The sequence below is a fragment of the Peromyscus leucopus genome, chromosome 6, assembly GCF_004664715.2.
Source record: "Peromyscus leucopus breed LL Stock chromosome 6, UCI_PerLeu_2.1, whole genome shotgun sequence".
NCBI lineage: Eukaryota > Metazoa > Chordata > Mammalia > Rodentia > Cricetidae > Peromyscus > Peromyscus leucopus.
In genome coordinates, this window is record NC_051068.1 from 8,787,756 (window position 1) to 8,931,934 (window position 144,179).

The 144,179-nt window shown below is 43.4% G+C and overlaps 3 protein-coding genes and 1 long non-coding RNA gene across 4 annotated transcripts in view; 3 read left to right on the forward strand and 1 right to left on the reverse strand.

The window, feature by feature from the left end:
• Tnik (TRAF2 and NCK interacting kinase) overlaps positions 1-15,552 on the forward strand; it is a 413,176-nt gene extending 397,624 nt beyond the window's left edge. Inside the window, 6 exon segments of the mRNA XM_028875813.2 lie at positions 210-344; positions 6,571-6,671; positions 8,751-8,900; positions 10,403-10,562; positions 10,828-10,967; positions 12,883-15,552. Coding sequence (XP_028731646.1) covers positions 210-344; positions 6,571-6,671; positions 8,751-8,900; positions 10,403-10,562; positions 10,828-10,967; positions 12,883-12,966 — 770 coding nt within the window. The 3' untranslated portion in view covers positions 12,967-15,552.
• An 11,633-nt stretch (positions 15,553-27,185) lies between these two features.
• Positions 27,186-48,934, reverse strand: LOC114697558. The gene is made up of 3 exons (XR_005091725.1): positions 48,631-48,934; positions 38,649-38,749; positions 27,186-32,721 (listed from the first exon to the last, which is right to left on the reverse strand). It is a non-coding gene; the product is annotated as an uncharacterized LOC114697558 (long non-coding RNA).
• A 73-nt stretch (positions 48,935-49,007) lies between these two features.
• Slc2a2 (solute carrier family 2 member 2) lies at positions 49,008-85,869 on the forward strand. Its single transcript, XM_028875814.2, has 12 exons — positions 49,008-49,115; positions 55,223-55,315; positions 57,832-58,091; positions 65,450-65,574; positions 71,717-71,832; positions 73,001-73,163; positions 73,648-73,835; positions 75,713-75,817; positions 79,552-79,653; positions 80,305-80,508; positions 80,588-84,446; positions 85,024-85,869. Exons 1-11 carry the CDS (start codon positions 49,101-49,103, stop codon positions 80,786-80,788), a joined length of 1,572 nt encoding a protein of 523 aa, XP_028731647.1. The 5' UTR covers positions 49,008-49,100; the 3' UTR covers positions 80,789-84,446; positions 85,024-85,869.
• A 39,000-nt stretch (positions 85,870-124,869) lies between these two features.
• Eif5a2 (eukaryotic translation initiation factor 5A2) lies at positions 124,870-140,920 on the forward strand. The gene is made up of 5 exons (XM_028875815.1): positions 124,870-124,977; positions 125,563-125,763; positions 126,265-126,369; positions 136,090-136,221; positions 136,918-140,920. Exons 2-5 carry the CDS (start codon positions 125,599-125,601, stop codon positions 136,975-136,977), a joined length of 462 nt encoding a protein of 153 aa, XP_028731648.1. The 5' UTR covers positions 124,870-124,977; positions 125,563-125,598; the 3' UTR covers positions 136,978-140,920.
• The last annotated feature ends 3,259 nt before the right edge of the window (positions 140,921-144,179 follow it).

The following is a 144,179-nucleotide window of genomic DNA, read 5'->3' on the forward strand; positions in this document are numbered from 1 at the left end:
AAAGGTAAAAAGTACAGTTGTGAGTTTTGACCAAAACAGTAGGGTCTGTTGTTTCAAGTCCTGACAGAGGTGGGTGTGAGGCAGAGCAGGAACACGGGTTAATCTGCCCTCACAAACACACGGATGCCAGCAACAATCTAGATGAGGTGAGGGAAGACGGAGAAAAGGTTATCACAGAGCTTGAGTTGAAAACTCTGTTATTCCAACAGGAAAGAAGAATAAGCTCCGTGTTTACTATCTCTCCTGGTTAAGAAATAGAATACTGCACAATGACCCGGAAGTGGAAAAGAAGCAGGGCTGGATCACAGTCGGGGACCTGGAAGGCTGTATACATTACAAAGTTGGTAAGTCTCAGTCTGGGAGAGTGAGAGTCCCCGGTTGTTTGGTGCTTTCTATCTGCTGTGGAAGGTGTGTGTGTCACCAGTTTAAAATGTAGCTGGACCCTAAAGTGTACTTGAATTATTACCCCCAAAGCCACATTAATGAAACACAGATAATGCATTTAGAATAAAATGCAAGGCTTCAGCTTGAATATTTCTAAGTGCTTCTCCCAAAGTTCCTCAAAATGACAATAAAAAATTTAAAAATGCAATAAGCCCCCAAGTTGAATAGATCAAGGGAAAAGAAGCCAGCAAATAAGAGATGGCCAGGAGTGTGTGTAACTAGGTCAGAGAGAGCAGAGCAGAGGCTGCTGCATTCTTAACCTACTGTGGGGAGCATTATCAAAATTAGCCATCCACCGCACAGAGCCCAGAAAGATTAGAAACCCAGGCAGGACCACAGGCTAGAGGCACATGGCAGAGCTGAGAACAGGACTGCTGAAAAGAGAGGAAGAGTCTTTGCTACAAGTCGCAATAATGTGCAGTAGGATGTCAGCTGATTATGCCAAGGGCCTTCCAGAGGTCAAGCTGAGGCTCAAGGAGCCTTGGTGATATTTGGCTTTTGATTATCAGCCATTTCCTGCTATGAGCTTCTCGTGTGCTATTGTAGCTTTTCCAGCATTCTTTGGTCACAATTTCCCTTCTACTAAAGAAGTATTTGGATAACCTTCTGAGCAGTAACCAGCCAGGATCCCTAATTGCAGTCCTTTCTGTAATTATCGTCATTGGCAGCATCTGGCCAGGACCATCCCCAGAGGGACGAAAGTATCTTATCAGAGACACCTCTGTACTCTCTAAGAACAGACCTAAGCATCCAAGGCCAAATGAAACACCTGTCTCCTAGGTCAGGCAATAGCTTTATTTCTTGTGCAATTTAGGGTGAGACCCTCCTTTCTTATACAACCTTACAAATAGACCCCTAACTTCTTACCTAACTATTTCTAGAATGTAGACTGAGCACACAGATCCCCTTTTTGACATACTAGCCAGTCATTAGCACTCAGTTGACCTCCTCCTTTAACACTCCCATTTTGGGTTGTAAAAGAAGGCCTGACAGTCACTGCCTGAGGAAAATTCTTACCTGCCTTTATGACCTTGTAGGAATTCAGGCCTGGTGACCTGGCTGGAGGGGGAGGATTGCAATTGTTTGGGTTTATAACTGTAAAGCTAGAGACTGAGAGAGGATTAAAGAAATGGACTAAAGAGCTCCGTGTGCTGAGATTCTTTTTCCTGAAAAAATAGTTCTCGCCATTGGTAGTTTCTCTTCTGAGCCCCTGGGAAGTATATTATTAAGGCTGGTCCTTCAATAATATACAAGAAGTCTTGACAGCCTGACACCTCCCCCACAGGCAGGCCTCAGCCCTGCAGCAAAGGGGGAAGAGTTTGCACAGCCTGTGTGCTGGTAAAAGTACTTGTGAGGGCACACACACGTGCACCTTCACACACACGTAAAAACAAGCCTTCCCCAAATGGCTCCCCACATGCTGCCAGTGTGTTTTATACTCCCAAGAAAGAGTTTGAAAAAGTTGCCTTTAGAAAAATTAAATGTACAGATACTAACTTTTAGAGTCGTGGGAGAAAAGCTCTTTACCTTCTTTTTCTAAAGTGACTGATGGCAGCTGATTAGCCCACCAAGACCTGAGGATAGACAGGTAGATCTCATGTGTGGGAAGCAGGAACAAACAGGAAGTAAGGACATCAGAGGATGAGGCACCGGAGAAGATTCAGGAAGGGGGAAAGAAAGGAAGAATCTGTATTTTACAGAGATTTGGGAAAACAGTATGTCTAAATAAAGAATAGGGGTATTTTTAATGGTAGAGTAGAGTTGGAGAGATCAATGAAAAACAAAACAATCTTAGCAGGAATCCAATAATATAAGCATTTAAAGATGAGAATGAAGAACTTGCCTATGAGGTAGAACTAAAACCCTGCACAGCTTCAGGCCTGACCTGACCGCGGTGACAGGAATGGAGAAACAGCAGACACATGTCCAAAAAGGCTTAGGTCTGGTGCGCTCTGCATTCTGATGGGGAAGCGCCAGCGTCCAGGAAACTCCGTGTGTCTACTTTATACATCTCTTATAAATCTCAATCTGGGGAGCAAGTTTCTTGTAGAGAGCTAAAGGAGGAGACCAAGTTGATGTGTACAGGGAACAAGGAAGCAGGTTTCTCTGTAGTCTCCACAGGGGAACCGTCTTTGACTATAAACATCCCGGAAGAGGAAGCAGCCCATGGTTTCTACACACACTATTAGCATCCACAAATGGATCGGGGGAGGCTTTGCAATTTGCATGAGCCTGACCTGAGGAAGGCTTGCTATTTCCATGAGTCCAAGGCACTGGGGTCTTGGACATGGCCTTGCCCATGTGAACAGTACCTATTCAGTAGGGCCTTCACCTTCCTCCTACAGGCAGCTAGAGAGAAGACTCAGGGGTTAGCAGCACTTACTGCTCTTCCAGAGGATGGAGTTCGGCTCCTAGCACCTACATTAGGAAGCTCATAACCGCCTGTAATTCCAGTTCCAGGAGATCTGACACCATTCTGGACTCCAAAGGCACACATATGTGTGCTGCACACAAACAGACACACACACACACACACACACACACACACACACACACATACATACATACAACAACAACAAAATTAAAATAAATCATTTTAAAAAGAGGAGAAAAATACAAGGAAATAAAAGATCAACCCAAGAAGTTCAAAATATGAGCTTCAGTAAAAAGAGAGAGGAAAGTAAGTCAAGAGGAAGAGCATTCAAGAGAAAGGGTAGAGACAGGCCTTGGCATTCCAAATTAAAACAATTCTGAGAACTCAAAGAGAAAGCTCACAATAAGCTTTACCACTATGGTATACTTAAGTATACAATAAATGAGAAAGTCCTTAAAATTCCCAGGTTATAAGAAAGTTAATAAACAACATATGTAAAATAGGCCCACAATCAGAGTATCTTGGGGCTTTTCAAAAACAATACTAGAACCTTAGAAAACAGAGCCAACAAGGCTTCATATTCCAAAGGGAAAGCTGTCTTTAGCTGTGTTTAGGGTGCAGCTCGCTTGGTATGGCCCTTGCCTTCTACGCACACACCCTGAGTTCAATCCTAGAAATGGACAAACTCGGTGTAGTAGTGCAGGCCCCACACTGGAAGTGGAAGCGGGAAGATCAGATGTTCAAAGTCATCCTTGTCCTTACAATACACGAAACAATCTCAAAAGATCTTTTCAACCCATATTATAACACATAAAATGGAGTGTTGTAAGAGTTAGACACCCCTCCCCAGTGAAACAGACTTGAAATGTAGACAGAGACACAGACTCATTATCAGGAATTAGCTCTTTGAATTTTTGAAACTTAGAAGTCCCAAAAATGTTCAGTTGGGAATCTGGAGACCTAGGAGAGCCAAATGTGTGATTTAATTCAAGTTCAAAACCCTGGGGACCCAAAGAATTGACGGTGTGGTTCCAAGCAGAAACCCAGCAGGGCTCCAGACCATAGAAGATATGACAGTTCATGAGTTGGGGCAGAAGGACTCAGATCTTGACTGAGGACAGGAGGAGGTCTCGGCCTTTTTCTTCCATTCAGATCTTCAAGTTCTTAGCTGGAGACCGCTGCACTCTGCTTTATCCAGGCTACTAATTCAAATATTACCCTCATCAGAAATAGTCTTATAGAAACACCTAGAATAATGTTTGACCAAATGTTTGAACATGATGTGGCCCAGTCAAATTAACACATAAAATTAAACATTATACAATCAAACTGTGCATCAGTTTTAAGAGCAGAGGGAAGACATTAATAGGCATACCATATCTCTGGAACATTCCATGTCATACACTATCTCTTTGAAAGCTACTGGAGGATGTGTCCCTCTAAAATAAAAAATTAAAACTTGGTAATTCAGGGAAAAGATAAAGGAAATGCCCAGAATGATGGCCAAAGGAACCTGATACCAGTTTGCCACAGGCCTGCAGAGCAAGACAGTGTAGCGTTCCAAAGGACTGGCACCAAGAAACAAGTGAGTAGAATCAAGAAGCAGCCGTGAGTAGATCGTGGCTGTGTTTGACCATGCTGAAAGACACTTCCTAGCAGAAAGTTCACATCTACTTAGATACATAGAAAGCAAGGAGGTAAAGAAATGAGGAAGGGCAAGAAGGAAATGTGTCATCATGATGTGCTGCATGCCTTAGCTGTGAAGAGAAATGATCTGAACTCTTCAGACTGCTTTAATCAAAACTTGAGAGTGAGTACGGTCAGGGTATGAGGTCGGAAGTGGTGTATGTGTAATAGCTGTGAGTGGGAGCTGCAGGGAAGAGGAAATGGCTTTGAAAACTGATTCTTTTCATGCTGTGAAATCAAAAGATACTGTCCATACTTGGAACTGAGTGCCTTTTGTGAATATTTACCTATAAAACCTGTCAATTGAGAATGGAGATGAGTAAGGACATTTCAGAAGGTTTGTGAACTATACACAGTATTTAAGTCTTGTTTTTAATCCGAGAAATTACAGTAGAGGTGTGGCAGCGGAGCTTTAGACATGGCTCCAAAGGCGCCCTTATGCACTGTACAGGTCTGAAACTGTAACCTCTAGAGTCGGTCCAGCCACGTGTGTTACATGGCTGAAGGCAGAAAGTGGGACAGGAATGTGGGGGATGCTGAAAAGTAACTCGGAAAATAAGAACCAAGTTATTCCTGTTGTCCTGTCCTGGAACCCTAGTGTGTGATCCTTTGACGGCTGGAGAGGGCCCTGTTCTAGGACAGTCTCCATGCCCCTTTCCTCCACCTTCATTCCAAATGACTGTCTTAGACACTAGAAACCCGGACTGGTGACTAGGAGACCCAAGTCAGCCGCTTCCCTGTGTGTGTTGCACCCTAAAGAAGTCTTTGTCATCTTATAGTAGAGTGGGCTTATTTATGTGCACTTACTTAGAAAAAATAAAGGTGTGATGAGGGAGCTCTCGATGAGGTTCATAAGCACATCCCCACAGCCCTGTCCTGTCTGCATTGCTTCCCAGCAGCTAGTACATGCCAGGCACATGGAAACCTACTAAGCAGTTCTTGTCAAAGGCAGGCAGGATGTTGAATGGACACAGTACTATTCAAACCAGACCACATGGGGCGTCTCTTCTCCGTAGCAGTCCCGTGACACTTGGGCTCCGCTGGTGCTTTTGCTTGGGGACCAGAATTATTTGGTCCTCTCTTGTCATATTCCGAAACTGCAATTTTCTCTTACCTTAATCTGATTGTATGGCAAAGTATCACCAAGTATCCCAGCCCACATCGTTCCCACCAGGCAGCAGCAGGCCGCTTCCTGTCCACATGCGTTTCTCTCTTGAAGACAATCTGTTTCTTTACTGCAAAGCCAGGCTTGTTTGCAGGGTGACTGTGGGAAAAAAATGGAGAATTGCTTCTAAACTTGGCTCTGAAAAAGCTGTAGAATTTGTTTTAAGTAGAAGTATTTTGCTAGTATTCTTTGACATTTAGTAGCCCGAATATTTTAGTGATCAGATTTCATTACACAAACTAAGACTGTGTAATCATAAAGCCATAAAACTACAAGTGAAGATCCATAACATTCTATTTTCATAAATAATGAAAGGGTTTGTCAAAGTGCATGAAGCCTTGAAAATAAGCCACTGACTGAAGTCCGGGCTCCTGTTATTTAATCTTTCATTAGCAATATAAACAATTACCTCATTTAATCATTAGAATTCAAATGTGAATAATAAGCAAATAATAGTACATGATAAACTTATGTCTCTACAAGTTTGTTAATCATTCTAGCAGCTTGCCATAACTACATTCAAGTAAACACGCAAGACATGTAAACTAACATAAGAAAATGGCATAGGTCCTTACCAAAGTGAATATCCATATCAATTAACATAAGAAAACGGTGTAGGTCCTTATCAAAGTGAATATCTAATCTAAATATCTAAACTGATATGGATCTTTAGATGAAGAAAAATCCTTTAATATAAACCTAAAAGCTTCTAGCATTATGTCAACTAGGTACACTAAAGGAAGTTAAATTTGTGTGTGTGTGTGTGTGTGCATCAACCTATTCCAAGGACAATAACCTCAACTGTGGAGACATGATGTAGACATGTCTTCATTCATTAATACAAAAATTCTTGGATAAATTGATGTCATTTCTAAACTCTTACTCTTCTTTTCCCTTTCAGTTAAATATGAGAGAATCAAGTTCTTGGTGATCGCCTTAAAGAATGCAGTGGAGATATATGCTTGGGCCCCTAAACCTTACCACAAGTTCATGGCGTTTAAGGTAAGCACAGAAGTTGCTTGTTTAATTCAGTGTCCGTTAGAATTCTATTTTTCACATAAGCCAATATCAGTTTTATTATATAGAGAAAAATTTGTTTCAAAAACAATTCTTGAATTTATTATTTTAAAAGACTCAAGTATTAAAAATACTATCCAGTTCATCACATTCAGACCTGTGATTGTCCTCCTCCATTGGAGGTCTATGAACTGTGGACTTCAAGAAGAACTTAGTTGGGAATAGTTACCAGGAAAAGTACCAAACACAGCATTACACACCAGTGTCTGTGGCAGAGCACTGACAGTCAAGCACTGTCTGGTGCTTTGCCTGAGAAAGACAGATCTGTGGCAACACTGTGTCTCCAGATCTGCCCATCATCACTGCACTTCTGAAGAAACTCCAAGCTCAGTTGATTCTTTGTCCACTCCTATTGCATGAGGCCGTCTCTGAATTAACGCTGAAGGCAGTCACTCACAGAGAAGACCTCATCCTTCTGCAGTGCCATGCTAATTGTCCTTGCAACTGTTTACCTTGTTTTGATCTGTGCTCATCACAGATGGCTTGGGTCCTCATGAGGTTCAGCTAGGGTGGGATGCTGTTGTGCTTTGCCCCATTGATCCCAGATTATAAAAGATGAGCACCGGAAGAACCGTTACTTTCAGTCACACGGATGTGTTAGAACCACATAGCTTAGCCATATCCGGTGTGAATTTGTCTCCCCTTCTCTCTGAATTTCCCACTGACCCTCGTTTCCCTACTAACTGGCTTGGGGGTTTTTATCTCTTCTTTACTGCCACCTATTTTGTATGTAAAAACTAAATATGTCCTGGGATTTCCTCAGCACTCTCACAGCATGACTCACTCCACCGCCATCTTAATTCTTTCAGTTCAAATGCCCGTTTGTGATATGCTGTGGATGACAGATCCATCAACAGACACGGGTTTCCTCCATCGGCCCACTTACTGCAAGAAATTTTTGAGTTACATTATGTTCATAATAACAACAAAAGGCTAACTCCCAAAGCTAATGTGGTGCTACTTTGCTGCCAAAATCTCTCTCTAGAAAGTCTTTTCACTCGGGGTCCCCTTCCCATTCCTACTCTGAAGTCACAGCCCTCAGGGTCCTGGCCACAGCCCATGAAAGAAAACGCTCCCCTCGGCAGATCAAGCCCAGCCTAGCAGAGGAAGCACAGAAGTGGGAACTTGAATAGAAAGACTGGGGTAGACCAGAGGCAGAACCTTCCCTAGGACAAAGACAAAAGGTGTTAACTTCCTTGTGCCGTGAGAAGGACTCTAACAGACCCGGGGAGCAGTGCTTGATGGCAGCTGTGGTTTCTTGGACCTTCCCCTAGAGCTCAGTATGTGATAAAAGTACAGAATCATGACAAAGGTAGAGAGACTGGAATTCTTTCCAGCTATGGAGCTGAGGGCCTGGATCCATTCCTACAGAACTTTGATAAACTTGCCTAGAGCTCTCCACTTTCGCTTTCCAGTTAAATCCTTGGAGACAAGCCAAGCCATGAGTATTATGATGCGTCTTCCACATCCCCCTTTCGTAGGCCCCGAACATAACTCTCCAAATACAGTATAAAGTTTAGAGCAATTGACAGCCATAGTAGAAAATCATAGCCAGTGTACACTGACTAAACTCCAACAGATTCAACACAGCGGTGCTTCCAGACTGTTCTTGACGGCAGTAGCCACAGATGAACCTGGGTTCCACATGGGAAAGAGGGAGCTATGGAGATGGCTGCACACTCTCTAGAGGACAAAGGCCACATATACAGGAAAGCAACAGCATCCCAGTCACCAAGCTTTTAACACAAAATGCTGCCATCAAAATTGACAGCTGTAAACTGTCTTGACTGTGCAAGACAAGAAAGGGAAAGAGGAGAACAAAAAATAGACAGTACAGCTTCCCTCCTGGGGTCGGATATGAATGGACCTAAGCCTGAAGGAGAAGTGTGTTCCTGGCTTTTCATTGGAAAAGCTCCACTTCCTTCTAACAGTGGCTAAGTGAAACACGTAGGAGTAAGACAATCTCTTTTACTGCCGTGGATACTAATAAGGTGATTTTTAAAGTCTTTTGCAGATCTTCAGCATAAGCCTCTGCTTGTTGACCTCACAGTGGAAGAAGGTCAAAGGTTAAAGGTCATTTTTGGCTCTCACACTGGTTTCCATGTAATTGATGTTGATTCTGGAAACTCCTATGATATCTACATACCATCCCATGTAAGTTTCAGGAATTGGACTGTCTCCTGCCCCTGCATGACAGCTATTTTTCACTTGAAATCATGCTAATCTGTAAAAGTTGTGAACTTTAGGTATCACTGAGTAAACTGAATGTTCTTAAATGTTTTATTGCTCCCTCAAGCTAAGTAGCACAAAAATTACATTATTTTGAAGATATCATCTTGTTTCTTTGGATTTCAAGTTGAAATGCATATGTTATATAAGAGCTGAGTTCCCATTTTCGGTTTTTGAGTCTATGCAAGAGAAAGACAATGATTAGATACTAAATTCTTGGAAAAATCTCTTTTCTGCTATTTCCAGTTTTTCTCATCAGCCTGAGGGCAATGGGATATAGTGGAGCAGATGAACTAGATCTCATACCATTTGTAACATGTGTGAACCTGGCAATGGCAGACATTCTAGACAACTTCTCCAACTATAAGATGGAACTTCAAGTACCTTATCATTAAATTGGCTCAGGACCCAACATATTCAAGTTCCTATTAATAATATGATATTTAAATCACTATCTGACACATTTCATAAAACATTATCTTAAGGGAAATGCTACATAGATGCACATATGAGAACGAGTGTGATGTAATAAGCTATGTTTCATGAATCCCAAGGCTAACAACCTCTCGGGATAGTCTGAGGCTGGTCCACGGCTGACTGGCATTTGAGACTCTAAAGAAACCCAGTCCTTACGTATGTATTTTGATGCATTTACATACATGCAGTTGTCAACTGCTGCTGCATTTATGCTTTTTTATTTGCATGTCTACATCAAAGCTGAGACTTGGTCACCACTGTGATTGTCTTCAAAGCCCTGTCTATCAATCACATGTTGGAATGACATTGTCAACCAGGAGTAGTAGCACCTCCTTTCCATAAAACCAGTCAATGTATGCTTATTTCTGCAGTGTGACTAGTGGTGGGGTAATTCTACTTTTTCCCCCAAAGAAATCACTAATTTAGAGCATTCTGGTGTTAGAGCTCCCAGGTGAATATTCTGAGTATTATACTCATGACCTTCTTGCAGGCACCTGACATTCTTACCTTTTGTGAAAGCAGTCATTGTAGTGGGAACCCATGAATTTTAGTGTCAGGAAAACATGCTCAGAGCCTACGTCTATCACCAAATACTCATGTAACTTTGGTCAAGTTACATAACCTTGAGATGTAGTTCCCTCGTTTGCAACAAAGCTTTCTGTGATGACGAACTCGTTGAAGGACTAGAAATGATGTATCCAAGTGGTCAGGTGACTAGCACACTGGTACTCCATACACTCAGTGTTACTGTTCTTCAGAACCCATAAGATGGATTCTGGATCAAGTAACTGTGTATAGCGGTGCATTTGACAAGAGAAGTGATTAAACCAGAGTAGATTTCAATCCCTACGGTGAAAATGACAAAATTTCATTTGCAATTCTTAACGATACAAGTCAAGAGGTTTTCTTAATTTTAGGTCGAGTAACTCTTGGCCTCCTTTGTCCTCTAGATTCAGGGCAACATCACTCCTCATGCTATTGTTATCTTGCCCAAAACGGATGGAATGGAAATGCTGGTCTGCTATGAGGATGAGGGGGTGTACGTGAACACCTACGGCCGGATCACGAAGGATGTGGTGCTCCAGTGGGGAGAAATGCCCACGTCTGTGGGTAGGTTAACCATTCCTTATCTCCTTCAGCAGTTACACCCCCCAAATGAAACGAAAGTCAAGAAATGTGAAACAACCATTTGAGTACACAACAAAAAAAAAATAAGAAAGAAAGAAAAAAGTATCTGTGACTAACACTGTAAGACTTGCTTTGTCTGTTTAATCTCAAGTCCTTTGTCCTTTTTTGTGGTTAAGATGTGAACAGATGCTGTGAGTTGTTGCCCATCTAATGTTTTTAATGCAGTTTTGGAAATTCCTTTTGACAGCCTACATTCATTCCAATCAGATAATGGGCTGGGGCGAGAAAGCTATTGAGATCCGGTCAGTGGAAACAGGACATTTGGATGGAGTATTTATGCATAAGCGAGCTCAAAGGTTAAAGTTTCTATGTGAAAGAAATGATAAGGTAAATCCGTTTCAACTTTGCTTTAGTGTTTGCATTTTAAGAGACCACCAGGTACCTGTGAAACCTTCATTTTCCTTTCTACTGACGAGTCACCTCCGTGTTAAATGATCAGTCACTCTATTGAAATGACATTATTGGTTTGCTCCATGTGAACATTCAGAATATGACTCATGCATCCAAGCCAACATCAAACATCTAAAACTTCCTTGTAAACTCTCGGTAACTCCTGTGGCCTGAGGGCCTGCTGGTGTTTTAACAGCCATCCTAGGCTCTCCTGTGCATTTAGAGCAGCTGCCTCGTCATTCATCATCTCACGGCGGGTCAGCCTTAGGTTTTCACATTTAGGCCTTTCACGGAGACGCTACTGGGACTTAGCTTTCATATTATATTCACCCCTAAATGTAAAACATCTGACATGTAGAAATATGAACTTTAAAAAAATGTCACTCATTCCCCAGAAACGAAGTCACAAACTCAATTCCTGCCATGTCCTGTCTCATTCCAGCCATGTGTCTCCTGACATGTCACAGGGGGGCTACGTTCTAATGTCTGTCCAGCATGATCAGTCACCCCAGGAGTATACTGACGTGGTCATGCTCTACCTCGCCCTCCCTGTAGCTGATTGCCTCTGAGACAATAGTCAGCCTACCAGCCATGTCCCTGAAGTCGCAGATATGAATACCTGTAGGAAGGAATGTGGTGGGCTGAACTGTTTACATCTCTTTGTTCACCCCAGTTCCCCAGAAGCCAGGCTGGTCTTCATCCGACCCTGATAACATGGGTCTGGATTGTTTGACCCTGGCTAACTGCTTCGGACCTAGTGTGGTCGAGTGGGTAGTAACTGTGGGAGACAAGGACGGTTGCCAGGGGACTTACCAGACACTGACTTAACTAAGAAGAGTCCATCACCTCTACAGTCCTAGAACCTAAGACATGAAATGTCTGGGTGTGGACGACCACGCTGCTGCAATTCTTGACGATGCACCCCGCAGGCCTGGGCCAGCCCATACTCTCGGGCTGGGGCCTCGAGTTTAGTCCCTGAACCCACAGCGGGGGACAAGCAACCCTTTCCTCTCCAGCACATCCTCACCATCACCCCCACTTCAATTCTCTGACCACGCGAGTATTCCTATGTAGCATTAGCTAAATGTCAGGCAATCCCACAGGCTTCTTAAGGAGCATGGGGACAAAGTAGCACTCGTGACACACACGCATTCCTCAGACCACAGACACTGGCTGACTGAAGGGCTAATGCACAGCTCCAAATATTATTTTCCTAGGGCAGTGGTTCACTGACATTCAGCTCAAGCAAGCAGTAATTAAGTTCTGCTCACTCCTGGGGCCTTTGATAAAATGATTGAACTGGCTTGGACCTAATGGACTATGGTTCTGCTTATTGATGCCATTATCTCCTTTGGCTTAGGATCTGCCAGCATCAGCATAGAGGCCCAGTGCCAACCCCTGAAGCGCCAGACTGGATAGGCATTCAACAACTTAGCCTAGTCAACCATAGCCACTCTGGAGTCTTTGTTTTCAAGTTTGAAAACTGAACACTGAAGTTGTACAGCTGTCAGTAGCCCCCCAAATTTTGCCCATAACTTTGGGAATTTAAAGGGATTCTCTTTCATCTGACTCCATGTCACTTACAAGGGAGAGAAAGATTGTCCCTGTACCTTTTTAGAAATCATCATTGTCCCAGGCCAGAAGTCCGGCAATAAATCATAATGTTAGAAAACGTAAGGGCAGGAGGTCTCCATACAACACCTTTCTCAGAAGTCACTATAGACACTGGCCACAGGAACTTAGCTGACACATGGCAAGGGCAGGACATGTGAGAGGAAATGGCTGGACAGGTGAAGAAGAGAAGGGGAGGAAACCCACGAAGCCGAACTAACTTGTTTTTAATTTCAAACAGGTGTTTTTTGCATCCGTGCGGTCTGGAGGAAGTAGCCAAGTGTTTTTCATGACCCTCAACAGAAATTCCATGATGAACTGGTAACGGAAGAGCACTTGGCACTTATCTTCACACGTTCTTTCTAATGTAAAAGAACATAACCCATGTGGACGTGTGCCAGTCTAGAGGCAGACCCAGAAGGCCTGGTTGAACATACCGCTCGCTCCCCTGTTTCCTCTCCCTCCAGCCCTCCCAAAAGAGTCCCCTCTTTCTGTGTTGCAGCCTGGTTGAGAAGGAGAGAAAGAGGTGGCAGGAATGTCTGGGAGACCCCGAGGATGCTGCATTGTCTCTGGACAGAGTTGGACCTTGTGCCCTTCGGAGTTAGGGATAGGAACAAATATCGTGTGCTTTTATGGTTAAGCTGTGTTTGTACTGGGTTTTCAGTTCTTTTGGTTTGGGTTTTTTTTAACTATTTTTTCTTTACCCCCTTGTTTTGTAAGAATGGGGAAGAATGCATACTGGGAAATTAGTCTTCTTCTTTTTTTTTTTTTTTTAATTCTGTCTGCCTGCTAGCTTTAAGTATATGGTATGTTGTAAAATTTCCAATTCCCAGTAGTGAGAGACAGCACAATCAATGTACTTCTCTCCCTGCACTGAAGGCCATAACCACATTGTCGTGTAATTTAAGGACTCTCTTGCCTTCCCCAACCCAAGAGGCTGTTTTGTTATTTTTTTTAATTGCTACTGGCTAATGAATTTTTGAAAGAGAACAAAATAGCTGGTTTTCTCCTCTCTGGGGAAAGAGATTTTAAATGGCTAAACTACTAGCCTTACTCTAATAAAATCAACTACCACTTTTGTGAGTCTGACAGGCCGTATTTTGATATGGCCCTTTCTAGAATGGAGGGTGTTGAATGGGACAGAGATGCCATTGAGTTGAGTGGGCTTGTGTTTGGGGAGGGACTTTGCGGTGCCATTGTCCCTCGATTATTATGCAACAGATCAGGGCAAAACATGGATGACAGGTGTGTCACCCAGAAGGAGCGTCTGAGCAATGAGCTAATATGTCTATGTAAATACACACATGTTCTTTCTTCAAGGTACTATGTCTCCCTGCTAAGAGGTCCCTTCACTTGGCCTTTGTTAGGACTGAGACTGATCGAGATCTTTCCTGGAGCTGGGGTTACATGGCAACCATGCTCTGGAAACCCAGTTCCCTCCCGAGGGTGCCACTTTCTCAAGATAAAAACTGTGACAAAGAAGAATTCCTAATAAATGTTTCTGAGCTGCCTGTGTTCTCACTGGGTAAAGGGACTAGACTCTTCCGCCTGCCACAGACACAGCAGGCACCAACAGCTCGGATTTTAGGGAACCTGAAGGCAAGGCTTTGGCCAGAATTCTGAGACCCTAATCACGTTATGTTCCTCCAAACTTCCCAACATACTGTTAACAACATCTGTGCAGAGGTGTGTATGTGTTTAGTTCAGGTTGACTTGTGTCCTTATAAACCCTTACTCGAATGATTTGATCCTTTATGTGACTGGCTGGGATTTTTCCCAAAGCTGTAAGCATGGCCGCCTATGGTATCCAGGTGTCGCAACATGGTATCTGTGCTCTGCTTCCTGTTTTAACCTACCTCGTTTTGTTGGTTTTTGTTTCTCTGTTCATCACAGCAGTGTTAGCTCCAGGAGACATATAGAGAGCTCAACGGGGCAATCTCAGCTGTATTGAATATTTTCAAAACAGTAGTTGACCAAATTGTTCTTTAAAAATTGGAGGGAGAAAAAAATAATCTCCAGTGACAAAAACCTGATGAGGTTTGTTTTTAAAGGATACAATTACTGGAAATGGATCAAAAAAAGGAAAAACAAAAACTGTGATCCTACTGATTTTGCCTAAATAAATGAGCAGCTAATGTACTATTAATGAGAACAAAACATATGTTAGGGAATTGGTACCTTTTTAATCTGGTGTTTTGGCCAAAGGGGGTGAGAAGGGGGAATATTCTGAGTTCCGAATATAGCTTATTCTGTACTCCCCAAGGGTGACGGTCATTTGCAGTTATCTAAGCAGGTAACACACAGGATGTAACGAGGGTGGCCTTCAGGTGACCACCGGGCTGTACCCATCAGGCCCTCTAGCTCTCCAAAGCAATGCAACCCTGCGTTCTCATTTCTACTGCTGCTGTGATGCTGCTGAACCACGGTCTTCACAAATTGTGTGGGACAGATTCAGCAATAGCTCTGCCTTGAATTTAGCAACTACTGAAATTGGATGCTGATGTGGACAAATAATGTGGGTTTGGGTCTTGTCTCCAAATGTGATTGCCACCAGCTCTTTATATTGCTGCTGTGACATTCTGAACCAGAGGTTTCTTTAAATTGCGTTGCAAACTGATCTGTTTTTATGTTTTGTTTCGTTCCGTTCTTATTTCTAAGTGATACATCTGAAACACACAGCTTTAAATGATTTTTTATTGTGGGACTTTGGGTACAGTAAGAAATAAAAGGGAATCATTGTGTTTAAGCATAAGGTAGTTTGTGAATGTATTTTTTAAAATCTAGATTCATTGGAACAAAAAATCATAAGAAAACATATTAACGCCGTCTTGTTTACAGTATGTACAGTGACATAACATAACATGAGCTTTTTCTGGTGCCAACAAAATAAAACACAGACGTTAAACATCAAGCCACGCCTTTTATATTTTTGTATGAATAGTTTGCACTGAGCATAAGGCAAAACACCAAATTTAAAAGAGGCCCACTAATCTCTGCTCCTTAAAATACATTTAGAGAATTCCTTGAGGCAGTTACCTTCAAAAGTAAATATTCTGGCATTTATGATGGGTCTCAACCCTAACACCATGAGACCTTGGTCATGCAAAAATATATCAGAATGGTTCCTTGGGGTTCATCATATAGTTCCCAAATTTGGGGGTGGATTTCCTTTCGTTTGCTTATTTTTTCTGGTGGGTGAGATCTCTTTACTTAGTGTAATTTAAAATTTCTTCTGTTTTGATCTTTCCTTTAAGAAGGTTTTGTTCGTAGAAAATAATCAGGTTTCTATTTTTCTGCAAGGAAAAACAGTCTTCCCCCAAATTAAACTTTAGTAGACCTTCCCATCCTCAACACACTAAACTGCTGACCATTCAGCAAACTAACTGAACAAGGCCACACCATAGCTTTGGCTGGGACCTAGAAAGAGACCATCGTGCTTCAGTGCTGGCCAGGATGTTGTAGTTTGGATTCCTGTATCCAGTGAATGATGGATTGATCTGATTCCATTCAGATCATATATGGCCATCCCACAACATACAAACAACAACTTACATTAAGTACCACAAGAAACTTGATAGCTCTAGTTAGATGGAGCTCAGTGAATTTTCTTAGGGAATTTTAAACAAACTTCAAGACCTAGACTTGCTTGTATTATTATGATTCTTATTCAATGGGGTACATTAAGATTAGGGCAAACTCTCACAAGGCCACTTAGATGGGGTTCTGTGCTTCTAACACTACCTACCATCACTTTCTGGGGTACACGCCTAACAGACCTCGCACCAAGTGCACATTTTTCAAAGTCACTGTAGTTTCTGGTTGTTACTATCTGCTTCTAACAGTTTTCTGTCTGCTCTCGTGATGCACTGACCGTTTTGTCTCTGGTCTCTCCTGTGCAGTCGTTTAGAAAGAGGGGTGATACTCAGGCCTGAGCCATTTGGGTTTTGTCCATTGACAAAGAAGGGCCAAAGTCTGACTCCACAGTCACAAAGTTCCCTTTTGAAACTGCTTTCCCTGCTACTGTGTGTACGAGTTCATGTCCCCGTAGCCTCGAACCGTGCAAGCGCTCTGTGTGTGCTGTCTCGGAAAGTCCACGTGCACGGGCACCATCACCTTTATGCTGACTGCTTTACAGTATACAGTGTGCTATGTCATTAAGAAGGAAGATATAGGTGTTGATGAAACTTTGACCATAACACATTGCAGGAGAGCATGAGAAAATCTCCCATGCTCCAAACACTCCAGAGACTCTCTGGTACTATGTTCTGGCCATCTCAACAGTTGTAAATTAATAATTACCTTTTAGCTCATTCCTGAAAAATGAAATATAAATGTCTCAGACAATGCATACAAACCATCTGACAAGCCAAGAACTTGCTTTCCCTGAGACTACATAATTATAACACAAAATTTAACCCCTAAAGCCTAATTTTTTTTATTTACCTGCTAGAATTTCTCATAGATGCCATTGTATTTGGCCTTGCTCACTACAGCAGTATTAGGGACCCTAAAATGAGCTGTCTTCCCATGAGTCTCACACAGTGTCAACTTAAAGGGTCTCTTTTCCAGAGCCCAACAAAGAGTAAAAGCTTTTCACAGTTTGCAGGTCCCCAGCTGACAACATGTACACTTTTGCCAAGTATTTTCTAGTGTTGTGTTATTTCCATACCGCGTCATTGTTCTGGAAATCTCTCCATAGACATTTGTGATAGTCAACAGTTTGCACAGCATTAAACAATCTGAGATCATGACACTGTGCACTGAACTTCATTCTTCTGCACACAACACAGAACAACAAAGATCTCCCCGAAAGTTTCTAAACAGAAGATCCCTGGATAAGGTTTGTACTATTTCAAGTCAGATCAAAATCCCACTAAACATTCGTGTGAAATCTAGAAGACACAATTGGAAATAAAAACAGTTCCCCGGGCTTTCCGACCTCCGGCCGTGTGTGGTCGTCTTTGCACTCACTCACCTGCGTGAGTTTGGTGTTGATGATTTATCTCTGATGGGCTCGCAAATGCTGTCAGGAAGGCAGTGCCGTTCCCAGCCATGGATCGCTATTGGTCCCAGCAAACACCCGAGCCTCATCTGCACCTTTGCTATGCCTTCCCCCAGGCTAAAGCACGCTGTGGTTTGTTTGAAGAACACGAGACATTTCCCTAAGTCAGACTTTCACGTGTTGGGGAAGGACAGCAGGCTGAGTGCATTTCAAAACTGCATGTTTCCAATGCACTTTCCCTCTTTACATTTCAGCTGTAGAGAGATAGCAAGTCTATAATACTAGGAGGGAAAGTATTCCTTTGCTGTGCCTATGATTGCTTACATTTTCTTTTGATTGCTTACATTTTTAAACCTCTCATTTCCGAATGTGTTTTGAATGGTTGAAAGTCTGCGTAACTGGATGAAGTTGTATCTATGTATCTTCCTGAAAATTTCTTCCAGTTGGGCCGGGCGGTGGTGGTGCACGCCTTTAATCCCAGCACTCGGGAGGCAGAGGCAGGTGGATCTCTGTGAGTTCGAGGCCAGCCTGGGCTACCAGTGAGTTCCAGGAAAAGGAGCAAAGCTACACAGAGAAACCCTGTCTCGAAAAACCAAAAAAAAAAAAAAAAAAAAAAAAAAAAAAAAAGAAAAGAAAAAAAAGTATTTGTTTTCCTTCACTTCTACAACAGTTCTTCAAGAAGTACTTTCTACAGATGCTCATGCTGCAACTGGGAAGTCTTTGGTTAGCTCTACGCCAAAGATTCCCTAGACCCACAACCTGAGACCTGCCATGTTCCATTGTTACAGAGGAAGCGTGTGTGATGGACTATTAATAGGAACAAGACACACGATAATTCCTCGTTGCCATTTCCAGATTGAAATCCACCTTGCTCTTCCCAATACCCACTCCTTTGAAGCTCTTTCATCCCCTGAGAAGGTCCCTGAGCAACCCCCCCCCCCCTGTCCCATGTTGCTCATGTATTCAGCCCTTAGCCCCCTGCCTTTCCAGCACCACCCTTCTGAATGCTTGATGGCTTGGGTATCCATTTAGACACACCTACAATAGCCTGGCTTCCCCTTGTCCCGATCTCGGCTGGCGAAACTTATTATCAATGACTGTAGACTATAGAAGCTCCCAGAGACTTATTATCAATGACTGTAGACTATAGAAGCTCCCAGAGACTTATTATCAATTACTGTAGACTATAGAAGCTCCCAGAGCCACAGCGGGAAGCTCTTCCGGTGGCCCGTGCTGTGCCTTGCACATCTTTCCAAGACAAAGGCTGTGCTCCACCCAGACCCCTTTCCCTTTAGCACACCAGTATCTCCCACTCCACGGGAGGAGTCCACCCACTGGTGACACGGTGTCCTGGGACACCCTCTCCTCGGCCCCACAGCTCCACTTCACTTCCGTTTATTGGTCTGCTTCCCTGCAAAGAAAAACTGCCCTGGAGGAATTGTGTCTACGCACTAACTGAATTTCTTTCCTTGGCCTTTTGAGCTATTTTAAATCAGTCTTTCATCCCCAGGACAGATCAGAGGCTTTGCTAAGGGTGTTAGTGGCTGCCTCCCTGTCCAGTGCAGCAGCCAGCTCTCTGGCCACATGCGGCCTTTGACACAGCCAGGAAATGCTTCCTGAGATCGCTCCTGTGCACTGGGATTCCCCCTTTGTCGGCAGGTCTGGCAGCTAGTACTGGTTATCCCCTTTCCAGGTGAGTCTCTTCCATCCTGGAGCCTTGAAAATCGCCTATACAATGGCATCAGCCACATCTTCATCCCCATTCCCGGCCTCCTTCCTGAAGGCTGGATTCATATGCTTAATTTCCTAATAAGCATCTTCATTTGGATGTATACTGTGTCCCAAAACAGCAATTCACGGTCTTCTCCAGATTGGCAAAATATTAGTCCTATCCTTCCATTCTAGAAAAATCTCATTATCAATCCTAATTTTTCTCTTTCATATACCATATTTTAGAAATGTGGCCCTTCTTAGATTTGGGGTATATTCATGATCTGATCTGGGTCCAGGCCACTTTTTACCTGGCATGATGCTTTTAAAACACTAGCCAAAATATGCCACTCTTCCACGAAGCTCCACAATGTCTTCCCAGTTCACTCAGAATAACATATTCATGTGGTCAGTAAAGCCACTGAAATGATCTGCCGTACCTCCCCAGCTACCATAATTCCTTCTCTGACCTGTTTTCTCTGTTCACTTGAATCCAGCCATGTCCATGCTTTACCCAGAATACCCTCAACACATGCCCCTTCCTGATGATAATCAGTCCAGGAACCACATACCTGATAGCATGCTCCTTCTCTCCCTTTAGATCTTGTTCACAATATTCCTTTACCCTCAGAGGGCTATATTATAAAAGCCACCACCCACAGCCATTTTCTGCTTTCCCATGATTCATAGCTCTTCTTGCCAGCTCCTTTGCTCCTGGGTCTGTCTGTGAAGTGCTTTGAAGAATATCTAGCTGAAAGTAGTTGTGCAGGGAATGTCTATCGGATGAATAAATGAATGAAAATAAACTGTTTCAGAATCAAAGTGGCATAAAACTATGCAGTTAGTTTTGATTTCTATACCAAAAATAAGCTATTTTCAGAAGCCATAAAATCATAAAACATAGTTTTACTTTCATATAAAAATAGAAAACCCTGTGGATTTTCATTCCTGGCAGAAAAGACAGCTGACTTTGACCCTGGCTATCCTCTCTTGTTTCATCTTCACAAATCCGGCTTCAGGAGTAGAAGAGAAACTATTACCCAGACCATGAGGGAAGCAGCGTTTCAACCCTTTTAGACTAACTCCAGCAATGTCCCTTTAAGCTGTTGTCACTGCGCCAAAAGAAGGCAGATTTGGGCTGTGGGGAGAGGATTCTTAATTTCGTTTTATGAAATAAATGTTTAAAAGTCAAGACAACAGTCAAAGACCTTCTGCCAGCTGTAGCTTCCGAAATGCCTGGTGACATGTGGGCCTTGACAATCCTTCAAGTGGCAGGCGCTCGGAGGCCTCCCTGAGCAGCCTTCCATCTGTATATACTCCACATCATTGAATGTTGTTGCATGGACTTTCAGAGTAGGATACTGACACATGCCTTCTATGGATTTGTTGTTTCATCAAGTCTTGTAAAGGGCATACCTTGTAGTTCAATTTTTTCAATCATGTATTTATCTCCTCCCTTCATAAAAGCAAAGATATTTAAAAAATGAAAAAGAAGTAAGTGAAATGATGTCACAAAGGAAGAATTGTCCCTCTTATTCTGTGTCTTCTCACAAAGATGCTGAGACAAAGACTAGTCAGGGTCAAGGTCTTCATCTTTCCAGGACCACAACCACGTGGGGACATGTGGTGCTTAGTTGTGGATATCTGAAGTCCTTTACAAAAGAATGATTCAGGTAAAGGTAGGGAATGTGAAAAGGAGGCTCAGAAGTATCCAAAATGTTACAGTAATTGAGAACAATCTAGAAACCAGAAACTTACATTGTTAAAATCCAATAAATGTTTTTAAAATAAGTTTTCAATGATGTACATGAAAGTATCTTATTATTCACTTTCTTTAAAAGTGTATCACACCACCTTGACTGTATGCTTTCATTTGCAACAAAGTCCACGTTTTATGACAGTAACAACTTGAGACAGGCCTGATTCTCTCCCAAAAATAATTACCTTGTTCCAAGTCAATTTACCGAGTGAAGTCATAAGGACAGGGTTGGTAGTCTGTGGTTTGACGCACGTTTTCAACCCCTCACCAGAGGCTGCATGACTCCAGGTTTCCTTTTCCTCTCCGCCAACTTAAAAAAGAGGCATTGAGAGCTAAAAGACATCTCTGGAACAGAACGACAGAGTTGGCACTCATAGTCAGAATCCAAAGGATCAGAGTTCCCCCCTGTGGAGGCAGAATGACCACATGGGCTAACACAGCGAGCGTCCTAACCGTCACTTAAAGACGACCTGTGCTGGTGATCCAGCATGCTGGCGTTCAGACGAAACTGAGGCTGAGAGACACCTGCACATTGCACTAAAAATTCCCAGTTGGCCCCCTTTAATATGGGCATCCTTTCCTCAAATTTCACAAGATTTGGTCTTGAGTGAGGCGGCTTCAGTTTTGACTTTGAATTTCACTGGCTAGTGAACTCTAGGAGAACACAGGAGCGCTGCCTGAGGATTCATGAGGGTCCAGACTTACTTCAGTACAGAAATACATTGCCCTTCTTAAAGTTGTGGGGAGAAACCCTGACATCATCCTCTCACACTGGAGCCCAGCATGTACTTGCCCAGGGGTCTCTTAAGCTGGCCTTATCAAGGTAAGTGGTAGTAATCTCTATGTGTGCCAGTACCATCAAAGGGTAGCCATGCTTGAGACAGAAGTCACCACAAAACACACCATATTCCAAGTGCCTTGTCAGACTGACTTCCAAAGTTTCAAAATATGATGGATTTCTGTCATATACACCAGAGAACTTAAAAGCAACCAAAGTTCACAAATACTTTCAAATAAAACTTCATTTTATAAGAAATGTTTCCACTTCATTAACACATCTACAGACAGTGCTCGGTGGACATACCATGCGACTGAACCCTTTCCTGCAACTTCCAGTTTCGAAGAGGCCCTTAAGACCCCCACTTGTCTCTTCATTGCGTTTTATGACAATGTCTTTATGTAGGTAATGTACTAATGGTCATAGGTTTAGTTCATCTAATAAAGCTGTCTTAATCACATTCACATGTAAGAGGACTCAAAATGATGATGTTTTTATTTATATTTTTTGACCAGTCCATACAACATCTGGAGGCAACCACGATCTTACTAAATCATGGCCTGCCGTTCTATGCATGTCAAGAGTAAGCAAAGCAGCCTTGGTTTATCAGCTGCCTGTGCTACATACAGCCAGCCCCACACTGGATGCTGAAGCAGAAGCTAAGCTGCTGATGAAGAAATTACCCCTGCCCATCCCCTTCTCCCCCCGCCAGGAGCAACGGTCTCCTAGATAGCTGAGATGAAGGGGCAGGAAACATGTATTCTCAGGCACTAACAGGGTAGTCTAGCCTTTGACAGAGGGATGCAGAAACTTTGGAGGGAAGTGTTGCTGTATGAGTTTTCCTGGAGAGACACAATATCTATTCACCCAAGATAAAGCCCTAGCAGCAGACCAAAGAGTGAGGCCACCCAAGTCTAGCTTAGAGCACAGGTGACTTTGTTGTGGTTACAGGGGCACAGATGACTCAAAAGTACCTGCATCACTGGGAAAATAGAGTCACAGTCCCAGAGTTCAGTGCATAACTAGCAGTTTGGCAGGTTGGAGGGTGCAGTTCTCCTTCATAGCAATTGTTACTGGTTATGTAACCTCAGGGGAGGCCTTATAAATGTTTTAAGATTCAGGAACTTCCTAAGCCTTGTAAGTTTCATTTATTTCCCGAGTCTTAACAAGCTCCCCACATGAGAAAATGTTTCATTATGGAGGAGATTGCTTTGGAATTGTTATGAAAACTGTAAAGAAGTACCTTTCCCTAGCATGTCAGAACAGAAAACAAGTAGGAGGCCTTCAAGGTAGCCAGAGCAGTTGAAGCAAAGGCCCAGGGGAATAGAAGAGCATGTGGATACAAAAAAAAAAAAAAAAAATGGCGAGTAGTTCAACATAACCAAGAAAGTGTTGGTAGAGCAGCAAAGTAATCAGCTGACTGTAAGTGTATATCATGTCTTCTGGGGCCCATGCTTACCTTTCTCCCAGGCCACAAGGGTTCCAGATGCAGTGATAGCACACTTCCTGGCCTCTGGTGAGAGAAGAACATGTTAGGACTATTGATGATGTGTTGATGGGTTGTGCTCCTAAGCCCCTACCCCATGAGTGGATCACTTTGCCTGTAGATCTGTGCATTCTTTTAGCTGCTTTCAACACTAAGCACCCCAATTTTCCTCAGGGAGTTCCAGCTTTGCAGCATGGAACTACCCTGCTGCCCCACTAGTTCAAATGCTCCTAGTAACTCGAGTGCTTATTTCTAAGGCAACATGGTGACCACACCTCCCCACATAAGCAGGAATCTGGTATGCTGATGTCACCATCCTGGACAACCCATCAAACCTCAGAGAAACAGGACATTTGGACTTCCACTCTGCACAGTCGGGCTTTCCAGCGGGCACAGAGACCAAATGCCTCGGGTCAGATAGGATAATCTGTTAGTAAAGTGTTCTCTGTGCAGGCATAAAGACCTGCATTCTATCTCCAGAGCCCATGTGAAACCAAACCAAAACAACAACAACACAAAAACAGGCATTGTGATCCTAGCACTGGGAAAGTGGGAAGAGGTAGATCTTGGGGCTCACGGGCAAGCAGCCCAGCCTAGTTGATGAACTACAAGCCCGGGAGAGAGCCTGTGTGAAAAATAATGTGCATGGCACCCAAAGAACAACACCCAAAGTTGACCTCTGGCCTCTACATGCACACACATCTGAGCATGCATGTGTACTCCCAAACACATGAACACACACACACACACACACACACACACTCATATAAATATACATATACATAAGAAATCAAGTCTCCAAAGCACTACTTCCTCATGCTGTACAAGCACATTAGCTACCATCTTGTCCTGTGTAAGGCTTTGAGAAGAGAGGCTGGAGGATGATTTACCTGGCCACCTGAACCTTATATCCTTACCCTTGCACCTCACCTACAGTTAAAACTCTTGAGTGGCCTTAGCGCTGGGAACACCCTCCTGTCCATCCAGTATTGCTGCTCCTCGGCCTGTGGCAGGTCAACTCAGCGGGAAGACTGCCAGGCACAGGTCTCGGGCCTGTGGCAGGTCAACTCAGCGGGAAGACTGCCAGGCACAGGTCTCGGGCCTCTGGGTCGATCATTTCACTTTGTCCTGAAGCTAAGTCAGTGATACCTTCCAATGTGTAGAAAATGTTGTAAAAGCACATTTAATGGCTGACATCACTCTGAACTGTTTCTTTGTGTTTACTGTCTTATTATTGATCTTCAAACCTGCATTGATTTGAGAGTAAAAATTTATTTACTACTCATCTTTATACATGACTTATTTTTCAATCTTTTTGCCTTTCCATCTTATTTCACAGTTGTCTTTATTTCTACTGTGTGGTTCCAAATCCCTCGTTTTGTTCTCACATTCCTTGAGTATTTTCTACGTAAGCTTCTGCACTCACCTCTAGGTGTTGTTTTTAACTGATCTTGCTGTTTATTTACATTCTGTCTAGTTCTTTTTTTAAACATAGACTATGTTCCCTTGCTCATACCCCTTTTCTCTTAGTGTTCATTCTTTCATCTGTTTCATCTGTTTTGATTATATTTCTGTGACATTTAAATTTCTCTCTCTGGTTTTAGTTTTAATTTGTAGCTTACCCACGTCCTCCATTATCTTATAAACATCAACAGAGACTGATCAAGAGAGCACTTGCCCAGCGTGTCCGGCTAAGGGTTCCGAGTAAGAAGCCATTCCTGTTTATCACCGTCACACCACAGGGCAAAGCGTCCACTCCACAAGAGCTCACCGAAACGCAGTGGCGTCAAATCAGTGTTACAGATGTCAGTGGCAGCACCCGGGAGCCGCTTGGTCCTCGGCCTTTGTCTAAAAGGAACGTGAAAATAGAATGGAAAAGGAGTGCTGAGAAAGGACTGGTGCTAAACAACCGGAAGGACAGACTTCTGAAGTCAGGATGCCTGAGAGTCGGGCGATGGCGCGGGCTCAACTGCCGCCGCCGCCAACCTCTGATTCTTGTTCTTGACACAGGGGTCAGCTCAACCATCCCTGACGGCATCCACCCCCTCCTGCATCTGGATAAGAGCTGTGTGATCTTGGTCCACAGCTGTTCTTACAATGTGCCCATAAGACACAAGGGAGAGTTTAGAAGAGTCATTACTTAAAAGAACTATAATTTTAAATCACAGTATAGATAAAGAGAAAACTGTGTTTATGTATGTGTGTGTGTGTATTTTGTGAGTGCGTATGCACCTATATGTGCATGTATGTGAGTGTATGTGTGTGTGCATATGAGTGTGTGTATATGCCTGTATATTGTCATATATGCTCTTCTAAGTAGCCAAGATGAAATGTTTCACTGTCCCCATACATTTTTAAACACCAAATAACTCTATCGACTATCTGTTGTTTGGTGCATATTCCATCTGGTGACTCTGGGTTTATATTCCTGCTACATTACATATGAGTCTGCCTCACCTGGTAAGCTTTAAGTTTGTTTGTTGAACATAACTCTACTCCAATGTAAGATACTTTACAAGAAGGAAGAAGCCCGCTCTTCAGACTCAGTCTCACCTGTCAACAGAGCAGCTTTCAGTGCAAAGCCACAGCCTCTCGCGAGATCTGTCTTCCTCCAACACTCCCAGGAACAACAGCAGTCTTCCCGGGAGTTCCCAATGACAGCAGACAAAGCCTTGCCTCCAACGGCTGCTCCTGAGACGCACACGTCTCTTACTCCGTAGACGTTTCAAATGTCAGTCTTTGGGACCTCAGCATCTGGAGCAGTTGTCTCTTGGTGGAGCTGACTCTGCTCAGCAAGCCAAAGGGCTAAAATGCTAGCGGGCTTTCACTGGGCAAGAATCCATAAAGCAAGTGTGTGAGTCTGTGATAAGGACAGAAGGATTCGAAGCTGCCTCTTGTGTTGTATGACATTTTGTTTGTGTTCTGATAAATAAAGCTTACCTGGAGATCAGAGGGCAGAGCTAGCCACTAGTTAATCATAAAGGCCAGGCAGTGGTGACACATGGGAGGAGGAAGCAGGAAAATCATGAGCTCAAGGCTACCCTGGGCTACACGAGATTAAACCAGTCTAAAAGAGAAACAGAGCCAGGTGGAGTGGTACACGCCTTTAATCCCAGCATTAGGGAGGTGGAGACAGGATCTCCCCCTCCCCAATTTGGTCTGAGGATTCATAGAAGTAAGAACTCTCTAGTGGTTGCTTCTCTGCCCTCTGATCTCCAGGCAAACTTTATTTGTCAGAACACAAACAAAATATCATACAACACTCTTGCCGGAGTTATCTTCTCCAGAAATGAATACAAGAGAATCTGTCACTCGGGTCCCCAACCCTACACTTGAATCACTAAGGTTCCTAACCCCAGAGGAACACTTGAAACTCTCTTCACTCTTTAGAATGAAGTGTTGTTGATTATTTTTTCTCTTTTGGGGGACTACCCAGCTCCTAAACGAATCACACGTGGAGACTTATTCTTACTTATAAATGCCTGGCCTTAGCTTGACTTGTTGCTAGCCAGCTTACTTAAATTATCCTGTCTAGCTTTTGCCTTCAGGCTTTTACCTTTTTCTATTTCTGCATACCTTTCATTATTTCTTACTCCATGTCTGGCTGTGTAGCTGGGTAGCCAGCCCTGATGTTCTCTTCCTTCTCTGGATACTCTTACTTCTCTCTTGTCCCTTGATCTTTTTCTCTCAAATTTCTCCTTCTATTAATTCTTTCTGCCTGTCAGTCCTGCCTATCCATTCTCCTGCCTCACCATTGGCCATTCAGCTCTTTATTAGACCATCAGGTGTTTTAGACAGGCACAGTAACACAGCTTCACAAAGTTAAACAAATGTAGCATAAACAAAAGTAGCACACCTTAAAATAATATTCTCCAACAGTGAAGTATCAGCAAGAGACCCAACCCTTATCCTCTCATGCCTTTAGAGCATAAAAATGACCTCCAGAGAACTTAATGCCTAACCTGCCGGTGCCCACTACCTTATGGGCCAAGTAGCTCAAGTGGTCCAGAGGCTGGAGCAGGGGAGGAATGCAAGCTTGGTACCTGATCACCCAGGTCTGTACCCCTTTCATTTTACCTCACTCTCTTCCTAGACATCCAGCTCTCTACCTGGCCAAACATCAAGCCATTTGTTCCCATGGGTGTTGGACAGATCCTTGCAGATGGCCAGAGAGAACAAAGCATATACTTTGTGCTTCCATTACAGAAAGAGCTCCGAAGGAGAGTTTTTTAAAGACAAAAAGACAGTGCAATCCCAGGCTAGACTGCACACTTCTGGAAGTGAGGATAGCTAATCCATGCCAAGGTTCACTCTGCTGCAGCCAGGAACTTCCAGGGGAGCTCAGTCTGCTCAAGGAACACAAATCTGCAGTGTCAGCTGCGGTGACCTTGGCTTCTGATTCAAGCCTTACGTGGATCTCTGAAGAATCTCTCCTCCTCAAAAGCTGCCTCCCTACCCCAAACACCTCATAGTGCTTGACCAAAACCCACTTGCCCTACTCCAAGGCAGGAGGTGACTCTACATTGTGAAGGAAGGGGACAAGCTATTTGGGCTTAGTGTGCTAATGGTGCCTCTGACGCTCAGGCTATCTGCAGAGCTGCATTCTGTGTTTGCACACACATTTAGGGCTTTCTGGGGAGGGCAGAGCTAATGAAGTTGGTTGTTTCTCAGAGATCCACGAGACAAAGGAGCCCTTGGGTCAACAACTTGTCTACCCGGGATTGCACCATCTGCTTGTTCCCGTACATTCCTGGAACTCCTGTCTCCTAAACAGCTGACAGGAGACTCCTCCGGCCCTGACACTGCTCCTTTCACTGGTGACCTGTTGATCAACAACACTGAGCAACATTGTTTGCTAATCCTCAACAAGGACCTCATGATCTTCGCTCCCATTTTTTATGTCCACCTCATCAGCTTCCCTCAGCAGCCTGCAAATGAACTGCAAATGCTTTTCAAGGCAATGGCAGGAAGGAGTTCAAACAGTGACTGAAAATGATTAACCTGAGGACATTAAAGAAACACAAACTCATATCAGAAAGACGCCCTGCAGAGCACCATGTCCTTTTAGGCACATTCAGCTGGAAAAATGGTTAGGAACAGAGCATTTTGATGACTTAATTTAAACTGGGATGATTCAAGGATTATAAACAAAACTTTCCTGTGTGTGGCAGTAGCATTCAATTAGATTAAATTGCCTGGTGATTAATTAATTGAGGACAGTGCTCACTGAGAAACTGCCATCAATACACATCTGTTAAATCAATTTGCCACAGACTGTCAAACCTCTGGGGCCTAGACAGTACAAATCCAGGGACACCCATTCAGTAAGTGACCCCTTGCTCTTCTAATTAAAAATTCCATGATGGCCAAATTTCACAATGCAGATGGAAAGAAAGAGCAGCTCATGTAGCTAGCCAGCTCAGAGGTCCCCAGGAATCCATGTGAGCTGTTGGAGAGGGCATTCTATTGAGAAGGAGTCACAGAAACTGAGAGCATCCAAACACCAGGGAGTGATCACTGCGTGCCTGGATTTGTCCTGAGCATCACATCTAGATGAGGTTATTTCATTCCTCCAGCCCACAGAGCTGATGCTGTTCCCATCTTGCATGAGGAGATAATGACAGCTCACCTGGGTTGTCTTCCAAGTGATATCCAAAGAAGTGAAGCAAGATTTGTCCATGCTCAAGGACCCAGCCCCTGCAGACAAAGGACAAAGCCAGGCCTCTCCTCCCTGGAGTCATGTGCTCCAAAGGTTTGTGAGCATGAATCCTGTTTCATAAGATACATTTCCCTTCTTTCTAAACCACATTCAGCAAGTTTGGGGGTCACCAGGGGATCATCCGACCTGGGAAAAGTAGTGAGGCATCTGGTCCTTCCTCTTGCTGGATCTTAAGCAAGCAGGAGCCTGTAGTGCTGGGCTAAGGCATCCAGACACTTGGGCTGGGACTAAGAAACTGTGAATTATTTGTGGATTTCTGTGCCATACTGAGGGAATGCTTCAAAGGGCAGGGTAGACGGGAACTACAGCAGTCAAACTGAAACACAAGAGTGACTTGTAAGGAGAAGTCTGTGCTGGAGGGGGGGCAGGGGCATTGGAGTGTGAAGTCCTACACGTCCAACAGCCAACAGGAACCTCTTGTTCATCAACATATGGATAATGAACATGTGATACATTGACACAATGGAACTGTATTCAGCTGCAAAGAAAAATAAAATTATGAAAATTTCAGGAACTGGATAGATCTGGAAAACATATTAAGCAAAAGTAACCCAAACACAGAAAACCAAAACCACAAATTGTCTCTTATGTGCAGATCTTAACCTGTTATGTATACGCGCGTGTGTGTGTGTGTGTGTGTGTGTGTGTGTGTGTGTGTGTGTAAAGCCTAAAAGACTAGAAATGAGATCAAAAGAGGATAAATACAGGTGATGAAGAAAGACGGGGTAGACAAAGGGGCACATGGAACACAGGAGAAATGGGGGGGGGCTTACAAGAAGGGATTAAGGAAGCAGGGATTTTGGAGAGCTCCGGGAGAAAGAAAATCACTAAAGCAAATTGTTTGAAAATGGCATAATGATATCTATCTAATACCTTCTATGCTAAATTTAAAATATATATATTTTAAAAAGAATAGATCTTATGTTAACCATTCTTGCCACATTTTTTTTAATAAAATACCCGAAACACTTGGTACTATTCAAATGATAATTTTTGTTTAGGTGAAATAGATTAATAAACTGTAAAATTGAATGTATTGTGTCCTTTCAACATAATGGCACATGTGAGGTGCTGTATGGCTTGGAGCACCTCTAGAATGTTAAATACTATTCTTGTATGTGTGTGCATCTTAAGTTATGGTTCAAGAGTTTCAACACAAGAGGAGCAGAATTCTAGTAGTTCTGAGCCCTGGTTTTCCTGTTATCCACCATTAGGAATGAATGCTGAGCACTGTGCACTTGACAGACTATGACAGTGACAAAGTACTGGAGCAAAATAACCTCAGGGAGAAAATACTTATTTTTCACATAGTTACAGCAGTGTGGGCCTGTTGTTGAAAAAGGGGGTTGATGGAGTACCTCACACCGTAACACCCACGGGCTACTCCCTCCTCTTCCTTTTATTCCAATTGGGTCTCCAGGCTGTAGGATGGTGCAAGTTAACTCAAGTCTTTCTCCATAGTTTCTCTCCTTTGAAAAAGACCCTCAGACTCACCATGAAGTGTACTTTATAATCTCCTCGGTTTCTGTGGAGAATGGATGAAGTCTTGAGTTAACGTGTATTGTTTGACATGGGCATAACCATACAAAGGACCCCAATGCCTCAGACCTATGGAAGTGACAGAGCCTTCCCCAGATGTGGCTCAGAAGGATAGCAAAGTCTTACTCTGGTCCAAGTATGAGTGTTTACAATGGCTGACCGTTGTGCACAGAAACTACCAATTACTTCTTCCTCCTTCAGGATGTTTACAGCCTGAGACTCCACTCTACACGGATCTACTGAAATAAGCTAAGCTGTCCCCTTGCCCACCTGTATACCATAGCCTGCCTCCTTGTTCTGCTGCACATAATAAGGTATAAGTAAATGAATACACCGAGCTTCTGGGTTCTGTTGCTGTTGGTGCCCTTCACCAGGGAGAGCACAGCCCACTAGATCCTAGCTTTCCATGTGTCTGTCCTTTCTTTATTCCCTCATTGTCCCCAGGGATGTTCAGAGCACAGTAAGATTTTCTTTATCAACTCAAGTTGAAAGTCAAGATCAGCCACCACTTTATGCACATCATGATGGCCTACAAGAGTCCAAGCCATACCTACATTGAGTTTCTCCTATTAAATGGCATTAAGAGAAAAGCAAATCTCCAGCCAGTGTTAAAATTGGTGATTTAGTTTTAAATAAAGCAGTTTTAAAAACATGACAAACAGAAGAAACATTATTGCTTTTCCCCCACTGTAACAGGTTTCTGCCATATAGGATAGTACATGATTCATTAATGTTTTTTTACTTTGTGTCATTTTCCAAATCATGACAATGTTGTGCCTCCCATTTACACATGTAAATGCATTTATGCATATAATCATATATACATTCATCCTTCACAAAGCATAATATTAGAAAATGCTTTGTAGCTGAAAGTCTATACTGTTTTGGAGGAAGGATTCAATCTTTTTATTCTTCTCTTGTTATAATCATTGCTTCTTCACACATTCTGGGTTTTTCTGTTATTTTGTTGTCGTTCTGGTTCTGGTTCTATTCCTTCAGCTGTTCTTAAAAGGAGCCTGAGAGCTTCTCTCAGGGTTGTTGCCATTTTGAACAGGTGAGCAACTCCACATGCATGTGGTATAGTAAACGCTCTTGTTAATTGCATCGTGACTGGTAGTCTTTGGGGACTTTTCGCAGGCCCTAACATAAGTCTCTCCACAGTGGTTCAGAACAGTTATTAATTGTTCAATAAGAGGCCTAGAGCATATAAATGTAAAGAGGACCAAACATTCCATAGTGTGGGTCACATGAACAATAAGATCTGTCTTTTCCAGCAAAGATAAAGCAGAAAAGGCCACAGAAAAATCCCAATTCAGCTAGCTCTTCAGCACTCCCTAACCCTGTGACTTTGAACAGATTACTGAACTGATGGAAACATCTGCTTCTGCACCTGTGAAGTGAGGACTGTAACACAGCCCATGTCAGAGGATACTCCCCCACCTCCCAAGACAGCATTGTTCAAAATGTAAAAGACTACATGATTACCTTTTGGGAAATCACTCTTAACACAAGTAGAACTCGAAACAACCAGGTTCTAGTGTGTTTTGGTTCAATTATCTTAATCTAAAGGAGTTGGAACTCAGGGGGATCATTTACTATATGTGGGTGGGTGGATGTGGGCAGGAGAGGCATCTGTGTAGGTGGAATTTGTGTAGTCTACATTAATTATCCTTCAGTGCTCTACTTTGAGGCTGCCCACTTTCATTGAAATAAGCCTCTGGGCTCCCTTCAAAGTAAGTCCATATCCCACATGGAGCAGGTGGGTGGAACCCATAGCACTAAGTTGAATCCCTTAAATGTACCATCCTGATATTGGGTCATCAGCACCTCCCTCCCTCCATGTGGTGTGGGAAAGCTTTTCTAGAGCATTGGAACAACCCAAGGAAACAGACACGCAGTTAAACAAAGTGCAGCTAAGTAATCTGAGTTACACAGTGTAGTTCAGTTTTCATTATCTAAATCAGTAGGCTTACAGTTATCCTCAGAGCACCAAGAGAAGGCAGAAGACAAGCTCAGATGACTGCTGTTCTCAGGTCCTCTGATTCTTCTCCTCTTCTTTCATCATGGATTCACCAGTTCTGGAAGTGCTGAAAGAATAGCCCACCATTTATGCCTGGCTTACCTTTGCTCTGACCACTCTGGCCTTGGATGGTGAAACCATCTGGACCAATCTAACTCTACCACATAGGAGCAGCTTCTTCACTGGTCACAAGACCCATACACATCTCTTACTCTCTGACACAGAGGCCAAGAACATGGTGCCATTACTACTACATATATACTGCTATTTTTTCCCTCAGTAAAGAAGAAAATGTATCCAACAAAATCAGGAAACCAAAATATAAAGCAAGAGGACCTTGCATTTTGAAAGAAAATGTAAAAGCATATTCGTGGAGACAGTTGTAGGTATGTGCAATTGAATAACACAGCATCACATCTAAGCTGAAGGAGAGAGAATGTAGCTGCTTTCATCCTCTGTATTGCGCGCCTGGCTCTGACGGTCACTTAAGTGCAGTTAAACTCACCAACATTTTTTGGAAACTTCTGTGAGCTTGAGGGTAGTATCTATCTTCTTCACAGCTGTCCCTATAGCATGCAAGCTCTTGCATTTAGGCAGTGTTCAGTAAATATTTGTGGTCATCAAGGTTGTTGTTCACTGTTCTGACGTGTTCCTGTGAGAGCCACCTCAGCTCCTAAGAAGCAGTCACTTAGACAAATTCAAAGTACCCTCAACAGGATCTAAACGTTGACCTCGGCTCCTACGGAATGTTAATTCCTAGAGGACAGCATCTTTCCTGACCAGGTCACTGCTGTCTCCGATCTTGGCACCTAGCTGATAATCTGTATATATTTGTTAAAGAACCAACTGAAGAACGGTATTCTGCAACTGATTAGACCCAGAATGTGGAAGCTGATCCTTAAATGCTTTAAGCTTTGGACTTCCTTCTGCTAATAAGAGAAAACTCTTACTCATTCTCGGCCTGGGCATGGTGAAGATGAAGACATGGCACAGTGAAGTTGTCAACTCTAATGTGTGTTTACTGTGGTTTAGAAACGGTCAACTCTAATCTGTGTTTACTATGGTTTAGAAGCAGTTGGTAGGGTTCTGGGTGTTGCTCACTGTGTTAATTCCTGGCTTGTTTCTGAAGCTACTTTTCACCCTGATGACCAATTATCAGGGTCTCTCACTGTCAAGAAAGACTACAGAGAGAAGATAGTTATGTCCTACAGGATATCCATGGTTTCAAGGTACTACTCAAGAGCCTTCAGTGAGAAGTCTGTGCTAATCAGTTACTTCTACCCTTTTTCATCAGTGGGCAAGAGGTGATACTTTGAACTGATTCCCAAGACTAATTCTACCTGCCATGGATTTAAACATGGAATAAATAACTTCTATTCTTCTCAACCAGGCCAAGGAATTGCTCAAGCATCTTCATTCCTTGGGATATGTTTGCATTTCCAATATCCTTATTGAAAGTCTTCAAGAGGAAGATGCCATCTCTTGAATATAGTCTATATGACATACTACCATCAAAAGCAGAAAATACTGTTGGTCTGGAACTGATCCATGCACTTTGTATACTGAGCCACTTAACACTCGCTGTGCAAGAGGGACCGTGTGATGTGCCCTAAATGAGGAATCTATGACACAAAGAGTTTAACTGAAGTACTGAAGGTAACATAATAAGATGGAAGTGGGATTCAAACACAGTGTACTCCAGGTATAATATAGAAAGGAGTTCTGGAAAACTGTGCATATTGCCTCACTATAAATAAACCACAAAAGCAGCACATGAGTAAGTCAGTCCGCTGTGTGTGTGCTTACTGTACTCTAGGGACTAGGACGTCACCAGTGGGAATGGCAAGTAGAGACTAGCCCCAGAAAGGTACTAGACAACTGAGTATGGACATTAACAAACACAGTGAGCCAGTCACCAGAGAGCAACTATGAAAGCAAGGGACCAAGGGCAAAACAAGACAGCTCTCTACAAAAGAATAACTCAATTCAAGCCTAAATTATGAAGATGGAGCATCCATCCTTGGAAAAGCTGTCCAGACATTAGGGAGCTAACTTGTGCTAACAAGGGATGCAGCAAAATAAATAAAGATGGGGGCAGGAGCCATCAGAAAAGCAGTAAGGCTGTGAACTATACAGGCCTTCGGATGAAGCTGATCTTTTTTTTTTTTTTAATTGATTCTTATTTAAATGAATAGCATTTGGAGAGTTCCAAGTATAGAAATGTGGTCAACAAGCAGCTAGTGGCCAGATGCCCACCAGAGAAGATGAGCACAACCTGCTGGGGGCGGGGATGGGGGTGGGGTGGGCGCAAGAAGACCTGCAACCAGTCAGACACAGGCCCATTGCCACACTAGTGCCCCATCACACCACACCTTCACCTGGCCCCACACCTGCCCAGCAACCACGATGAGGGGTACAATAAGCATGGTAAAAATGTCTTTTAGACATGTGAAAATAGCTTGGTCAGGATTCCCACTACACCCAAGACTGTACCTGATAACCAGAACCCAGTGACATCAGTCACTCAAGGCAACCAGACACAGTCCTAGAACCTCATGACACCCACTGGACAGTATGTAAGCAGACATCAAGAGCAATGCTCTGTCTGCTCTGCACATCTGGAGAGATGCCACCTTGATCTGCCCTGCGGCTGGAATCTCCCCCAGGATCCTGACCCTCTAATCAGAGACTTCTGTTAGAGACTGGACCTGACCTTCAGCTGAGAATTCATGCAGGTGAGCACCTTGGGGAGACAGGCTCAGGACTTCAGAATTAGGAATTTAGAGTGTGAGCCCTGCATGATGGCCCTCAGTTTAATGAAATCCGACTTTTGTTGTGCTAACTATGCATATCGACCTTCCTACTCAAGATGAGGAGCTACGGGGGAACTTTCAAGAGTGACTTTAGGTCAACTTAAGATGGTGGTGGCCACCAGCAACTGCACAGCAGCTCTGAAGAGCCTGAGAGACCTGTGGAGGCTCTGAGGGCAGACTCAGCTACAGCAGAGGAGTCTGCAGAGCCAGGAACAACAACCCAAAAAGGGTTAGGTGCTTAGGTTATCTTATCGGAAGGTGCTTTTAAGAGGGGACTCACAAAAGTGCAAGGGAAGATGGCAGAGCAGAGCCATGAGTGGAGAAGAATGATGAAATATCGTGGGCAGTGGAAGGTATGGTGCTGGGCTTCAGCAGTACTGAATAGGGCAGGTCCTCAGCCTGCGGGCCAGCTGCAGCGTGGAGACACCACTACTGCCTGCCCCGCTGGGAGGAGAGCACGGGACCACAATGCTGCCTGCAGGCTACAAAGCACAACAGTGGTGCCTAGTGAGTCTTGGGGAGGATGGCACCAAGGGTGGGAAGACGTGAGGTAGTCTGGAGCTTGCTGAGATCCTGCCACCGGTGCCCTGCCTAGCCAAGATCACCCTGACTCTGGGCAACAGCAGGATATTCAAGATGAGTCTTGGTGATGGTTCAGTATTGATAGTGTTTCAGAAACCAGAAACTGTAGCTGGGGAGCTTCTCTCTGGGTCCCGCCAAGCCCCCACAGTTCAGCAGCCCACTTATAAAATAAACACACAGACGCTTATATCATTTAAACTGTTTGGCCTAATGGCTCAGGCTTCTAGCTAGCTGTTCTTATACCTTAAATGAACCCATTCCAGACCAATGATTCATTGCAATGAGTATTTGCATGTAAAGTTGTTTGGGTAAAAAAATATACTGAGTGACACACTGCAGTTTCCAATGCCACTATGATGGAGAGGTGGGGGAGATGGAGAAATGGGGTAGCAGGTGTGTGGTAAAGAATGTGATGGACAGGTAGGGAAGATGGAGGAACGGGGTAGCAGGAGTGTGGTGGAGAATGTGATGGACAGGTAGGGAAGATGGAGGAACGGGGTAGTAGGTGTGTGGTGGAGAATGTGATGGACAGGTAGAGAAGATGGAGGAACGGGGTAGCACGTGTGTGGTGGAGAGAGATGGAACTAGCACAATGGCAGTGGCAGGTGTGGGAGAAGGCTACTGTGGAAAAGGAGCATGTTGTTGCTGAGTAGAGCCAGCAGGGTAGCATCCAGCAGCAGGGAGCTCATGCAGGCTCTGACCCTGAACTCACAGCCCAGGCGCCTGGTCACACTGGCTCTGAGAAATGCCTGAATGTCCAAGATGGAGAATGGTTCATTTTCTGGATTGGGACTCCTCAACAGTCCATGGTCTGTCCTGCCCCCAGAAGCTGTGTTGACGTTCGTGGTCCATGCTACAGCTGAGGGGTGTGCTGGTGTCTGGTCCATGCTGCTTCCCTAGGCCATGCTGATGCCTGTGCTCCATGTGGATATCCACACAGCACCTAGCAGCAGCGTGAACCACAGACCTTGGCATGGTCTCTGGTGGCTGTACAGACCACGGATATTCACACGGCCTTCAGCTACAACACAGACCATGTATTTCAACATGGTTTCAGGCAGCAGCACAGACCGTGAACATCCATGCAGCCTTTGGTGGTAACATGGGCCACTGACATCAACATGGCCCCTGGCTACAGCAGGACCACAGACAACAACCTGGCCTTCAGCTGCAGCATGGACCATACAGTTTCCATGTATGGCCAATGACTACTCTATGGATAGCATGATTATACAATATCCCAATACCCAACACCCATCCTGCCTGTCTTAGTTAGGGTTTCTATTGCTGTGAAGAGACACCATGACCACAGCAACTCTTATAAAGGAAGACATTTAATTGGGGTGGCTTACAGTTCAGGGGTTTAGTCCATTATCATCATGGTGGGACATGGAGGTGTGCAGGCAGACATGGTGCTGGAGGAGTTCTGCATCTTGATCCACAGGCAACAGGAAGTGAACTGTGTCTCTGGGTGTAGCTTGAGCATATGAGACTTCAAAGCCCACTTCCTACAACAAGGCCATACCTACTCCAACAAAGTCACACCCTCTAATAGTGCCACTCTCTACAGGGGCCATTTTCTTGTAAACTTGCACTACCCAACACCTACCCTGCACTGTGCTCCTCTTTCCAAGATTTCTACAATATCCAACAGCCCTGAGTTTCAATATCAGAAACTGAACACTCCAGGAGCCTCCAGTAATGCAGCTAGTGAGTCCAGCAAGTGGATTTTTTATTTCAATTAACTTCAGTTTAAGTGATCATGGGTGGCTAGGGGCAACCATCTTGGACAGCACAAATTTGAAACACTTTGCTAGCACAGAACGTTCTATTAGACAGTGTTGGCTCTCAAAACCATTTTGATGAGGCCAGCTGCGGCATGAGTATTGAGAAAGCAGAGAAGCAGCCCAGAGCTGGCTCCTGATTCTCTTAGTATTTAGAAGCTTGGACCAGAGAAAGTCTGAAATAAGAAGCAGTAACCTTGAGGTTAAATTATCAGGATGTGTGAAACCAAGAGAAGAGTGTTCTCAGAAAGGGAGAGGTGGTCAACTGTTCAAAACTGGCCCACTACACTAAGTCTTACAAAGAGGGGCAAGGTGGTGGACAAAAGAGATTGAGAAAAGAAAGAATAAGGAGAGAAGGGTGGGTATCAGGAACTTCCAGTAAGAAGTCTGTGCTAATCAGTTACTTCTACCCTTTTCCATCAGTGGGCAAGAGGTGATATTTTAATCTGATTCCTAAGACTAATTCAACCTGCCATTGATTTAAACATGGAATAAAAAATTTCCAGTCTTCTCAATGGGACATTCATAAAAGAAATTTAAATGTATTGCCCCAAAGAAATTTGATATTTGCTAGGGAAAATGTTTTTTTTTTTTTTTTTTTTTTTTTTTTTGAAACTACAATGCACTTCTGGGCATAGTGGTGCACACTTTTAATCCAGCACTTGAAAGGCAGAAGCAGGTAGATCTGTGAATTCAAGGACAGCCTGGTCTACATAGTGAGTTCTAGGAAAGCCAGAGCTATATAATGAGACCCTGTTTCAAGAAAACAAAAAAATAAAGTAAAATAACATATACAATAGAAGGCGCAGACTTACATCTGTCTTCGTGTAAGAATGTTACTGCTTCTATTCCAGCTCCGTCACTTACAGTAGGCTGTGGGTCTCCTTCTTCCTCAGAGATCGTTGGTCACCAGTACCTGAGAGAGGAGGGAGTAGGGGTGGTCAGCAAGGTTCAGACATCTTGTGGGTATGACGGAAGAAGCCCTTCAGGAGACAGTTTCAGTGTTACAACTCAGCTTTATTCCAGAATGAGGGGAATATATAGGATGGGGACAGCAGCTGGGCATCACCTGACTTCTGCTCAGCAGCATGGTCCTACCACACAGCTGAGAGCACAAAACCTAATTAACATGTGGGGGCATGCGGAGAGCATCTACAGGGATCTGTGTCAATGGTCTTGCTTGAGATCGGTCAGGCATCCACACTTAGGGACAGCTTCCAGATAGGGTCAGACCTCTGAGCCTAGAGACACTATCCAGGTAGGGAGGAAGCTGGAAAGGGAGTCCTCTATTTTGTGCTGAGCTCAGAGAGCTGTCTGGACATGGTGAACTGCAACCTTAAGTACAGGGTACTCCAAAAGTAGGCCTCATCTATCTTACAAGACAGCATCAGTTCTCTGTTCCCTTAGGATAGCAGTGGTGTGGTACCTCTTAGACACTCCAGTGATGATACTGAGTTGGCTATTGATACCTAATCATCCTGAGTGCTCAGGGAGACAGCTATGGGCTCTTTGACCATTTTCTTTGCTTTACATCATGCTTCTGCATATGATGGACCAAAATACAAAAGATGAAAAACAATTGTTTCTCAATTCATGTATGCATGAGCTAGGGAAAAGAGTGGGGAAGACCTGAAGTTGCAACATGGGAAAGTCATGTTAAACAACATAAATGTTCATGCTTGTGTTTATATGTGGTTTTTTCATGTATGTGCATTTACATGTGTACCTGTGTATGTACTAGTATGTATATGTATATGTAGTACTAGTAGAAGCCAGAAGAAGGCTTCCTGGGTGACGTGGGTGCCGGAAACAGAGCTCTGGTGCTCTGGAAGAGTAGCAAGTACTCTTTTTGTTTTTGTTTTTTCAAGACAGGGTTTCTCTGTGTATCCCTGGCCGCCCTGAAACTCACTCTGTAGCCCAGGCTGGCCTCGAACTCACGGAGATCCCCCTGTCTCTGCATCCTGAGTGCTGGAATTAAAGGTGTGCACCACCACTGTCTGGATGCAAGTTCTCTTAACCACTGAGTCATCCCTGCCAAACACAACCTTTAAAACCGAGTCTATTTTCCCCCTTGTCCTGTGTTTGCTCATCTGTTCCCCTTGTTTAAGTTTCTTCCCCAAAAGGTCTTTAGACTGTACACCAGGACCTCCGGGAAGTTAGACTAGATACCCTTGACCAGCTCCTCTGCTGAGCACAACACCCCAGGACACTAATGGAAGACAAATACTAGAGGACTACAAAGTACATTTTTGAATTACTTTTATACAAAATAAACTGCTTTATTCTGGCCAACTACCACCAAAAATAAGATACACTAAAGCTCAGTGGGCCCAACCTGTGCCTGGGCCCACGGGAGCCTAGACTTCCACCTCATGAAGCTGTAACAACAACAACAATAATACTGACATCTATAATTGGGCACATGCAGAGAATGAGAGACTGTGGAGCCCTCAACTCTAAATGAGACAGCTGTATCACACCCCTTCCTCCTGAAGCTCAGGGATCATTTCCAAAGAAAGAGCTGAAAGACTGTAAGAGCCAGGGGTGGATGTCGGCAGACAAACAGTACTTGCTGGACATGTCAGCACTGTTGTCCACATGATAGCACTTGTAGCTGTGAACGTATGCACAAGACTTAATCAAGATCAAGCCATTCAACATCTTTTTGTGGGTGGGGAAGGGCTCACAATCTCACCTGTAGCTGGCCAGAGTTGCTGGCAGAGAAAGTCAAGTCTCTGGGGATGTGGACTCCAGAAGGCTACCTAGCCTCCAGTAGTGGTCCACACCCACGCTCATCCCATAACCTGGTGAATTTTTTTTAAAGGGGCATTGGAACTAGAGAAATGGCTCATAGTTGAGAGCAAGGGCTGCTTTTGCACAGGACTTAAGTTCAGTTCCCCGTACCCATGTGGCAGCCCCAACCCCGTGTAGGTCTAGTTCCAGGGCATCTGATTCCTCTTCTTCCTCCACAGATACCAAGTAGACACTGGGTACACACACATACGTGCCATCAAAGTACTCATACATAAAAATAAAATAAATCTGTATGAAGTTGGGAGAGAAAGTGGTAGCTGTGGGGATAAGGGAGGAATTGGTGGAGAAGGAATGGGGGATGGAAATTTGATTAAAACATATCATATGAATATATGAAATTCTCAAAACCAACAATAACAAAGAAAGAGACCTGAAATCTCTGCCAGAATGGTGCAAGAGAAAGCCAATGGGAAGTCGGTGTGTTCAACTGCAGTATAACAAGGCTCCAGCTGACAGTATCATCAGAAAACGCTGGGAAGTCAGGTTTCCACTGTCACCTACAGTAACAAGGCGCACCCCTCCTCGGGGAGTGGTCAGAGGAGGTGTGGTGGAGAGTTAAGAATTCACCATTTGTCCATCATTGATAATGGCTATTTCTGCCATGATGCCCTAAATACCACACTGGGAGCTAGAAAGCCCATGCTTACCCAGCTTTCCTGAGAAACTTCCCCTATCCTGGTGTCAACAGGAGCAGAATCGGTAACTTGGGCTTCAGTTAACACTGGCAATAAGAAGCAAATCCAGTTATAACTGTAGACTTCAGCATCCCTATCTGAACTGATAGAGCAGCTACGCTGAAGCCTCAGGGAAACCATCACATCAGAAGCTCTAACGAATGCATGGGCATCTAAATACAGAGCACAGGATGAAAGCAGGATAGAAAACAGGGAACAGGGGAAAGGAGCGGGAGGCTTCTCCACCTTCGGATCTGGTGAAGCCCCTCACCAGCTGAGTCAAGAATTTCTGCACAGCTAACATTTTCTGTGAGGGTTGCCTACATGGAAACAACATCTATTCTAGATAGGATTATTCTATATTAAGAATATTAAAATAGGAGTGAGCCATGCTTCAGGCCTAAGCACATACGACTTTTGGGTGTGGCCTTTTTCTTTTCTAGATGTAAACCTGCACTAGGAATGCCACAATCAAGATGACAAACTTCATTTTCAGTAAGAGACTTGTCTTAATCCTCTTGTGCAACCTTGTGCTCTGTAGTTCAGCCTTATTAGATTGTATTCCTATCCAATGCACCTCAGGAAACACCTCGAGATCTCAGTTACTGAAAAACCAAATTCCATAGCAATCCTTTCAGACCCAACTTCAGAAGCCACCCAAATTACACACATAGCGACGGTTAGGCACTCGGCGCAGCTCTCTAGAGAAGCACGTCCACGCCCACTGTGTATCCCTCGTTCCCTGCGCTCTTTCTACTAATGCCCATTCTTAAAGCTGCTTAAAATCTCAGATAAACTCCACCTTGGCTTCAGCTGACAGTTCTGCAGTTCCTGTCTGCCACAGGTCAAGAGTCCCAGCTTCAGCTGAGTTCTCTGGGAAGACATCCAGCTGCCACAGCATCTGTCTGCAGGTGTGGCTAGTTCCTGCTCTTGCTGCTGCTGACATAATGCCCTCTACTGTTACCAAGGAAAATAGAACTGCTTGTAAACATAACAAAATGCATACAAGGTTTGTCCGCCAGAAAGGAAAAACACTAATCAAAGAAATCAGAACTGATTACATAAAATGTGTTTATGGGTTGGGAGACTCAATATAGCAAAGATGTCAATTCATGCCAAGTACTACACAGGCTTAATTCAATCAAAATCTTTTGGACAGATAAAGTTTATTCTAAAGGTTTTACAGAAAAGCAACAAAACTAAACATTTTCAGAAAGAAAAACAGAGTGGAAGGAATAAACCTTCCAATGTCAAGATTTGTCATATATACGTCTATAGCAATCGAGACCTGGTGGTATTGGTGTGGTGATATTGTGTTCCCCAAAATATTGTGCACCATAATAAACTTATCTGGGGTCAGAGAACAGGACAGCCACTAGATATAGAGGCCAGAAAATGGTGGCACTCACACCTTTAATCCTATCACTTGGGAGGCAGAGATCCATCTAGATCTCTGTAAGTTTAAAGCCACACTGGAAACAGCCAGGCATGGTGACTCATGCCTTTAATCCCAGGAAGTGATGGCAGAAAACAGAAAAGTATATAAGGCGTGAAAACTAGGAACTAGAAGCATTTGGCCTGGTTAAGCTTTTAGGCTTTAGAGCAGCAGTTCAGCTGAGACCCATTCTGGATGAGGACTTAGAGGCTTCCAGTCTGAGGAAACAGGATCAGCTGAGGACTTGCAAGGTGAGGAAGCTGTGGCTTGTTCTGCTTCTCTGATCTTCCAGCATTCACACCAATACCTGGCTCCAGGTTTGTTTTCAATTAATAAGAACTTTTAAGATTCCTGCTACAAGCTGGGTGGTGGTGGCACACGCCTGCAATCCCAGCACTCGGGAGGCAGAGGCAGGTGGATCTCTGTGAGTTCGAGACTAGCCTGGTCTACAGAGCTAGTCCAGGACAGGCTCCAAAGCTACAGAGAAACCCTGTCTCGAAAAACCAAAAAAAAAAAAGATTCCTGCTACAGACCAATGCTATTGAACAAAAGAACTCACAAATAAACCCACAGACGGATGTCCAACTCACTTGGACAAGACCTTGGGTTTGATCCAAGATGCAGCAAGAGGTAAAGATCCTTTGCCATCCAGCATGACAGAACTGAGTTCTATCCTCAGGACTCAGGTGGTGGCAGGAGAGAACAGACTCTTACAAGCTGTCCTCTGCCATGCACAGGTTTGCCAAAGAATGCACCTGCACCCCACAACAAACAGACAGACAGACAGACAAACAGACAAATAAATAATAGAAAGGCAAGATAAAACAAAGCAGAAGGCACCAAAGTCTAAAACTGCGGAAGCAGTTCAGCGGAGGAGGTGGCGGTGCTGGGCAGTGGACAGTGGCAGTTCCCAGAGGGACGGGGAACCTCAACCAAGGTCTTACACTTTATTAAAAGACAAAATCACTCAAAGGGAATTACAGACATGAAAATAAGTGTGAAACCATAACATTTTTTGGAAGTGAGTGATACAGGAAAAAATGACATGAAAACAAGGGCTATGTAAAGATCTCAGATGCCATGTCATAAAAAGAAATATTAGTACATTGATTTCATTCAAATTAAAACATTTTGCTTGGAAAACTCCCACTAGGAGGATGAAAGCTAAGGAGTAGGAAGAAATATTTGCCAACTATACATCCCATAAAAATCTAGTATATAAAATGTGTTAATGAACCGTCAGAACTCAAAGAAACATATAACAACAACAACAAAGATCCAATTAGAAAGCGAATCAAATGGGGCAGGAAGACAGCTCAGCAGAAAAAGGATACAGCCCACAAAGGAAGCAGGTAAATGCAGCTGCTTTCTTAACAGAAAGTGACCAAAGAAGATAGACAGATGTCAAGTCAAGGACAACATATTCAGTATTGCTGGCCTTGGAAAAGTCTAATTCGGGGGCTGGAGAAGTGGCTAGTGATCAAGAGCACTGGCTTCTCTTTCAGAAGAGCCAGGTTCGATTCCTAAAACCCACATGGTAGCTCACTACTGTCTGTAACTCCAGTTCCACAGGACTAACACCCTCTCTGGCCTCCCTCCACAGGGACCTGTCATACATGTAGGCAAAACACCCATACGGACAAAATAGTAATAAAATAAAAAATTATAATTGAAACCAAAATGAGGTATCACTACACATTCTTCAGAAAGGCTGGATTTTTTTAAGTCAATATCAAGTTTTGGTGAGGTTGTATAAGAAAATGAGGACACTCAATCATTTTTGCTGGGAAATATATAACCAGCATATAACTCCACAACAATATTTTTCCAGAGAAAGATGTTCACACAAAGGGTATTTTTAAGTGAAGTATAGAGCAGCTCTATTCTTAACCGCCAAATATTGGAAGTATTTCAGACATACATCAAGGACTCGTCAGCAGCATGTGTCTATACCGTACCTACACCGTGGCACACTAGGCAGCAGGGAGACCTGCCGACACACAGAAGTCGGGTAGCTCTGGAGGGAACTCTGCTGAGTTCAGAAAGCAAACACAACGTCTGATAATGATGATTTTTATATGACAACTTGCCTAGATCATAAACGTCCAAATGTTCAGTCAAACATTGTTCAGGATGCCTCTGTGAAGTCATCTTTAGATGAGACTTGCATCTCCACTGGCAGATCTCGAGTAAAGCTGGATGTTCTCTTAGGTTTTAAATCACCACGATCAAGATGGTAGAATCATTACAACTAGAGAAGAGGGGGATTGCCTGGACTGAAGAGTCTGGAAGTATAAGAGGAACATGGGCATGGCTACAAAAGACAGGCTGGGGATCCTTGTGTTTCCAGGGGTGAACTGGACCTTGGCCACTCATGCTAATAACCTGGTCATGATCTACAGACATGGTCTTACATGATGTTTGTTAAAAAGGGGGACCAAGGCAAAGTGCACATGGGCTCTCCATGTTGTCTCGAACTCATGAAGACTGATAAATGCCTCAAAAAGCTTCATCTCTTACAAAGTGGAGCAAAGTGCATCTGTTTCATTTTTATGGGGTCCTGGAGGAAGCTCTGCATGACTACTCAGATGACTGAACCTCTAGCACCTGCAATTGTAAATGTGTCTGTTACCCCAGGTTAGCAAGCAAGAAAGTGACTTGTCATCTCCCATCCCTAGTTCTCCTAAAAGCAGTTATATGCGAGTACCGTTTTCTTTGAACACCCAAATATACCTTGAGTTTTTTACTTCTCTTTCTCCCCCGCCATCAGTTCTGCAGCCAGAAGCAAGCCTGAATCGTCACAACTCGCTTGTAAATTGTCTCTCCCTTTTGTTGATGCTCCCATCCAATCCACCCTTCACACAACAACAGGGATTATCTTTTTGTTCTGTTTGGGGGTTCTTACCGTTTTTTGAGACAGGGCTTCATGTACTCTAAGTGGTCTGGAACTCCCTAAGTAGCTGAGGATGATTTTGAACTCCTGACCCTCCTGCTTCTGCTTGCCGGGCATGGGGATACAAGCATGTGCCACCAGAGCCAGAGTTTCTGAGGTGCTGGGGATCATCTCTAACCGAAGCTCTGTGCAACCAGGCAAGCACTCTGTCCACTGAGCCACGTGCCCAGCCATCAGAAAGAAGAGCTCCAACATTGACTGTAACCGTCAGGTATGGTAAAAAACAAACAAACAAAAAACAACAACAAAAAACCCAACAACAGCAAAAAAGAAGAGCTCCAACAGAAGTGCTCTTAAAACTAACAGTGGGTCATAGTCCAGGTGATTTCCCATTGCCATCCACGTGGATTCTAGCCACTCCTATGGTCTACAAGGTTCTGCGTGTCCATGGCTGCTGTCCGTCTCCCCAGTACTGTGACAGACAAACCGGAGGCAGTGGCTGAGTCCTGAGCAGGAACGACAGCCTCGGAATCAGACCTACCTCAAGGGGGCCTCTCAGGCAACAGAGCAGAGGAAGAGCTCCCAGCTGGCCAGGAATGCTAGAGCTCTGGGGACTTGCAGGCAGGTTTCATGATGTGATTTAACTTTTAAAATCAATCTTGACTTCCACATCAAGAAAGTTCAGTTGGACCAGAGGACCAGGAGGGCAGGCAGGGCGACCCAGCCTTCAGGACTGAGCTCTTCCCGTGAGCCCTCTTGGTTTGGCCAAGCTTGCAGGGGTGCCTTTTGCCCTTACGGGCACCTGACTCCATCGGAGAGGAATGCAGCAGAGGAATGCTCTGGGCCATTTCCTCTCATTTATAGAGAAAACAAAAACAAAAACTAACTCCTCTCACTTTACTAAAAGGGTAAAGAGGGAAGTGAGGTCATCATTTACAATTCTTGGCATTTCCTCTCTTAATTAATGATGTAATCAGAATGTGGCCCGAAAGGTTTAACAGTGTCAAGCCAGGTCTGGGGAGACGGCCTAGTGGGTTTGAGCATATGCTCTGCAAATACCAGGACTTGAACCCAATCCCTGGGACCCAGTACTGGTCGTGTCTGCCTGAAACCTCTGCACGGGGCAGGCACTAAGACAGATGGAAACAACGCAAGGCTGCTTTGGCAGTGCAGCAGGGAATCTCTGAATAATTATGAGCACTCAGTGAGGAGACGTCATCTCAGGGCAAAGTGCAAAAGGCCAGGTTTCATTTCCAGACTTTATCCCACAGAAGCCACAGCTCCTCAGTGCCCTGAAGCTACATCAGCCGCTCAGCATGAGGCCGGTCTGTGGTCTGAGTTCCCCTGCCAAAATCAACCTGTGCAGTATGCTCCCTCCATCCTCAACCTGCAGGTAGTTTCAGCCCACCCCCAGCTGCTGAATAGTCAGATGAGTGGCATCTCCAATGGGGGAGGAGCAATGTCCCAGGGCACCAGGCTGGAGAAGCACAGTGGTGGTGGACCCCAGCCACAGCTATAAGGAAGACAAACGCCATTACTTCAAAGCAGACTTCAGAAGACAAAGGCAGAAAAGCAGCGCAGGGCAGCTCTCCTTCCTGACAGCAGCACCGGCGTGCTTTGTACTGAGCCAAGTCAGCCAAGGCATCTCCTCTCAGGGCCATCCGCGGTGCTGAGGACAGGACTCCCGCACATCATGGGGCGCTGTAAGGCCTGGCACCAAAGACGAGCGAGCGCCACCACCTGGAGCACTCGATGGTTAAACCAGTCAAGCCCTGGGAAGTGCTGACAGAGGCTGGCTCAGAAAGGAACTCTGTAAAGATTAATGACACTTTGCTATCAGCCCTCACGCGCCTGCCTTAGGAGAATCAGCAGGTTGTGTCCTCACTTTAAGTCCTCGCAAGATGGGGCTGCATCTCATCTGCCGCACGTTAGAGAATACAACCATGCTGAGGTCCGCTGAAGTTTGGGCTTTGAATTTAATTATTTGCTTCCTAAAACTGGTTGCTTCGCGTTTTCACCTTCCAGAAATGAGGGCCTGAAGAGATAGCTCAGTGGGTAAGAACACTTGTGAAAACCGGAGGGCCTGGGTTCAAGTCCCCAACACACATAAAAAGTCTGTGCCTATCATCCTGGCACCGGGGTGGATGGGGTGAATACCAGGAGCTTTCAAGTTGTCTGGGGTCCTGTCTCAAATAGTGAGGTAGAGAGTAATAGAGGGAGATACTCAGCATCAATCCCTGGCCTCTGCACAGAGGAGTACACACACACACATGTGCATATATACCACACATGCAGGGATGGAGATGAGAAATGAGGAGAGGAGGGGAATGTCAGGCAAATCCAGTGCAGTCCCCCACCCTGGTTCCTGTCCTTTCGCTGTTGCTTCTTAAGCTCCTCTGCTGCGAACTGCTCCACGTGGTCTCTGGGGAGCCCAGGTTGCACAGCTGCCAGTCAGTGAAAGCTACACTAACTTGCTATCTCCTCCATCATTTTTGGATCAGATGTCATAGGGGATTCCTAGAGAGAAACAGGCTGAAGACATAGAAGCCGAGTCCATTGAGAACCCAAGGCTATCACACAAAGTGCACTCTCTCCCCCAGTCAGCGTCTCTCTGTGCGCCAAGGCTAGCCAGCAACTCTCATGTAATCCAATGGGCCTCCAACTCACAGTCCTCTTATGGTGGCAGTGCTAATATTACAGATGTGTGCCACATCTGGTTCTGCAACCACATATTGAAACACACTGAATTAATAATAATAGAAAATGTGTCGCCACCATCTATAGAGCTTACTTTGTGCCAAACACATACATGTTATCTCCTTCAACCCCCTCAACAGAACAAAGTGTGTGCATGTTTATCTCCTTTTTATCAGGTCAAAAAACAAGCAACAATACAAACCTAAGGTGAAGAAAAGTCACAGTGACTCCCTTTCTTAAGGTCACCCTCAGTAAAATACTGTGACTCAAACCCGAGCACACACCTCTCCACAGCTCACTCAGGTGACTGATGTCTCCACAGTCTTCAGCCACAGAGCCGTCTCTGCAGCACAAACCCACGGTGCTGGCTCTCTGCAGAGCACACTGCAGCTCACCCTCCACTTGCCTGCCCTTGTCTTCCCACAACACAGCGTATCTCAGCTTCTGCGGAACACCCCACGGGCTGCTCCTTTGCCACACTTAGCAGCCCTTAACATGTGCCTCCTCTGTGACTTATACCTCCTCTCATTTCTTTCCCAGGGAACAGAGACACCCAAGCCACAGGTCACTGAGGTAAAGGGCATATTGATTGGCGTCTCATCAATACACTCTAACCTTGGTGAAGGTTAGAACTCAACTCTGCTTGCTCCTCCTCCTACAATGTATAACCAGGCAGCTGAGGACTCTGGCTGGTCAGCTACTCACCCACATTCAGTACAGGACCTGGGATTAAGAGGACAACTCCACACACACAATGTCAGAAGACAAGGTAAAGCAACCGTGGGTTCCTTTGATTTAGTTTTAAGGAGACTGGGAATCTGTTCAAGTGAGCATATAAAACTGTGGGTGACCCTGGATGCAGTTAGCACAGCTCCAAGCTACCTCTTTACTTGGTCAGTTACTAATCCACTCAGCTGCTAAGCAAACCCGAGTTCTTATTCAGTAATCAGAGTTTTAAGGATATTTGCTGGTTAGTCTGCATAGCTTTCCCAAGGGCCACTGTATAGCCTGTCACTGGAGAAATGTGCTACCACCCCCAAGCCTGTGGCAAGTTTACCGGAATCTAACCTTGAAGTAGATCTGGAATGTTCAAAAATGCCCATGTAGGAAAGACAAAGGGAAAGACTGTTCTAGATTAAGAGATCGAGAGCTGACAGCACTGTTGTGGGTGACCTCAGACCACGAGAAGAAGAAAAGACCTGATGGAGCACACTCTGGAGAATCTGGCTTTGCACTGACTCTTAGCTGATATTGGCACACTCTGTTATATCCCTGGGTGAGAATATCTCTATCAGAAAGGAAGAGGTCTTTGTTCTTAAGGAAAGTACTTGTTGAAGTCACCAGGAATGAGGTGACACAGGTAATCTGCAGCTTATTTTAAATGGTTCAACAATACACATTATGAAATAAATGTGGCGAATGTTAGGTAATCACTGGTAAGCAAAGGGAAGGCCATGGGGTTGTCATTTCTCTGGTATTTCAACATCTCTGTAGATAAAGTCCCTTTCCAAATAAAACCTTCAAAAGGATATGTTACTCTCCGTGTCTACAAGCTCTCTCAAACTCCTGCATACGATAATAGAAGTTGATAAATCTGTACCCCTGTTAAGAGTGGGACCCTTACATACTGACCTGAGCATTGCTTCATGAATGACACCAGGTGTTGTGAAACCAGTCAGGCTTGGATGTGGACTCTAATGCTATGTGTGCTGCTGAAACTCAGATTAAATCAACTGAGCATTGTGTTTTCTATCTTATGATAAAATGATGATTCTTGGGGCCTGATATGAACTATCTAGGCTTTGTTTTGGGAATCTGTGAATGAAGTAATCTCTTCAGAGTTTGAGAGTAAGTAAAGAAAGGCTTAGAGGGCAAATGTTTAAATATCAGTTATGCATGTGTACAATGCACATTTAAAGAGTGGTCCTGGATTCATGATTCTGTGAGTGCTATAACTCAGGATGGAACTATGGTAGGCAGAACTACAATGATGATGTGTGGATGAATATTAAATTAGTAACTACAGGGATGGTGCACAGATTCAGCAAACATGACAAGGCAGCATCCATATAACTAATGTCTAGAAGATGTTGTCAAAGGGACGTCTCAGAGCCGAACTTCGGGCTTTGGTAAATTCCTCCGGTGCTTTAGAGACTAAACTGTAAGAACGTTGGTTGGTCAAGGACCTGCCTGAGAACAGAACACAGAGCTGTACAGACTGACATAAAGAGAGGGCTTTTCAGTTTTGTCAACCACTGGAAGTTAAAGGATGACCAGAAATGGTGGCTCCGGAGAGTTAGTGTCAGTCTGGACATACCCACAATGCACAGACGATCAGACAAGGGGCATGGTCTGTGAGTCCTCCTCTTCTTCCGTTGGTAAGTGGAGGTATCAGACAAACATCTGTCACTTTTTAAATTCCTTTCAGTCTGAAAATTCTATGGTATGAGAAATATTTGCTCTTTTTCAAAATTGGATGTAAAATCACCTTTGGCTTGGCTTTTGGAAGCATGTGGAGGCAAATCATACATTTTCCCCTTCCTAGTCAATCTGTAGTTGCTGGAAAATCTGCCACAACCCTCTTAACACTCCCTGAGCATGGCTTCCACAGTGCACAGTTGAGATCCTGTCTGTTTTTCATGTTGTTTTTGGACATTGTTAGTGAGGTATGAAAAGTTGGTAGATGGTTGCTTCATAGACGCAATCCATAAATGTGGTGGTATGGATAGAAAGGCATTTGCTGTGTGCCCTCCCTCCACTTAAAGGGGAGCACATTACCGATCTTCATTTTTACAATAATCCTGTCCAAGGCTCCTCCTGAGCACAGCCACAGCATGCCAGTCTCATAATCCCACCCATTACCTGTCATTACACCATGTCCAAGGTAGAAAAACTGAGGCACAGGGATGCTATAGAACCCCTTTCTCAGTTTTCTGACTTTCACAACTACTTGTCTGTGCCAATATATGACATATGACTTCTAAGCCACAAAATAATTACCACATTTTGTTTCAGATTAAGGTTCAACTACTTCTGTATTAAGTTTAAAAAATTTATTTATTTTGGTGTGTGTGTGTGTGTGTGTGTGTGTGTGTGTGTACGCATGCACACACTCCTGTCACAGTGCACAGGTGGAGGTCAGAAGACAACTTTCAGGAGTCAGTTCTCACTTTCCAGCATGTGGGTCCCAGGCATTTAACTCACAAGCTGACCAATACCTATCTGCAGATGCCGAGCCGGCTCGCTGGCCCCATGCTGGGCTGTTCTTCCATGTTTATCTGCCATGTATTTTAAATTGAACATGGGAACTCATTTCTCTAACCAAAATGCATTAAACCCCAAGTACAACTGATCTTTAAAATGTTTCCAGCTTATCATTCCATGGCCTGTGAAGAAGTTTAGAGAAAAGACTTGAAGATTTCCCTTCCCTTGCCTTCCGTACAAGTTACTTCCATTTCCACATTTCCTTGAGTGTGAGATGATGACTACCTGCAGGGTCTTTGAGAGAACAGGCAAACCCTTTAGGAACCCAAATTGTGGACTGAGTGAGAACCCCTCTGAGTCCTTACTACTTGTCTTAGCTCTATACAGTTGCCATGCCAATCTCTTTGCCATTAGAATGGGTGGATGCAGGGAGGTGGGATTGTTTGTGCTTAGTAATTTTCACGAAATTTCCCTGTCATGAACAAAACTTTTCCAGACTATATACACCTAGATGACTTGGACGGATATAGTATCTACTTAGGGCCTTGAGATGGAGAGATAGTCTTGGCTTACTCAGAGGTGTTAAATCTAATATTATACATTCCTGAAAGTGAAGAATTTGTCAGGATCTGAGAGATGCAATCTAACATGGATATGACCTGTCATCATTGGCTGTAAAGACGGAGGAAGAGCATACTAGCCTCTGCAACTGAGAGGCCCCCAATTTATAGCCAGCAAGAAACCTCAGGGTTGTACCACCACAAGGAAGTAAATTCTACCATCAACTCAAATTTTCTTCTCCAGTCTCAAAGGGAACATAGCCTGCTAACATATTGATTTTAGCCTGTAGAGACTCAGACCAGACCTCTAACCCGAAGACCTGTAAGATAAATTAGGTTGTATTGTTTCAGCCACTGGGTTGCTAGGAATTTTTTATAGCATCAGTGAAAAATGAATGGTGGGAATAAATGAGATAATCCATATAAAGGAGCAAGTGGGCATGCAGGAAGCATCCTCAGCTCTGGGCTCTGAAGTTGTGTTTATGTGATGGAGAGGACGTCAGAGCCCTCCCAATGCACCTGGTTCCTCGCTGCTGCTGATAACTATTTTCTGTAAACAAAAAGAAATCCTAATCCTTGGGAACAGCTTGAGAGGGGAGATGACTTGAGGATAAACCATTCACCCAGCAAATGGAATCCCATCCTAGATTTTAATTTTTTGAGTTCCAGATGTCTTACTACATTTTAGAAAGTCATTCAAAACCTTGCATAAGTCTATACATTATATGCCATATAGTAAGTATGTGTGTGTGCATATTTTAAATATTACTTGCTTGTGTATAAGATATTCTTATGTATAAATATGTATATATTCTTTGTAATAAATATATAATACATGTGATGTACATGGATATATGTATGTGTCTTCAGTGGAGAGAGACAGACAGACAGACATCTTTGCATCTCCTGCTGTCCTTTCAGGACAAAGTTGCTGACAGTGGCCTGCACAATGGCCAACTACAGCTATAAAAAGAAGGGAATTGTGGAAACCTACAGACTGCACATGCCCAAGTGAGATTCCAATCCAATAGAAGGACTTGGGGGTGCTCTAGGAGCTACACAGATCCTAAGCCCCAGAATAGGGTCTTGTTTCAGAGTCACTGGGCTGGAGAACTTCTAGGGTCCCTAGGAAGGTCCGTGAGACTTTGTTGATGACTGAGCTGGAGTTTTATTAGAGAATCGGGGTCCTGGATAATTATTTATTCTTCATGCTGGAGTGCAGAGATTTACAATCTTACAATTCAGACACAAACTGAAGATGCTATAAGGGAAATAGGCAGAGTCACTTAAGGTATAAAAAAAGCAAAAATCAACAAGGAACCAAAATCCATGCCGATGTGACCCATTCACCCACCCAACATAATACCTGTTATAGCCTGTGCTGCCTGGCTGAAACTTTAAATTATATGATAACACATACAACATTTCCCTATAAAATACCTAACAGCATGAATTTTAAAAATATTCCTTTTACCTGTACTTCTCCAGCCTTACAGTCTTTTCAAAAGAGTCACTTTTTTATTTATTCTTCAATGAAGCATTGTATGTACAAGTCCAATACTATTCGTGTCTACGTCCTTTTCAGAGCATTAGTGAGCTAAGGCTGTAGCTTACAGGTGGAGTTTCCCAGCATGCAGAAGGCACCAGGCCTGACTCGCAGCACTGTGAAGCATCAATGAATCAATCATGTGACAAATCATTCAGTGAGGTTTACAATTTCATTTACCATTTAAAACAAGCCGAGCTGAGTATGATAGCCCACTCCTTTAATCCCAGCACTCTGGAGGCAGAGGCAGGTGGATCTCTGTGAGTCTGAGGCCAGCCTGGTCTACATTATGTGTTCCAGGCTATCCAGGGCTACAAAGCAAGACTCTGTCTCTAAACAAAAACAAACAACAAAAGCCAATGTATTTGGTCACATTATTCTTTTGAGTTGCTGCATAGCATGTTGAGTGTATCTGATGTGTATCTTGATGTGACTGAATCTGTTTGGCATTCTTGTTGAATGACAGTTCTTTCCACAAGCTGCTGTTCTAAGCACCCTGACCTGTGAATCTGCATGCATGATTCCTGTCAGCTGACTGGATGAGTAATTAATTGTGAGTTGAACGCTCTGCAGTTTTAGGGTAACTTAACTCACACCTCCATGCTCAGTCTCATGAAAATCCTGAAAAGCACTCTTGCCTGGATACAGGTACAGATCATGATAACCAGGATGACTCTGAGTGAGTGCTGGGGTGTTTCTGCAGAGGGGAAATGTCTGGGAAGCTCCCATCTCTACTGATGCTGCCGCAGGACCGTTGTTCTGAGCTGGCAGTTCTTTTTCCCTTCAGCAGCAATTCTAATTCTCAGTTCTGACTTTGAATCTTGAAAAGATATTGATGTGGGGCTGGGGATTAAGCTCAGTTTGCCTAACGTGAACAAAGCGTGGGCCTGCCCCTAGCAGCCCACACGCAGGGTATGGTGGTGCTTACCTGTAATTCTAGTTCTCTGGAGGGGAGGTCACGGAGACCAGACGTTCAACATCAGCCTCAACTGCAAACCAGGGGGTTCAAAACCTGCCTGGCCCATGGTTTCTACCTCTCCTCTCTGTCGTGTGTGTGTGTCTGTGTGTGTGTGTGTGTGTGTGTGTCTGTGTGTGTGTGTGCACATGCCCGTGTGTATAAGACACAAAGAGAGGAGCTGGAGAGATGGCTCAGCACTTAAGAGCACTGGCTGTTCTTCCAGAGGACCTGGGTTTGATTCCCAGCACCCACATGGCAGTTTACAACTGCCTGTAACTCTACCTTCCAGGGATCCAACATCGACAAGCATACATGCAGACAAAATAGCAATGCACATAAAATAAACAAATCATTTTTAAAAAAGACACAAGGAGAATGTTAAGTTTGTACTCTGGAACAGCTGTCCTGCTGTGTTTTTCTTTTTACTTTCAGCTTTAGCAACAGGAGACAATGGTGAACAGCGTTCACATTCTCCTAGACTGACACCTGCCCTGTGAGCACGGGCTGCTGTGGTTGGCTGTGGGAGGGGAAGAAGCAGAGCCTCGGGGAGTCCATGTGGAGGTCAGGGGCAGGAACTGCTGCTTCCCAGCTTTGTTTTTCCTCCTCAGATCACGGGAACCTTGGCTTTCACTGTCTTCACTGCTGTGCTCGGTTCCTTCCAGTTTGGCTATGACATTGGGGTGATCAACGCACCTCAGGACGTAAGTGAAACGCAGTTCTTTTGGGGCAAGTCCTGTCGGTTCTTCCTGCCCAGAGTATCATATGTTCCTCACACACTAAGATAAACTGTCCACGTGAGAGACATGGGGTGAGCCTGGCTGGCCAGGTACAATGTGCATTGGTTCACAGCTGGTATTTTGGCCTTGACTCCTGGGTTAACAACCCTCTGAGTCAAAAAGAGCAGTGCACAACTTTTTATCTCTGACACTGCTGTTCTCTGAGCTCAGAGAAAATGCTAACTTAATGCCTCCTGTTCAGGAGGTCGAAAGGCAAGAATGCCTTGCAGCATTCAGTCACAGCTGTCCCCTAGGCATGAATGAAAAACACCAGGGAACCAGGGGGAATGACAGAAAGATGTGTCCATTCAATGCACAGTAACATGCACCAATATCTGCATCAGGCTTTCCACCACCAGATTATCCCAACCTTTGACTCATTTCTGTGGCAGATTAGAAACTTTAGGGGCCAAACACTAAAAGATAGCTGTCCTTCCCTCTCCTTGTCTCACACAGACCTTCAGCACAAAAACTACAAACGTTAGCTCGGTAGTCAAGAGGTTCAAAGAGTTTGGATCTTCTTCACTGTGAATGGAGAAAGGACGTGGCACTTTGTAAGGAAACATGTCAGAGAATTCCTACCGTTTCTGGGTGCATTCTGTGTATCTTTCTCTGTTATGCAGTAGATCCTCAGACCTCACTCTTCCCAGATGCCACAGCCCTTTAGTTAGGGGACTGTGCCACGCCCTTGAGCTCCAACTCAGACTGGGAGCGAATATACCTTGGGAAGGGATGCAATGAGGAAAGCTCAGGGTGTGTGGGGTGCTCTGAATACATCCATCACATTTCATCATTTTATCTGCTTTTCTTACAGTTCTGAGAAAAGTGTAAGACACCACAGGCTGTGAACACTGGAGTGTGTGCAGACGAGTCCGACACGGACTGCTGCTTAGCTCCTAGGGCTGAGAGATGGTTCTTCATTAAGAGCACATCATCCTTAGCATGTCAGTCCTCTTGTTCTGGCTTCCAAAGAATAATGCTGGAGTGAGGGGAGGGGTGGGGCAGGCAGGAGACCAGAATCACATATTTTTCTGTGGATGATGAAAGAATGTGCTGACTTGTTCAGCCTCCTAAGATCCAGGCCAATCTAGAAATCCTTCCTTTCTGGGAGTCCTTTTCACATCCCTACTAAAACCATCCTCTCTAGTCTTACCAGAGAGAATAGACTGAGATATCCCCTCCTTCAATCTAAGCCTGAGCCAGAACTGAAAACACAGACCCCTACCAGGCATTTTCTACCAGTTGAATAACATTTAAAGGTATTTTTAAGACACAATTTTTCATGAGCATAAAAATTACACTTGCCCACTGCAGAAAATAGAAGATAAAATCACCTGCAATTATTTCTATTCCATATATTAAACTGCTAAGAACATTTTGTGTAATTCCTCCAGCCTTTCTCCATGCCCGCTATCTCTACAGGAGAGCCATCTATGAGAGCGACCTTGCACAGAGGATGGTGAATCTCCCTGTGGCTCAGCTTGCTTTACAAACAGGACTTTATTCATAAGCGGGAAGAGGGAGCAGCAATGGTCCAGATCCTCGTTGGAGAGGAACTACCCAGCTTATGGGGGCTGAACAGGGCTGAATCAGTGCTGAGAAGGATGGTGTGGAGGGGGAAAGGCTGCGATGCATCTTCATGGCTACAGCAGCCATATAAAATGTGGCTAGAAATTTAGCATTGAGGACTCTTTCTTTTGGGAAATACTGACCTCTCTGAGGACCCATAGGAAAAGTCTTTATACTTTCTCAGTTCTATCTAAGCTGTTTTTATCTCAAAATTTCATCAACTCCAGACTTGACCATTTGAATCTAATTGCATTAACTTTTAGGAAGTCTATGACTAAATTTATAGCTCACTTCTACCAAGGATATAACACCAGGTGCTAGAATTTTATATAGTTCTAACTTTAGTTTTTACTCTGAGCTTTGCCAGTAGTTTTTTTTCCTTTTATATTACTATTAAATCCTTTGTGTAATACTAATACTCATATAAAAATCTGTCTTCTCTGCTTGAAGAATATCTTCAACGTAAGTACTTGTCAACATAAAAGCCAAGACCTCTGGCAGATATTAAAAAGCAGAGGCTTCCCACTAGTGAGCCTTTTCTTTCAGCCCCCTTGCCCAGCTGGGGCAGAAGCTATCATGCCACAAAGCCAGGCCCTTGCGGCCATCAACCTACAGCAGAACGTGTACTTCGGGAGCTGCTTCCGGGTACTCTACACTTTCTTCCGGCGCCTCCTCCCACCCTGCTCCATTGCCTGTGTTCGTCACCTCTTTTTTACAGGACATGACCAACTACAAATCAGTCTACCCATCTCTGTATTGCACAGCTCACACAATTAGGCCGCCCTGTTTGAACACCTAACAGACCTTTAAAGGGACGTCATAGGCTATCTGTGCAATGCTGAAGTCATGGACGGCTTTCCCTGTTTCCTCAGGTAATAATATCCCATTACCGACATGTTTTGGGTATTGCGGTGGATGACCGAAGAGCTTCCAGTAACGATGCTGTCAACAGCACAGACTTCCCACTCATAGTCACGCCAGCACCTGCGACCACACCCCCCTGGGCTGAAGAGGAGGCCTCAGGATCTGCCCGCCTCATCACTATGCTCTGGTCTCTCTCTGTGTCCAGCTTCGCAGTGGGTGGAATGGTCGCCTCATTCTTTGGTGGGTGGCTAGGGGACAGGCTTGGAAGGTGAGTTTTATAAATTAATGTAAACACAGCTTTAATATTTTGTTATTGCTTTTTATAGAGAGACACCATCTTCCCATTTGTGGGACAGTGTTAGAGTGGTTTTCAACTTAGAAGCCTGTGAGCTAGGTCATTGTTAGGCCAAATCAATAGAAAATGTTGTTGCAGTCAGCTAGTAAATCCTGGTCACTGTGGAAGGGTTTGCAGAAAAAGTGAATCTGATGTGTGTTTCTAGAGACTTCGTTCCTCTGGCTTTGTAAGTTTTAAAACCTGTGAGGAAAGTGCCACCAAATTACACCAGGTCTCAAACATTGTTTTCATTTGTAAATTAAAAATTGACACTTGTATTAGTCCAGTGCGATGGTCACCTTCACATCCTGACAAGTCGCCACACCCTGGGCACAGGGCTTCCACTTCCTGCTGTCATTCCTGCTAAGATCTCAAAGCTCCACCAGAGATCACAGTAACAGAGCTTCCCAGCTCCAGTTCCTATTGCATGCTTTGAGGAGAGCCATGGCTCAGTGGCTAAGAGGCAAGACTGTGCTTGCAGTGAGCTCGAATTTGGCTGCCAGCACCCTCTACCTGTACCTCTAGCTACAGGTGACCCAGTTCACATTCACACTTGCACACACCTACCCCCAAGACACATACACACATACTCAAAATTCAAAACAACTTTAAAAAACTACATCAGTGGAGTCAGTTCCTTCATACACTTGCTAACACGTGTACCAAAGTTGGGGCTTCTGGTAAGTTAGAAAAGCAAGTTATTGTTTTTTACATTGATTTCCTATTAATTGAATCGAATTTTGTGTGTTAATTACCTTTTATTTTCACAATAGAATTAACACATGCCAAACAGGGAAAGTTCAGAAAATGAAAAAAAAAAAAATTGAAAAGGAAAGCAGTAATTTGGTAATTAATTAGCTTAATAATTCTGGGTTTAATTCATTTCATTTTTCCATTTCCTAACATAAACTGTTGCTTTGGAGGCACTAATTAAAATGCTGATACTTTCTTCTACTGAAATTGTATAAAACACAAGAAACAGTAAAAATGTAGAAACTGACTATTCACGAAGGAAACTCCTTTTCGAGTACACAGTAAAGTTCAGGTTATTGTAATATCCTCAGTTAAGAAAACTCCTGCTTTATATGTGATCTCCCAGAGGTCTGCCTGCCTTGGCCTCCCTACCCCTGGCTACTAAATAATTTTAAATTATTTAAGTTTTTAAGCGTGTATTAATTATACATAGTAGTGGGCCTCGTTATAACATTTCCATACATGTACACTATGTATTTTATCATGTTTACACCCGATGCCCCGTCCACTCCTTTACACCCCCTCTGCTTTCATCTCCTCTCCTTTCTTTTCCTTTACTCCTTTCTTTTTCTTTCGTAGTGAATGAGTTTAATTAATGACTTACACAAGCATGGAGGAGGGGCTGTTTGCAGGAGCGCACAAGCATGGAGGAGGGGCTGTTTGCAGGAGCGACAAGCATGGAGGAGAGGCTGTTTGCAGGAGCGCACAAGCATGGAGGAGGGGCTGTTTGCAGGAGCGCACAAGCATGGAGGAGGGGCTGTTTGCAGGAGCGCACAAGCATGGAGGAGGGGCTGTTTGCAGGAGCGCACAAGCATGGAGGAGGGGCTGTTGCAGGAGCGCACAAGCATGGAGGGGGCGTTTGCAGGAGCGCACAAGCATGGAGGAGGGGCTGTTTGCAGGAGCGCACAAGCATGGAGGAGGGGCTGTTTGCAGGAGCGCACAAGCATGGAGGAGGGGCTGTTTGCAGGAGCGCACAAGCATGGAGGAGGGGCTGTTTGCAGGAGCGTGGGCACCGAACGGTTGTTAGACCACTGACAACAACCGTTCCCCTTCTTCCAGCAAGCATTGGCTGTCTATAGACCTTGGGGAGGGCCGAGGCCTCATGGGACCCTTGCTCCAGCAGGACTGACTGCTGACTGGCCCAGTCTTCTATTTTCGTCTTGCCCTGCCTGACAGAATAGACGCTATCAGCTGGTAACAACTTCTTAGGGTAAATAAACCACCGTTAGCTTTGTGCATCCTCTTTCCTCGCAAAGACAAAAAGCATTTCCTGGCAGTCTGAGCCGAGAGCCACCCTAACGGGGTCTCTGCACTGCAGCCCCAGGGCTAGCCAGCGCTGGAACACTGCCTACTCTTAAGGTCGTCCAGGATTTCCTTACACCCTCTGGCCACTGTGGTGAATTATCACCAGCCTAGTGACCCAAACAACACCAATTAATTTTCTTTCAGTTTGGGGGTCAGAACTCCAACATTCATTATATTTGACAAATGCCAAAAGGTTAACAGTGCTGATTCCTTCTGGAGACTCTAAGGAGCAAATCCCTGCCTCGTCCTCTCTAGTTAATACCATCCCCCTAATTCCTTGCTCATGGCCCCTTCCCATCTTTGAAAGTCCCATAGTCTTTACAAAAACATATTAAAATTCTGTCCCTTTAACACATCAGTCTCTTTAAAAATCCAAAATCTCTTTTAAAAGTTTGAAATCTCTCACCTGTGGGCTCCTGTAAAAAATCAAAATTAAGATAAATACTTCCTTACTTCAAGGGGGAAGAACCAGGTCAGAGTGATAACCTGAACAAAGCAAAAGCAAACTCCAACTATACAAATAGCTCCATGCCCAGTGTCTGGGATTCACTCACCACCTTCTGGGCTCCTCCAAACAGTGGCTTGGGTCACTTCTCTGACTCCACCCTCTGCAGCACACACAGCTTGCTCTAAGCTCAGGCAGCCTCCACTCTACTGCTGCTACTGTTCTTGGCAGTCATCCCTCGGTACTTGCATCTACAAAATGCTGGGCATTTATGCCACAACTGGGCTGCACTTTCACCAATAGGCTCTCCTAGGTTCTCTTTGTACTGCCAAGCCTCAACTTCTCTGCATGACCCATTCATTCCTGGGTCTTCAGCTGCCACTATGGCTGCACCTTCACCAATGGTGTCTGTCTCCTGGCCTTTCAGTGCCAAGCCTCAGCTGCTTTCCATGGTCCCTTCATGCCTTCAAAACCAATACCACCTGGATGACTCTTAGACTATCAAGTTGAGCTGCCAGCATGAGTTACAATAGTGGCCACTGTCTTTGGGTTTCTTTTGCTGTAAAGAGACACCATGACCATGGCAACTCTTACAAAGGAAAACATTTAATTGAGGTAGCTCGATTACAGTTCAAAGGTTCAGACCATTATCATCATGGTGGGACATAGCAGCATGCAGTCAGACATGGTGCTGGAGAGGTAGCTGAGTGTCCTGTATCTTGGCAACAGAAAATGGTCTCTCTCACTGGGCATGGCTTGAGCATTATGTGAGACCTCAAAGCCTGCCTCCACAGTGACACATTTCCTCCAACAAGACCACACCTACTCCAAAAAGGCCACATCTCCTAATAATGCCACTCCCTTTGGTGGCCATTTTCTTTCAAACCACCACATTCCACTCCCAGGCCCCCAAAGGCTTGTAGTCATATCATAATGCCAAAATGCATTATGTCCAACTTCAAAAGTCCCCAAAGTTTATCATAGTCCCAAACTTATTTAAAAGTCTGAAGTTCAAAGTCTCTCTGAGATTCATGCAATCTCATAACTGTAATCCCCTGTAAAATCAAAAGCAAAGAGCAAATCACATACTTCCACCATATAATGGCACAGTATATACATTACCATTCCAAAACATAGAGAAGGGAGCATAGTGAGGAAATACTGGACCAAAGTAAGACTGAAAACCAGCTGGGCAAACTCCAAACTCTACATCTCCAAGTCTGATGTCAAAACGCTCTTCAGATCTCCAACTCCTTTCAGCTTTGTTGACTGCAACACACTTCTTTCTCCAAGTTCCAAGTCTTTTTTGGCAGGTATCCAATGACTCTGATATCTCCAACATTTTGGGGTCTCCAAGACAATCCAGGCTTCAACTTCATAGCTTCACCCATGGCCTCTCTGGGCCTCCATGCAGGGACACCTCTGGCACATGCTTGGCCTCAGCGGCTTTCCTTAGTTGTTCCTTGACTCTAAAGCCAGAGCCACATGGCCGAAGCTGGGGAGTTCTGCTGCTTGCTGAGACTGGAACATGGCCCCCTCATTGGATTACATCTTCACCAGCTTTCTGTCCTTCACTGCCTAAGCTTGACTGTCCTTGAACTTGCTCTGTAGCCCAGACTGGCCTCAAATCTCAGAGATCTGCCAGCCTTTGCCTTCAGAATGCTGGGGTTAAAGGTGTGCACCACCATACCCAGTTCTAAACTTTTCTTTAGTTCCTTTTCACACATTGGAAACTTAGCTGGGTAGGATCTTGCCCTGAGGTCATCACTCCCTTTATTCCATTTCTTAATTTGTCTGTCTCCTTGAACATAAGGTTTAGCTCTATTACACTTCCTGCTGCCCCTTTTCTCAATCTGTACATTTTGTATTTTATTTGCTCAGCTTGTTCCTTTTCATTATAAATCTCCGTTAGAGTTACCACTAATAACCACACAACAGAGTCTACACTAGGCTGTTTTGAGATTCCCTCTGCTGATGGAATAAATCCAAACCTCTTCACTTTAGCCTCAGGCAGACTCTTTGGACAAGGGCAAAAAGCAGCCACTTTCTTCACCAAATATCACAAGAACCACCTCTGGGCCACACAGTTACCCCCGTTCTTCTCCTCTGAACCCTCTTGAGCCAGCCCCCACAGTCCAATCACTCTTGGCACCACTGCCTTCCATGCTCCTATTAGTATAGGCCATTAGGCAGTGCTTAAAGCATTCCACTGCTTTCCTAACCCGAACTCCCAAAGTCCATATTATTTCAAACAAAAACATGGTCTGGCCTATCATAGCAATATCCCAGTCCCTGTTAACAACTTCTGTCTTAGGGTTTCTTCCCTCTGGAAGACAGCTTCTGTGTGTACTCAGGAAACACTTCCCAGAAGATTTCACTTCAACAATGCTGGTCTCTTTTTTTGTTGTTTGTTTGTTTTTGTTGTTTTGGTTTTGTTTTTTTGAGACAGGATTTCTCTGTGTAGCTTTGCGCCTTTCCTGAAACTCACTCTGTAGCCCAGGCTGGCCTTGAACTCACAGAGATCTGCCTGCCTCTGCCTCCCAAGGGCTGGGATTAAAGGCGTGCACCACCACTGCCCGACTGCTGGTCTTTTCTTAATCACCACTAAATTCTCAGCTCCAGCTAAGCAGCATCAAGTATCCCAACAAAGCAAAGGTTTCACTTCAGTAGTTCTGGTGTCTTGTTAATCACAGCTGATTCTTCAGCCCCAGCTAACCAGAACCACAGACTCTTAATTCAAAATGACAAATGGCCCCGATAAAGTCTTTCAACTTCCCTCTGAAACTTCACAAGCCAGCCTCCAGCTTCTGCACTGCATTGTCCTCAATGTTTATTTTTCAAGCTCCTAAGGAACAGCTCACCGAATTCTCTACCCTCAATGACTTTTCTACCCCAAAGTTCCAAAGTCCTTCTGTATTCTTCCCCAAAACATGGCAGGTCTGTAACAGCAGCACCCTACCCCGGTACCAACCTCTATCTGTGTTAGAGCGACTATTGCTGTGATGAAACACCGTGACCAGAGAAACTCGGGGAATTAAGGGTTTTCAGCTCACACTTCCACAGCACTGTCCATCTTTATAGGAAGTCAGGACAGAAACTCAGAGTGGGAACCTGGAGCTGACACAGAGGCCATGGAGGGGTTCTGCTTACTGGCTTATTCCTCGAGGCTTATTCAGCCTGCTTTCTTATAGAATCTGGAACCACCAGCTGAGGGACAGCACCACCCACAATGGACTGGACCCTCCTCAATCACTAATTTAAAAAATGTCGTTACAGGCTTGCCCACAGCCCGATCTTAAGGGGGCATTTTGTTAATTGAGTTTCCCTCCTCTCAGATGACTTTAGCTTGTGTCAAGTTGACATGAACTACCCAGCACACCATCTTAGAAGGGCCTCACTCCATTCTCCTCTTCTGTGATGTCTTCTCCTTCTCTTGTGCCTTGCTCTTACAAAGACACCTGTGATTTCATTGAGTTTATCTGAATATTCCAAGACATTCTTCCTGTCCAGGACTGCTATTGTAATCACATCCACAAAACACCTTTTGCTGGATAAGGTGATGTTTACAGATCTTGGGATTAGGACTTGGGCTCTTGGGGGACACCATTAAGCCTACACATGGCTGCTAGGCAAATACTGCTGTGTGGACACCTAGCTGTATTCTCTAAGGAAAAGGTGTGTTTGGTCTTGAAGATATGTGCTTAGAAACAGCCCGTTTGTCATCAGAGTCTAAAACCCAGATAGGCAAAGTGACCACATGAACACAGCAAGGGATGTACATGTCATTGGGGTACAAACACCGCCAAACCTGTCTGCTCAGATTCTTGTATCGGCTTTATTATCTTTGACTTAACTTTCAAGAAAGCTTGTGTGTGATTTCCACATGGCCACTTTGGTTAGTGATGTTTTTATTGCTTTTGTCAGCTTTAAAAATGTGCTTTACAGTAGGTGGATATGGTGGGTCATGCCTATACTTCTAACACCCAGGAGACTGAGACATAAGAATTGCCACAGGTTCAAGGCCAGGCTAGTCTGCAGAGTGAATTCTGCACCAGCCTAGACTCTGGAATGAGATCCTGTCTCAAAAATAATGTAATTCCTTAAATTTGGTTACTATTAATTCATAGATTTTACAAATAAATTTGCTGGCTTTGTGTGAAAATAAGGATAATTATAATTAAGACAGATTTTAGAAAAGTGTTTTAATCTACTTCCAAAAAATGCCCACAAAAGGAAAATTGACTTCAAAGCAGCAACTTTACTATCAACAAAACAATAAAGAGACAAATAAATGATGGATAGCAACTACAAAATCAGTTTTCAGTCACCAAAACACTGCTCTTTAAAACAAACTAGTTGTAGAAAAATCAAATAACCGAATAAGTACCAGAAGTGTCCCCTTAAGTCAAACTGCTTAGCCAGGCATGGTGGAGGCTGAGGCAGAAGAATCTTTGAGAGCTGAAGGATAGCCTGAGCTACAGAGTAAGTTCCAGTTAGCCAGGGCTAGCGAGTGAGACCCACATCTCCAAAACACAAAAACAAAGCAAATCAAGGCATTTGTCTCTATGAAAATAAGAGACAAGTAGACGAAAGTACATTATGAATAGTACTCAGTGCTAATACATCAGCTCACAGATAAGGAAGCAGCAGGCATGCTTCAAGAATCCTGAACTAGCTTTTCAGTAAAACTAAAAAAAATTATTCATAAGTAAAAATCTCAATAGGGTCTGAAAACAAGTAATTTCTTCATATTTTGGTGCTGAATTTAAAATTGTTTTTAAATTTTCAGGATCAAAGCCATGTTGGCAGCGAACAGTCTCTCTTTGACTGGAGCTCTCTTGATGGGGTGTTCCAAATTCGGACCATCACATATCCTCATCATTGCTGGAAGAAGTATATCAGGACTGTACTGTGGTGAGTGACACACACGCGCCATCATCTGAAAGTCACTCTAGGCAAAGATGCCTAACATGGCATCACAGAGGGAAGGCAAAGGTGGGAAGGAAGAGCGAGCTGTGATGCCATGCGTGTCCCTGTCCCCTCCAATAACATCACTTCTAATTGTTTGACCTCAGACAGATTACGTAACTGGTTCTCTTTCCTAATCTGTGAAGTGAAGATGACAATAGCATCTGCCGCTAGTGCAGCCATTCTCTTTGTTTGTTTTGGGGGTTGGGGGATTTATTTATTAAGAAATTTTTTATTCATTTTACATACCAACCACAGATCCCCCTCTTCCCTCCTCCTGCCCGTCCAACCTCCTTCCCCAATCCACCCCCCCACCCAAATTCCCTCCTCCAACAAGGAATGGCCTCTCATAGGGAGTCAGCAGAGCCTGGTACATTCATTAGAGGCAGGTCCAACCCCCTCCCTCTGCCTCAAGGCTGTGCAAGGTGTCCCACCATAGGTAGTGGGCTCCAAAAAGCCAGTTCATGCACCAGGGATGGATCCTGATCCACTGTCAGGGGCCCCTAAGCAAATCAAGCTACTCACTTGTCTCGCTTATGCAGGGAGCCTAGTCCAGTCCCATGGAGACTCCACAGCTGTTGGTCTAAAGTTCATGAGTTCCCACTAGTTTGGTCTGGTTGTCTCTGCAGGTTTCCCCATTCATGATCCTGATGCACTTGCTCATAGAATCCCTCTTCCCTCTCTTTGACTGGACTCCTGGATCTCGGCCTGGTGCTTGGCCGAGGCTCTCTGCACCTGTTTCCATCAGTTACTGGATGAAGGCTCTATGATGACAGTTAGGACATTCATCAATCTGATCACCAGGGTAGACCAGCTCAGGCACCCCCTCCACCACTGCTAGTAGTCTAAACTGGGGTCATCCCTGTGGATTCCTGGGAACTTCCCTAGCACCCAGCTTCTCCTTATCCCCATGATGTCTCCCTCTATCATGGTATCTCTTTCATTGCTCTCATACTCCATCCCTGTTCAGCTCAACCATCCCATTCCCTTATGTTCTCATCCCCCATCCTCTACCCTCCATTGCCCTCCCACCCCCAGTTTACTCATGGAGATCTCATCTATTCCCCCTACCTAGGCTGATCCATGTGTCCCTCTCAATGTTCTCCTTGTTAGCTAGCTTCTTTGGAGCTGCAGGTTGCAGTCTGGCCATCCTTTGCTTTACATCTAGAATCCACTTACGAGTGAGTACATACCATGTTTGTCCTTCTGAGTCTGGGTTACCTCACTCAGGATGATATTTTCTAGTTCCATCCATCTGCCTAGTGCCGCCATTCTTAACCTGTGAGTCGTAACCGCTTTAGGGTTGAATGACCTCTTCACAGGGGTCACCTAAGACTATCAGAAAACACAGATATTTATATTACAATTCATAACAGTAGCAAAATTACAGTTTATGAAATAGCAATGGAAATAATGTTATGGTGGGAGGTTACCACATATGAAGAACTATATTAAAGGGTCACAGCATTAGGGAGGTTGAGAACCACTGCTCTAGAGGAACTGGGAGAATACATGGAAAGTGTCCAGCATCACATCTGGCAGACACCACGTGAAGCTAATCACCAGCTGTTGCCACTACTCTGGTGCTCCATTCTGGTGGCTCCGGGCTGCCATTTTAACCTGCTTTTACAAATTGGAATTGACCTCAAAGGCACAGATACCCATGAAGGGTCAGGAAAAAGTGACAAGGGCACAAAATTTCTCTATGATTACTTCCAACCCTTTTTTTAAAGATTTATTTATTTATTATGTACACAGAAGAAGGCGCCAGATCTCATTACAGATGGTTGTGAGCCACCATGTGGGTGCTGGGAATTGAACTCAGGGCCTCTGGAAGAACAGTTAGTGCTCTTAACCTCTGAACCATCTCTCCAGCTCACTTCCAATCCTTTTACTTGAAAAAAATATTATAATTCCATGTGTCTTCAAAGATCAGTTGAAGCAAAAGTGTAACTTAAATATCTCTCCTTATTAATGTTCACTGTTGACACAAACAGAAAAAGGAGGAGAGTCAGGTTGATGTGGACCACACCATGGATTCAGAGGGAATCAATTCTGGCACCATCTCTACCTTAGACAGATTAGTTAAGGCTCAGCCTCGGTTCCTTCTATAAAAGATGAATAATAGCACTATGAAATAGGCCCAAGTAGTCTCTCTGTCTCTGTCTCTCTCTGTCTCTGTCTCTGTCTCTGTCTCTCTCTCTCTCTCTCTCTCTCTCTCTCTCTCTCACACACACACACACACACACACACACACACACACACACACACTTTTTAACACAGTGTGGAAAACATTCCTCTATTTTCAAACTAGAAAATAAAGACAGAGACATGTTATGCGGTAGCACAGAGCTGGCCCCGCCAGGTGGCGTGGACCGTCCACAGTCATTACACTCATGTCTCACTGCATTCCGAGTGTTAAAGTTTGCTAAACATGACCAGAAATGGAATTTAAATTCAAGTTCCTGTGACCTCCTCAGACCTGGGAGCTTATTTCTGTCATCCTTTCCTTGAAATACAGAGAAAGAGACAACTAGGTGACTCTCTTAGGCTCCACAGGTCACAGGTCAGAGTCACATGTAAAATTCTGCAGAAGTGTAAATGCCATACCAACCATGTGAATGTTTAAAACAACGTGGATTCTAAAGTTATACATTAATTAAAAATAGTTGACAAGAGTACCTTTTGTCAAGTGACCATCTATTTTCATTTAGAAGGCAGGCATTCTCAAAGAAGTCCATAGTAAACCTTATTTTTAAATTTGTTTTTGTTTTTGTTTTTTTTCAAGACAGGGTTTCTCTGTGTAGTTTTGGTGCCTGTCCTGGATCTCACTCTGTAGACCAGGCTGGCCTCAAATTCACAGAGATCTGCCTGGATCTGCCTCCCGAGTGCTGGGATTAAAGGTGTGCGCCACCGCTGGCCGGCTTATTTTTAAATTTTTAAGGAAACACCAAACTGCAATTAGCAAATGTCTCAATATGGCACTATTTACAACATACCTAATTGCCTATATGTTTAAGAAAGCTACAGGGGGTCTAGAGTGATAGGTAGCTCAGTGGTTAAGAGCACTGGCTATTCTTCCAGGGGACCTAGGTTCAATTCCCAGAACCCACATAGCAGCTCACAACCATCTGTAACTCCAGTTTCAGGGGATCTGAGGTCATCCTCTGGCCTCCATGGGCAATAGACACACATGATGTAAATGCAGGTAAAACACTCATACATATAAAAACAAATGAAATATGCCTTCTAAGAAAGAAAACTACAGGAAAAAGCGAGAGAGACGTACAGCAAGTGAAACACTTGTCACGAGTTTGACAATCTGAGTTCAACTGTGGGGTCCCCCATGGAAAGAGAGAACAGACTGACACAAGTTACCCTCTGATGTTTACAGGGACAGATGGACACACACACACACACACACACACACACACACACACACACACAATGAACAAATGAATGAATGGATGAATGAATATATAGAAAGCATAATGGCTCAGTACTTTTCAAAATCTTTGTATTTAAATCTTTTTTCAAATAAAATCTGTAGATTGCTTCTGGTAAAATGGCCATTTTTTAAAAGGTTTATTTATTTTATTATGTATACAGTATTCTGTCTGCATATGTCCTTGCAGGCCAGAAGAGGGCACCAGATCTCATTACAGGTGGTTGGGAACCACCATGTGGATACTGGGAATAGAACTCAGGACCTCTGAAGAGTAGTCAGTGCTCTTAACTGCTGAGCCATCTCTCCAGCCCCCAAAAATGACCATTTTTACTATGTTAATCCTACCGATCCATGAGCATGGGAAATCTTTCCATCTTCTGATAGCTTCTTCAATCTCTTTCTTCAGAGACTTGAAGTTTTTGTTGTACAGGCCTTTCACTTGCTTGGTTAAAGTTATGCCAAAATATTTTATTTTGTTTGTAGCTACCATGAAGGGTGTTCCCCTGATTTCTTTCTCAATTTGTCTGACATTTGTATATAGGATGGCTAGTGATTTTTTGAGTTAATCTTGATCCAGCCACTTTGTTGAAGATGATTATGAGCTGTAGGAGTTCCCTGGTAGAATTTTGGGGGTCACTTATGCATACTATCATATCATCTGAAAATATAATAATACTTTGACTTCTTCCTTTTCAATTTATATCTCCTTGATCTCCTTCTGTTGTCTTACTGCTCTAGCTAGAACTTCAAGTACTGTATTGAATAGATATGGAGAGAGTGGACAACCTTGTCTTGCTCCTGATTTTAATGGAATTGCTTTGGGTTTCTATCCATTTTATTTGATGTTGGCTATCAATTTGCTGTATATTGCCTTTATTACATTGAGGTATGTATCCCTAATATCCCTTGTATCCCTAATCTCTCCAGGACTTTTGTCATGGAGGGGCATTAAATTTTGTCAAAGGCTTTTCAGCATCTAAAGAGATGATCATGTGTTGTTGTTTTTTTTCAGTTTGTTTATATGGTGGATTACATTGACTGATTATCATATGTTGAACTATCCCTGCATCTCTGGGATGAAGCCTATTTGATCATGGTGGATGATCTTTTTGAAGTGTTCTTGGATTCACTTTACAAGTATTTGAACCTAAGATTTTTGATGCAGTAATGAAGCTATGTAATCCTTCCTGGGACAGCTGGGGAGGAGCCCTCGAGGTCTTTACCCTCTTCCCTCTTCTGTACCTCACAACCACCCAAGAGAGATCTTGAGGTATCCCCACGTGATGTGGACTCAGCTAGGCATGGAACCTACATGTGGCACTCTACTCCACTGACTCTGGGAGAGTCATTTCTCACCTCTCTTAGGAGCTTGGCTTTCCTTTGATGTTGTGATTTATTTGTTTTATGTGCATTGGTGTTTTACCTGCATGTATGTCTGTGTGAGGGTGTCTGGAACTGGAGTTACAGATAGTTGTGAACTGCCCTATGAGTCCTGGGAATTGAACCCGAGTCCTCTAGAAGAGTAACCATTGCTCTTAATCACTGAACCATCTCTCCATTCCTGACTTTCTTTAATCCTGTAAGTATGGATGAATACTAAAACATCCCTAAGTTCTTTTCTCAAGACAACCTTAGCCACTATGTAGCAGGAATCTTAAAATTTCTTATTAATAAAATCAAACCTGAGCCAGGTATTGAGGTGAACTGGAAGATCAGAGAACCAGAACAGGCCACAGCTACCTCACCTCGCAGGATCGTCAGCTGATCTTGTTTCCTCTATGACTGCAGGGAAGGTCTGAAGTGGATTTACTGTGGGGGCCTGCCTGAGGCCCCTCTGGGAGTTTCCTGAAGACTGAAGCAAAGTATTACCTTGTCTGTCCCTTGTTGATCTACATTCGTTGGTCTAGTGTTTTCCCTTACCACACCTTCTGCATACTCCAGAAGGAAGGGGCATTCTGTTGCCATTGTTCCTTGAAGAAACATTGTTTCTAGGAAGACCTGTTTACAGTCCCTTTTCAAATGTCCTTGCTTTCCACATCCAAAACATCTAACACCACTATGATATGAACTCAACACTAAGACCAAGGAAATTGCCAAATACATAACTAAGCATTTCTTTCCATTAATATTTCCAATTACATCTTCATTTAGTATAATATCAGCCAAGGATTTCTGCATGAATTAATATCAACCAAAGCTTTCTGCAGCTGGGCGTTGGTGGTGCATGCCTTTAATTCGATCTCTGTGAGTTTGAGGCCAGACTGGTCTACAAAGTGAGTTCCAGAATAGCCAGAGCTGTTACACAGAGAAATCCTGCCTTGAAAAACCAAAAAAAAAAAAAAAGGAGGAGAAGGAGAGGGAGGAAGAAGAAAAAGAGAAGGAAAGAGGAGGAAGGAGGAGGAGGAGGAAGAAGAAGAAGAAGAAGAAGAAGAAGAAGAAGAAGAAGAAGAAGAAGAAGAAGAAGAAGAAGAAGAAAAGAAATGTTTTCTACATAAACTGTGCCCATGGTTGGGACAGTGACTCCTTTAAAACACCTGGGGAGGGACTCTCAGTAAGGGTGCTGACTGTAATTGAATACATAATTGTTACTGAAATGTCTCAGGTTGCATTTTAACATTTCCATGTTTATGTCTCACACAGGGCTAATTTCAGGACTGGTTCCAATGTACATTGGTGAAATCGCTCCAACCACGCTCCGAGGTGCCCTGGGCACTCTTCACCAACTGGCCCTTGTCACAGGCATTCTCATTAGTCAGGTGACATCTCCTCATCCCTGACTTTAGCCCCCTCTACTTCATCTCCCCTCCCCCGCCCCCCACTTCTCTCTGCCCACTACCACGTCCGGAGGGAGAAGGAGGGGTCCAACAGTGGAAAAGAGGCAGTGTGGAAAGCCAGCTTTTTAGCTCAAAGGCGAATTATATCCACTCCTTACATCATATTTATTGGTGAGGTTGTGAGCTATTGGTGAGGTTGGCAATACATAGGAAAGTCCCAATGCTATCCTAGAATTAACATTTGAATTTCAAGAAATAGCCAACTCTAGATTTTTAACTGTCTGAGTTTTCTTTGTTTTGAGTGAGCTACCTGAGAATTTAAATTTAAACTATTATTATAAAAGCTCTTCTTCAGCTGGCACTCTCTTTCCCCTCTACCCTCTGGCCTCAGAAGGATCTTTGGAACCCCACACTTAAGATATCTAAAAGGAAGTCTGTGAACCACCGCAATAGGTATCATAAACCTGTCCACATTATGTAACAGTTGTCATAAATCTATGCGTCATTACATAATTGTTCTATGAAATATTTGAGTTCTATATAACCTAAGGAGGGGTTCTAAAGCAAAGCTGCAAGTCATGCCTCTCCCTCTGTGTGTGTGTGTGTGTGTGTGTGTGTGTGTGTGTGTGTGTGTGGTGCACAAGTTCACATACATGTACAATATGCGTGTCTGTAGAGGCCAGAGGCTGATATCAGGTGTCCTCCTCTGTCATTCTCCACCTTGTTTCTGATCTGCTGAAACTGAGCTTGCTGTTCGGGTCGATTGGCTGGCTAGTGAGCTCCAGGGATCTGCTTGTATCTGTATTCTTCCAGGGCCAGTGCTACAGACACACATTACCACACCTAGCAGTAATTCGAACAATATAATTCCATCTGGATCTGGTTGCTTCCAAGAACACTGTGTTTTGCTTTTGATGTCAAGTGTGTCTTTAAAAGTTGAGTTGATCTCCAGCATAGCTGAGTTCTTTACGAACAAATTGCTCTTGATTTAGTTAAAATGGGACTCACTAATTACAGCCTTGCCTTTGTGCCAATATGAACTAACAGTCAAGGATCACTATTAAAAAGCCAATGCATTTTCTCATGAGTTGCTATAGAAGGCAGGCCCAAAGTACTGGGTGTCTGATATGCTCCTTCCTTGTCTTTTCAGATAGCCGGCCTCAGCTTTATTCTGGGCAACCAGGATCACTGGCACATCCTACTTGGACTGTCTGCTGTACCAGCTCTCTTACAGTGTCTCCTACTACTCTTCTGTCCAGAAAGCCCCCGGTACCTTTATATAAAGCTGGAAGAGGAAATCAAAGCAAAGAAAAGTGAGTGTACAGGGAACTCCTGCTTCTATTATTGAGGAATTAGCAGCTAATACCGAATAGTACGTGTGAATGGCTGCTCATAAAATCAACATGAGGACTTTGTAGATGAAGTCGATGACTGCTCAGAAGAACACAGCTATGGCTGCTGTGTAGTTTGACTTAGACGTACCTGCATAGTGTGCATTTGCTGGGCTTAACCAGAAGAGCCTAATCCACCCTTCTCAGAACTGTGCTTTTGTGATGAGGAGCATAGTTCTCTCTCTCTCTCTCTCTTCTCTCTCTCTCTCTCTCTCCAGATGAAGTCAGATGTTCTGCTTTTCTTTCTTTAATCAAAGAACAGTATTTAATTTAACCAGAGAAGAAGAATTGCCAAAGAAAGGTCAAAGAAAGGGGCATGCAGATCTGTAGCACCTTTGTGACCAGAAAAAAAAAAATATTTATTTTTGTCTGACCTGGGTTGTTTCAACCTGTTTTGGGGGATCAGGCTTGAAGAGACTAAGAGGAACTGAGGATGTCACCAAAGATATTAATGAGATGAGAAAAGAAAAGGAAGAGGCATCTACGGAGCAGAAGGTCTCCGTGCTACAGCTCTTCACAGATTCCAGTTACCGACAGCCCATCATAGTGGCACTAATGCTGCACATGGCTCAGCAGTTTTCCGGAATCAACGGCGTAAGTTTAAAAACTCCTGACATTAAGCGAGCAAAGGGAGCCAAGACAGAGAGAAAGAGGCTTAGGTTTAAGTTACTAAAAGATATTTGTAAATGCTGACATCAAGTATTATTATAATATATGCTCGGTAGTACTTGATTTCCCTTGATTTGCTTCAACGGTTCTCTAAAATTAGCTCAATATTTTAAAATGTCAACAATCAATCGAACTTTGGGTCCATTAAGAAGAAGGCAATGGGGCTGGCAGATCACTACAATGTAAAGATCTGAATTCAGAACCCCAGCACCCATATACAAAGCACCTACATAATTGTACATCAGAGCTTGTGTTTTGGAGATGTGCTGATCCCTGGATCATTAGCATGCTAGGCCAACCAATCGGTGAACTTCAGATTCCAAGAGACCTTGTGTCAAAAAATAAGGTGGAGAGCGATTGAGGAAGACATCCATCATTAACCTCCTCCTTTCACACACGTGCATGCACACTCAAGTGAACACATGCACAAATGCAAACATGTACACATGCATATACCAGACAAGGGAGGTGGGGTAGAAGTGAAAGGCAAAGTCTGTAACAAATGCACAGTGAGAAAAGAATACTACTTAAGCTACCAACCCCCAAACCTAAATTAAAAGGTTCTTAGAATATGAAATCTCAGATTTCTAATAATTTACACAAAAAGGAGTTCACAGTTCCATTTGGATGGTATACTTCAAATGGATAAGTAGGTAGGTAGATAGATGATAGATAGATAGATAGATAGATAGATAGATAGATGACAGATAGATAGATGATAGATAGATAGATAGATAGATGGTAGATAGATAGATAATAGATAGATAGGTAGATAGATAGATAACTAGATAGATAGATAGATAGATAGATAGATAGATAGATAGATAGATAGAATTGTTATACACACCGGTGAAAATATAAAATTTGTATTACTTTTTGGTTACTGTTGGGCAGCATCTATATCAAAGCTGAATTTATAACAGACATTATGATTCAGTGATTCAAATTCTGGGTATAAATACTCACATATTCCATCAAAATAACTGCTAAGAGTGTATGTCTTCCAGGAGTGATAGCACATGCCTTAATCCCAGCACTTGGGAGGCAGAGGCAGGTGGATCTCCATGAGTTTGAGGCTAACCTGGTCTACATAGTGAGTTCCAGGTCAGCCAGGGCTACATAGAGAGATGCTGTCTCAAAATACAAGAACAAAAAGTATATACCAAAGCAGCACTATTCATAAACACCCTAAAAGAGCAGTCATCAGTAGAATGGGTAACTAAAGTGTAATAATGCAGGTATATCAGCATACCACATTTGGATAATGAAGTGTCCAAAAAGGTTCCTCATGGAGACAATGTCTAGCAAAAGAAGCCAAAACAAGAGAGTATGTGTGATGCATTAACATCAAGTATAGGACTTGGCAAAATTCATCTATCATGTCAGATGTTAAGTGAGTGATTCCCTTAGGACAATGGATAAAGGGATGGAGGGGTTCTGCAGCATCAGAAATGAGTTAGTTTTTTTACCGGGGTTCTCTTTACATGGTTGTTATCAGTTTTTAACACAATGGAGCTGTTCACTTGTGTGTACATGTTATACGGTTATACATTAACAAAAAGTTTAGAAATTAAATGAATAAAGGAAATGAAGTAGTGGAGTTTTCAGCTAAAGCCAAGAACTTTGAAGCAACCAGGAGCTTCAAACACTGAAGGAAGTCTTGTCTGAGGAGAGGGTGGGGTAAACTTTAGAGTATTCTAGAGAGCATGGTTCCACAAAAACTAAAAATAAACAGCCATATGTCTTGCTTTGGGGACCTCAGCTGGAGGCTCCCCTTAAGACGGCCTGTTCTTATCCTGCAGATATTTTACTACTCGACCAGCATTTTCCAGACGGCTGGGGTCAGCCAGCCTGTGTATGCCACCATAGGCGTGGGTGCCATCAACATGATCTTCACTGCTATCTCTGTAAGTCACTAGCCTGTGTATGCCACCATAGGCGTGGGTGCCATCAACATGATCTTCACTGCTATCTCTGTAAGTCACCAGCCTGACGAGCACTAGGCTCGTTCTTGGCCCAGGAGTGCAGGTGGGATGGTGGCTTATGGTTACAGTATCAGCAACTTTGTCCACGTGCATTGTGTGTGAACAGATAAGTGAACAATGGGGAAAGTCCTGTGCATGCACCAGCCACTGCTCTAAGATGAGGCTGGCTGGGATGGTGAGTCACCGGCTCTCCCACTGTGGAGGGTGCCAGCCATCCATTCATTTGGTGAATTAATAACTCACTGGCAAGACTTTCTCTCTCTGTGAGACTCTAGGCTCTGGTTCTTCTCTATTTAAACACCTCAGGGCCGGCTGACAGCTTGCCATCACAGCAACATTGGGCACATTCCCTAGCCTCTCCCTGACTGGTGGAGAAATTTCATCCTGGTATATTGGGGAAAACATTAAAAAAGCTAATAGATAACTAAGCTTGTAAACAGAATTAAACAAACTTGGCAAATTCCTATGATGTTAGATCACTGGGCAGAACTTCCAGGCAGTTCACAAGTAAATACTCCTGGTGATACATTCCAATATGTAATAAAAAATGAACTTTCATTGTCTTCCCTATTCCAACAAAAGAAAGAAGTTATTTACTTTTTTAAAGCCAAGGACTAGTTTGATATTTTGACATAATAAGAAGTCTTTGTACTTCTCAACTAATGAAATTCACTCAAAATTAAACTAAATTGACTGATTCTTACCTTGAATACAACATATTCAAAATGCTTTTGAGTTTTAATGTTGGTCGGAATACTATAGTCAGCTTATTTTGCCACTTGGTTTCTTGTTGTCTGTATACGAACTTTAACTATTACCTTGGGGTGGTCAATAAATTACAGCCTGGCTCCCCAGACCTCGTCACACAGTGCTGGACCTTGGAGAGCAAAAAGAGGGTAAACCGAACAGAATACTGTGTTTATACACTCTCCACTCCAGAGACAGCACCATCCAAGCCAAAGGCTGCTGCAATCAATAAAGGCCACCACTGGGGCACAATCCAAGGGACTCTTTGTCCTTTTTTCTCCTGAAAATGGTATTTTTTACAAAATGGACATTATTATTAAAACATGTTGCTTAAAATAGGATTTGCTATATAAAGCATCATGTTGTTAAGATTGGGTAACTCAATTTGTGAGGAAAAAAAAGAAAAGAAAAAATTGTGCAGAATTTTATTCCTTCCCTCAGTACCCAAACTCATTGAGTGGAGGAGCAGTTTAATCAATAATTATTATAAATTATAAACATAACATGCATCTTAATTGTTTTGAATATGGAGCATTTTGAGTTCATTCTTTTCTTTTACAAAGGTCTTAAACTAAATGGCTGACACACAAAGAAAATCAGTTCTAATCACTTCATTAGAACTCCACAATTATAGAAAGCATTGAAGTGTTTGACTTAGGTTTTCCATATAGTGGTAGTAGACACTTGTGATCCTAGCACTCGGGAGGCCGAGGCAGGTGGATCTCAAGTCCAAGTACAGCAAGGCTCCACGCAAGACATTGTAGTAAACCAAACCATAACAAAGCCCAACAAAGGAGATTAGTTTTGTGTCCCTGAACTTGAAAACAAATTGTGCAGAAAGAATCAGCACTCATGGATTTTTTTTTCACTCACTCAGGAGCAACATAAATCATCTAGCCCATTTTTTCTGAGTGCTTGAGAAACAGAGACATTCCCAACTACACTGTGAATGATGTCCCGACTCTATGCTTTCATCCATAGTGATGAGCTGATGGAAGGGCGCTTATGATCTTGAGAAAAGAACAAAACAGGAAAAAAGATGGGGGTACTGAGAGGCAGGATAGCTCTTGGAGCAAAGCAGTAGCTGCCCAACTCCAGCAAGGCACCAGGACCCAAGGGATGTGCAGACTCGGCAGAAATGAGGGGTGTGGTCCAGCAGATGTTCCAGTGCTGGGCCCTGCTTCTCCACTGCTCATGTGCATTTGAGGGTCACCTAGCTTCCAGGAGAGGACGCAACTCAATTTTCAACACACACTTTTTTAGCTTTTATTATCCAGTTAATATTTTTCATAGACAGAAGAAACAGATATTCCTGCAGAAATATTCCTGTTTTCTCATACCCTGATAATACTATGTCAACATCATGTATCATTCCTCTAGCTTTGAAAGAGCCAAAAATGTATGAGGGCTGGAGAGATGGCCCAGTGGTTAAAAGCACTGGGTGTTCTTCCAGAGGGCCTGAGTTCAATTCCCAGCACCCCCCACCCATCTTCTTAGCTCACAACCACCTTTAACTCCAGTTCCAGGGGATTTGATGGCCCGCTTCCGCCTACAAGCACTGTAGGAATATGATGTGCAGACATACAAGCACATAAAGCACCACATATGTAAAATGATATAATTTTTAAGAAATATATAAAAATGTTTTTCTCACTTATTTCTTAGTAAGTAAATGTAGGTACTCAGCTTGTCGTCCTTTCTAGAGTGCTCTGAAATACAGGTCTGAATGCGCCTCTGAAATAAGGGCTTTCACTGCAGGTGAAGACCAATGCTCCACAGATGTCTGTAGGCACAGAGCTCAGCATGCTATGGGTGTTGGTTTACTGTTGACTCACTTAGATTGATGAGCATGGCCAGGTTGCTCACCAAGATGGGAAATTATGGTGTGTGTGTGTGTGTGTGTGTGTGTGTGTGTGTGTGTGTGTGTGGCCAGTGTTGACAAGGTCCCAAGGGTCAGCTCTAGTCAAAAAATGTTGATCTTAGCCGGGCGGTGGTGGCGCACGCCTTTAATCCAGCATCGGAGCAGAGCAGCGATCTCTGTGAGTTCGAGCTGGCTACAATGAGTTCAGAAACACAAAGTACACAGAAAATGTTGAAAAAAAAAAAAAAAAAAAATGTTGATCTTGGCTAATAGTCAATTTACTGATTGATGCAAAGAATCATAACTCAAAGACTGAGGACAGGTCTCCTCGGTCACCATGAAGAAGCACTGTAACATCTTGCTGTGATGTCTTCTCTTTCCAAATACACAGCAGTTCACTCCCACCACAGGTATGTGTAAGCACACCAGGGAAACACAGAGCTCACTGTTTTGGTACAGTGATCAGATTCACTGTACATCCTCAGGTAAGCAGTCATAACCTGACTTCATTCAACACTGAGAAGCTGGATGAGAAAGGTTGACATCTGAACAGCTGTACTGTCTCAGATGTCTGTGGCACATGAAACCTGGTAATGATTAAATGAGCAAGTGAGAAACCGGGTCACCGTTTTCTTTTTAATAGCTCTTCTCCTTGAATCCAGGGCCTGTGCCTACGAGGCAAGGAAGCTGCCACCCCAGCCCTGATAAATGTAGATCTTTCACAGCTTCATTGTAGAGATAGTCCTGAGGTACCAGGATGTGCGGCCTCTCACTCCTGAATTCAAAGGGATGGCCCCAGAGTGTTGGGAACTTCTCAAATCAATGTGGTCAAATGAAGGCCATGTTTACCCACCACTGTCTACCGAGCCTAGCACTGTCATCACACACAAGTGTCACCTCACCTCAGTTGCACATCTGTAAAATGGGGCCACAGCAGTGTCTCCACCTCACTACATACAATAAGACAAGCTCTTTACTGGGAAAGTGTACAAGTACAGAGACAGCATTGCTTGGCACAGGATACTGAGATGATACGTTAACTTCCTAGGTACTGCTTGTGGAGAAGGCCGGGCGGAGGTCCCTGTTTCTAGCTGGAATGGTTGGGATGTTTTTCTGCGCCATCTTCATGTCCGTGGGCCTCGTGCTGCTGGTGAGTTTGCTCCCTGGCACAGGCAAACCTCTCTGGCCTCCAGGTTAGAGAGCCTTACACGTGACAGTGCTTGAGACTGACTTAGGAAATAAACGAAGAGGAGAAGTGTAAAGGAAAGGGGAACCATGCTCTTGGAGTTAGAGACTGGAGTACCAGCATGCCACTTCCTGTCCAGGGCAGCAGAATTGCTGCACGGGGGCCTGGGGCGGGGGGACCTGCCTGCGGGTACAACCGTGGGCACATCCCGAACCTCCCTCCCAGCCTAGCGTCTTCACCCTGCACTTCACAGGGAGTCAATCCTGTCTGGCCATCTTGGTAGGAAGACCTTAGGATTCTGGGGTCATCTTCATTGTCACAGGGAAAGACTAACTATGGAACAAAATTCAAAAAGCCCTAATGCGAGGGATTGGCTGGGCAGGAGCTCCAAATACGGAAGCAAGATTTGGGTTGGACTAACTTGTTTCAACCAGGGTAACTTGAACTTGATTAAAAAAAAAAAAAAAAAAAAAAAAAAAAAAAAAAAAAACACGTCAGGTTAGAGAGCTGCGCCCAGCTCTGCGCTCAGCCTGAGAGAATTCAGAAGCTGCTAACCTCAGGGAGGCTGCAGCCGATGGCCACCTGTCCCACTCACAACTTTCTCTTTGTCTCCAGGATAAGTTCTCCTGGATGAGTTACGTGAGCATGACGGCCATTTTCCTCTTCGTCAGTTTCTTTGAGATCGGACCAGGTCCAATCCCTTGGTTCATGGTTGCTGAATTTTTCAGCCAAGGACCCCGCCCCACTGCTCTGGCCCTGGCCGCCTTCAGCAACTGGTTTTGCAATTTCATTATCGCGCTCTGCTTCCAGTACATCGCGGTAAGCGCCCACACTGTGCAAGCCCAGAGGCCCGGCAGGCCGTGCAGCTGCTGACCACATCTGTTTGCTCTCCTTGCAGGATTTCTGCGGGCCTTACGTGTTCTTCCTCTTCGCTGGGGTCGTCCTGGCCTTCACCCTGTTCACATTTTTTAAAGTTCCAGAGACCAAAGGAAAGTCTTTTGAGGAAATCGCTGCAGAATTCCGGAAGAAGAGTGGTTCGGCCCCAACACCCAAAGCTGCTGTGCAAATGCAATTCCTGGGGGCTTCGGAGACGGCCTGAGGGTGATGACTGGCTAAAGCCCAGGGACAGAGAGGGGACCACGGGGTCCCTCTTAATCAACCCCCTCAAGAGTGTACGCCTACACCCAAGAGTTTTGTTTTATATCTTTTGAAGAATTTGTAGACTGATCGGAAATGCCAACAAATATTGCTAAAGAAAGTATATTTTTTTAACTTAGAGAATCTATTTTTTGACGGTAAAATGCCTAATAAAGTAAACCAACGGGGCTCTTGTTATTTTGATACTCTACAGGGAAAGTGTGTTACGATCTTATTAGCCCTGTTCGTTTTTTAAAACTGAAATTAACGTTCTTTTGATATAACATATCATTGCTTTTTAAAGCATGTGACTACTGAAGCTACAAGTGATATCTATATATTTAAACATAGTTAAATTGGAATTTTCTTAGTCATAAGTCTGACACTAAAGGACATAGCTGTGTCCGCAAGGCTCGTGTTCAAACTGACATTACTGTTATCCTTCCTCGGCCTCTCTCACTGTATTAGCGTTTGTGTTTTGCTTAAAATTATTTCCCCATATTTTTTATATAGAATAGCTGAGTATGTTAAACTATATTTGTGATGAAAAACTATTTTATAGCTACCAAAATCTTCCTATAGTAAGAGAAAACATTTTAGTTTCTTTGATGTATTTTGTAATTAACACTCGTCTTTCCTAGTTACAGAGCCTAGATTATCAGTTAATATTAGCGTCTAAACCATGTTAGTTCCTCATCACGTCAGTCTTTTGTGCTCTACTTTATTTGTTTTATTTTAATTGCCCACTAGCGTTTTTGTCTGAGGTGTTATAAGACACACTTAAACCATCAGGAGTCAGGCATTTTGTATCCAAACTAATAAATTGGATCAATCTCACAGGGAAATTTGGAGTAACAGGTTGCTCTATTTGTTTTAAAATTTTTTTAAATTAAGATTTGTCAGAAGAAGTTGATTTTTAGACCTAATTTAAAAAATCCCTCTTTAATTTCTCTGGAAGCACCAACTGGGCTCCCTGGCTCGCAACAGTAATTCATTTTCAACTTTTTCTCTGCCTTTACCATGCACAGGTCCTTTATAAACTACCCTGTTGTTGGCACTGACATCCATTGTGCCCTCACGTGTGTGGACAGATTGGAAATACCGTCCCTAACTACAGTTAGGGACACACAGGCAACCAAAATGTCTCCAAGCTGTTTTCCCTACAAAGTAGAGCAGGAGAATAACCACTCATGGATGGATGAATGATGGCTGGATGGATGGATGGACGGACAGATGTATGTTGGCGGAAAACTATTAATTTTTTTATCTGGGGGAGGGATCAAGTCAATGTTTCACGCAGCCTAGGCTGGGCTCTTGAACTCCTGCCCCTATTTCCCAAGTGCCAGGATTACAGACCTGTGCCACCAAACCCACCCAGTGAAAAGCACCTGTAAAAAAGGTGCTCCTGACACATGGAAAACCTCACTTCCTCCTGCCTGTCTCTCTTCCTTCCTCCCTCCCTCCTTCCCTCTCCCTGCCCCATCTCTCTATTTGTTTAAGAAAGGATTTGTGTAGTGATCAGTGATCTGGAACCCCTGTGTAGACCAGGCTGACCTCCAACTTGTGGTAATCCTCCTGCCTGTGCCTCTAGGGTGTGGAATTACAGGTGAGTGCCACCATGCTTGACTCTTTCTGTGTTTTGTTTGCTTATTCTTGGTCAGACTTGTTCACATACGTGCAGTCCAAACCAACAGGAAATTATTTCTTTTTTTTTAACTTTGATTTTTTTTTTTTACTCCTTTGTGGACAATTTGGGTGACTTTTTTTTTAACTTGAAATTCCAGGAGCCAACCAAAAGTAAGTTTAAGCTGTGGAGACTTTTTGCTAGGCTCTCTCTCTGTGAGGCATGGTTCTAATCCTCTACTGCATTCAGAATGCTGACAGCCTCTGGGAAGCTCATAAGTTCCAATAAGTGGTACAGGAGCTGAATATTTTACATGGATGGATGTGCTTTCTATCAAATCATGGTCCCTGCCCCATTCTCTGAGAGAATAAAGTAATAAAGTTTTTCAAAGGAATCCCAAAGATCACTTTTAAGTTATAACTACTTATTTTTATCTGACCTCAAATTCAAGATATTCCAGTCCTCAAGTTTTCTGTCTCAGAAATGAAAGTATCCTACATTGTACCCTGGCTAAGATGGGTATTCCCCATTCACACTGCACATCTCAAGACCAACAGATGCTCAAGGCCTTAGAGAAAGTGAAGCATCCTCCATAGATCCTAAATCATCTCTAAATTTCCTAATAGACAATGTAAACACATGCAAATCGTCACTACACTCTATTGTTTAGAGAATACTGCTGAGAAAAACATCCGTGCATGCTCATTGCAAACGTAATTTAAAACTCCATGTGAGGATGCAGAGCCATCACTATCAATGATCAACCCTATTCATGTGCTGAGGAAACAGAAAGTGAATAAAGCTTTAAATGATGGTGACCAATGTACCAGTTAACATAATCAAAAAAGGAAAAAAAAAAAAAAAAAAACTACTGGCCTTCAATGGTAAACCACAAAGCTGCCACTACTTACATTAATTCCCAGGAAAATTAGATGTGATTTTGAATGTTCAATTTTGAGGTATCATTTTTGTAATGCTATTTTCATACTCTACAGTCTTTACAAAGGTGATTTTTCTCTCACCTTGTCTGAAGTACAACTAGACTTCTTGGTCTGGCCACATAACTGTTGTACCTCATTATTGTCTGCTGTCTAGGCACCCACGAAAGGGTTTTGTCTAAGTTTCTATTCCCAGCCTTCCTGGGCACAATCCACTCTGTAATATGTTCTGAGCTGTAGTGAGACATTGTTCACACACTTTATGGAACTTACTGTCCAATGGAGACTTAAGAACAAGGGAATCCATGACCCATGCATGCCTTTCACTTTCCTTCAGATGCATTCACTGAAGGTACGTGATATCATCTCCTACCTCAGCACACAGACCTGAGGATCAAATATAGAACTATAGGACCTAGGATAGAAGGGTGCTCCACAATGGTACTTAGAACTGGTGTTCACAGAAATGCTGCTGAGATAAAGACTGTGACATAGAAGACAGATCCAGTTGTTCTTTTAAATAAATGGAATTTATGAGTTCAAGATAATATTTTCTTACTTCAAGGGAAAAATATCACAAGTCAATGATAAAATACCATGGAATCTAACTATAAGAGTTTTTATTTTGTTTTTAAAACATGTTTTTGTCTAAGTTATATTACATTAAGTGGTCTATATGTAATATTATTTCTTTGAATAATATTAAATACAAAATAAAATGCTGCATATTGTATTTAAATGTTATATATATATATATATACATACATACATACATACATACATGTATATGGATTACAATTGCAGGACAAAAATCAAAGCTTGTTGATAATTCCTTAAAATTGTAAAAATGTTATTTACCAGTGTGTATGCGCCAAATATGTTTTTTGTCACCTTGTTGCACAAGCAGCAGATAAACAATTGTAAGGCAATATCTGTGCATCCAGTGTCCTAAATGAAGACAGAGCATGAAGTGTGAGCTACATGTGCCCAAGGTTTCCACTGAATTCTACATTGGGATCAGCAGCAGGAGAGCCAGCCAGTCTGATCCCTCTAACGGTGTTTGTATTGATTTCTAACTTGTTATACATTTTAAAAATTATCATAAAATGAAACTGGTCTTAAGTTAGAATTTTTTTTTTTTTTGGTTTTTCGAGACAGGGTTTCTCTGTGTAGCTTTGCGCCTTTCCTGGAACTCACTTGGTAGCCCAGGCTGGCCTCGAACTCACAGAGATCCTCCTGGCTCTGCCTCCCGAGTGCTGGGATTAAAGGCGTGCGCCACCACCGCCCGGCTTAAGTTAGAAATTTACATACAACTAATATTTTTTGCCCATAAGTACATTTCTGAATGCTTGGTGCTGCCTTAGCTTATATGGAAAATACCCACGCTAATAAAAAAATTAAAAATTATATTGATTAACTGTGAATTTTTTCTCAAAGTATTTTTCCTTATTCTTATTTTAGGGATAAAAAATGAACTATTCTTTAAGCCCAAATCTTCCTCCCACCTGGCAGCCATTTTGTCTTCATTTAGGACAAAAACTGACTTAAAGGCTGGGGGTGGCAGGGGGGAAGGATGGCTCCTTTTGGTGAAACACATTAATTCAATAACTTTATCTGAACTCTTGTTACGAGCAGCGTGATGTCTGAGAGTCCTGTGAACTTCACAAAGACTGGAAACCGTGGCTCCCATCTGCAGGCAGCGGCACTCTCCTCACAGGGCTAAGGCTCACAGCCACAAGGTTCCGTATTATAAATAAGGGCAAACAGAGGAAAAGACAAGCCGAACCTTCAGACTTCTAATGTGACATCTTCAATTTCTCATCTTACGTTTAAATAAGTGACAAGGACGCAACTTTCCAGAACATGGTGTATATCGCCATTAAAGCTCCTGTTCTCAGGGCTGACAAGATGCCCCATGAGCCTGAAGATCTGAACTGTATTGCCAGAGGTCAGGTAAAGGGGAGAACCAACTAACAAAGCTGTGTTCTGACCCCACACACACCCGCACATACACACATGCTGTTTGTTTATGTGCACAATAGTTATATGTAGAAGTAAGTACTGTATCCTATTCAATGAGATTCTAACATTAGTAATTTGTTACCGTCAATGACTGAAAAACAAACAAGAAATCCATGTACATAAACACGCTTTTCTCCTGTCTCTTTTTTCATATTATGGTATCATTGAGAGGACTATGCACAAACTTTTCTCTAACAGCTGTAACTTTATTGTATTTTATTGTATTTTATCACCACTTCTCCTTAACTTCTTTTATCTCAAAATATTTTTTAATATTTTGCATATGATTACAAATAACTGCAACAAAAACATCTATAATTTTGACTTTAAAAATCTTTTGTGTCTACAAAGAAAAGTGTTAAGCTATTTTTTTCTGGATTGTGTTGGTATGTATGGTTATTACCAAATGCAGCTGTTGAAAACCCATACTCTTGACAAAATTAAACTTATCAAATCTTCTGTTGCTTTCCAAATTTATCTCAATGAGAAGTATTAGGAGTTAGGGGTGTGGCCCAGTTTTTCAGTAGCAGTTTGGCACACACAAAGCAAGCATTATAGAAAAGAAATATGAGGGAAAGGAATGAGTTTATGTATTCTTGTGATTATTTTGGACAATCTTTTATCTCCTTTTTGCTCATGTCTAGTTCTGACTTCACATCTCTTTGACTACTAGGTAAAACACGTGAACTGTATTAACTCAGGAGACTACTAGTTTCTATGAACCCAAACCTACTTTCAGGTAGTCTAGGAAACCTCCACCAGGAGGTTCCCTTCTCTGTTGTAACTCAATGTTCCATCAGTGAAGGTGGTAGATACACTGACTTAGGGTTTTTTTTCTTTTTTTGGAAACAGGGTGTCATAGAACCTACTATTGTGGAATATTATTTGAAGATGTGTTACATTCGTTTATGTTGCATTTGTTTAACTCTGTGAAGCTGTGTTACTTTGCCTGCCTAAAACACCTGATGGTCTAATAAAGAGCTGAATGGCCAATAGCAAGACAGGAGAAAGGGTAGGTGGGGCTGTCAGGCAAAAAGAATAAATAGAATGAGAAATCTAGGCTTGAGAGAAGAGGAAGAAGGAAAAAAAGAAGGAAAGGAGGATGCCAGGGGCCAGTCACCCAGCCACACAACCAGCCACGGAGTAATAAGCAAAGAAAGACAGATAGAATAAAGAAAGGTAAAAAGCCCAGAGGCAAAACATAAAAGAAGAGAAACAGAATAATTTAAGTTTAAAAAAAAAAAGCTGGCTAGAAACAAGCCAAGCTAAAGCTTGGCATTTATAAGTAAGAATAAGTCTCCATGTATTTATTTGGGAGCTGGGTGACAGGCCCCCAAAGAGAAAGAAAAAAGCCAACTACACCTCTGCCTTCCAAGTGCTGCGATTAAAGGCATGTGCCGCCGCCACCTGGCTTAGAACTAGAATTTTTAGTTATGATCAAATTATCTTCTCAGGTCCCTTAAGACATGTTTGTCAACCATTAAAAGCATGAGTCAAAACCAACCCAATTAAGCCTTGTGTGCTTTGTTAAGTCTGGATTATTAGTGGTGAAAGAAAAATATGCCAACCATCAAGAGCCAGAGATGGGGTTGATAGACGCCTCAGTGGGCAAAGTGACTGCTACACAGCCTGGTGTGCTGAGCGGGATCCCTGGGACCCATGCAAAGGTGGCAGGAAAGAACTCCTTCCACAAAGTTGTTCTCTGACCTCCGCATGCATGCTGTCACACACACACACACACACACACACACACACACACACACACACACACTTCTGTCTATCTATCTATCGATCAATCCATCTATCTATCTATCATCTATCTATCTATCTATCTATCTATCTTATACACACATACACATACACATATTCTCTGTCTTGGTACCTCTCTCTATCTCTCTCTCTCTCTCTCTCTCTCTCTCTCTCTCTCTCTCACACACACACACACACACACACACACACACACACACACACATTCTGTCTGCTTACCTAACACACATGCACATGTACACACACAATTTTTAAATATAATGAAAAGGAGACACCCATAAAAGAAAACGTAAGCTTCTCTTCACAATCTCTGCACTGATATTGAAGCAATTTTTTCCAGCTCTGCCAAGGAGACTTGCCTCATTTCACCATCATTTCAAGACCTCCCAAAGTAGTCATTAATAATTAATAGCAAAAGTAAAACATCAGAAGTACATGAATTACAACCATATGCTATAAAATTCTGGGTGAATGAGAACTGAAGACGAAGCCCCAGTCCCATTCCCCTTCCTTACCCACCCACCCCGACCTCCCCATCACACTGATCTCAAGGTTGACAGTGGCTGGGCTGGGACCATTGTCACTGGTAATCAACACTGTCAGCACTGAGTGTTCTAAGAACATCTGATGACCAGTCCAGTTCAGACTTGTTTCCCAGTGACACCAGTGATTATTTTTATCTCACAATGTTACAGGTTAACTAATTCACTAATGATTAAGACAGTTTTAAAGACTGAGCAAGCCCCACTTGTTAATGACGATTGCACTTTACTTACCATGCAAAGGACGGACGTCTGCTTCCTGCTGTCAGCTAATCACACACTCTAATTAATAGCACTTGGAGAAAGTGTCCTGTCAGCGGGAGCCCAGAGGTTGTTTTCCTAACACACTAAGATGAGCTCCATCAGGCCTCCTCTGTTTTCTCAAATAAGTTGCTGGGGCTATCCATCTTCCGATTCTTTAATTTTAAAAGTAATTTAGCTCCCAATTCAAAACTCAAAGCAGCTTTTTCATGAGCGCGTCCTCGAACTGGCCTGTGCTGTGTTGTTCCAAGCATGCAACCCCAATCTTACTTACTCACCTCCAACTCTGCCCTGCAAAAGCATATCTACCTCACCACAAGCGCTCGGGCAAGCAGAAGCCCGGCGAAGTCAGGCCAATGCTTCATGTTCGGCTGCTCACTCATTCATATGCATATGTTCAGACATATGTAATCATAGCACAGAATACACTATGCATATTTTGACATGATATATAAACTGTTACTGTATTGTCCCATTACTCTAAATCGGTAAAGAGCTGGTTTCACATCCAGGGAGACCAACCTGGGATATCTGAAGCAATCAACTATGGAATCACCTAGCACCACTTTGCTGGACTCTGAAACAGGTGGTGAGGACTTCTGAGAAAAGAGCAGTTTGGTGGAGCAGCGGCAATACCTGCCCGTGACCAGTGATGGGTCTCTTCTCCCATGCGATTGCTATCACAAAAGTATTTCCCGAAGCCTGTGTCCACCTCTGCCACCCCCACCCTGCTCATGTTCCAATAAAGAGGTACGGCAGACATAAGGAGAACCTGCCCTCACTCTCAGCTTCCTGAAGGGAGGAAATATCTAAATGAAGCAAATATAGAATGACCGAGGTGGGAAGGGGAAATAGCTGTGTGTGTTGTGGAACAAGAACTGTTACTCCGGTCTTCTGAGACGATATAAAACTTCCGTTTTAATCCAGTTAAAAGTAGATGTAAAGAAGCCTCACTGAGAAGCAAGGAAGAAAATAAAGTCATTTCCTGGTCAAAGTTAACCAAACTACATGGCCCAGACTATATATTGAGACTAAAAAAAAAAACACAATATATTGTAATGGTATCTATCCTACACTAATTCCATGGTGTCCTATCCTACACTAATTCCATGGTGTCCTATCCTACACTAATTCCATGGTGTCCTATCTACACTAATTCATGTGTCTATCCTACACTAATTCATGTTCCTATCCTACACTATTCATTTCTTTCCTATTTGTGTCTATCCTACACTAATTCCATGGTGTCCTATCCTACACTACATTCCATGGTGTCCTATCCTACACTAATTCCATGGTGTCCTATCCTACACTACATTCCATGATGTCCTATCCTACACTAATTCCATGGTGTCCTATCCTACACTACATTCCATGGTGTCCTATCCTACACTACATTCCATGGTGTCCTATCCTACACTAATTCCATGGTGTCCTATCCTACACTACATTCCATGTGTCCTATCCTACACTAATTCCATGGTGTCCTATCCTACACTAATTCCATGGTGTCCTATCCTACACTACATTCCATGGTGTCCTATCCTACACTAATTCCATGGTGTCCTATCCTACACTACATTCCATGGTGTCCTATCCTACACTAATTCCATGGTGTCCTATCCTACACTACTACATTTCCATGGTGTCCTATCCTACACTACATTCCATGGTGTCCTATCCTACACTAATTCCATGGTGTCCTATCCTACACTAATTCCATGGTGTCCTATCCTACACTACATTCCATGATGTCCTATCCTACACTAATTCCATGGTGTCCTATCCTACACTACATTCCATGGTGTCCTATCCTACACTAATTCCATGGTGTCCTATCCTACACTAATTCCATGGTGTCCTATCCTACACTAATTCCATGGTGTCCTATCCTACACTAATTCCATGGTGTCCTATCCTACACTAATTCCATGGTGTCCTATCCTACACTAATTCCATGGTGTCCTATCCTACACTAATTCCATGGTGTCCTATCCTACACTAATTCCATGGTGTCCTATCCTACACTAATTCCATGGTGTCCTATCCTACACTAATTCCATGGTGTCCTATCCTACACTAATTCCATGGTGTCCTATCCTACACTAATTCCATGGTGTCCTATCCTACACTAATTCCATGGTGTCCTATCCTACACTAATTCCATGGTGTCCTATCCTACACTAATTCCATGATGTCCTATCCTACACTACATTCCATGGTGTCCTATCCTACACTAATTCCATGGTGTCCTATCCTACACTAATTCCATGGTGTCCTATCCTACACTAATTCCATGGTGTTCCTATCCTACACTACATTCCATGGTGTTCTATCCTACACTAATTCCATGGTGTCCTATCCTACACTAATTCCATGGTGTCCTATCCTACACTACATTCCATGGTGTCCTATCCTACACTAATTCCATGGTGTCCTATCCTACACTACATTCCATGGTGTCCTATCCTACACTACATTCCATGGTGTCCTATCCTACACTAATTCCATGGTGTCCTATCCTACACCAATTCCATGATGTCCTATCCTACACTACATTCCATGGTGTCCTATCCTACACTACATTCCATGGTGTCCTATCCTACACTACATTCCATGGTGTCCTATCCTACACTACATTCCATGGTGTCTTATACTACACTACTTCCAATTTCCCAGTGTAAATTTCTACATAGTTCCTAGGTATTATATTAGTTTGACTCTAAAAATAATTTAATTTAAACAATATCTCCTAGGAATAAATAAACTATAGTTATATAACACAGGTTGCATCTTGGGTGTGAAAAGTATCATGCAAGAAAGAGACCTGTGCCCAGGCCAGCCCTTCCCTGTTACCACCAGCACTAAGAGTTCAGCCAATCCACTCCCCGGATACACTATTGACCTCTATTGATCATCCCTCACTTCCAGCAAGTCGCCTCACAAGCAGTCATTATTTTCTGGCTTCTAAGGGCCCCATGAATTGTAAATCAATTCAAAACTGATCAAAACACGTCAACTTCTACATAAAAATCTATTCCAGAGCATAGTGGTTCTCCATTAGTCCAAAATGTCCCTAGGAAACCCACAGTGGCAGTCTTGCTCAGTAGCAAGCACATTTATTTCACTTTAGCCCTGGAAATGAGCTTAACAAAAGGTCACACAGTTCCTTCTGTCTTATTTTCAATGTATGTCAAGTGCAGGATAATATTTTGAAGAATGTTTAATAGAAGGCTATTTGTGAGTGTGTGTGTGTGTGTGTGTGTGTGTGTGTGTGTGTGTGTGTGTGTTAGTGGGAGCAGAGTTTATCCTGAGAATTACAGGGATGTTCACTTCTCTGTAGGATTCAGCACAAGTTAATGTGCACGTGTTCTCATGCCAATCTGTAGCCTGAAATTTGGCTTCTTGCCACTCTATGGAAAAGCAAAGTTGAATGTGCTGTTGATGTTCATGTGCTTTCCTAGTGCATTCCAGAGTCCAGAGTCCACTTGCTGTCCAGATAAGACCTGAAATCTATCAGTGTGGATTTTACCCAGGCGATTCTGCAACTAAGTGTCTGGTTATTTTGTCTTGTGAAATCACTGGATCTCGCAAAGAATTTTTTTGGAACAGTGAAACTAGCTACTCTGTACCACACTCTACTGGTAGATAGTACATCTGTGATGTAAGCACCTTCAGATGAGCACAATTATTGTCCCAGTAAGACAGTTGTAGCCCAAGCATCCTTTCCTTTTCTCTTGCTATCTAGCCCAGCAAATACTTGTCCCATTTCCTTGTAAGGAACTGTAAGGAACTTACAGAATTGTAAGTACAATTCTGAAGCCAGAGGACGAAGTTTGATGACATGCTCGCAGCTCTGGGAACTTAGATGCTCTCCCAGCCTTGGGTTTCTCAGCTGTAAACAAACTGCTGAAAGGAAAGAATAGACATGTTGGTAAACATCTGCTCATTTATTGCAGCTTCCCTTTCCAAAAAGGAGGGAGTCACTGGTTGTGAACACAAATGATTCTGGCTACCGCAGAGTAGCCAGAACTCCAGAACTGTAAGAAATTATAGATGAATTGTTAATAAAATGACAATTTTTAAAAAAAAACTGTATCAATGCAAACAATCCATATTTTATAATTGAGTGGAGAAAATAAACATATTATAATGTGAAAAGTTATTTTTGAGTTCCACCTACCCAAAAATAGTACCCACAAGTCAGAACCTCAAGTAATGCTCTAATTCCTTCCTTCTTCACCTCTGCAGAGGCAGAAATAACTCAAAAAGACACCAGAAATCAGAACAGACACTTCACAAAGGAAGAATTACAAATGGCGAGCCAGCACGTTGAAGGAAAGGTCTAGATGATAGACATCTTCGGCATGAGGACAACCTTGGGTGCCGATCTCTTCCATCAGATTCAGTGGGTAAAGGTGCATGTCACTAAGCCTCCCAACCGAGTCAATCCCCAGAACTCCCATGATGAACAGGTAACCAACGGCTAACAGTTGTCCTCTGACCTCCACACATGACTGCCTTGTGTCTCAGGAGGAGCGGGATTAATGAAAAGCAGTAACGAGAATTCATGAGGATGAGTATTGTAACCCTAGCACTAGAGAAGAGAAGAAACTATTCCTACTGAAATCGGGAGCTGACAGAGAAGGAAATCTTCAGGAAGTTACTCCACAGCTGTGTGAATCACAGTAGCGTCCGGGACAGGGAATTCCGTTGTTAGACCTTGTGAGACTCTGATAGAAGCCTGGGAATAAGACGCATCCGAAGGGATCCAGAGAAATAGAGAAACTGCATCCCTGCAATTCTTCAAGTTACACGACAATAATAAGGCAAGCAAGAGTGGAGAGCTGCAAAATTAAAGGCTCCCATCGCAGTCTGCTCCAGATGTTTCCCAAAAGTGATCGGCATCAGCGGGGCTTGCCGGTTCAGCTCTATTTGAGAAGCGCTAGCACCCCCTGGTGTCAACATCCCAGAACAACCCCAACAGTCCCAAAGGTTTTTCTCATTCTTTTCAAAGTTTCAAAGATGCATAAAAATGTGAAAGAGTGCTGCAATAAACACTTTTTTATCTTCAACCATGCCTATCAGCTATTTTTCCATATTCCTTCTGATATGTGTGCATATATGCTAAACATTTGCAAATAGACTACAGACATTAAAATGGAGTGCATACTAATTATGGGGTAATCAATCACTTTCTAATTAGGTTTAAGTCGGGCTCAGAAGGAGGAAATGCATGTCTGGTCATTTTAACTCTGACAAAGAGTTAAGATGGCAGGGAGCTCGTCCACTCCAGGAGTGAAAATACTACTATTGTTTGTTAATGGACTTAGGATCAACCACCCCTAAGTGTCTATCGTTTTACCCATGGGCAAGTGGAGCTTTCAGTCCCCACCAGAGACGCTGTTTTGTGTAGTGGATGGTGTTGACACAGAAACTCACAATTAGTCAAAACATGGAGAATAAGGGTCTGTGGAATGCTCACCCACAAGTGGAACATCTATAAAATAAAAAGTGTTTGTAAGTTGTGAACTCAGGATGTAATAAAACTTTCTCCTTTGTACTTATGTCTTCAGAGGTCTCTCTCAATTTAGAAAAATTCTCACTGCTTTAGGGAGCTTGGACAGCACTACCATTTTTAAGGTTGGTAATCCTATAAAATGTCCCACTCTCTGGATCTGTCCAGTCATCACACCATAATTAAATTAATAGGAAATATTTTGGCAAGAATCCTCTGTGAGTGAGTTTTCACTGCATCATCTCAGGAAATGTCTTGCTAGACTGTGCTGCTATGGGTACTGCTGTTTGCTCATTTGGCTAAGGCGGTGACCTCAGAATCCGTAAACCAGTGTCCTAAGTGTTCTACTTACAGAGTGTGGGCGTCTTCTCTTTAGCACACTTTTACGCAAGGTTTTAGCATCTGTTGATGATTCTTACTTGAGTCAGTTGTGACACTGGGACTTGGAAGACAACAGTTTTCTATTACAGGCATTCCTTTAAGATGGATGATTTAATAGAACAGATTAGCCTAATTGTAAATCAAAACGATAAAACAGAGAAGACACCTGTGGTACTGACTTTAGCAGAGTACTCTCAACATCCTGAGTGAAATCTGGTCTCCTGACAAAAAAAAGAAAAAAGAAAAAGAAACCTTAGTATATTGTGTGTAATCACACCGGTATTATAATCTTGAGATAATTTTATGTGTGCTGTAAAAACAAAGCAAACAAAAATTTTTCAAAAATGCACATAAAATGAGGTAGAGACCAACACTATGATACTTTGCACTTGAAAACTGTATAGATCACAGAGGCATCTGGAACAGGGAAGTACTTTATTATGCCTTGTGAGATGCAATTAATTATCAAATATGTATGTGTGGATGTTTTCTTTCATTCTAAAATCATACTATTAATTTTTCTATGCTCTTAATGATAAATATTTAATTATGATGTGACCGAATTCATCGGTTTTGTGCTAGGTATAGTGGTGCACATGCTTAACCCAGCACTCAGGAGGCAGAGGCAGGCGGACCTCTGTGAATTCAAGGCCAGCCTGGGCTACAAAGCAAGTTCCAGGACAGCCAGGGCTGCACAGAGAAACCTTGTCTTGAAAGGGAAAAAAAAAAAATCTGTTTTAATGACAACCACTTTTCCATATACTGCCTAAAGGTTTGCCTACCCCCAAAGACAATTTAAATATTTTTAGACTCTTTATAGGTTTACTTTTTGTGTATAAGACGATGATTAGTCTCGATTTCTGTATGGTGTGAGACAGGTACTAAGGCTCTTGTGTGGATATTCAGTAATTACACAATCCCTAGTTGAAACGCTGGCCTCCGACTCCTTCGGAGAGCTGGAGAAATGCTCCGTGGCTAAGAGCGTGCCCTCTTCGCAGAGGATCCAAACAAACGCAGTTTCCTGCACCCTTTTCAGGCAGCCCTGAAGAGCACGACAGCCTGCTGCTAAGTCGGTCTTCCTCCAAGGAGCAGGAACATCTGGGGCGGACCCCCCCCCTACACCCAAAGCTGGGCTCGGGGGCGAGAGGGGGCTGGAGTGGCCAAAAGGCCGTGCTCAGGGTCTGGTTGTCAGGGTGCAAGCAAATGAGGTGGGAAATAATGAACAGGCAGGGGCTCCGTGGAGAGCCCCGCAGCCAGCCGAGAGGGCTCCCCTGAGGCTGTGCTCCCCTCTCCCCCACCCACCTCTCCGATGCGGAGGGGCAGGAAATGTAAGCAAGAACAGCAGGACACAACTCCATGTGTTTGACTTTGGTTCTGGTCACAGCCCGGTTTTTGTGTTGCGAGTTCCTAGCTACCAGCTACAATCACAGCCAGCGCCTCTGTCATCTTGCCTCTTTTTAATACATAAATAAATTGTTTAATTTTTAAAATTTTAATCTTACTGTCTTTTATTTATCCTTCTTCAGATTAAATTCTTAGTAGCCATACAGCTGCTACAATATATCTCTAATTTACGATTAGATATTTTCTATTCTGCTTCTCAATCTGTGGAGTTAATCATCCCCACCCATTGAACATACAAACTATGATTTTAAGATCTACATATAGCACGGTGGGAGACACTAGCTTCGTTCCTTTCAAAAACAAAGCAATTAGATGGTTATCCATACGTGAAAATAATCACGAAAGGGCTCAAGGGTCCAATTAAGAAGTGCAGCAACAGAGAGGAACAAAAGACAGGAAAAGTGAACAGACTGACCGGACGATCATCGTTCACGCCACGTCTGGTGAAGAACAGGGAAAGGGGGAGACTGGTATTCCCCAGGGGCCTGTTCTACAGCAGATACTGACAGTTCTCATCACTGACACAACCAAAAGCCACTGTTGCCACGAGCACCGCAAAGAAGCAGACACTACCACACAGAATCCAAAGAAGAACTCGTGTGCCATGAAACTGACACTTTGCCCAGCCCCGTGTGCATCTTGGGTCCCGGAGCTGTGGCCTTTCTACAAACACCCCTGCGGCAGACACTCGAGCTACGGCTGTCACAGGCAAGGCTTCGCTGGGCCATACACTGTGACCGCTCTGAGTGTGCCCAAACCACGGGCCGTGGCGCTTACGTCACACTCTGTGAACTCCCAGACCTCAGACATCACAGTCACTGCCACAGCGAGGGAGCCTGCACCTGGTGCCTAGGGCTGCTGTCCCTGGTGTATCTGTGTTCCAGACTCCACTGAATGTTCAGTGGATGAGACGGAACCCACTCGGGCCCCAGAGCTGCAGTCTGTGTGCGCCTGGGCTTCAGGCACTGGTTCCACCACATCCCTGTGGGCTCATGCTCCCTGCACGGCATTACGGTTCAGCAGTCAGGGAGCCTGTCTTCCAGACACTCGTACTACCACCTCCCTCTACAGCTCGTACATGCTTGCCAGTGCTCCAAACCTTGGCTCTGTGGCCACCACATAAAAACCGCTCATCAGACACTGGCACAATCCCTGCCAATAATCTGGACTCAGCACCAAAAGAGACTCGCCCAATCAAGACTTCCCCTATAAGAGGAAGAAAAACTAGAAGGATGACAATGGCCTTTGCTATCAAAGGCCTCCAGAGTCCCTGCTGCCATGGATACCCTTGTGAGCATCCTGAGGAGCCATGCAAGCTTCCTGAATCTCAAGAGACAGAGCTGCCTAGAGACTATGGTACTGTTCCCTCACAAGAACCAAAGGTGCCGTGTCCCATCTAGCCAACACCCTCACCCACATATAGATGAAGGTCTTTCCCATTGAAATCAGTCCACAAGGCCTGAGAGAAACAATGGCTCCATTAAATGTACAGACGTCAGATACGGCAAGTAGAGCTATGAAAAAAGGAAATATGATACCACCACAGGAATACCGTGATTCTACCAGTAACCAACCTGGAAAACACGGAAAGTAACAAGCTGCTCGACAATCAATTAAAAACAACTAATTTAAAATTAGCCTGGTAAGTGCCTAAGGAGTAAAAGTAAACAATAAAAATCACAAAAATAATATACATGATTTTCAACAAAGATAGATATAATTCTTAAGGATTTTATCTTAATTCTTAAGTGTGTGTGTGTGTGTGTGTGTGTGTGTGTGTGTGTGTGTGTACAGGATCATGGAAGCCAGAAGGGTCATCAGATTCCTTGGAACTGGAGCTACAGTGTTGGTTAGCCACTCAATATGGATGCTAGTAACCCACCTCCAGTCCTCTGCAGGAAGAGGAAGCACTCTTAATTGCTGGCCCATCTCTCCATCCCAAGAAACAACGTTTTTTAAAGAAACAAACAGAAATCCTGGAATACAATGAATGCCATGAAAACTATACAGTAGAAAATATCAACAGAAGACTTGATTAAAGGAATGTATGGATTCAATTCAAGTAAGTCATCAAAGGAGGTGGGGAAGGGATAAATAACAATGAGGTTATTTTAACAAGCCATAGGGCAACATAATTGAAAAGCTTTTAAAAACACATACAATGCTTGTGTGTGTGTGTGTGTGTGTGTGTGCGCGTGCGTGCGTGCGTGCGTGCGTGCGAAATAAAGTTCTAGCACACAGGGTGATAATGCTGCCCCCAAGAGCCATAGACTATCTAACAAAAATCCTAGGACCAGGCCGGGGAAATCTTCCTTCAAGTGTTTCCTCGGGAGAGTCCAGGAGAGCCCCGAACAGTATCAGCTACGACGCTGCTCTTGGTGGCTTCCCAGGATGTTGTCTTAGTCAGGGTTTCTGTTGCTGTGCTGAAACACCATGGCCAGAAAGCAAGTTGGGGAGGAAAGGGCTGTTTGGCCTACACTTCCCCATTGCTGTTCATCACTGAAGGCAGTCAGGACAGGAGCTCAAACAGGGCAGGAACCTGGAGGCAGGAGCTGATGCAGAGGCCGTGGATGGGTGCTGCTTACTGGCTTGCTCCCCCTGGCTTGCTCAGCCTGCTTTCTTATAGAACCCAGGGCCACCAGCCCAGAGGTGGCTCCCCTCACCATGGGCTGGGCCATCCACCATTGATCACTAATTGAGAAAATGCCTTACAGCTGAATCTCATGGAGGCATTTCCTCAGCTGAGGCTCCTTCCTCTCTGATGACTCTGGCTTTTGTCAAGTTGACAAACCAAACCAGCCAGTCCAGATGTGAAGGTAAGACTCCTGCTGAAGACATCACGCACTTGGACAGAGGACTTGGCAACTGAGCTGGAACTGAGCTGGAGCCTCCTCCCTGAGGACCGGCTCTCAGAGCATCTGAAAGTGCTATGGAAGCTGCAAGGGGAAAGAGGACTTGTCAGTCCTGCACAGCTACAAAACCCATAATCCCAACTGCGACTGGGCTAGCAAGGTCTCTCCAAGGGTGCAATCGTGGCACTATTATTTTTGGAGTTACAAGCAGCTAGCTAATTGGATCTAAGAACTGCTTAATAGAATTTGGCAAATTCTGTCATAAATTAAGACCTATATAAGATGAGAAATATATTTGGTTCATGAATGAGCTGACTCAATGTTATTAAGATATTAATTCACCTTAAAGTGATTCTTCAAACTAACTTAATATAACCAAAATAAGTTTGACAAAGAAAAGCAAATTTTGAGAAAATTCATGTCTGGTATTGTCATCCTAGCCAACTACTCATGGCTAAAAGGGTCATAGACCCTAGAGGAGAACTACCATTGCCATCTTCACAAACCAATATAATTTCTAAATTATATTCTAAATACTATATTCTCAAAACTTATCCTTATACCCACAGATAAATGTAGCTCTCATTCCTCATCAAAGAAGTTTCTTTTTTCGGCAGATACAGGATACTACAAAAATCCACAACTAGTCAAAATGCACAAAATAAGTGACCATGGGTGCCCAGTCCCACATGGTAAATCTGCAAAGTAACCCCTTCACGTAAGGCTCAGGGAACTTCATGGAAAGATTGTTAGAGGCAATGGACCAGGACATCCACTGTTAGACATGACAGGGATGCTGCACCTGTGACATCTCACCAATATGGTTACATGAGGAAGGCTTACATAATGGCAACACTGGTTGACATGTCAACTTGCATGGGGACATTATGCAATGCTCCATCCTGACCTGGACAGAGAGACCATGGCTGCTGAGAGTGGGCTGTCAGCCTTCTCCAGAAAAGACTGAAAATGGGGAAATTGGAGATTATGGAATTCTACCAGGAAAACTAACATTCGTATCCTAAAATTATAGAAAGGAAAGAAATACAGAGACACAAAGTTTATTTAAATAAATAATGAGTGATTTCCAAGCCTGGAGAAAGACAGGAATATTTAGGTACCTGATGCTCAAAAGCATCCAACCAGACTCAATCAAAAGATTTCACCATGGCACATTATCTACAAATTGTCAAGTATGAAATATTAAAAGACTTTTTAAAAACTGTATGCGTGTGTGTGTGTGTACCCATGGAAGCCAAAGGAGGACATCAGAGCTGAAATTTCAGGCAGTTGTAGAGTTCCCGACATGGGGCTGAGAACCCAACTTGAGTTACCCTACAACAGTTGTACACTAGCACACCAGCAGGCACATCTTCTCCAGCATGTGACAATTGTCTCCTAACACTGCACGGCATTACAACAGGTAGTTAGCAGAAGAGGAAACTTTGATCCCATTTGTGGTGGTTTGAAAGAAAATGGCCCCCAAAGGGAGTGGCACTATTAGGAGGTCTGGCTTTGTTGGAGCAGGTGTAGTCTTGTTGGAGGAAGTGTGTCACTGTGGAGGCAGGCTTTGGGGTCTCAAACATGCTGAAGCCACACGCCCAATGTCTCAGACCACTTCCTGTTGCCTGCAAGTCAAGATTGCAGGACTCTCAGCTCCTTTTCCAGCACCATGTCTGCCTGTATGTTACCATGTCTCACCATGATGATAATGGACTAAACCTCTGAAGATGCAAGCCACCCCAATTAAATGTTTTCTTAATTATAAGAGTTGCTGTGGTCATGGTGTCTTTTCACAGCAATAGAAACCCTAAGACACCATTCCATGACAGGTTTCCCCATGTCCTGTAGCAAAAGTACATGATGTGTTCAATAATAGGGATTACCATTTAGTCTTGGCATGCAACTAACAGCATTGGCAATGTTCTTTAATTCACTGGGAGGAAGCCCAACCTGGTAGTGTTTTGTTTTGTTTCCCAACAAAGTTATGGCTCCTAGAAGTGTCCTTTCCCACTAACACAGATTGCCTTCGTTTAAATTCGTTAACTGCTATCTTACTATTCTTTCAGGTGATTTTACAAATTTCTAGTGAATTTTTTAACAAGGTGGAATGATACAAGATTAATATACAAAATTAATTAAATTTCTATTCAAAATGGTCATTCTTGCTGTATCAGAGTTGACTGAGATATACAGACTTCAGGTCTGGCTAATTTTGGTGTGTGACTTTTTTTATTTGAAAGTTCTTTATAATAAAGTTTTGCTGTTGTTTGGGTTTTTCTGGTTTTTGTTTGTTTGTTTGTTTTGATTTTTCAAGACAGGGTTTCTCTGTGTAGCCTTGGCTGTCCTGGAACTCAATCTGTAGACCAGGCTGGCCTCAAACTCACAGAGGTCCACCTGCCTCTGCCTCCTGAGTACTGGGATTAAAGGAGTGCACCACCACTGCCCAGCTTTATAATAAAGTTTTAATGAAATTTTTCTATAGGGGGCTGGAGAGACGGCTCAGCTATTGAGAGCACTGGTTGTTCTTCAAAAGGATCTAGATTCAATTCCCAGCACTCACATGGTGGCTCACAAACATCAACTCCAGTTCCATGGGATCCATCGTCCTCTCCTCATCTCTGCTGGCATTGGGCATGCATATAATCCACAAACATACATGCATACAAAATACCCATACATATAAAATACATAAATAAGCCGGGCGGTTGTGGCACACGCCTTTAATCCCAGCACTCGGAGCAGAGCAGGATCTCTGTGAGTTCGAGCCAGCTGGCTACAAGTGAGTTCCAGGAAAGGCGCAAAGCTACACAGAGAAACCCTGTCTCGAAAAACCGAAAAAAAAAAAAATACATAAATAAAGGTTTGTTAAAACTCTATAAACTAGGAGCAATGGTCAAGAGAAAAGTTTTAAATCACTAAATATTTAGAGATAAACTAGTACACTGAGATCTCCAGAATATTTCTGCCATAAAATTAAGACCTGAGTAAACTAATGATATCTTTTGTTAATGGGTAGTCAGGCTCAATATTATTAATATATCAGTTCTCCTTAAACTGATTCTTAAAACTAATTTCTTATAGTCAAAACAAGTTTGATAAAGAAGAGCAAAGTTAAAAGGCTAATACTAGCTGATTTCATGAATTATTTTAGAACTACAGCAATTAAAATAGTATTGGCAAAAGAAGGTAACCGTATAGATTGGGAGCATAACAGTGAGACCAGAAACACATCTACATATATGGAGATGACTGATGAGCAAAGGTTAACGGCACACAGTGGAGGAAGCAGATTCTTTCCAGTAGACGAAGAATAACTGAATATCCATCTGCTTAGATTGAGTTTGTGTCCATACCCTTCACAGTAAACAAAAAATAGAGGGGGAGGGAGAGAGGGAGGGAAAGAACGAGGGAGGGAGGGAGGGTACAGAAAGCTGCATTACAGAACAAAATGGAAAACACAATACTGAAAAACTTCCGGAAAAAGCACATGAGAAAACCTAGCCAGGCACAGTAATCCCAACTACTTGGGAAGCTGAGGCACAAGGATCACAGCTCAAGGCCTAGGGTAAACAGAGGCAGCTCAGTAGTTAAGTTCACACTGCTCCTCCAGGGCGCTATGGTTCAGCTCCCAGTACCTATGTCCTCACACAAGGGCCTGTAAACTTCAGCTCCAGGGTATCTGATGCCCTCTTCTGGCCTCCAAGGGCACCTTCACTGGTGTGCTCATACATGCACACAAACACATGTGCACACAGACATAAATAAATGATCAAAAATAAAGCTGGATGGTGGTGGTGCACGCCTTTAATCCCAGCACTCAGGAGGCAGAGGCAGGTGAATCTCTATGTTTGAGGCTAGCCTGGTCTACAGAGTGAGTTCCAGGACAACCAGGACTACACAGAGAAACGCTGTCTCAAAAAAAAAAAAAAAATCAAAACAAACAAAAAATCTAAACAATAAGTTCAAGGACTACTTGGGCTATGTAATAAGTTAAGGCCTGCAACTTAGTGAGACTTTATCTCAAAATTAAAAAGGAATAAGGGCAACATTTAGTGGCACAGTGTTTATCCAGCAAACACAAGGTCCTAGATTCATTCTCCAATAGTAGACAAAAAAAGTATATACATAAACATACAGCTATATGTATGTACACACACATATAAAGAAATCTCTGTGATCCTGACTTGGGCAAAGATTCCTAACTCTGATACCGAGAACACAACACATGCAAGGATAAATTAACAGGGCTGAGAGGATGGCTCAGTCAGTGAGTGCTTGCCATACAAGTGTAAAGGACTGAGTTTTAACCCCAGCACCCACATTTTTAAAAAGGCACAGCACCAGCTGCAACACTTGGGAGAGCAGGCCCTGCACCTTGCTTGGGCAGCACAATAGAGCCAATCATGTTGGCAGAGGTGTGGGCAAGCCAGCCCTGAAGTTGTGAGCGTGGAGAACTGTCCCCATTGCTCATCTGCCATGAGGTGGCATGGGCTGGGGAGAGATGCCCTCCCCCACACACACACCCATCAAGGCCTGAGGCAGGTGAGACAGCTGGTCCCGAGGTTAGAAGGGTGGAAGAGCCTGCCCTGCCTCAGTGGCAGGCCTGCACCTCACCTGGGCAGCAGAGGTGTGGGCGAGCCGGCCTGATACTGTGAGCATGGAAAAGCTGTCCCCATTACTCACCTGCCATGTGGTGGCATGGGTGGAAGGGGGATGCCCCCCATCAATGCCTGAGGCAGGTGGGAGAGCTGATCCTGCCCCTCATCTGCTGTGGCTCCCAGGAGACTGGCCCCTGCGCCACCCCTGGACAACACAGTAGAGCTGGCCCTGAAGGTGCAGGTGTGGGAGAACTGACCCTGAGGACATGAGGGCAGGAGAGTGGCCTCAGGCCCTGCTCATCACTGCAAGGGGTGAACTTGCCAGGGCAATTCTGGAGAGCGCACCCTAGTGGTGAGGACAAGGGAGAGTGGGTGGGCTGACCAACCCTGTAAGTACCCAGGCCCAGAAGCAGGGTTAGGAGCTGGCCCACACCCAGTGTCCACCCCATCTGTGATCTGCTGGAGCAGGTGAAGGAACCGGTCCTGCAGACCTAAAGCTGCAGGATCTCCACAACACAGAGCAACAGCAGGATATCCAAGAGGAGTCCCAGTGAGAGCCCAGCATCAAAAGTATAGCAGAAACCAGAGGCCTCCAGCCAAACCAATGGCTCTTTGCAATGAACACTTGCAAGTAAAGATACATGGACAAAGGGATTTACTGTGTGACTCAGTGTGTCACACTACAGCTTCCATGATGAGATTTCTTTTCTCTTTTTTTTTCTCTTCTTTTTAATTTTTTCTCTTAAATTTTATCAGGGGCAGAGGGTGGATACACAGGGACAGGAAATGAATGGGATTGAGATGCATGATGTGAAAGACACAAAGAATAAATAAAAAGAAAGTTAAAAATTAAAAATAAGAAAATATTTAGAAGCATAGTAGCATAGTGGTGTGCACTTGAAATCCCAGGGCTGGGAAGGTGGAGATAAGCATACCCTCTAGCCAGGTAGTCTAGCTTAAGGTCGGTGAGAGATAACATCTCAAAAACCAAGGTGAATAGATTCTGAGGCCTGACAGCCACGGTAAACTTCTGACATCTACCCACATGTCCACACGCACATACATACACACATTCCTGTGCACACAAACACAAACACAATTGCCACAAAAACTAATAAATTAAACTTTATGAAAAATCGCTTGAGCTAGTGATATATGTGACTGGTACAATGCTTGCCTGGCATGTATACGGCCCCATATTCAAATCTGTAGCACCATCTGAAAAGGGGGTGCGGGAGAAGGATATGTTCAAAACACAACTAAGACTTAAAGGATAAGCCACAAACTAAGAGAGAGTTTAAAGAGCAAATCTGATCCAGGGCTCCTATGAACAATATGAGAACAGCTGAATAAGAATGTAAATGCAGATGTGAGCAGACACTTCAAATCCAGCAGCTATATTGAAAGAAGCAGCGCCTTCTTATAATGGGAATACAAACAATATCTCAAAAATGCAGGGTATTAGTTGTATCTCTGTGATAAAATGCCATGAGTAAAAGCAAGTTGGGGAGGAAAGGGTTGACCTCAGCTCACAGTTGTAGTCTATCACGAAGGATGTCAGGCCAGGGATTCGTGGCAGGAACCTGGCGGCAGGAACCGCAGCAGAGACCTCCTCCTGGAGGAGGAGCGCTGCTTCTGGCTTACTCAGTTTGCTTTCCTATAGACCCAGGGATTAGACCGGCCCAGGGATGGCACTGCCCTAGTGTGCCATTAACAATCACAACAATCATTAAGAAAATGCCCCACACAGGCTTGCCAACATGCTAATTTGATGGGAGCATTTTTCTCGATTAAGATTCCCTCTTCTCAGATAACTCTAGCTTGTGTCAAGTTAACAAAAACTAACAACAGAATAGCCAAAATAAAATGTTCAGTTATTAGATATGCCAATAAGAACGTAGACTCAGTGCTCATTCACAGCTGACATGCAAGTCTTCATAGCCACTTTTGTAAACATCTGGACAGTTCCTTCTGAGCACAGGACCCAATCCCAGTTACATTTTCAAGAGAAATGAAAACTAGTGCTCACAACCAAGTTTATACACAAACACCTTTAGCTCTATTGTGGGAGACCAGATCCGATGTTTATTTACCCCAGGGACTCTTAAGGAGTGAGGGATAAGAGATTTAGATAGAAATATAGAGGAGAGAGACAGTTAGAAACACAGGATAGCCTCCACAGGTGGGTCTGGATCCTTATCCACCGGCCCCTTCTGGATCTACTAAAGGGCTTTTAAAGGAATGTCAAAGGGTGGAGCAAAAGATCTCCCCAGCACAGCCAAGTGCAGAGCATCCCAGATACCTGGTGACCATGCACGTGGTCAAGCCATCCCCTAATGCTGCCCTGCTGTGTAAAGCAAGCTCAGATCTCACTAGGAAGTTTTGTGGGCTCCCATACTTTATGAATAATCTCTAAAAACTAAACAGCGTTCTTCAGCCAATGGATAAACACAACACATTCAGAACATGAAATACTGCTCAATAAAAGGGAACACAGAATTGATTCTTGTGGCTAGATACATTAATCTTACATGCATTTTGCTAGATGAAAGAGCCAGACAGACTGAGAAAACTACTATGGTTTACGACTCTATTTATATGACATTCTGGAAAATATGAAACTACAAGCATGGGGAACAAGTCAGCAGTTGGCAGAGGACTGAGGAAGGGAAAGCATCTAATTACAGAGTGACGAGAAAGGGAGCCTTAGGGCAATACAACTGAACTGGGTGGTTTACACATTTGCAAGAGCCACCAAACTCTGCAACATGGGGGAAATATTACTGTGGGCTAGTATTTAAAATTCAATCAATATTTTTGGAGACTTCTAAGATATAATACAGACTATAAGGAAAGAATCCAACTGGATTATAAAGATATAACTTGGCTACAGCAGTCCAGAAGAAAGGAGCTGAACTAAGGAATTACAGGAAACAGAGTTGCAGTGGGGTCTACAAGGCTGAGATGACAGAAGTGATTGTAACAAAATCAGTACCCTAGTTGGTGTTTCTCACAGGAGCACATGCGGTAACTTCAAAACTACTTTACATATATAGTAGAGTTAACAAGTGAATACATTGTAGGTGACAGGAACACTGTGTCTCACTGTCAGAGAAAGAAGCAATGAGAGCGCAGAATAAATCTCCTACTAGCCAGAGATATGAGCTCATGTTTAATAGATCGATGATTAAATGAAGTAAGTATGTCAGGGTGGATGTGCAATGAAGGATTAGTACAGGACTATTGCTAACCCCTTCCTATTCTAGAAGGCCCACTTCCATGGCTGTCCTCGTTTTGCTCCTCAGGTTTGAGTCCCTGCAGTGCCCTGATGAGCACTTTGCATACTGGGAAATTTGAAGTCCTGCAGTACTTTGTTGCGATGATGTGTGCAATCAAGGTAATCTGTGCAATCAGTGTGGTTTATGCTAAATTCTTTCCTTTCACAGATGTGGAACTTTAGAAATGACTTGCTCTGTGAGTGTGCATGACTGACTCCCAATCAGAACTCTGCATTTCTAGGCTCAGGCAAACTTCCTCACAGACAGCACAGTGAATGTTACTGGGTGGTTATGGTGCATTGCTGGAGCAATCAGCTCTGCATTCTGTGGCCAACTCCCGGGAGAAGTTTTCCACTAACTTCCTCCAGGCTTCATTTCAAGATGGTTTTTCTCTTTGCTTATTTTCTAATCACGGGTACGGTGACTTCTGAGTTTTACAAGTATCTCTAGCAAAGCACTGAATGTAGATACTTTTGGGAATGCCCAACACATATGAAGTATACATAGTTGGTTTAATATATCTACCTTTAATTCTTTTGTACTGCCCATTGAAAGGGTCTAGAAGCATGTCTGGTAGCAACAAGGTGATGTTTATAAGTATATATCATTGTATTTGCAAATTCTAACTATTTGATCACAGGCAGGGAAAATGCAAGACAAGATGAGTTGGGTGCAGTGTCTAAGCTCAGAAATGAAGGGAGGGAGAGAGAAAGGGAGCGCTACAAAGGAAGGAAGGAGGAGGAGGGAGGAAAGGGGAAAACAGTGAGAGACGAGACCCTAGCCTACGGCCAGAGTGAACAAGATAAAAGGTCATGCTGTTGAAATACACACCAAAGGGTAAAATAGATACCCTTGAGAACATACTGATCCAAATAAGTGAAGGTACTTTGGTGGTAAATCTTTACACAGAATTTCAAAGGCCAGCAGGATAGCTCAATGGGTAAAGGCACTTGCCACCAAGCCTGATGTCCTGAGTTTGGCCCTTAGAACCCACATAGGGGAAGGAGAGAGAGGACTCCTCCACGTTGTCCCCTGACGTCCACACATGCACCTGTGATACACCCCTTACACACAAAATAAATACATATAATAATTTTAAAGAATTTCAAGTAATAAATGAAGAAAGGAAAATAAAAATGGAATATCACTAATCAAAAACCACAATAACAATTTATGTTACAAGACCAACAGGTGAACACTGTTACTAAGAAACAGAACATATGTATAGCACTGAATATGTACCTCAACATATTTGTTACTAATCCAGCTGTTTCTTCAATATATCCACAAATTATTTGATGTTTATTCCAGTAAGAGGTAGATTTTAATTTCCCTTCTTCAATACATTGTAGCCGGAAGGTTCCCCAGTCCTGCCCGGCCCACAGTCCCTCAGCTACTTATAAAATAATTACTCAGTGACTTATATTAATTACCAATTGCATGGCCTATGGCAGGCTTCTTGCTAGCTAGCTCTTATATCTTAAATGAACCCATTTCTATTAATCTATGTCTTGCCATGTGTTCCATGGCTTTACTGGTTCTTCCACATCTTGCTTCTTCTGGCGGCAGCTGGCGTCTCTCTCTTCTGCCTCTCCTTTTCCTGTCTCTCTTCAATTTCCCGCCTTGCTATAACCTGACTTGCCATAGATCAAATAGATTTATCAACAAATCAGAACAATAATATTCACAGTGTATGGAAAGACATCCCACAGCAATACGTATTAGACTTTGTGGTTTTGCTTCCAGTAAACAGACTATGAAAAGGGAAAACACCAGAGGATCACGAAAGGTATTCCATTAACCAGTGCTTCAAGGTTAACATCACAAACATAGGCCACACTGAAACCATGTATCCCTAAAATTACCAGAGCGCATCACCCCGTGGTACTCTCTCTTTCTGACTGAAAACGGGAGTCTTAGGAGTTGTTCCTCAGGTATCACACACCTGGATTTTGTTTTCCTTTGCTTTTGTTTTTTGTTTACTTTGTTTGTTTGTTGTTTTGTTTTTAACTTTCTTTTTATTTATTCTTTGTGTCTTTCACATCATGCATCTCAATCTCATTCACTTCCCCTCCAAAATAAAATAAAATTTAAAAGGAAAAATTCCATCATGGAAGCTGTAGTGTGACACAGTGAGTCACACAGTAAATCCTTTTATCCACATATCTTTACTTGCAAGTGTTCATTGCAAAGAATCATTGGTCTGGTTTGAGGTCTCTGGTTTCTGCTACACTGTTGATGCTGGGCCCTCACTGGGACTCCTCTTGGATGTCCTGCTGTTGCCCTGTGTTGTGGAGATCCTGCAGCTTTGGGTCTTCAGGACCAGACCCTTCACATGTTCCTGTAGATCACAGATGGGGTGGATGTCAGGGTGGGCCAGGCCCCTAACCCTGGTTCTGGGCCTGGGTAGTTGCAGGGTTGGTCAGCCCTCCTGTTCTCCCTTGTCCTCACCACCAGGGGGAGCTCTCCAACATTGCCCTGGCTAGTTCACCCCTGCAGTGATGAGCAGGGGGTGGGGCGGGGCCAGTTCTCCTGCTTTCAGGTCCTCAGCAACTCTACTGTGTTGCCCATGGGAATTGCAGGGGCCACTGCAGCTGGTGAGAGGCAGAAACAGCTCTCCCCTCTTATGACCTCATGGCCAGCTCTCCTACCCACCACGAGGGCAGGCAGCGAGGGGGGTGTCATCTCTCCCCCACCCACACGACCATATGGCAAGTGAGAGACGGGGCCAAATCTCCCATGCTCGTGTTCTAGGGGGAAAATTCACCTGCACCCCACCAATAGGGTCAGCTCTGCTGTGTGGCCCAGGCTAGGTGCACAGCCACTTTTCTGAATGCGCAGCTAGTAAGTGGGAGGGTCAGGTCCCTTGTATATCACAGGTGGCAAGGGGAAAGAGGGGACATCTCTTCCCTGTCCACACCACTGCATGACAGATGAGTAGTGGGGACAACTTTCACACATTCCCAACTTCGGGGCTGGCTCATCCACACCTCCACCAACAACGTTGGCTCTACTGTGCTGCCCAGGTGAGGTGCAGGGCCTGCTCTCCCAAGTGCTGCAGTTGGTGAGGGCAGGGGCAGCTCTCCCATGCACTCAGGCATGGGGGGAGGAAGGCATCTCTTCCCCGCGCATGCCACCATATGGCAGACAAGGGGCAGGGCCAGATCTCTCATGCTCATGTTCCTGGGGCCCACTCTCCTGTGCCCCTGTAAACAGGGTCAGCTCCACGGTGCTGCCCAGATGAGATGCAGGGCCCGCTTTCATGAGTGTTGCAGGTGGTGAAGGGGAGGGTCAGCTCCCTCACTAGCTGGAAGCAGTAAGGAAGAGGGAGGAGGGCATCTTTCTCTCACCCATGCCAATACATGACACATGGGAGGGACACAGCCTGCTCTGCCATTCTCACACCCTCAGGGCCAGCTCACCCATGTCTCTGCCAACAGAGTCAGCTCCCTTGTGCTGCCTGAAGAGCCCTAACTTAACATTAGTGCAGCCACAACAGGCTGCAGACTAACAATACTGGGACTAGGCCTCATCATTACAATAACCAGGAAAAGCCACTGTAGCTAGAGTTTTCCTGCCTTGCCCACAGTCAGGACAAATCTTTGTCACCCTTCAGTCCCACAGCCGCTCAGACCCAACCAAGTAAACACAGAGACTTATATTGCATACAAACTGTATGGCCGTGGCAGGCTTCTTGCTAACTGTTCTTATAGCTTAAATTAATCCATTTCCATAAATCTATACCTTGCCATGTGGCTGGTGGCTTACCGGCATCTTCACATGCTGCTGGTCATGGCGGCGGCTGCAGTGTCTCTCCGTGTCAGCCTTCCACTTCCCAGAATTCTCCTCCCTCCTTGTCCCACCTACTTCCTGCCTGGCCACTGGCCAACCAGTGTTTTATTTATTGACCAATCAGAGCAATTTGACATACAGACCGTCCCACAGCAAGCCACAAACTGTACCCTGTGAGAGACCAATCAGAATTGAGACAAGCACTGAATGTTCCAGAACATTCAGGACAGTTTACATAATCTGCACTACAGATTGCCAATTTCCTTGCAGCAATGCCAGTTCCGATCACCATTTGACAAAACTTCTGTTACCTCACTCTTGCCCAATCAGGAGTTCAACCCCCATCTGAATCCGAAATCTCGTCCCCTTCTCCCCCATTCCTTACTCCTTAAAAACCCTGCCTCAACTGAGCTCGAGGCTCTCCCTGATCTAACTGCTGTCAGAACAGACAGAGAGCCTAAGCTCGAGCTTGTAATAAAGGCTCTTTGCTTTTTGCATACAAACTTGGACTCTTGATGGTCTCTGGGGGGGCTCATGACGTGGTCCTAACACTGCCCAGGTGAGGTGTAGGACCCTCTCTCCTGAGTGCTTCAGCTGGTGAGGGGCAGCAATGAGGGGTGTGGCCAGCTCTGTAGAGCCTTGTTCTCTCTACCTTTGGTGGTATCAGAAGCCACAGACACCAACAGAGACCTTGGCTGCATCAGAGCCATGAACCCAGACATGGGCCCCAGCAAGAGCCCAGGCCAGACATATCATGGCCCTGGGTGGCAATGAAGCCACCCACCTCAGACTGCTCCTCACCTCTCTCATCTCTTCAGATATGCTTCTGTCCACAGGACATGAACCATTCTGTCTCTCTCATGAACCATCTTTGTCTTCTCCCATACCACAACATATATTTGCCCACCGTAATAGTGCCAGTCTGCCTGGTGCCTTAAGGTGCTAGTGGGCCCGTATTTTCTCCTGGGAGCCTGAGGCAGACTGCCCCAGGTCTGCGTGTGGATCTCTTTGTCCCATTCAGTTGGTCATGGCACTGGGCAGGACCCTGCTTCCTCATCACAAATAGATCATAATAGTGCCAGGTGGGCTCCTCATTAGTGTAAAGTGTTGCTGGACTCCTCTTTTGGGCTGGAGCTAACAACCCCGGGCTGCATTAGTTGAGTTCTGCCTGCTCAGCTGCATGGCGTGGGGTGGAGGTGCTGCTCTGGGTTGTTGTTGTTATTTTAAGATAGGGTCTCTCGTTGCTCTGGATCTCCCTGAAAGCAGACGAGGGCTGGCTAGTCAGCAAGCTCCAGAGATCTACTTGTCTGCCTCCCACTACTAGGATTACAGGTGTCTGTCACACATGGATTCCTTGTGTAAGTTCTGGAACTCAAACTGAATCATCTCTCCAGCCAAATTTTTAATCTTTCTTATTGAAAATAATGTTTTTCATATAGTATATTCTAATCACAGTTTCCCTCCCCGGTCTCTTTCCAGATCCTCCCTGCCTCCCCACCCATCCAACTGAACACTTTCTTTCTCTCTCCCCCTAGAAAACTAACAGGCCATTATAAACAAACAAACAAATAAACATAGAATTAAAAAATAGGAAACATATGCAGACACACACACATGTATATACACAAAACCCATAAAAATAAAACTGGAAACCATAATAGACAAGCAAAAGACAACTTAAAAAATTTTAAGCCCCAAAAAGCAATATGAGACAAAACATCTCCAAAACTATCATGGAGTTTGTTTTGTGTCGACCATACTGCCGGGCCTCGGGCCTCCCAAGTACGGTTTGTACACCCAGCTAGGCTCCCTAGGGAAAACCAGCTTTTCCTTTATGAGTGGCTGACAATAATAGAGCTGGGTGAGGGGTGGGGCTTGTGTCCACCTCCTTCCCCAGCACTGGGACCTCATCTGGCTTAGTTCTGTGCATGATGCAACAGTCTCAGAGTTCATGCGTGTATCACTCTTGTGTCTGGAAGGCATTAGTTCCTTGGTGTCTTCCATTCCTCACTACTGAGTCCAAAATTTTAAAACTTTTCAACAAAATGCTTCTTTTATTTCCTACCTTTTGTGTTACTATACATACCTTGTTTACATATACAATGCTCTCTAGAAGAGCGGTTCGCAACCTTCCTAACACTATGATCCTTTAATACAGTTCCTCTTGCTGTGGTGACCCCAACCATGAAATGATTTCCTTGCTACTTCATAAGTGTGGTTCTGCTACTGTTGTGAATTGTAATATAAATATCTGATATGCAGAATATCTGATGCACAGGTTGAGAACTGCTGCTCTAAAATATGGTGCAATATGTTTTAATTTTTTGCTTTAATCCATCATATCTTAAATCAATAAAAAAATAAAATCTTTCCTATTTACCTTTTTACTTGTCCTTTCAGAAGTTTCTCATCCTTCTAGTACATTTCCATTTCCAACTGTTTCTGGCATTAAGCAATTTATAACTCTCATCATTGTACTTATAAAAATAGCAATTAAAACTGATTTTATGTACAGTTTTAATTGGTTCTTATTTCTGGTTACAAATCCAATTAAACATGATAAAAATTATAGATTGTACTGAAAAGTGAAATACACTCAGCCAGACCTGGAGGAACATGGCTTTAATCCCAGCACTCTGGAGGCAGAGGCAAGTGGATCTCTGTGAATTTGAAGCCAGCCTGGTCTACATAGTGAGTCCCAAGTACAGGTAGAGCTACATAGTGAGACCCTGTCTCAGAACAAACAAAAACATTGGTTTGAGCTGGGCGTGGTGATGCACAACTTTAATCCCAGCACTAGGGAAGCAGAGGCAGGTAGATTGTGAGTTCAAAGCCAGCCTGGTCTACAAAGTGAGTTCTAGGATGGCCAGGGCTACAAAGGGAAACCCTGTCTAGAGAAACCAAAACTAAAACAAACAAAAAAGTTCAGTACACTCAGTTTTGAGGAGAGTGTGTATGGAGAGCTGGGGAGGAAATACAGTGGAGATATGCGTGGGTGTGCCTGTCCATGTACGTTTGTGTGTGTGTGTGTGTGTGTGTGTGTGTGTGTGTGTGTGTGTGTAGACTAGAGGACAATTTTGAGTGACATTCCTTATCATCCACCTTGCCTTTTGAAACAGTCTCTCATTAACCTCAAACTCACCGGGTCCCTTGCATTGGTCACATGACCTCACACTGCTTCCTATTTGTGCCATAAAATGATGTGGCCATGACGGGGCCCTCACCGGAGCTGCTGTTTGGAATTTCAACCTCCAAAACTGCTGAAGAAATTCCTGTTCATTCTAAGTTCCCACTGTAGTAATGGAAGTCTGATTCAGGCCCCATTAAAGAACTGGTCAGGCCACCTGGAGCTGAACCTGCTGTACTGAGGACCACATTTGTTGACCAGATGTCCAAATCTGCTTGGCTCCTCTCCGCCCATTCTTCCTCCTTTCCCTCAGCTGTTGAATGCATCTCATACTCCTCCATTAAACTCCATTTTTTTCTTTAACTTTAAAGAAAACCAGTTTTGCTTGCAACCAGAGTCCCAATTTATCTACCTGAGTTGAAGTCATATATCTTGCAAAAGTGATTATTTAGAATTGGACAGAACACAAAATTTAGACTTAAATTTGTGTTGAGTGTGAGGAAGTCAAAAAAGGAGAAAGGGGAACATGAGAAAGAAGTGTGAAGACACAGACCTGCACCTTTAGGTCAGTTCTCTAGGACAGGCAGAAGCATCGGTTTGTCTCTCCTAACAGCTCTCAGATTACGGAAGGACCTGGCTCTCCTGTCCTCTTCGTCACACACTATGTTAACTAAATCATGATGTGAAACCTTTTGCCAGTCCCTGAAACTTCTAAAAGTCTGATTTTTCTTTTTTCTTGGGATCTGTTCTGGGGACTGAATCATTCCAAAAAGACATTTCCTGCCCTACCATCCAGTTTCACTGGCTGGCTCTCTCTCTCCCTCCCATGCTCATTCTCTCTCTTGACAAAGCTCCTCTCCATGTTTAAAAAGGCTCTTCTTCCTTCTAGGGCCCCGTCATGTTGAGACTTCCACACACTGAGTTGTTTCTGTGTAGTGCTCTCCTTCCCACCATGTCTCAAGGCCCTTGCTCCTGATCAATCGCATCTGAAGGGGCCTGGGTGTCGCTTCCTTTCTGGCCTCACAGCTGCTGGTTCATTAGCACTTCTGTTATCATATCTAATAGGGAAGTGATGGGAAAGAGAGAGTAACGTATCCATATGACATCAGAGTATGAGAGGACGACCTAAGGGACCAGCATGGAGGAGGCAGGGCAGATGAGGGAGGGCAGTGGGAGAGGGAGATAGAGAAGGACAAATGTAATGACGTACATTTACAAAAACGCCATGATGGACCCTTATTTTGTTTGCTAAGTTTGAAAAGTTAACAGAGAGAACTGTACAGAGTCAAGATGGAGTAGAAAATGCTACTGTATCTTAAAGCTCCCACTATGAGGCAGAACACTGTGGTCGGTACCACACAGTGATAAAACAGTGCAACCAATCACTAGGACTACATGCTGATGGAAAGAGAAAGCACTGCTTGAGAGAAATGGTGGCGTTGCCATGGAATAACAAGATTGCTGGGGAGGTAAAAGCATCTGACAACTTGAGTTCAACCCCAGGACTCACATGATAAAAGGAGAGACTTGATTCTGGCTAGCTGTTCTCTCACCTACACACACACACACACACACACACACACACACACACACACACACACACGGGGGGGGGGGGGGCCCGCGGGCAGACAGACAGACAGACGAGACAGAGAGACACAGAGAGATCAATAGAAATGTAATTTTGTAAAGGCTGACTTGATTTGAGGGACCAGGCTTTTCCATGTGCACTGATGATAGCATTAGACCTCATTTGTAAACCTAAGGTACTTAATGTGGAAAGAACTTTCCAGGGTTAATGGGGGATACTTGAAAAATAGAAGATGAGATACCTCACACTGTCTGAAAACACTACCTGACTGAGAAGTCCCTGCCTTGCCTGACAAAATGGTTACTCCCTGGGGAGGAAGGCAACAATTCCCTTACGATCAACCCTTCATTGTTACTCAGTCCAGAATCAAACTCCAACTTAGAGACTGGAAGTAAAAGTATAATTGTCACAAAAATAGTTATAGGTATCTCATGGTTTATGTATGTAGTAGTCCCCTCTTCTCCACGGGGCCATGCTCCAGGTCCTCTAAGGAATATCTGAAATCACGGTAGGACCAAGTCCTACAGCATAATCCCTTCTCCACTTGACTGAACATTCCTCACACTGGCTGTCAGTCTCACAGTCTAGGATGGTAACAGCAAAACTAGCGTAGATTTCCTTCTCTGTCTTCACAGTTTCATGGCTGGGAGATTGTTCTGACCATCGATCTTAGTAAGCACAACATGCAATTGTTGCCTTTCTTATCATTCAAAAACTCTCAGCTTTCCACTGAAAAGAACTCCTTTACAACTTGGGGTACCCAAATTGTTAGCATCACTATTCTTAAGTGGTAGGGCCATCATCAACTGAAATAGGATTTCTACACTCTGATACCTCAACAGTCAGTCTGATACTGAAAACGCCTCCTTACCGGATAGACCAGACAAAGGACTGCTTCATGTCCTGGGCAGGAAGAAGCAGGACAGCCTGAGACTTGATTATTACACTCAAAACATCCTACGATTTAAAACTCATCAGTTAAATGCTGTCTCAACTCCATGTCTATGTTTCCCTCTAACTCGTCCTAAATACAAATCAGAATTCAACTCCTTTGTCAAGTTTTGATCTCTTTTGTATTTTTCTGTGGCTCTTGCATTGGATTGTGGGTAATTATTTTGATTTCTATTTGTTTCTTTCATTTTGGTTTTTAAATTAAAGATTACATTATTTTAAAAATAAAAATAAAAAACAAAGCCCATCAATTACTAATTTCTGAAAATTTTCATTTAATATTTTCAACCATGGTTGGTTGTAATTAATAACTAAAATGCAGAACGTCATTGACTGTGGTAAGGGCATATAACCATATTTAAAAATGGAAATTGTCTGTGGAAACAGAGGGTGCACAATCATAAAGATTCATAGAACTCAACTAACTTAATTTGCTGATGTGGGGGTATCAGTCAATAGTTTTAATAGTTGTGCACCACATTAGTTCTTGACTGTTCCCCAAAGGCCCACTTGTTAAAGGCTATAATACCAGGGTAGCAACGGTGGGAGGCAGGGGAATCTTTTATAGTGTGGTCTTTAGGTCTTTAGGTCACTGAGGATGTCCTTGTGAAGGAATTCACCCTCTTTTGTTTCTAGGCTATGACATAAGTGGCTTTGTTGTACCACACAGTCCTCCTAATGCATAGCCTCATAACAGACCTAAAAGCAATGAGGTCAATTCATTAACTAAGACCTCCAAAACTGTGGGCCAAAATAAACCATTTCACTTTATGAGTTGAGTATATACATTATTTGTTCTAGTGACAGAAAGATAATATACTGATTTAGTTAATGCTATTTAGAAACCTGTTCCATTCCATTTTTTCTCAAACATCAATAAGGCAGAAACTCGATATAATACAGAGTTAGAAAGCTGACCTTTGGAACAAAGTGCCTTGTCAAGGAGTGGCTAGGAAAGCAAAGCTAAAGTCATTGGAATTCCATCTTCTAGAACATTGGTTCTCAACTGTGGGTCATGACCCCTTTGAGGGGTGGGTTGAATGACCCTTTCACAGGGGTCGCCTAAGACTATCAGAAAACACAGTTAATTACATTACCATTTATAACAGTAGCAAAATTATAGTTATGAAGTAGCAATGAAAGTAGTTTTTTGGTTGGGGGTCACCACAACATGAGGAATTATATTAAAGGGTGGCAGCATTAGGAAGATTGAGAACAACTGCTCTAGAACATCATTTCTTGGGAATCTCTCTACTGATACATAGTCTGCTTATTATAATGATATCAGATGAGATGGTTCTTTCCATAGAAATGAAAGGGTTATGTGGTTTCTATTCCTGCAGGCTTCCCTTCAAACCGGGGTCCTTTTGTAAGATTCTCTTATACCAGGGCTGGAGAGATGGCTCAGCAGCTAAGAGCACTTGACTGCTCTTCCACAGGTCTTGAGTTCAATTCCCAGCAACCACATGATGGCTCACAACCATCTGTAATGGGATCAGATTCCTTCTTCTGGTGTACATGAAGACAAAGCACTCATATACACAAAACACATGAATAAACATTCTCTTACACCTGCTGTTTAAATTTGCTGTTGCTTACCACCTAAGAAATTCAATATAGTTTATTCTCTTAATGTGGTGGTTTGAATAAGAATGGCCCCCATAGATTACCATTTCATAATTGCTTACTACAGCTAGCACAGTGGAGACCCTAGCAGCAAAAGTAGCTACCACAGTTAATCTTTCATTCTATTGGGCATGATAAATTTAATTCAATAGTTATATACATTTTGATTGGCTTTGAAAATTATAAATTTATAAACTCAAGTTCCATTTACTTCTGGGATACCATCTTACAAGGACTCCAATTTGCAGTAAGGCTCATTAAGGGAGGGAATGGCTCAGTTGCCTTTAGCCTACTGGCTATGGGTGTGTTAGGACTTCTGTTGGTCTTTTCTGTGTCAAACACACAGATTGAAAGCCCGGCGCCACTTTGAGATCTTTGGCAGCAGTTAACTCTGCAGCTGACACATGACTGCGCCTGTATGATAATGAATATTCAGAGACGGGTAATTCCTGGGGGGCATTCACTAACCTAAGACAGAGCGCCTGTGTGGCCTGGGCAGACGTCTCCATGATGGGTAAGGTGACCTCTTGATGTCCCACGAAACCTAAGTCAGAAGCTCATTTTTTAATAAAAGGGGGACCTGCAGGTCCTGGCCCCCGTTTTGGGTAACTGTTGCCTTGCTTGCTGACCTTGACCTTGATATCCTCCCTATGCTAATTCCCTGCTGTGTTCCACCCTCCTGAATGCTTAAGGGAAGTTCCTTGTCTGTGTATCCTGAATAATGGGTGTTAACAGCTTAGATGCAAGATTGTAAAACATTAGTAGCAAACTTCTGCCCTCCGGGGTTCTCCCATTGTGATATAAGCCTGTATTTAAGACCTCCTCCTCCTCCTTCAATAAAGGCATTTGGCATTAAAAAAAAAAAATGGCCCCTATAGGATCATATGTTTGGAAACTTGGTCCCTAGCTGGTAGAATTGTTTGTGACATACTAGGAAGTGCATTGGATGTGTTATGTTACTGGGGCGGTGGCCTTTGAGGTTTCAAAAGACTCCTGCCAATGTGCTCTCTGTTCACTCTGATGTCATGAACTCTAACCCCCGGAAGCTGAAGCTCAAATAAATGCTTTCTAAGTTGCCTTGGCTGTGATATTTTATCACAGCAATAGAAAAGTAATTAAGACATCCTCCTTTGGGTACTCCTTAAACATGTTAGGCTCTCTCCTTGTACTCACTGTTGTACTGGCTAGTTTAAGTCAACTTGGCATAAACCAAAGCCTTTTGGTGAAAGGGAACCTCAATTGCAATGCCTCCACCAGATTGGCCTTTGGGTAAGCTAGTGGTGCATTTTCTTGATTGATGATTAATATGAGAGGAACCAGCTCACTGTGGGAAGTACCACCCCTGGGCTGGCGGTCCTAGGTACCATAAGAAATCAGGCTGAGTAAGCAACACTCTTCCATGGCCTCTGCTGCAGTTCCTACCTCCAGGTTACTGTCTTGAGTTCCTGCCCTGACTTCCCTTTATGATGGAATATGATTGTGGGATGTAAACAGAAATAAACACTTCCTTCTCCAAGTTGCCTTTGGCTATGGAGTTTTGCTGGAGTCCAGCTCCAGATGAGGGCAAGGTCTGAAGATGGGTGGATGCAAGAGTGGCGACAGAGGAATCAGACACAGGATACTTCTTAGTTTCATCTTAGGAGAGATAGACAGAGAGGAAGCATACGGGAGTCATCCCCAGTGGGACAGGTCTCAGCAGAGGACGTAAGGAGTTGGCAGGGGAAGAAGGTGAGCCAGACCATGGTGGTCAGGAGAATCTTGCAGCCCGACTGACTAGCAGCCAGAGTTTATACAGAATTTATACAGAATTTAGTAAGCAGGGATACATTTACGATGTTCCAAAACGAAGGTCATATCATTTTTGGTTTTGGACATCTGTTTCACTTCCTTTAGCTCATCTTTTAGTCATCATTAATAAACTATGACAAAACAGAGTTATCATTTCCAAACATTTTCCCTCAAGTTTTGACATCATTAATAAGCAGAGTTATCACTCTTACTCATTAACCCCATAACCCAATTTTCGAGAATCTAGAGGCATATGATAGCCTGTTCTCAGGCTGGTAGCTTTGGTTGCTTCAAGGACACTAGACTAAAACAAAATCGTCAAGCCACCCAAGCATTTTGCCATGTCCCAAGCAGTGTATTATTAACTCTTAATGGTTAGAGTGCCCAGAAAAAATCCTCAGGCTAAAGCTGCTGCAGTTGTTATTCAAATTCTGGCATAATACAATGTTCATATTTATATATTTATAGAATTTGTCTATATGTCTAATCCTGGCATTCTGTTGTTCCTTGGTCATATGACATTATAGTGGCTCTTCATGAGCTAACTTTTCTAAGAGAGGGAGGTCCTGACACTTCATACTTTTATCATTTTCCACTCCATATTTTGCTCATCAATATGTCTCTGTGTAGGGCAGAGATATATACCATGTAATTTGTCTGAGTGTACAGTGGGACGAGGCTTATCATCTGAACTGTGGCCAACTCCTCTAGCCCACTGAATCATGTTGATCCATTGGAGTTTACTTTGTTTTGATTATCTTGTTCCTGTGTAAGTACAGGGACAGATGTTTCAAGAATGGCCCGTAGTTTCATGAAGAGACTTCTGGCTTCTTTATGTGTCACAACCTCTAAGGCATAAGGAATACCTTCAAGTAGACAAAGATATCTCCCTAAAAGCAGGGGGAATAGTATGTTCAGGAAGCTTAGAAGCAATATTCCTGGGAGAAGGTATAAATGATACATAAGAAATTTTCCATCAATCCAATATCCCCAAATTGTACAAATATTAAAAGTGCCCCAAGTATGCAACAGGTGGAGATGAAAACCAAAGGTGGCATGGCAGCCATTATGTGGCTCAGCTCTGCTGGATCTTTGTCAAGCAGCTTTGCTGGCTTTATGACTTCTGCCATTCCTTCAGACATGGCTGTGCCAGAGTTTTATCAAAGCAATAGAAAGTGGTATGAGGTCATGAGATTTTGCTGTGGTAGACCTGATCATGTGATTTGGGGAGGAGGATAGTGCTAGCATTTGAACTTGAAACACAAACCAACAAGTGCCCAGAGCTCACTGGGCTGTCCTATGGGAACCTAGGAGATGAGCAGGTCGAATGCAGTAGAGACAATGGAGGCCTGGCTTGTGAGGTTTCAGAAGGAAGTAAAGACTATCAGCACTACTTATATGATATCCTGAATTAAAAATCTGGGCTCTAGTCAGCTAGAGCTGAATGACAAGACCATGGTAGTTTGAATGTAATTGGTCCCCATAAGCTAATAGGGAGTGGCACTATTAGGAGGTATGGCTTTGTTGGAGTAAGTGTGGCCTTGTTGGAGGAAGTATGTCACTGCTGAGGCAGGCTTTGAGGTCTCATATATGCTCAAGCCATGACCAGTGTCTCAGTTCACTTCCTGTTGCCTTTGGATCAAGATGTGTAATTCTCCCAGCACCATGTCTGCCTGCAAGCTGCCACACTCCCAGCCTCCATGCTCTCCAGGCTGATGATAATGGACTAAATCTCTTGAAACTGTAAGTCGTCACCTCAATTAAATGTTTTCCTTTATAAGAGTTCCTGTGGTCATGATATCTCTTCACAGCAATAGAAACTCTAAGGCAACCACTAATGTGAAACCTTTGCTTTGCTAGTACAATTGAAATCTTCTGGGAAATGTTTACTGAGGGTCAGCCCACAGAAGCTGTGGTCCAACAGCGCCAAAGCTGCATCCCATTTTGGCAGCCAAATTTAGTAGTGTAAGAGTCTTGCAGGTAGTCCTGGTTTGGAAGCCATGAAGGGGTGTCATGAAGGGCAGCTGAGGAGGTACCACAGGAAACAGGTCAGGCCACTGGTGGGATGCAGACTCCAGAGCAGTAAAAACCCCAAGACTGAAGTGGTCATGGTGAGCAGCTGAGGCCTGGCACCATGTGCCACGGTCTGAGTCCCCATGAGAGGCTACTGATGCAGTGCAGTGAAGAGCCCCAACATTTTAGAGATGCCAAGTACCATGGTACCACCACCAATGACACAGCAGTAATGCCAGGCTGAACCTAGAAGATAAGCTGGGTGTGCTGTAGACAGCAGAGCCGCAGAAGTGACTCAGGCCCTTTGGAGCCCGGAATGTGCGTGTCCCAGATGAAGCACTGAACGTTTTTCGATGTTGATTTTGATTTTGCTTTGACTGTGACTGTGTCCTGGGCCTTCCCTCTTGGAGTAAGAACGCATTTATTTTGATTTTAGGAGCCCACAGTTGAGAAACTTTGAACTTCTAAGGAGACTTAAGAGTTTTAAAGAAATTGTAGGCATTTTAAAGAAACTTGGAACTTGGAAAGGGACTTTGGATATTTTAAAAAGATTGAACTTTTAAAGTGTTTGGAATGTTAAGGACTGTGGGACCTTTAAAATTACTTATCCCTTATATCGTGATATTAACATGTAGTCTTAGGGGCAAATGAGAAAGGAAAGGTCCTAGTAGAATAGTAGATGTGTCTGTGTCATGTTGACAAGGAGTTAACTGTGCTTGCTAATTTTATGTCAACTTGACAAAAGCTAAAGTCATCTGAAAGAGGGAATTCTCAACCTAGAAAACCCCCCACCAGACTGGCCTGTGGGCAAGCAGTGCATTTTCTTGATTAATGATGGATGTAGGAGGCCAGAGAAGTGTAGGTGGTGCCACCCCTGGGCTGGTGGGCCCAAGTACCAAAAGAAAACATGCTGAGCAAGCCATGAAGAAGCCAGGAAACAGCACTCCTCCATGACCTCTGCATCTCTCCCTGCTTCCAGGTTCCTGGCCTGACTTCCCGGGATCATGGACTATAAACTGTAAGCTGAAGTGAGCCCTTCCCTCTCCAAGTTGCTTTTGATCATAGTGGTTCACAAGCAACAGAAGTCCTAAGACAACTGTGCCGACTTATTCCAAGGTAATTCATCCACTATCACAGCTAGAACCATCACACCTTCACATCCATGCTGGTGATTCTCCAGTGTAGATCTCTATTTCAGAGCCTACTTCCAAAGGATTTTCAACCCAACGTGAACTCAACTCACTTGAAACGTGCTTCTTCTGAATGTTCCATCTCAGTGGATGGTATATTAATGCCATAAAAACAATGTGTCTTCATTTAATTCTTTACACCCTGTGCCTCTCCATCTTGACCTCTAACATTCAATTATGACTTTTTCCCCATTTCCCCCTATAACTCTCTTCTGAATTAACTTTTTATTGTTATGGCCAAAATACTTGACAGAAAGAACTTAAAGGAAGAAGCATTTATTTTGTCTCATGGTTTGGCCCCATGTGCTTGGTCAGAACATCATGGCCTGGGAGTATGTGTCAAAAGCATCTACTCCCTCCTTCTAAAGTTTCCAGAAATCTCCCAAAATTGTGCCCCGGCTGGGGATACAAGCCCTCAGTCTATCAGTCTTTTGGGAGGAACTGCATGGTTAAACTTTAACAGCTTCTTAACTACTAGCTTCTAGATCTCACATTCGATCACCACCTCCAGGGAAGCTAAAGCTATACTTTCCAATCTGTGATGCTCACAAACAAGCCATCAGCCACATACAGCTTACAGTGTACCTGAAATGTGGCTACTCTAAATTTAGATGGTAGTGAAAAACACACACCAGACTAAAGATTCAGTAATTATAATAATATTTTTTAATGTACAATACCTTAAGTAATTACTTTATATTGGTGGCATGTAAAAGAATATTTAGACACATTTATTAGGTTAAACTGAACATATTAATGAGACATTAATTCCAGCTTTTTCAAAACCCTTCAACCTATCTGTAGGAAACTCAAAATTACATGCAGATTCCTTCTACTCTACCTGGCCAACACCTAGGCTAAACAGGAGGAGCTCCTTTTGTCCAGGCTCTCTAGTTGCTGGTACTATTTATCTTTGAAAAATGACTACTGATGGACTACGAGCAGCTTATGGACAAGAGACTGACTCTACCTGGGAGTTCCCGAAGTAAGGGTGCAAAAATAAATATCCGATAAATATATAAACAATAAATTAATTAAACACTATTTTGGGATTCCGCATTTATGGATTTGCACACACACAAAAGAATACTCACTAGTAACCTAACCAACACATGTGCTTTCTAGGTCATCTGTGAATGTGCACATTTTCCTAGCTGAGGTCAAATACAGCAGTGTTCTCTTTTGTGACATCAACTATCAGGATGCACATAAGGCTTCTTTCTTCTATTTACTACTTCTTTTTGAACTTTGTTCTCTGTTTTGCATTTTATGTCTTCTGTTTAAAATGCCCCCAAATACCATGCTGAAAAGTTCTCTAGTATTCCTACATACAAGATTGCGTTGTGCCAAACAGAGGTGACAGGTGTGTAGATAAAATACCAGGTTTGAGTTATAGTCCTGCTAGCCACACAACCAATGTCAACCATATATATGAAACAAGGTGTCTTCAATAGAAGTAAACATGACAGAATCGCTCATTAACAGTGAAGTGTGATTGCAGGAACCTACAAGGAATGCTGTAACTCTCCTAGAAACAAGGGCTCAGAATGTGCTACCTCAGTGTTCTACAGACTTCCAAAGAAGGCACTGTATTTGTTAAATAGGGGTGATTATATATTGACTTTTTTTTCAAAACTCATGGAACTAAAAGTAAGCTTTATTTTATATAAATTCCAACTTTAATCTTAGTTTTTAAAAAAACATTAGTAGTTAGGATGAAACAGTACACTGTCTGTGTAATTCTTACTTAAATATTAGCAGCAATAATAATAATAATAGGATAGGTTAAGAAGCATAAGGAAAAGCAGAGGAAACTCAATGGCCTCGGGTTCTAAGTTGGCTCTTTCACATCTTAACAAGAGGCAGAGTCTACTTTATGGAAGCCACACGCTTATTGCATCTAAACAACACAAGTGAAATATGTTCTGCATATGTGTATACATGAATATGAGACTGGGTTTACTTACAAGACGGCAATACCAAGTCACTGAACGACATGAACTGGGTTGTGGGGTGAAAAGCTAATTACCTAGATTCTCTTCAAGCTCAGAGAAATGCAACTATGATGAAACTGTCTTTAATCCTTAGCAACAAACAACAGCAAAACCCCAAATTCTAGGGCACACCAATGCCAGGAAGACCGCAGGGCAGAGCAGACAGTCTCTGGGCACATGGGTTAGTTCACATCCTGAAGGATTTCCCACCCCTGGGAACACCGCTGACTCGGGCCAGGCTGCACCAGCACCTCACCACAGGGTGTCTGGAGGCCTCTGCCGGCCTACAATGCAGTCATGAAATAACACGGCACCTGGCCCTTCGAGCTCCAAGCACGGACTGGAACCCCAAGCAGGGCTGCAAGCTGTGCCAGAGGCTTGAATCCAAGTTCACTCCACTACCACTCGGGACACTTGGAAAATCCGCAGGACTTGAGAGTTCTGAAGACCGTTATGTGACAGCAGCCACGCACCTGCGTGCCAGGGCCGATGGCTATCCCCAAGGTCAGCTGGGCCCCGAGCTGAAGATGAGGATGCCTCGCGCCCGCTATCACAGCGAAGCTTCAAGCGGTCGACTGCAGCCAGCTCTGCACGCCGGAAGTGCACTAATCCGCAGCACGTGGGGTTGCCAGGGCGCGCTTCACGTGACTGGGCGGGGACTCGGGAAGCCTCGAGCCAATGGGAGCCCTGAGGGCGGGGCCTGCGCCGCGCCCGGGCCTATCCCGGAAGTGTGGAGCCGGCGGGGCGGGCCCTGGCGGGGCGGGCCGGGGCGGGGAGCCGGGTGTGGGAAGCGTGGCGGCCCCGCCCCGTCTCCTGGACCAGCCGCGGCCGCCAGCGCCGCCGCAGCCGCAGGGACCGGCGGACGCAGCAAAGGCGTGCGGTGCGGGCCCGAAGGTGAAGACCTGGGGCCGGGCCGGCGGGGCGGGGGCTTCGGCCAGCGACGCTGGGGTCCGGGCGAGGGGAGGAGCCGGGATGCACGGGAACCTGAAGGCGGGCGAGCGCGGGACCGCCGGGCGCAGGCCCCTCGCCGCTGGGCCGAGACCGGGGTGCCAGGGCGGCGCCGCTGCGGGTGCTAGGCGCGCTGAGGGACAGGTGCTGCCGGCCGGGCGCCCCTGTCCCAGCCTTCCCTGGACCTGCGGCCTGGCTGACGCCCCGGCTGCGGGGATGGGGTGGAGGCGCCGGGCCCCGGAGCCCGGCGCAGGAAGGTCGTGGGCACTTCTTGGGGTGGGGTGGTGAGGATCGGACCTGCTGGCCCAGGGCTGGTGAAGCCTTCACTCCCCTGCGAGCTTCTCTGCGTCTGCCCTCCCTACCTCCCACCAAGGGCTGGAAAACTTTTTAGAGGCCTGAATGGCAAAGTATCCATCACTCAAGAGTGGGTGTCCTATAAATGCAAGTATAACGGGCCAGGGATGCTCGTTGTTACCTGCCCCCAGAATGAGACATGCCCTTTATTAAAAAGCAAACAAACTTTTTGCGTAGTTCCCGCAGAAAAACCTCACATCTCCCCAGCCCATCATGGCAGACGAAATTGATTTCACTACTGGAGATGCAGGGGCTTCCAGCACTTACCCTATGCAGTGCTCAGCCCTGCGCAAAAACGGCTTCGTGGTGCTCAAAGGACGACCGTGCAAAATCGTGGAGATGTCAACTTCCAAGACTGGGAAGCATGGTCATGCTAAGGTAAGACCTTCCAGGTCGTTCTTTGGCGTCAGCAATAATATCATTTGTGTTTCATTCTACATCATGAGGTTTCTATATTTAAAATAACTTTTTTTCATCCCTTAGTCTCTGAATGATCAGCTATTAACTCTGAGTGCTCTCCTTTAATTGAGTCCTTAGAATGTTTCATTAACTGGAAACTAAAACTTTCCTGAATCTGGTGATCCAAAACATCTCATTTACAGTTGAAACAAACCTGTTCTTAGAATTCTAAGAGACCTGGTCTTCATATTCTGTGGACTTTTCTAATTGAAGTGCTGAGGTCTGTAGTGTGTTGAGTTTTGATTCCATGAAACTGTCAGGTGTTTACTGAACACCAGTTCTATGACCACTGCTACTTTTTTTTAAAGAAAATAAGATGACCTTGGAAAGGGGTGAAAGAATCCATTCCGATCAGTGTTGGGGTTGTGCCCTGGTGTAATGAGCTCCTGACAGATCAACGTGTTTCCTGTTCCATGTTAGGTACACCTTGTTGGAATTGATATTTTCACTGGCAAAAAATATGAAGATATTTGTCCTTCTACTCACAACATGGATGTTCCAAATATTAAGAGAAACGATTATCAAGTGAGTACTGATTTCCTTAATAATACTGTTTCAGATGTCTTGAACACCCTATTTAGTAGGAGTTTGACAAGACTTGAGAGTAGTTTTACAGGGTCCTTTGCTCTCCAATTTTAGTAGACTCCACTTATCTTACAGATTAGAGAAATAGTGTTTTGTTTTATTCTTGATAATATTTGTGCTTTTTTTAAAATTATGAAATAGGAGATCCTATATGCCTAGGCTGGCCTTGAACTCATTTGTCATCCAAGGATGACCTTCAATTTCTGATCCTCCTGTGAGTGCTGGGATTACAGGTTATGCCCTGTTATGCTGTGTTGGGGATCAAACCCAGGGCCTGTGCATGTTCTAGGCCAGCACCCTACCATTCCTGCTGTTCCTCCAGCCTCTGCCCCTGCATTGGAAAGGCACTATATTGGACCAGTGAGATGGCTTCGTAAGAAAGGCACTTGGTGTCAAGGCCTGGCCCTGAGCTCAGTTCCAGATGGAGACAACTGATTCCTGTGTCCTCTGACCTCCACACAGGAGCTGTGAGACACATGTGCCACATACATACATCCACTAAATGAGTAAATAAATCTAATATATAGTAAATTTACTGTTCTCTCTGTTGTAAACTATTTCAGGTTTAGAGAATTCCTTCCTAAGTGTGGTATTTCTTTTCAATGAGCAGACCTAAGACTTCCAAGACTGGAATTCATATTCCTACTAACCAAGTTTTTACATGTCAGAATCTGGTATTTTTGAAAGTATTCTGGTATTCTAGGAAGTAACTTGAAAACCATAAATATAAAGTGCATGGCCACTGAGTACAAGCAGAAAATGAAAAACTATGTAATTGACTTATTTATATCCACTAACTGTGACCGTCTATTAACATATGTATTTTATAATACAATTTTAACTTATTTGTACACACATATATATATGTATGTAATCTTCAAGTTTTAGTTCCAGTTACCCCTGGAGACAGGTCGTGTCTAATGATAGCATTTTACAGTTTGGAGTGTTGATGGTAACTGACCTTCTAGAATGTGAGAAGTTCTGATTGATCATGGCTAAGCAGTTCTTGTATCAAACGTGGAGTAAAATAAACTTTCCATCTTCTCTGTGTGAGCTTGACCCTTAGCCTTAAGCTGGTCTGCCTGCACCACAGAAGGTTTGGGAAGGTCCACATTACCTCGTGCACTCAGTGACTTCCTTTGAAGCTATCCATGTGTAAACATTTTCCTCGTTTTAATATGGTGAACAGTTTTGTGTTTTCACTATGCCACTTATATTTTCTGTATTGAGTCCACACAAATTTAAAATACTTTGATAGTTCCGTCAACACCAAAGCGAGTGGTGTTTTGAGTCAAGCAGATCTAGGTTGGTCTGGTCCTGGCACTTTCTAGCCAGGTGGTCTTTACACAGTGTGTTTCCCACAGTATGCAGCCTTCAGTCTACAAACCAAGGGTGATTTGGAAAGTGTGTGGCCATAGCAGCTGTGTATGCCGACAAGTAGTTCTGTTCTGCTTCACATGTTCTGTGTCAGATTCTACTTGATCATCTCCATGTTCTCAGCTCACTGGCTTTAGATGTGGTGTAATAGGCCCTCAGGAAACAGTTAAATGGATATGTTTATTCAGTGTGGTGGTGTATAAGATGATTAAGGCTAAGTATAGAATTTACTTTTGCCAAGATGGATTTCTTTTCTCATCCTGTCTGGTGAATGTCTTGAATACTCAGTATTCATCGTATTCAGTGGTGTTTCCCCATGTTCCTACCTGTTGATACTTCGTCAAGCTGACACCACAGTTCACATAATTGCTATGGTCAAATTAATGAATCATTGATTGAAGCTTAAAACTGAGCATAAAAGGACGAATTTGGTTCAGGTTTTATGTGGGTGTTTAGTAAGGTCCAAGTGTGCCCCTCGCTTCCTGTACAGACAGGTCTAATACCAATGCCAGCCATATCACAGGCCTAGGGCAAAGGGGAGAATTACTCACTGTGGCCCTGTCTCTACTGCAGATGTTCGCTTGGCTGGTCACACAGTTTGTGCATGCTCATTCATTCTCTTTGAAGTGTTCTGCGGTGGGGGTGCTTGGGTACCTACTCAAGCATGCACCCAAGAGGCATTATTTACTTCTCCCTAGTCTCACCCTTAGTGTGTAGTCCACATGGCACAGTGGATAGTCAAGGATGGTGTCAGTCGATTGGATCTTGGTCTCTGTTTTGGCACTTATTACTGTGTGACCTTGGTTGGCAAGTTACTCAGTCTCTCTGGTCTCTTTCATCATAAAATTGGGATGTGAATAACAAGCTTCTTACGGGACCGTTTTGAGGCTTGGTGAACACTCAGGACCAGGCCTGGCATAGGAGGTCGGTGAACACTCAAGACCAGGCCTGGCATAGGAGGTTGGTGAACGCTCAGGACCAGGCCTGGCATAGGAGGTTGGTGAATACTCAGGACCAGGCCTGGCATAGGAGGTCGGTGAACGCTCAGGACCAGGCCTGGCATAGGAGGTTGGTGAATACTCAGGACCAGGCCTGGCATAGGAGGTCGGTGAACGCTCAGGACCAGGCCTGGCATAGGAGGTTGGTGAACACTCAGGACCAGGCCTGGCATAGGAGGTTGGTGAATACTCAGGACCAGGCCTGGCATAGGAGGTTGGTGAATACTCAGGACCAGGCCTGGCATAGGAGGTCGGTGAACACTCAGGACCAGGCCTGGCATAGGAGGTTGGTGAACACTCAGGACCAGGCCTGACATAGGAAGTGCCCAGGGTCTGCAGCTTCCCTTGGCATTGAATGTTTATTTCTAGTCGTTCAGTTAGGAACTTGGTTCTGTGAGCTTTCTAATATGTTTATTATACTCTGGTGGTTCTCACTCCCCTCTCCAAGTGCCTTGGTTAAATCCCTGCTTCTGTTATTATCTGGCTTTCCTATACCAGTTCCTTTGCATCTGCTGAATTCAATATTTTGAGTCCCAATTTGACTGCCAGCCAAAGTAGATTGTGTACATCTATTCATTGTAATAATTTTTTAAAAAATGGGAGAAGAAATATGTTAATATTTACAGATGTAATTTGTGTATTCTTAAAATAAATTCAGGATGCAAGAAAGTGTCTCCTGACTCCCATTCCAAGATTGGCCCAGATTAGAATTGCTAATTTCCATTAGTTTTCTCAAAAGAAGTTATAATTGTCTGGGGCCCTGTGGTGGTGTAAAATAGAAAATGCATTCAGGCCCTTCGGGAGAATTCCCAAATTGTCAAACGTAGAACTGGCTTGTTAGGTTATTCTTTGGAGTCACTGTTTTAGAATTTACACTCTACTACAGAGTCAGTGTTTTCTGGACTTGCCACACTTTTCTGTCGTTTGAAGACCATTCCTCGTAGGGGAAGCTCTGAGTACACGACATATAAAGTGCATATCATAGACCCTTAGGTGATCAGTAGACTGCCAGAATTATGACTTTTGAATCCACATTGCATTTACTTAGCGTTGTGTGTGTGTGTGTCCCTGCATGCACACACGTGGGGAGGTCAGAGGACAATTTTCAAGAGCTGGTTCTCTCCATCTATCATGTGTGTCCTAGGATGTAAGGACTTGTAGGCAAGAACCTTTATCCCCTGAGCCATCTCACAGCCTCCATATTGCAAATTAAAATAATAGTAATAAAGAAAATAACGATGCTCTGATTCCCTGTGCTTGAAATCTTGTTATCATTTTAATCTGTTCTGTGAGTGCCTTGTGTTCTTGAAGGAAGCATTCTGTCTGTGAGAATGGAAGACCACTAAACCAGAATTTAGGAAGAAGGGCAGGTGTATTGCTACAGGATCATTAGAGATAACAGTGAAAAGAGCCGTGATAGGTTAAAGCCAATGGCTTCTCCTTACAGGAAAAATAGCAGCTTGTATTATATTGTAACCTGTAGAACAGTACTGAGGCCCACAGAGTGGAATCCAGCAGTAACAGTGTTTCATCTAATTAAGAGCCTCATTTACAGCTGGCACCCACCAGTGAACATCTGCTTTCATTTAGAGAGGTCTGTGCATAGACCACTACCCTAGAGCTCATTAACAATTTTCCTAGCTTTGTTTTTCCAGTGTCCTCGACCTTCCAACCCAACCTTGACTCTGCCCATATGCAGTAGAAACCAATACAGTAGAAGTCTCCCCAGCGCCACCAGTTGTCACAGCCCTGTCTGCATGGTCCCTCCTATCTTTCATGGCCACTAAAAATGATTCTGAAGTTTCTGTTTTTACAGAAAGAATTCCCCATCAAGCCATTGGTATAAGTTCACGGGGGAGAAGTGGTCAGCATGGGGGAAGTGCTCTCTGAGTCTGAGCCCTATCGTGTTATCTCGTGATGCTTCTTCACTTCATGTGGCCTGTGCATTCCCAACAGAGTGACGGGCTGGGTCAGGTGACCCGCCAGCCGATGCTCATCTTACTGATTTAGGTGATACAATAGTAATGTTTAAGAGTTCACTTCACCGGGGGCCAGCATATTCTGAGAAGTAGCTGAAGGTGCCAGGGAGAGACGGCTGAAGTTGGAAGAAGAAAGTCTCACCTTTCATAGTGACGGCTGCTTGTTTTGAAATAGAATGTGAAGCCAAATTCAGAAACTGGGGCTAAGAAAGCACTCGTAGTGACAGTCTTCCCCGCCACCTGCTGTGTATTAGTAATACAAACACAGGCAGAAAACAAAACAGAGCCACCCTTCCCATAACCCCCCTCTCTACGCTCTGCCTTATTCTGGGCACATCATTGGCAGGATCTGTGGTCACTAACGGCCCCTGCACCCTTCCGATTATCTCGTCCTCTCTCAGCCAACTGCGCCTCTCCGCAGCATTTATAGTTCCAGTGCTCTCGCTTTCTAGAACTCTGCATCTTTTTCCCTGTGTACTTTTATTATTTCTCTGTGTATGCATGTACGCACACTCACGCATGGTAGTAGTCAGTTCTCGTCTTCCACATGTGGATCCAGGAGTCAAACTCAAATCATCAGGCTGCTGCAGCAAATGCTTTTCTGCTGAGCTTTCTCACTGGCTGTATTTTTCTTTTTCTTTTTTTTTTTTTTTTTTTTTGGTTTTTCGAGACAGGGTTTCTTGTGTAGCTTTGTGCCTTTCCTGGAACTCACTTGGTAGCCCAGGCTGGCCTTGAACTCACAGAGATCTGCCTGCCTCTGCCTCCCGAGTGCTGGGATTAAAGGTGTGCGCCACCACCGCCCGGCTGTATTTTTCTTTTTAATGTGGCATTTTCTGAGTATCAAAATCCCACATACATATCACCTGGATTTGATACTTATCAATATATGACACCTCCTACTCCTTTGAAAAGCATTTTATTTATTCTTTGGAAATTTCATACATGAATGCAGTGCAGTTAGATGATGTCTACTCTCCCTCCTCCAGCACCCCCAGGCCTGCCCCTCCCACAGCTCTCCCCAACTTCACATCTCTCTCTTTATTACGTAACCCATGGGTCCAGTAAGTGCTGCATGTGCACATGGTATAGATAGATAGGGCATCATCCGTAGGAGTGTGGGAAACCAACTAGGGCCCCTGCTGAACTCAGGGCCACATGCCTCTGCCTCTGGGGTGTGAGGATTAAGGGGTTAAGGGCATGCACCGCCACACCTGGTGGAATCTTAGGTTTTTCTGTAACGTTATTAGATATATATGTCATCATTGCCTCATTCCATTCATTTCAAGGAAACAAAGCAATGATCCGGTATTCCTCCATTTCTTTGAGAGCCAGACTACTTCTGTGGAAACTCTTCATCGCTTGCTTTGTTTACCTTGAGGACTAGGGCACACATCTCCTGAGTACATTCTCATGCATGTGTACAAATACACAAGGAATAAATACATCACTCTGCCTTTGGTTACCAGGGATTTTAACATTTAAAAAACACCTCTCCCTCTCCTCTTTCCTCTCCCCTCTCTCCTCTCTCCTCTTTCCTCTCTCCTCCCTCCTCTCTTCTTCTCTTCTTCTCTCTCTCTTTACCCCTTCCTTATCCTTCTCTCCCTCATTCTGTGTGTGTGCATGCATGTGCGCATGCATGGGTCTATATGTGTGCACACCGGGACACACACACACACACACACACACACACACACACACACACACACACACACACCACGATGGAACTGTGGAGGTCAGGAAAACTTGAGGGACTTGGTTCTCCTACTGTGTAATAACTGAGCTCAAATTGTCAGCCTGGCAGCAAGTTCCCTACCCACTGGGCTCTCTCACCTGCTCCCATATCAGTTTCTGAAACTATCTGTTCCAGGTGTGCACTGAAGATAACCGATAAACTGACCTTTACTAGGAACTCAAGCAACAACATATTTGAGTTTCAGTACATTATCTTTGTCTTCCATATTAATTTCCAGGTGGTTTTGTTACTGGCCAAAGTGAGCTTAGTCACACTAATTCCTGAGTCCCTTTGGACTGTGCCTAACAGTCCTGATAGTTCCTCATACTCTAGTAAAGTATGAGATTCATTATGTACACTAACCACTCTGAATGTGAAATCACCTGGTTTCCCAAGTAGCCCTTGATTATTTTAGTAAGACCTTTTAGTAAAGAGAAGACACCACATTTCAGTGCCAGTAAGTCTCAGGTGCTAGTCAGGAGTCTGGGACACCAACTGTGTGTATTAAATGTGTTCTAATCCGAAAGGCTTTGAGAATTTAACAGTAACACCATTGGCTTCTTCCTTCCTTTTGAGAGAAAGAACCATATTTAGACCATAACGATCTTGCAGCTACCGCCCTAGTAGCCAGGTGGTCAGGGTTAGCATCTCTATTAGTGTGATAGGTATATTTGCCTTCTGGTGTGATTGGTACTCCAAGGATACATCATTTAGATAGTTTCTTCCAAAAATACATTACATGGATTACAAGATAACAAGGCAGACCCAGACTGAGCGACATTCTCTAAATGAAGTCAGTGTCAATGTCTTGACAGGCAGGGTGACAGAGCTGCTCCACATTATAAGAAACGAAACCCACACAACAGCAGAGAACTTCAGGGTGTTATCCAGGCACAGGAAGTTGCTATCAGACTATCAGGACAAGTGGCACATTTGAAGACAGGTAAAAGATTAGTTTGGAAAGTTTACATAAGAGTGTGTCCGTGTTTGGGGGGTAAATGCACTGAAGTGTTTATATCTGAAAAGTCGTGATCTGTGAAACGTGTTCTCAAATGATTCAGTAAAAAACAAGAATGTATAGCAGTGTATTTTGTATACTGTATGTAGGTGTACACACACACACATACAAAGACATACACAGACAGTTTAGGTGCTAACAAGGGATGAATCTAGGTAAAGATGGCCACCGTTTAAATAATTTCCTTAATGTTCATATATGTTCGGCTTCACTGCATGCTTATATTACAGTTATGCATTTTTGTCTTGAAATACTTCATACATTTCACCACAGTTCATTTCATGAGTTCTGACTCTTAAAACAATATATTTGTAAATAACTATAAGATCCCATTGTTATTATCTGGCTCCTGCGTTTCAGTCACTGGTAGCAATAGGAACCCTTCATCTTGAAGTATGGCACTCTACCTCAGGAGCCACTGAAAGGGGACAGTCTGCCTCCTGCAAGCGCCTGTCCTCAGAGATGTAAACACTGCGTGTGCCTCACACTGCTTGTACTTCACTGTTTACCCAGCTACTTCCCCAAAACTTGAGTGACAAAAAGTCCATTGTTGTAGATTTGTACACTGGGCGAAGATGTGTTGCTGTGATTGGTGTAATAAAAAGCTGAATGGTCAATAGCTAGGCAGGACCGCATAGGTGGGATTTCCAAGGACAGAGAGAACTCTGGGAAGAAGAGAGGCAGGCAGACGCAAAACAAATTGGAGATACAGTACAGAGGAGAGGTAATCCAGCCATGTGATAGAAGGTAGATTAGTAGAATCAGGTTAACTTGAGTCATAAGAACTATTTAAGAAAAAGCCTAAGCTAAGGCCAAGATTTCATAATTAATAATAAGTCTCTGTGTCATTATTTATGGGCTAATGGTCCCCACAAGAAAATACTGCTACAGTTCATAGTATTCACTGTGTAGAATCAAGGCTTGACTCTCCTATGCATAGCAAGCCTGTTAAGTGGTGTTCATGGAACACTTTGAAACTCCTATATGTTATGCTGGCTTATATCATAGAGCTGGTTACAGATGTCAGGGCCCATGTCCCATTACACACACACACACACACACACACACACACACACACACACGCACACACGCACACACGCACATGTATGTATGTATGTATTATGTATGTATGTATATATGCATGTATGTATATAAGCAGCTGATAGTCCAGATGAGTGGTTTTTGCAAAGTGTCTTGGAACTGTAGGCACACTGATGGTGGGGACTTGCTGTTTTCCTCATTCCTGTAATAAAAGAGTATGTATGGGGCCGGAGACAGCCCAGCAGTTAAGAGCAGTTCTACTACTGTTCTGTAGAACCCAAGGTCAGGTCCCAGCTCTCACACTGGGAGGCTCACAACTACCTTCAACTCTGTCTCCTGAGGATTCTGGCACCTCTGATCTCTTTAAGCGCCTATACAGATAAACATACAGATGCACACATGCACAGCTACACATAATTAGAAAAATATTTTTAAAGCATTGTATCAAAAAGTGTGCTTTTTTTACGGGTTAGATTATGACTGTAAGCTAAGGTAATGTTAAGAGTCTGTCACCATCCCTCCCTGAAGGTCTACAGACAGTCAGTGGATCCTAGTGGAAGGAGAGATCTCTCCTTCAGCGGTGTAGTGCCAGAAAGCTGCAGCAGACTCCTCTAAACAACCCTCACCCATGCTCCGTAAGCAACCCTGATAGCTCACCAAGAAATGAGAAGACTTGAAAATAGAAGAGGGGCTAGTGGAGATCAGCTGCAGGGGAGGAGGGGTCAAGAGATGGTAACAGGGAAATAAGATCAAAATACTATATAATATATATATATATATATATATATATAGAGAGAGAGAGAGAGAGAGAGATGATAGAGTATATTGTATATTTTATATATGTATGCATTTGTGTATAGACATATAGATGTACAGAAGTGTTATAAAAATCTGTTAACACTGGTCTGAAGACCAAAAAATTTCCACTTCATTTTGCTTGTAATCAAATTATAAAATGCATCATTTTAATAGTGAAAAAACTAAAAATAACTTTGATGTCCACTAACAGAAATTTTTGCATACAGTATGTTCATGTATACGTGTGGCGGTTAAAGGGAAATAGTTATATTTTCTGATTTACAAGGTTTCTAAAGCATATTGCTAAGAAGTTTCCTGCGGTAAATCGTTTCCCTAGGAACAGCTTTGTCGTATTGTGTCTAACTATGAATGCCCTGGCGGTGCAGGAAGTGGTGAGGCTAGTCCAGGGACTGGATTACACGTCTTCTGGGGTATTACACATGCCTGAAGTTTACTCTTCTTTTCTTTTTGAAACAAGGTCTCACTATTTAGTACTGGCTGGCCTGGAGCTTGCAATGTAGACCAGGTTAGCCTCTGCCTCCCAAGTGCTAGGTAAAACTAAAGACATGAGGCATGTTAGCATTTTGAATGCCACAAATCTGTTAATGTATTGCTGTGTTCTTATCCACCCTAATGTGTGTTGCAGTTGAACTGTGTAAACATTACAACAAAGAGGATATGATCTAATCAGTATGCACTTGTAATTTCTTCTAATAGCTCATATGCATTCAGGATGGTTACCTTTCCCTGCTAACAGAAACTGGTGAAGTCCGAGAGGATCTTAAGCTACCAGAAGGTGAACTGGGCAAAGAAATAGAAGGAAAATACAATGCAGGTGAAGATGTGCAGGTAAGACCAATGGCAGACTCTCAAAGCCATGTTTTTAAAATGGCCCTGAACAGGTCAGCATAAAACTATAGGTGCAGACCTCAGCTTCCTGAGAGCCTCTGCTTTGCAGGGGTCATTAAATGAACACCTTGCTGTCTGTGTGTTTCTTCACCTTTAATAAAAATAGTTTTCATCTGTTCACACACACAACAATAATACATAAAATAAATTCCAAAAGCTGTGAAATACAACTTTAAAATACACTGAAATGTTGAAATGATCTCCATAAAGCAATTTCCATGGCATCCTTACAGACCTATTACCAAAGAAAGCATCAGGTTTGGAAGGTGCTTTTGTTTGTTGGTTTTCTTTGTTCTGGATCGACATGGAACTCCATACTTATTTTAGATCTACCTATGAGTTTAAGGAATGAAAAAAGTACAGAGGGGAAAGATGAACTCCTTGTTCTAACTCAGAAGTATAATATGAAGTAACTGTTGATAGAGTGTGTCCAGTTTACTTGGAAGTCGTCCTGAGCTACCATCTGAGGAATTCTACTCTAGAAAACTGTCCTGAAGATAGGCTAACTGCTTTGGATTACCCCTTGACAAATTCATTATAAAAGAAATCCACAAGTCTACAGTATTGGATGAACACAACACATCTTTTCTGCGTATTACCTCCTGAGTAACTCTTTGCTTGCCTTTCCCCTTCTAGGTGTCTGTCATGTGTGCCATGAGTGAAGAATATGCTGTAGCCATAAAGCCCTGCAAATAGACAGGACCATCTGCACGAGCAGGTCCATTAGGTCTGGATCTAGTTGTCCCAAAGCTATGGCCTTCATAAGCAACCTCACGTTTTATTTTTGTTATGTGTCTATTGTTTTGAAATTGTGCTGGCTTAGTTTTGCAAGCAGTTAGCAACTTTAAAAGAATATATCAAGATATATAATTTTATAAGTATCTTTCCTATAACATTCCTGCTGTCTTCAGTATGTGACCGTAAGAAACAGGTAAAATAGCTTCAGTAGATGTCACTTGTCTGAGCAAATCACTCCTGAACTTAAGTGGTTAACAAACCAGGGTTTTAATTCAACAATGTAGCATCTAGTGCAATAGAAGTTTCATGCATTTAAGTTGAGTTGTTCTTTGCTGATTCCAGACTTAATATCTAGAATTCATAGATTATAAGATGGAATTGTCAAAACTCCAGGCTCTGTGTGGCAAACACACTTCCTGAAACTAAACTCATCAAAAAATGTCGTTATCTTGGTGGCCAAGTGTCCCATGTATCCCCCTCCATTATGGTTTTCTTTGTCAAATTGGTGATAGACCTCCATAGGGTTCAGTACCTGTTGTGGTTGGCAGAGAAGATAGAACTCTGGGGTAGATCTGAGCAAGTGCTAAGGAAGACCCGGGACAGTGGCCAAGAGGGCAGTGGGCGTTGGGCTTTGTTTCAGACCTTCCAGTCAACACACAAAGTAGAGTGGGCTCTAGTTATGGTTTTGCCTCTGGCTGTGTCCCCAGCCCCTGCCCCAGCACCAGAAGGACGGGCCTTACAGGGACTCTGCCCAACTTCCAACCATTATTTGTGGGTGTTCATAATGTTGGTGATCCAGCCCTTCTCACAATTTTTTAAGTATATTTGTTTTTGACGTTAGATATAATTAGGAATTCTTAAGTTGCTTTGGAATTCTTGACTTGATTTTTTTAAATGTCTCTATGCTTTTCTAAAGTGAAATAGACATAAACCATGGAAGAAGTATTACCTTATTTGAAAATCAACTTATTTTAAGTGTGTGTGTGTATATATATATATATATTCTCTTGTGACTTCTGTTACTGATGTAAATCTAACCAGGAAAGGATTCTGTGAACTGGATTATTTCAATATGTTGTGGGTGATGCCCCTCCATTTCTGTTTAGATTTTTGGATTGTATGTAGATTGTGTCCAGAATCATAGACATAGTTCTGGGTTTGTGAAGAACTCTGACGAAAATCACAATCATCGCATTGGAGTGCGGCTTAGAACAAAATCCTGTAGCCCTTGATTCTCTGACCCTGGCTCTCGGGTCTCTTCCTTGTCTGCACCCGCAAAGTCCTGTGTTCCCATCTAGACACACCTCTGTGACAGTGCAGCTGATCTGATCAGCAGTGGGGAAGAGCAGTAGAAATGCCAAGATTTTAGTTGCTTAATTTGTATGCAGTTTTAAATTTTGTCTTAGCCTCCACAAACCAATCCAGAGAAGAAGAAAGATACTTTAAGAGAAGTTCCAGGAAGAGACTTCTAAAGCACAAGAAAAAATTCAAGTCATAGCCAGTTGACTTTAGTGTGACCTTTTAGCTTTTGCCCATGCAAAGCACAATTAGGAATTGGGCTGAAATCTTCTTAAATATGTTCTACATACTGCTTCAGATTTCCGGTGTTTTTGTGTGTACCTTAGTTGTACTGATTGGTGTGTTACCCACAGGAATTCCAAAAAGTTATTTCTACTGTTTCCTGGTCATCTGGCCAATTAATAACCACGCCAGTGTTTTGATTTCATATTACTTCAGGACTAGCATGCCCTTGTTCTTCCTAACTCGTCAAATTTCACATGAATCTCTATTTTCCTTTGCAGTGTAAGAGTGAATAGCAATGTATCTCTAGCTCCATACCTTGAATGGCAAAAGTATTTCATGTTAAGTACTATATGAAGTAAGTGTACATACTCCAATATGTATAGATCTTAAAGATACAGGACTGTTTATTTTCACATAAATGTTTCTCTTAGAGCAAAATATTTCATTTAGTACAGGGAAGCAGGGAACATATATATTTTTAACATAAACCAGGAATGGCGTCTTTGGACATGAGAGAAATGCTAACAGTTGATCCCTCGTGCTGGCAGTACTGTTGTAGCAGATCTCCAGTTTCACAAGCACCGTGAAGAGAGTGAAGACTCATTGGATGTCACTGCAAATTCATGTCTGTACATTTTTCTTTCTTTCTTTGCTGTTTAGACAGTATGAACAGGTTGAATGTTTCATTCTAGAACAACATACTGTATTTCTACTGTGAAGATTTTGTTACACTGGTACAGTCCTTTGCCCTCTGACCCTTGGGCCTTAACTTGGCCTTCTAATCCTTGATGCCCTGAGAGGGCTGCCAGTCACTTGGTTACCAACCAAGCTCTTGACTCTGTTCCCCCTCACAGTACAGATTTTTGTGCCAGTGCTTTATATCAGTGACCAAAACTCTTGAGGCCAGGCGTGATATCTTTAGCAGAAGATACTGCAATATGATATTTAGAATATTTGGGGACACATGCTTTTCATTACCACATGGTGTGTGTGTGTGTGTGTGTGTGTGTGTGTGTGTGTGTGTGTGTGTGTGTGTATAAACACACTTAGCTCTGTTCTTTTCTCAAAGTCCTTCCAACTATTAAAGTACTGTAGTCTGTAGTGCCTCAAATGTTGGGTTTTTTAATAAGTTTTCCAGAATTTGATTTTATACTTCTAAGGTTTCCCAATTAGATTGTTTCTAGTTGAGCTAGAATTTGGATGCATTGTTCTCAGGGCTGTTTGTGCTAAGAGCTGCAGTGTTGTTATTTTAAAGCTAGCTGTCTACAAACAGATTGCAGGTTTTTCTCGTCATAATACTGTAATACATATAAACAGAAATTCTTGTATAACATAATTAAGCTATATGGTAAGTACTTAAGAAAAATGGGAGCATTAGTAGCAGCTGTACTGGGATCTCCCCAGTGGTCTTGCCTTGAAATCTTGTTCTTGGTTATGTATCTGTTAGTATCCTTTTGGCGTGGACCCCAAAGAGGGTTTTGGAGCCGGACATTGATGCAGTGGCTCTCAGACACATTCAAAAACAGACAGGAAATCCTAACTCTTTGGGTATCTTAAAATGTTTACTTATTGAATTCATATTTGCCATGAGAAAATGCAGATCTCTAGTATGAAAGCAAAACTATCAAAGCATATTTCCATAAACAGTCTATTGTGGCGATGAACCTTCAAATCTTGTGATGTTCAGGTATGTTTCCTAGTTCTCAAGCCTTTGTTTCTCTTAGCATTCTGATGAGTAATAGGCAACAAAGATTTTTTTTTAATCTATGGTAGAAAAATCTTAAAATTGAATCTATTAACTTAAATCTATGAAATGTGTTCTCTGAATTGGACAAACAGCATTATTATTTGATTGTACAGGGAACATTGGAATTTAGCTATGGAGTACAGATGTTCTGTGGAAACACAGTTTGGAGTCACTGTGTAATTTAATTTGTCTATTACCTAAACACTCAAAAACCAACATAACTACCAGTGAGGCCAAGTGCCCGAAGAGAGCTGTAAACATCTGGTAATCTGTCTCCTTCATGTGGAGGGTACGTCTTCGGGCTGTGCACACAAGGCCATCACCTGCTGGAAACACTTATTGCCAAGCTTTTCCATCACTGCTGGTCACATCGTTAAACAGATCTGACCCTATTAAGTAACAAGGGAGGTTCTGTATTTATATGAAGTTCTTAGAAACCATTTCTTGATGTTGGTGGGACTTGGTTCATCTTACTTTGAGACTGTACTCTTAGAAACACTGGATACTAAACTATTCCGCAGTGACTGAAGAGCCTATTAAAGAGCACAGCTGCATTCATGAGCTGATTCGTCATCATGGTTAATCGACAAGTACGCACTCACTGTTATTATGAAGTATATATACTTCAAACGACTAGTTCTAAACCACGACTTGAAATGACTAGTTGTATGTGATCATGGACTTTGCCCTCCTCCCAGAAGAAAACAGAGCAGATGACGTTGTCTAATCCATTGGCACTTTGTTAGTTGTGTATTTTTTTTTTTTGTCTGAAATATAGGATACTTCTTGAATTTACTTGCAAATGTTTTGGTTAAAACTAAAATTGTAAGATCTGGATATTATAATTGTGTGTTTTACATTTTAAAAATGAGTAAACTTTGAATGTTAAATCTCCAGCTATACTAAAATACCCTTTAAAATGCAGAATCTTATTAATGATAACATTTTGTTACCTTAAAATATGTCTGTTAACTTCATGTTATATTAAATGAAAATAAACTTAAGAGTGCACAATTCTTATATGTGTACATTCTTAAAATATTTTTGTACTACAAAATTGTATTCACTGTGTATAGAACTTCCAAAAAAAAGCCTTCAATTTTTATAGTCTCATGTGCTAGGTCCTTACTTGTGGTGTATACCTTTATGGCTAAGAATAATAATCTCTAACTTTGAGTTCCCGGCTAGATATGAACTTGTCTTCCTTTTAAGTTCTGAAATTTTTTGCTAGCCAGGCATGGTGGTACACCAGAGGTTACCAGGAGGGTAATCCTGGGTTCAAAGCCAACCTGGGCTGTGTAGCAAGCCCCTGCTCAGATACCGAAGAGCCATCCTGGAGATGTGATGCAGTGGTTGCAGTCATGACCTCACAGCTGTGAGTACCTCACTGAGCCCACACAGTCCTGGCCCGGTCAGCTGTCAGTCATGGGAGAGGGGTTCCCGGGCCGCCTCTGCGCTGCTGCACTGCACTGGCGTTAGACCCCAGCAGAGGGAAACCATTGTCTGCGCGGCCACTGCTGAGCCCACTGGGCTCCAGCTCCAGGCTCTAAACCCACAGTCAGTGTGGTGGTCCTGGTTAGGCTCGGGAAGGAAACGTGAACACGAGGGACGGGTGGTGTGGGGTCAGGGCACAGGAGTGAGAGTGCTTGGTGTGTCTTACGTGTGGGTCTCAAACCGTCAGGTACTCATTACAAATGTATGTCTAAAACTGAAAGTGCTCTGGTTTGGTTTGGATTTTTGTTTGTTTAGGGGTTTTTTGGAGTTTTGTTTTTGGTTTGGTTGGTTTGGTATGGGGTTTCCTGGTGTAGCCCAGATTAACTTGAATTTTGGGTCCTCCCTCCTCCAGTTTCTGAACGCCGGGATTGCACTAGCACCACGGGTGGCCGTTCACTTTTAAAGTGTGTAAAGTAGTGACTTGGTGCAGGGGTCTACAGGAAATAGAAAAGACCTTGCCAGCTTCCTCCCATTCTCTCCATCCTTCCAGAACATGTGCCAGAGAGGTTAACGGTCCATTCACCCTGATGTGCCGGGCCTCAGGTGTCCCTTCCCTGCCAGCTGGGTTTGCTGTGCTCTCCACAGTGGCCTAAGTGGAGTGACAAGTCCTTGAACGGAACCCTCCATCCTTCCAGTTCTCACTCTGAACCATGTGACCAGGTTGACTGTAAGTAGCTCAGTGCTTTCTCTCGTTCATGTCCTTTCTCTGGCACGATGAGCCATGCCAGGTTACCATAGCAGTTACCACTTTATATATATATGATCATTATTACCGATAACCTTAACTTTCCAGGTCTACAAGCCAGAGTTAGACAGTAAAGAAATACCCAGTTAGGCTTCCGTCCTCCGCCCCCACACTTTGCTCTTACTTGCAGATACTAAGATCCCAGCTTCCCAGAAGTATATGTCAGCAGGGGAAAGATGAAAAGGGTCGATGATAGATTATGTGTCATAGTCTTAGTGTCTCTCTACTCCCTCTTGTTGACATCCAAATGGGGACGTCTGTAGAATCACCACATGTTAAGGTCATGAGGCCACGCCCCTAGGAAATTAAAACATCCCATCCCACATTACATTCAGCAGACATTGGTAACTACGGTCAATGGCTGTGCGTTGTCTCAGAAGGCTAACTAGCAAGGTCTTATCTGCATCCTGGGAGTTCTTTCTAAATGTAATCAAAATAATATTCTGGCCACTCCCAGAGATGGTTCCCAGTACTCAAGTGACATGTGTCCTGAGTTCAGGAAAGTCCAAACGTTTGGCAAGCTTTGTTACCATCAGATCCCAACACATTCCCAGAGGGAGAATGGGCAGATGTTTAAGCAACATTCATAGTACATCTGTCTTTTTTGTTCTTAGTTACGTGCACACTTTAAATGGTCAGCGCCACCGTTTTCATTTATGTATAGATGCACACCTATCACTAGCATCCTGAATTAGAGAAATGCCTTTCCTTCAAAAGCATATGGAACTTTGACAAACAAAATACTAATAGTGAGATATTGAGAACACAACATGATAAGATTCTATAGAGATTTTAAAATTAAGTGGACTAGGGGGCGCTGTCACTGTGACCCCAGTGCTCCTGAGTCTAAGGCAAGAGGATGGTGGGTCCAAGACCACCCTGGACTACGTAGCAAGATCTCGTCACTCACATGCAACTTGCATTGTGAAACCAATTCCAAGTAAAATTAAAAACAAAACTAGAAAAACAAAAGGAGTTTCTGCCTGGAAAACTTGAAACCTACTATAGAATAAAAGGAAAGTCTGTGAAGAGCTCCTCAAAGATAATGAAGCATTATATTTCAGAATCTCTAATGATGTAGCACCAGAAAAATTCATCACATTAATGTCTGTATCAATCAAAACGGAACCATGAACATGAGTTTATTCCTGAATCTAACAGCAGCCAACAAACCAGAAAGAAATAGCAAAGACAAAAGCAGGAACAAGTGAGTTGGAGAAGTCCAAGGAAACTTCTGGTTAAAAAATCGCCAGGCTGGTCTACATAGCAAGTTCCAGGCCAGTCATAACTACACGAAAGAAAGCAACAGATAACTTAAAGAAAACAGAGGGGTGGTGTGGCAACTCAGCAGCCTAATGCCACCAAGCTTAATGACCTGACTTGGACCCTAAGCCCCACATGGTAAAGGAGTCAACCCACAAACTGTCTCTGTGCCCTGGCAATAATGTGCGGTTTCATAGATCACAGTGCAGAAACATGAAGCAAGTAAGTGGGGTTTTATAAATCGACCTATAGCAAATAGATGGGGTTTTAAGAATAAGTAAATTACAGAGGCACAGAGACCATCTGCTCTGCATGCCACAGCACAATCCGTGGTACTATGACTGAGACAGAGTCTTCAGAAGAGGGCCCTCCAGAAGAACATGTACC

What these genes read in the sequence shown, in the direction of transcription:
- Slc2a2 (XM_028875814.2), top strand. An exon ending in TATATCAGGACTGTACTGTG is followed by an intron (nt 65,575 to 71,716) that starts GTGAGTGACACA and finishes TGTCTCACACAG; the next exon opens with GGCTAATTTCAGGACTGGTT. An exon ending in TCTGCTTCCAGTACATCGCG is followed by an intron (nt 80,509 to 80,587) that starts GTAAGCGCCCAC and finishes CTCTCCTTGCAG; the next exon opens with GATTTCTGCGGGCCTTACGT.
- Eif5a2 (XM_028875815.1), top strand. Translation starts at nt 125,599, where the DNA reads ATGGCAGACGAAATTGATTTCACTACTGGAGATGCAGGGGCTTCCAGC. An exon ending in GGAAGCATGGTCATGCTAAG is followed by an intron (nt 125,764 to 126,264) that starts GTAAGACCTTCC and finishes GTTCCATGTTAG; the next exon opens with GTACACCTTGTTGGAATTGA. An exon ending in ATGCAGGTGAAGATGTGCAG is followed by an intron (nt 136,222 to 136,917) that starts GTAAGACCAATG and finishes TTCCCCTTCTAG; the next exon opens with GTGTCTGTCATGTGTGCCAT.